The sequence below is a fragment of the Caloenas nicobarica genome, chromosome 8 (assembly GCF_036013445.1).
Source record: "Caloenas nicobarica isolate bCalNic1 chromosome 8, bCalNic1.hap1, whole genome shotgun sequence".
In the NCBI taxonomy this organism is placed as follows: domain Eukaryota; kingdom Metazoa; phylum Chordata; class Aves; order Columbiformes; family Columbidae; genus Caloenas; species Caloenas nicobarica.
In genome coordinates, this window is record NC_088252.1 from 12,350,657 (window position 1) to 12,494,835 (window position 144,179).

Consider the following 144,179-nt stretch of genomic DNA (forward strand, 5'->3'; position numbering starts at 1 on the left):
CTCTCCCAGCTGAGGGGTGCAAAGCAGACTGGTCCAGAGGAGCCACAGAGCTGAGCCAGAAAACAGTCCAGCAGGTGAAGGTATCTGCTGATAACGTTCTGCTACAAAATTCATTGTTCAAACTGAAGCTGTTTGTGAAATTTGCGGTATCTTCCTCTTTGATTTATGGGTCTGAGAATGCTAATTAGCTTTTAACATTTTCAGCCTTGTTTTGTGTGGTTCAAAACTACTTTTGAACAACAACAAAAATCAAGCAAGTTGAACAGCTGATAAAAATTTGAGGATTGAGCAGACAGATGATACCTCATGTATGGTTTCCCTCCTGGCATTGGGATATATTTTAGCCCTAACAGCCAAATTTACTTCTGTGGCAGTTGTACCAGTAGCAAAACACTGAGTTGAAATTTTTAAAACAACCGAAATCCAAAAATAGTGTGTTCCAAAGTTTACTAGAAGTTGGAGAAAGTCTTCCTGTTGCATTCAATGAATGTAATGGCAGGGTAGGAAGGCTTGGAGACTAATAGTTTATACCTTAAGTAGTTCCTTTTGTTCTCTTTACATTTTCCTTCCATGTCATCAGTGCAGAACAGGGACTTCCTCTTTGTCAGTGGGATTCTCTGGGAATTTTACTGTTATTTAAAATTTTATGTGGTGGTTGCTGTAGGTCTGCAGCTGACTTCTGTGCAAGTGCTGGCTGCAGGTGGGTGCTCTGGGCTCTGGTTTCCTTCTGCCCCACACACAGTATGTGTCAGCTCTTCTAATGGCATAGAAACCATCAGTGTTTAAAGGAAGAACAGCAGGTTGGTATTTCTGGATGAAGTGGAGGATAAATGATCCAGTGAGAAAGAAGTGGTCAGATTTTTGTTGTGACTGCAGAGCTATCTTTCAGTATCGCTTTAAGATTGTCAGTGTCGTTCCCAAATTGGCTTTGAGCTCTTCACTTTCTGCCAAACGTGGCTGAGGGAAATGTCTATTTTCTGTGGCTAATAAGAACATTTTGTTAATATTTCCTTGATATGAGCTACATGTTACATGTAAGAATGAAACAATCACTTTCATAAATTACTAAATGCTCTAAAAGCTGTGGCTTGTTTTCTCATCAGTGCCAACCACAGATGACTCCCATGACAGCCATGAGCTCCACATGACCAATGAGGCAGCCAAGATCCAGGAGCCAAATAGACTCTGGATTCAGAGCTTGTGCCAGCTCTTGGTTGTTTTTTTTTTTTGATGGAAAAACTCATCTTTTTAATTCAGTGCAATCATTGTTCAATGCTGTAACAAAAAATCAGTAAAAATGCTTTTAAGAGATGAAGATAACAAAAGAATCTATTAAGCTTCACCTTTAGAATTTGGAGGGCACTTCAGTCATGGATGGATGGGTGGGTATGCATATCCCATATCTCCAAGTTTGCTACTTCATGATTGAACCTGGTGACTTTGCCATCCTGTTTCTATTTTTTGTAACAATGCTACACAATCTAAATCAATGTGTGTGTTTTTAGCTTGTGCTTTAACCTTTCTTCACGTACTTTCTTCATCTCCACTTAAGTAACAAAAAGGAAATGATATATAGGTCAAAGAAATCTCATTTAAACTCATTAATACTTTCAGTGACTAATGGTGACTTACTGTGGATTGCCAAAGACAGACAAGAGGAAAAACCTGAAAGGATTTCTAAGCAAATTTCCATGTTGAAAGATCACTTTCTGAGGTGTGTTCCCTTGTACACTTATTCTATAAACCTCCCACTAGTGGTCGATTTTTGCCCTGTCATCATGGATGACCGTCTCATTTCAGAGATTCAAATTCGCATTTGCGCAATTAGTGTGCGTAGGTAGTTTCAGCTTAGCACCTCTGCTCTACCTTTTTCTTTTTTGCCCTCAAGGTGCATCGCATGACAGACAACGTGAAAGACTTTAAATCATTGCAATGGCACAGGTAGTGTAAAGTCCTGCTGGAAGAATATTTGTCACATTTTGACAAGTGCACATAACTAGCTGGATGATTCACTGCTTCATTTAATGCCAAATCTCTAACAACATTTGAGAGAGACGTAAAATAAATGCATCATGCTGATAGTGTTTGTTTGAAGGTAAGAATTCTTCTACTCAAAATGCCCTGGATTCTTCTAACACCTTGATTTCTTGCCAGCTCAGAAGAGTTTGGATAATAGAGTCACCAAATGCTTCCAGGTTTTTTTCTGTTTGTTTTTGGTATTTTCCTCCCCCTGCCCTGGCTCCCAGTGTGTTGGGGTTTGTCCTTTCATTAAGAAAAATGTATTTTTTTCACGGTCCAAGATTTTCTCCACGTGCCTTCATCTACCTGTTAGTCCTTCCAAAGGCAGCAGTTACAGTGTATGTGTTGGATCCTGAAACTCTGACCCTGATTCTCAGGTCCCTTGGTGTGTAAAAACATGAAGAGAAAAAAGACAGTTCTCTGATCTGAGGAAGGCTAAGTCTAGTTACTAAAGGTGAAGATTTTCTTGTAAAACAGTTTATTTTGGTTCAGCAGATTTCTGTCAATCCCAGATTGCCTGACCTAAAACGTCTTGTGTTTGAGCAGCTTTTCTGGCTCTGGTTCTTGCAGAACAAGCCCTTGTTGTTGACAGGAGACTCTGAAGCTTGTGAAGAGTCATGTGTGGTTGGGAACAGCACTTAAAAGTCTCAGCTGTGGCTGACTGGAGCTGTCCAGTGGGCAGACTGGAGTTGTCTGGGACAGCAATAAGGTGAGAAAGACTTTGAAAATGAGGACAAGCAAGATATGCTTGAAGCAACCAAGAGGAACCCTGTGGAAAGAGGAAAAATGACCCTGACAGATATTCCCTTAATGGAAGCTAGGGCAAGACTGCCCTGGTTAGGGCCCCCAAATGCCTCTTGCAGACATCAAGAGGTAAGGAATAAGGTTCAGAAAAGAAGTTTTAAGGGTATAGGCTAGGGGTGTCAAACTCATTTTCACCAGGGGCCACATCAGCCTCATGATTGCCTTCAAAGGGCTGAATGTAATTTTAGTACCGTATAAATGTAGCTACTCCTATATTTCCCTGGTGAAAATGCATTTGGCACTCCTGATATAGGAGGATAAGAAAGGCAGTATCTCAACTGTGTTATGTAAAAAAACCTGTAAGAGTTGGGACGGAAGGGCTCCAGGCTGTGGTTTCCCTGGAAAAAGAGCAGGACTCTTGGACAGAAGGAAGTGCAAGCTGGCTGGTTTGGGCAATCGTGGTTTAAATCTCCCCATAGGAAAGTCCCTATAATGCAACAGTGTAGTGCAACTGTGTAGTGATGAAAAGTTACGGCAGTTGCGGCACCGGCCTTGAGAACGTTTGTGCCCATGGCTACTCTGCCACTGTTTGTGACACAGCCACTCGATAGTGTTACTAACATCTATTAAAAACAAACTTGTTTGGTTTCTGTCTGGATATTTTTCAGATAATATTCCACTAGTACATGACAAAATGCCAGCTCTGTTAATCATGTACTAAGTAGTCCTGGGTGACTGAGAGCTATACATGTCCAAGTGGGATGTAGTAAAACCTTCAGTCAATGAGTTCTCGTGGTCAACTTAAAACTTTATCACTTCATGTCACTTAATTCTTCTTTATTTTCTTTTTCTTTTAGGTTTTGTTTTATTTGTTTTAGGCTAACTTGAGGAAGCAAATACAGTACATGAGAAAAAAGCAGCTTCATGTTTTCTAAATTATTCTCTTCTAATTTTTAGACAAAACTATTCACCGTGTTTCAATTGAATTAACGAATAGCTTCATCTCACCTAAAACTGCATTTCTAATGTAATTTTTAAGCACCAGATTTTTTTCCCCACCTCTATTCATGTGTACTATTTGTTAAAATCTGGAAAATGTCACATATATCTCTTTCATAATTGCCAAGGTATAGTATATTTTTCTTTTATTTCTGAGTTAAATACTTTTTAAGTGCAAGCCCTCATTTGTTAATACTGGAAGGCTGCTTGATATTCAGGATGTGGATTTTTGCCCCAGCCATTCTTCTTTCCCAGATCTTCTTTGGGATCTGTACATCTCTGGGAAACTATCAGCCACACCACAGCAGTGCAGAAGCACTGACCGACGTGTGTAGAGGTGGTGAAGTGAGGGCTACAGAAAACCAGAAACTTCAGGCTTAGTTTCATGGGGTTCTACGATGACTCTAGTACTAAAAGGTTGCTGATAGTTTGGGGGTTTTTTTGGTGAAGATTTCAGGATGTTAGACCATAGTATATCACAGTGCTTATTTTTGTAAGCAGGTTCCTTTTTTGTCTGCAAATGACACTTGGTGGTCTCAGTCCCTTGCAGGAGAAAGGTACTGTATCCTCTCAAGTAATTCCTTCCCTTCTTCCCCAGTTTTGTAGAAGTTATGCAGAAAATTGGCACTTCTCGACTTTGCTAATATCAGAAACGTGTTAGTCTAAATGTTACTTTTTGTGTTTATTGTGCCTAAAGGCACATATGAATTTAGATTGGAAGGGAAACAGAGCTCTAATAAAGCAAATTTAATGTAACCTAGAGCTCAGCTTGGTAGCCAGCTTTTAATTGTTTCTTCTTTTGACTATTTTTTAAATTCTTCTTTCCAACTACAGGCTTTTGCCCTCAACTTTGAGAGGTCCATTTCTGTGAAAAGGTGGTTGGCTACCACAAGGAGCTATAGACAAAGCAGAGTTAATTTTGAAAGAGAGAAATCTGCCCTCAGAATACCGGATATTCAGCTCCTGTGTGTACGTAGCAGCAAGCAACCAGCAGTGCAAGGATGGATGCTGGGATGTTTACTCACAGCAGATGCACTGGTCTCCTCATAACTTGCACTCTTGATAAATCAGATTTCTCCCAGCAGGCATATAATTTATCCATAATTGCATCAAACCAATGTCATTCCATAGTATTTCTAGATCTATTCCTTATGAAGTGCAATGTATCATTAGTTAAAATTGGTTTCTTCCTTCCGATAAGGATTAGTGTCAGTCACGCAAGTGTTCAGTAGCACAGCCTCTAAAGCTCTTGGAGATATTGAGCAAGTTACCTGCGGAACTTTTGTGTTTGGTACTTATGTGTTTCATCATCAGGGATTATGCAATGATTAAATCCCTGCATTTTGCCATGTTCCTTTGAACTAGTACCTTCTCCTGCACTTTGCTTTGTCAAAGGTGTCTCAAACTATTGGAAATTACAGAAGGGAATTTCCCATTTGGTTCTTTCTTCCTGGTTGATCAGTTGTCTTGCTATAATGTTTTATTTTCGGCAGAGTGGATAAGGGCAGTAATATGTAATAAAACAACATATCTTTGCAAGGATGAATATAAATGGAAATTTTGGTAAACTGCTGCCAGTCAATTATAAATTGTCAGTGTCTGAGGGAGAGCAGGGTTTGTGAGGTAATGTGAGGAAGGCAACAGAAGGCAGGGAAGTTGACAAGTTAGGAAACTAAAAGAAAAGAGAATTAGACATGACAAAACCAGAAAAAAATAATGTGGGTTTGACTGTGGCTTGGGAAGGAACACAAGTAAACAATCATGCTCAGGGAAGGGCCACATCCAGCTGAAGTTTGACTATCTCCAAGGGTATTCAAACTGGGCTTTCACATCCTCTCCTGGGCAACCTGTCCCAGTGCTCCACTCCTCTCACTATGAAGAGAGTTCTTCACTATGTCTGATGAGAATTTCCCTTTTCAGAACTTGTGGCTGCTGCCTCTTGTTCTTTGGCTGTGCCCCTCTGAGGTAAGTCTGGGCACAGCCCTCCCCACACAGCTGCGCAGGCCCCAGCACGGAGAAATAATGGCCTCCCTCAGCATGGCGGCTGCCCCGGGCCTTCCACGCGCAGCCTCCTAATTGCATCAGTATTAGGAAACTAAACGCAATGTATTGGCCCAGCAATGACCACCCACAACTGGCTGGTGACCACTCTGGAGCCTGTTGGCTCAGATTTCCACCCATGCTACAGTCCCCTGGCCAGTCCATATGGCCGTGTTAGGTCCTGCAGGCACTAAGGGAAACCAGGCTGAAAGTCTCACTGCGGCAGGGTGGACAACAGTCACCACCCCCCCATCCAAAGGGAGTAATCGCTTCCCTTGAGAACATAAGCACCTCCCTGGTTTTATTTTTTTTTTTGCCTTCTGTTTGCATGATGGACTTGTAAATATAAAGACTGATAAGATATGGCTGTGAGTCATATCAGGACTTAGCAGGCAACTTTCTTCAGCTGATTGCATTAAACCTGTTTAATATTTTTTTTTTAATTACTTTGTGCAAATAAACTGAAAGTACTTCGAACACAAAGTAGAAATAAAAGGACAGCGCTGCTGAAGTTGAGGCCCTCCTGATGGCTTTTGCTCTAAATCTTAAACAAATTTCCTAAGTCAAACAAGCCATGAGATAAAACAAGTATCGTGAGCAAGACCCCTGCTGCGACACGAGGCACACCACCCGCCACGGCCTGTCGTGGGAACCAGAGGTTCGATGAAAACTGCCTGAGGACAGAAGTATGAGGTGAGCACTAACTGGCTGATGTCGTTGCTGTAATATCCAAATTGCTTGTGCCTAATTAGGAGCAGGTAGGAGTGTCAAAGCTCAGGTAAGAAGATTCTGTCCAAAAAGGACTGAATGGAGAAGAAATAGAGCTGCAGAGTCAAAAGGGAGACTTAAGATGCAAGGCCACCTCCATCTACATAACAGTATCAGGAATCACATGTTAACCTGTAATTGCCTTTTTAGAAGGCTTTGTTAGTGATTTTTAAAATTGTTTGCCTCGTGCTTTTGATCCTCTTGATACTAGTCCATGGATAAGAAGATAAGGTTACCATCTTGACAGTCTTAAAAAGTTCTTTTTCCAAAGTAGCTGGAGACTTTCCTAGTACCAACACAAGAGTGAAATGCGAGGGTGGAAGTGGAAGAATGCAGGTTGATAACCCAATGCCTAATTTTCATATCTTATTAAAGGTAGTTGCTTGATAGACTGGATGGTGTGAACTCTTGCTTATATCCCAGGCTGTTATTGGACAGCCAGTTCGGAAAAAAAAAAAAAAAAGGTGCTGATGGGGGAGATAGAGAATTGGTTATTGTTAACCTGATGCTTCTTGATACCTGTCAATCTAGAAATAGTTATAAGTGATTCATGTTTAAACTACTCCTATCTTTATGGAAAGGAAAAAGCTATCAAGCCAAACTTTCATTATTTCAGGTGTTGTTATCCTAGTTAGCTATTTTGTAGCATTGCCTAATGCTGACAGATAGTCCTTAAAACAGTTCAGAGATAGCTGTATACTGAAAGCTACTAAAGCTACTAAAATCTTTATGTATTTTTCATTTCACTATGATCTGTAAAGCAGTTACAAAAAGCAGTGTTCATCAGGATATGGGATCTTTGTTGCATTGGCAGCCTATGAGAAGGCATGTAATGATGAACTGACCATGACTCTGTCCCTGAGCTCTACCTTAAGAGAAGCTACTTAAAGCTCAGGTTACTCGATGACCACCTGGAGCTGGTAGTAGCTCTTGTGTACACCAGCTGAGTGGGACTTGGCCTGCAGCCATCCATTCATTTCACACAGGTCACTAAACCTTCAGCAGCAGCAGCCCAAAGAGTGCACTTGCAAAGATGGGAGAGCCTCTCTCCAGGGATTCCTCCTGAGCCATGTGAGGCAGTTTTAAGATGGTGTGTGTTTTAGTTGAATATTTAGGAATGGCAATGCTTGGGTACAGTCTGGCATGGGAGAGTAACAAGATAGAGCGCTATCACTTAAAAAGCAGCATTGATGCATTCTGGGCAGTACAGATTCAGTAGAAAATACAGACCTTGTTTCAAGGTGCTTTTAAGCTAACCCTGGTTCAGATGAAATAGTTCAGATGTGTGGTGAACTGGCAGAAAGTGATGGCAGTAAATGTGTATGGTAAAAGAAACTCTAAAGAAAGCCATTTCCATGAATACTCAATATTGCCCACATAGCCCCACCAATACTGCAATCTGTTGCTCAGAAAGTGGTAATCTAGAGAGCCTGATGTTACTGTGTTGGCCAAACAGTAAATGTTAATGCTGTGCTTTGGTAGCATTGCAGATAGTTACCCAGCTCCTGTGAGCTTGCCAAACTGAAATGAATCTGGCTGGGTTAGGCGACTCTCTCTTGGCCCCCAAGTTTGGTTTATTAAACTAGAACACAGCAGATAAGCGGTTTCTATAGGTAATGTTGAGAAATGCCTACATTTGACTTTCCTCATTTCACAACCCACACTCCTACCCCTAAAAATACACATGCTTCACCCACAGAACCATTACCTCACAACCTTTTGTTTCCTTTTCTTTTTGGCTGAATATTCTAACCTACTTAAAAAAAAAAAAAAAAAAAAATCCCCAGCACGTTATCTCCGCTTAACGCACCAGGAAGGTGTGCTGAGGCCGAATTGGGCATAATGGAATTTGCCATGGGGAAACCCGCTGATGACAGTGGAACCCGCCCGCGCGTGAATTCCCGCGGCTCCCGCCACCCCTTTATAAGCAGGTGGAGGTGCGGCAGGGCTGGCAGGACAAGCAGGCAGGACAAGCACTCGCTGGAGCACAGCTGCTGTGAGGAGTGGAAATGTCTGTCTGCAGCAGCAAGAGCTTGGTGCTGGTTTCCCTGTTGGGGCTCCTGGTGCTGTTCCTATGTGGCCACTCCGAAGGTGAGTGAGCTGGGGCGTCCGGCCCCTCGGAGCTGCTTGGCAGCCACGGCGGGTGTGCACACTCACTGATGGCAGCAGGACGAGGGCGAGGTGGATGGGAATTGTTTCAGCAAAAAATGCTGCATAATTCTCCTGTCGATGGGGAGCTGGCTAGTTAGGGGGCTGAACAGTGAGTACCCCGGGCAGCCCAGCAGCATGGTCCAAATGTGGTTTATTTACTTTCTCGTTTTCCTTCATTCCAGCACAAAGCAACCAGGATTGCTGCCTGTCCTACACCAGAGTGCGTCTGCCTCGGTGGGCCCTCAAGGGTTATACTGAACAGCTCTCCAGCGAAGTCTGTGATATCAATGCAATCATGTAAGTTACTTTTCAGAAGATCCTCTGTTTTTTCTGATATGTATTAACCTTGGGATGTCTGTTTGAGCAGAAACAGTGATTTGAGTATTTTAAGCATGATTTTTTAATTACTTTTTCAAAACATCATATTGACTGAATAAATTGTGTACGATACCTGCAAACTAGTAGGGATTTCTAATGATTTAGTGATCTCTTTATAATTTTTTTTCTAGCTTCCACACCTACAGTGGGCTGAAAGCCTGCGTAAATCCTACAGAAGGCTGGGTGAAGAAGCATCTTCTTTTCCTGAGGTAGGAATCTAAAAATTTAAATACTACTAGGCTGATGAAAACGGAACATGTATGAAAGTGCATTTCTTATATCTCCTAAATGCCACTTCGGATGGCAATGCTGTGAACACATTTGTCTTTCTATCTCCTGTCAAACATAGCTACTTCTTTTTAGTCTTCTCGGGACAGTCATGTCACATGTCCCATTTTCTACCCAAGCTATTCTCTCAGGAGGTGCTAAATCTTGGAAAGAGAAACCTATAATTGATCTATGGCTGAGGTCATTATTTATGTGTGTTCTCTTGCTCTTTCAACAGCCACAAGCTCAAGAAGATGTCAGCGTGATATAGTTTCCAGCAGGGAACTAAACACAGATGTGACTGAAGAATTACTAGGTTCAACCTCTTGGTTGAGATCGTCGTGTTGTACACTGTTGTGTGCTTACTCACTGCTATCTCTGGCTTCTTTGGAACCATGGAACTTCTTGAGTTGATTCATATTGCATCGCTGTTTTGCTTGATTTAAGCATTTGGTTAAAGTTTCTATTTTTACTAATATGTGTATGTTACTAATATGACAAGATTGCTATTTAGTAAGGTCTACCTTAGGCTGTTGTACAGAGTATTAATTTTATTAAGTTTAATGCATGTTATTTTTGTTTTGTTCATCACGTGTAAAGTGGGTTATTTATTCTGTATATTTTGTTAATACTTTGGCACTCTCTTGTGCCAAAGTGTTTCCTTTTAATTGTTGTTAGCATTATAATACTTCTTGAACTATTGCTAAACAAAGTGCTTTTGGAAAAAATGGAAATTGGAGTTTTAAAAAAATAAATGTTAAAATTTGCACTCTCTGTGTGATATATTTATTTTTTTAATTGAAAAAGGTGACTTCCCCTTGAAATGAATTCCTTTGTCTATAAGTCTCCAGCTGAAACAATTACGTGAGTGTATTCACACCTGTTAAAGCCATTTTTCCCCTTGCTCACTTTGTTTCCCTATGGGTAGCTGTGACCTCCCTGGGATACAACTCCTTCTTCTTCCCCTGACAGCTGCTGTATATGAAGATTTTGTTTAACCTGAAGACCTCTTCTTAGCTTCATTTCATGCTAATCAGATGACAGAATTTCTTTATTTATCAGTTTATTTATTCAGGAGAAACCTTACACATATTGTTACAGGGCAGCTCTTAGCTCGTCCACTGAGAAGGATTATGGTTATGGTAATACAGCCTGCTCTCAGCTTGAAAGGCTATCTCTAGAGGAGAAATCTGCAGTGCTTTCCTTCCCTTTATGCATTTCCTATATTATCCTATGACTTCCAGTGTAATGAGGTTTACCTGATGCAGGATATCCTGATGGAGGTCTGCAGACGCTACTGCAGTACAAATGATGCCTGGTAAAAACAATGGGACTTCATGGAGTAAGTAGGACACGGGTGCAGGTCGAATGGTCAAGGCTGCTCAGCTTTTTAGGTGCTATTACACAGCCCACATGGATTTCAGGGATGTGACCAAATAGGCTGTGTAGGTGTAGTCCTCTTGTTGACAGCACCAGTCTTACAGCTAAATCCACACCTTGGCTTTTGGTACCTTTTAGTCATAGAGATAGAAACATTCATTTAATTTTAATTTAAACATAAAGCTAAAGCATTTTTGGTGTCCTTGAGAGAGGAGCTGAGAGGTCTTAGGTTTTTAAAATGGTGTTCATAAGTGTAAGGCTGTTTTTTTCTGGTGTTGAAGCTTGCTAGAACCTAAGCAATCTTCTTGTATAATAGCTCCGGGAACTGGCAATTCTTCATGGGTGAAGCTCTGAAGGAGCAAGATTAATTTGCTTTAACTTATAGCAGGTGGATCCCATGTCCCTGATATAAAGGATATCATGTAAAGCTATGAGCATCCCAGGGAGGGGTAATTACCCAGCATGTTCTCTAGGATTTCCCCAAACTTCTGGGCAAAGCTGCAGAGCTCTGCCTCACGCCTGCCAGCGCTGGTGCGGGCTCCCGGTTGGGCTCAAAGAGCTCGTGGGCTAAACCTGGCACCACCAAAATGGTACAGACACAACGAATACATTAGTGTTAAACACAGCAGAAGGTGAGGTTCCCCAAACCTGCCTTGGAAACAGGTAGGCATCAGTGGAGATGTTAGGAACCAGACCTATATATGAACTTCATGCAGAAAAGCCTGAAGTCCAAGCTAGTGACTTCAAAGCAGGGGAGCAAAATGAGAAAGTGAAGAATGATGTGTGAAACTCTGTGGGTGGCTCTATGGGAAACTCTGTGGGTCAGGCCTATTAAAAGGTTTGTATGGCATCTGTAACTTGTCCTTCCTTTTGTCAGCTATGGCTCCATTCACAAAGCTATGAATAGTGGAACTTTTTTTTAGTTCCTCTTATTCTGGTTGAATATTTCTTTCTAACCAACCTCACTGAGGGGAAAGAAATAAAGTTGAAAACTGGGTTTGATGTTCAGTAAGATAGATTGATCAGGCTGTTATGTTACTGGTAGGAAATTCCATTTAAAAATAGCATGTCTGTCCATGTATTCCTGAAGATACAGATAGGTATTATAAGCAACTGCTGTATCTCCAAAATCATCAGATCAGAGGCACATTTTTGTAAGTAACCTTAAGTGGCCAGTTAAAAGTCCTGACAGCTCTGAAAATCACAGCCATATCTAGGAAAAGCTGAATCCTGATTTCTTTGGTGGGGCCATCCTGCAATGCAGTAGGTAAGTTTCTTTCTCCCTTCTATCTGTGGCCCTCAGCTCCTAATTCAGGATGTGCAATTTTGTTGAATGATTTGAGATTAAATATAGATGGTCATTTGGGTACTTTTTCCCTTCCATTTATTTAATTAAAAAAATTTTTTTCCTTGCAAAATACCAATGAGGCTTTTTATTGCAGCTTGGACATCACTTGGATAACAGGTGTGAAAGCTTCCCCTTCAAACTCTCAGCACAACTTCATACTTCAGTTCCAAATTCTCTTGCTCTTGCTGTATTGAGACCAGTTTTCAGTGACTCTTGTGCCTGCCAGAGTATTATTACTGAATCCCATTTGTGCATATTTTTTCTGCTTCTTGTTATTGTTGTTGTTTGGTTTTTGCCTTTTTCTTTCTTTTTTTTCCCTAAATCAATCTCACACCTTTCCCAGTCAGGACATTGCAGCATTTCATTAGCTTGGGATCTCTGAGAGAAAACTTTCTCTTCATATATGGAATCATAATTAGATTAATTCATTTCTTAGTATTTTCTTTTCCCACTCCAGCACAAAGCAACAAAATAACAGCATTGTATGGGCAGTAAATTTGCAAAGAATCGCAAACCTTTTGCTGATTTAATTCTGCTGTTAAAATGTAAAACCTGCCACATCTCATCTGCTGGGCAAGTACTAACAAGTTATTTGTTGAATTGCTGTTCAGTTGATGGTAGCTCCTAACTGTCAGTTGAAGAATGTTTTTTGTTCCTCATCTCTTCTTTTTTCCACCTGCCACACAAAGGGGCTTGTAAAGCATGTGCAAATCCAAGAGACAGATGGATGAAGGCCCTTAGCCTGTGGTATGCTTGTTTTCAAGTATATCTAAAACCCAAGCATTACTGAGTGTGCTTAGCGACAATGACACTTCTAGATCTTTCATAGGAGTGTTGATAATTGGTCAGTTATTTTCAATTACCAATACCAACGAGCCCAATGTACCTGAACTTCATTCCTGATGAAGTGGAATGTATCGTTCAGCTGGAATTTTGTTGAGAAATGAACTGAGGAATTTGTGAACCAAGAAGGGCTTTAGGCTTATGACACTGTCACTAGATTTTCATGGCATACACCCAGCTGGATAAACACTAAAACAGTAAAGATGATCAATTGTAACAAGCTCTTGGTACGCTAAGTTCATCTGTGCTACGCCCTGGCAATCTTATTCCAAGTACCATGCTACAGGCACCATCCTTTGCCAAAAGATGAATCATAAAAGAAGTTTATATTCTTCAGACTAAAATGAGTGCATTGTGTATGCTAAGTCTAGTACAAGATTACAGTTGTATTATTGTACATAAACAGAAAAATATGATCTATGTTCTTGTGATCTCGTGGTTGCTCTGTTCTGGGACTTGTCAGCCTTAGCTGTCCAGTGTTGCAGTCCTAAGTCCGCTAAAGTTTTTTAAATTGCTGTGTTTGTTTTTTCTGCACTATCAATTGCAGACGGCTTCTAGTCGAAGCTCACCATGAGTTGTTGGTGATAGAACATTTAAATATGATATACAATAGATACTGTGTTGTGGCTGCTAGTCTGTATTAAGCATAGTGTATTGCTCATGTAGCTCCTACAATAAATAAAACCAGGCACTTATTTAATCTTTTAGCTTCTTTAAATTCATAGCATTATTCAAAGACGATGCAATCCAAAATACATATTTGATGTGAAAGCATTGGATGAAGTTTAGAATACTGTATGCATAAAAGCAAATATGCCACAGGAAAAGTAGAGACTCAAGTACTACTCTTAAAAGCTATTATTGAATTTACAACAGCATTTCCATAGTTTTGCTTCCATGACTTCAGTTACAATTTTATTTGTAAGCATCTGTATCTGTATTTCCATGTTCCTGACATTTTGCTATTCCCTGACTTTAAATTGAAACCTTTTTTTTTTTTTTTTTTTTTTTTGTTCAGCTCTCTTTCTATCAAGGAGACAACTGATGGTCTCGATTGAGATCCCCTGAAAAATCGTTATTATTGGTGAGGTGTCCAAGGAACATGTGAGATGTAATCGCTAAGGTTTTATATCACTAATTCCTACATGTATTCATTTACAAGCCTAGCCTCTTGGTTAAATCTGTTCGTATGGCCTTTGTAGCCAATCCATTGCAGTGTACTAGGTGTTCACCATACTCCATCTCCTGGAGTATCTTAACTAAAAATCTAAGCTTCACATTTGATTCTTTTTTCTTTACAGAGAAAGCCTTGGAAAACAAAAGGTGCAGAAGTACATCTCAAAAGCTTTTCACACCTAAGTTACTTGGTATGATGTTTTGATATCAACTCGTTTTTGAGTAGCAGCTGTAGTAGTAAAATTTAAAGGGAAGGTTATTGCCACGTTTCTTGCAGCGAACACTACTTTCAGTTATCAGAAAATAGGATCTTGAGCCACTTATTCAGTGAAAAAAAGGTTGCTGCTCTAGCTGAGGCTGAAGATGTGTATGTTCTTTCTATCTGTTTGGTTTATAGGTGGCGGGGTTTATTTCATCCTTCTCCTCTTTACTGCTGGAGATGGATGTAATGGTCCACAGGCTTCAAAGAAGATTCAGCTTTCTTGAGGGCAAACACTACCTGTTTCCTGTGCCACAGTGAATGAGAAGACACACACAGATAGTTGTAATAACATATCAGATGTGCTTTTGTGTTTGTTGGGGTTTTTCAGCCTGTGAAGAATACCTCACGTGGTGAGACATGCTCATGGTAAGAATGAGGGAGAGAGACAAACCAGCTTCTGGAAATGGGAACGGTGTGGCCCAGCACCTGGTGAAAAAGTCTGAATGGCAGGATCTGTTTAACAGATAGTTACAGGATAAAGCAACTTAGGAAACAAGAGACATTGAGTGAGTACAGTTGGGGCACCACGATTAGCGAAGGCATGTACCAAAGTGTATGAAACAGAGCACAAAGTATTTCTTATTTGAGTCAAACTTTAGGTATATTTGTGATCCAAATTTTAGCTGTCTTGTCATCTCGCCATATGTCTATTAGTCAAGGCAAAACATTTGTTTTGGCAAAGTTTTATGTGTAGGATGGTCCAGTACAACCAAATTATACTAGACACTTCCTTTATCTTTCAGATGTTAAAATTTAATCAAAACATAAATTGTTCTTGAAGGAACATGGCTTGCAAGGGGATAAAATCTGTGCCAAGAGTTCATTTAACAAATATTGACGTGACAGTAGATAGCATCATCAGGTACTGAGGGAAGAAAAACATTACAAATCTGTAAGAAGCAACAGACTCATCCCTGGGGGGAGTGGATAGCAGAGTGCTGTGCACTGACCGCTCAAGCCATCTAATTAGAGTTGTGTCAGCAGAGCTGGGTTCAAGTGGTCCAATCTGCAGTGAAGTTGTCAGTTACAGTGTCAAGATTAAACTGTTAGTTTAATATCCTTGCAGCATTATTGGTCAGGCACAAAACCAGTGAGAACACTATAAACTTACAAAGTAGGCAAATGGGAATTTGAGAATGGTAGATGTAATGTGGCTGACAAATCAGAGCTGTAAAGTGGTCAGTGTGGTAACTTCAGCTGTTCACTCAAATGTGGCAATCTCACATATGAATAAGCTTTGTTATGTAGCTGAACTTAAGGAATACAAATCAAAATGTTCATATAAAAGTTTGTCATACATATCTGAAAAATAATATTTTAGCTATATGCCTTACTAGAGTGATTCCTTTTTTCAAACATACATTTACTAGAGCTGTTTGAAAAACATGATTAAGTGTTCCAGTGGGCATCTGAAATGTTTCATATTGTTACAACTAGGAATAAATGGTCAAAATGTCCTTCAGAGACAATGCAAATCTCAAAGAGTTGCTCACTCTATAGCATCCTCCAAATTGGTACGAGAGTAGGCAAAAAGGTTTTATGAATTTGAAAGTGGGTAGTGCGGTGTTAATGCTAATTACAATGAATGAACAATATACATATGAATTGTTTTGCACATCCATATATCAAAATGATGGTAAAGAAACTTAGAAAACAAGAAACACAAAGACAATTCAATAAGACTATTGTGCTTAGTGAAGGCATATGGATATTTAGAAAAGATGGTGGTTTATGTGAAAGGCCTAATGAATCTTGACATTATAAAAATGAAATATAAAAGCCCAAATGAGTTATTTTGAGTTTTTTTATTAAAAACAATAGTGAGACAATCACACTTTCACTTTGTTTTAGAAAACACAACTTCATTAAAGTGGCTTTCACCACTTATCTTTTTCAATTCTACTGTAGCCTTACTAGAAATCCTGTTATTCATCAGGAGCTTTTTGCTTCCTCCTGACTCAAAGTGGTTTGACTCAATTGTGTGTTAAGTATATGTAGAAGTGCTCCTCTATTTTCCTCATTAGGTGCATCCGGATAACTTGGTGGCTTTCATCCTGCAGCTCAGACAATCTGACTGCAGAATACTTGTGTAATTACATGATACTGTCATCTTTGTGGTCTTGACTAGAAGATACAGAGCTCTCCTTAACAAAAAGGTCTTCAGGCCCCTACAGTCCGGACCATGGAAAGAAAGATTAAAGGCATTTCTGAGTTCTTCTCAGAGAGGGTAAGATAAATATATATATAGATAGATAGATTTTTTTTTTTTAATTGAGGTTTTTTTGTTGTGACGTCTACCCATCAGTTTGGCAAGGTTAAGAGGAAAGGCTCTCCCTTAAAAAGGGAGCAAGGAGAAACTATTTTCAGCTAGGTGAAAATTTGACAGACACATGTTAGAATGTATGGAATTTGTCTGAGCACATGGGATATGTAAGTAGTTTGTCAGAAATGGAAGATGGAAAAAAAGGGCAAGGGAGAATTACTGTTCCTTTCTGTTATTTATTATCTCGCTGTAGGTAAACAACACATGTATCTATTCATGTGAACAGAAACTTGTAGTGACACACTTCTAGGCAAATAGCAACTAGGGGTTTTTTAATTTATTTATTCAAGATAACTTTAAATTGATGAAAACAACCATGCAAAAATGAAAAACAATCTTTGGGAAGGAGAGCACTTTGTTCTATAACACACTGTCAGCTCTTTCACCCAGAATAGCTCTTACCAAGCAAACAGCAAATTCCCAGAAGATCATGTTCCTTATACAAGTAATACAGTTTTCACTTTTTTTTTTCTTTTTTTATGGCTGTGGTGTCATGATTAGCATTGGAAATAACAGAGCAGAAGTGAGAACGAGCTCTAACAATGCACAGAGAAGCGTAGTGTGTAGCAGTGTCTGTCTGGGCAAGAGGAAGCTGGTTATCTACGCTACAGTAAAACAACCTTGAAAAAACCTGCCTAAATCCCTTTAATTCACCAAGTAGAAATAAGGAAATATCCGAACACAGTCCCTCTGCATCTGACAGAATTGACGCTTATGAGAAAGGACAGCACGCGAGAAAGGACAAGCATGCAAAAACCCCCTTTAGTAAAAACTCACTGCACCCATTACTAACATAACAGAAATAGGAAGTGGCTTTCTACATCTTTCCCTTAACTCAGACTACTCTTGGGCTGGCCTTTCTCATTTAGTTCAGCATACCACAGACTGACCTACTTCAGAGCAAGTGGGTCATGATACAACTGAACCTTGCTCTTTTCTGCAAGCAAGAGTGTGTCTGAGTCAGAAACACTTTCTTCTTGTTATCATTCTTAGGATGGTACTTTGGCTTAAGAAAAGAGTGATTTTTCAGAACCTGTGTTGGCAGGAAGAACCCAGGCTTCTCAAGAGGAAGCTCTCCATTGTAACTGTATTAATTTTGCTTCATATTGTCTATCACGGTTATCGCCAGCACTCTTGATAAATGTATACTACAGCTTTTCAAAGGCTTTTGAATACTGACTGACAGTGACATTTATGGTACCTCAACTTTCTGCCACTCCTGCAAACTGCTGACATAAACAAAAATGCACAGGGAGCAACGGATGTAAAAGTTATTTTTCCAGGCTGTTATTGTCAATACTTTTGATCTCTGTACAGAAAAACTGATTCTATCATCCAGAGATAAAAATTGCTGCAGATCCTGGATGAACATCTCTGCATTTCATTGTTCTTTCCAGTGGAGATATTTTTGAACTCTATGGTGCGTATGCAGACTCTTTGAAGGTGGCCTTTCACGGCTTAGAGCCTGTGTGCGCTCTTTGGATGCTAAAAAATATCAGGGCAAAAATTTTGTCCCAGCAGCTTAAAAATTTTCCTTCTAGAAGTATTTGCTAGTTGCCCATTTCCCTGAACATGAAAAAGAGTTGTGTAACAGTGAAGGGTCAGTGGTACGGACTTCAGCTGAGTCTGCTGCATCATCAGTCTCTGCTTGACTAGTCCTCGGGTAATGAGCTGTGTTTAAGTCCTTCCCTTCACTCCCTCACTACAGTTTTTACTTTTGCTGCCTGAAGTCTCCTTAGGTAGCCCTACCTGTGCTACAGCTCTTGTTCTGTTTTGTCGGAAAGACAAACTGTTAGTTACTATATATTTATTTTGCAGACAGGCCTGTCCTGGGTGGCACTCTGGGAAAGTCTTCCTCTCAGCATAGAGTGGGCTCTTTGTTCCCCACTCAGGTGGCCAGCAGCGTTTTCTCGTTACTCTATGGGAACAGAGCAAACGAGGCCATGATAGCAGTGCCTCTTTGGGACAGGCTGGATAGCAGGCACGGAGCTAAAGGGATTGACTTCTGCCATGACTCCACTGCTCCCGAAACTTCTGCTGACAGAAGCAAGGAAAGGAGGCGAGAGCTGAGGGCCCGTTTGAGTTATCATCTTCCAATGTCATTATTGCCTCCTTGTCCCAGGCGATGACAACCCGTGAGGCTGCATGTTCAGATGGAGTTGTACAGCAGAAAGTGAGGAGGCAACGTGCTGAACGGCCGGGCACTGACGTCACGGAGCTTTGTAGCCTTTCCACTTCCCTCTGCCCTGTTTAGATTGGGCCTGTATTTTCCCTTTCCGTGTCTCATGAAAAGCAAATGAAAAAAAAAGCTTGTTGGCATATGGTATGCAAAACCTTGGAAAAAATGATTGCTAATAACTGATTCAATGATGCCAATACAATTCCGAAGTGCAGGACTGAAGAGATGCTTACTACATAAGTTATAGTTGAACTGCAGATACTCCTCATTTATGCTGCAGAGAAGTATCAAGCCTTTAAATTTGACTAAAAAAGTTAAATGTAGCACTTCTACTTGGTGTTAATACTGACGGCTGCATGAATGTGTTTTTATGAGGAACAAAGAACGTGTTAACAGAGAAAGCAGTGTCTGTACCATGTTCATTGTTCACATCACCTAAAGAACAGAAAAATATTTATATTCTGAAATGATAATCTGGGTGGGTACGTATTATGCTAAATACAAAAAGACTGTTAAGAAACTGGAGACGACCAAGACTAAGTGTTGTTCAAAATGTTAATTTTGAATAGGATTGGTCCAAATAAATAAATTCAGTTGGAAAGCTGCTTGGATTATTTGTTTTCAATAAAAATATTTCTTATCTGCTTCAAGACTTTCCACATGCAAATAAGACAAAAGATTTAAACAAACAAATGGGAACGAAAAACCCAGAGAGCACTTTGTCCCCCAGTCATGTCCCAGAGTAAATCTGGAGTTGGCCATTGTGTTTTACTTCCTTGCTTTCAAAAACCAAAGGACTGTCTTCAAAGTGAAGCTGTAGGGAGCCATAGGGGTGTTTTTGGAAAAGTCACGTATTGTTAAACACTGACTGAGACAGTCTTCTGTTGACCAGTTGTCAACAATGTGGGCTATGAGGAGATCTGATAAATGAAAATGTGTTTGCTGCTTCCCCCTATTGATGCTCCACAGCCATTCCTGCATAAAGCTTGACTAAAATTTTTAGTTCTATTAATGCATTATCTTTTAATGAGCATATGTTGGTTATCGCTTTTCAAATATATTTTTTCTTCCATCTTTGATGAGACAGTGTTTTCATACTCACATATCTATCCTGAGTTTTTCCTTAAAAAAAAAATAAGCTGGTTAGGTTTGGTTTTTTTTCATTCTTTTTAAAAATATTTGTCTGCTTTCCTTAGTGATTGACTATTTGCTTTTCAAATAGCTTCCATATATTTGCTATGCTGTTACTTGTGGCTCCTTAGCGCTCTGAATTTTATCCTTTTTTAGCGCACTCTAGCCTTTGAAGATCTGATACTTTCTTTTCTTGCAGCTCTGTATGCATTACACAGTGCGAGCGGCTCCAGCTGACGGGTGACACGGGCCCACCGACGGGCCCCAGCACCCCCGCCATGTCTGACAGCCCGTCACGCGCGGCCGCCCCGCCGGCGCCCTCAGCACCGCCCGCTCGCGCATGCGCGCAGGCGCTGTTTGGCCGTTGCCATGGGAACGGGCCCGAGCCCGGGGCTGGCGGCGCAGGATGGGGCTGAGGCGGCTGCTGCTGAGATACTACCCGCCGGGTGCGGAGCGGAGCGGGGCGCGGGGAGCCCGGGGCCGGCTCCCGGCGCTGTTAAGGGCTGTGCCGGCTCGGCGGGGCCGGGGCCGCGCGCGGCGGACAGCCGTTGGGCGCGTGGCGGGCGCCCCTGTCAGAGAGGCGCGGGGGGCTCCTGTCACGGGGGGTTCCCTCATCCCTGTCAGAGAGGCGCGGGGGGCTCCTGTCACGGGGGGTTCCCTCGTCCCTGTCAGAGAGGCGCGGGGGGCTCCCGTCACGGGGGGTTCCCTCGTCCCTGTCAGAGAGGCGCGGGGGGCTCCCGTCACGGGGGGTTCCCTCGTCCCTGCCAGAGAGGCGCGGGGGGCTCCTGTCACGGGGGGTTCCCTCATCCCTGTCAGAGAGGCGCGGGGGGCTCCCGTCACGGGGGGTTCCCTCGTCCCTGTCAGAGAGGCGCGGGGGGCTCCCGTCACGGGGGGTTCCCTCGTCCCTGTCAGAGAGGCGCGGGGGGCTCCTGTCACGGGGGGTTCCCTCGTCCCTGTCAGAGAGGCGCGGGGGGCTCCTGTCACGGGGGGTTCCCTCGTCCCTGTCAGAGAGGCGCGGGGGGCTCCCGTCACGGGGGGTTTTTTCTTCCTTGTCAGAGGGGCGCGGGGGGCTCCTGTCACAGAGAGTTTCCCCTGTGGTGGCTGGGGCGGGATGAACGGGTGGGTCACACACCTGCAGCTGGGTTGATTTCAGGTGCGGGTGTTTTGGCACTGTGGTTGGTGACTTCCAGCTGGGTATCGCTGATCCGAGCTATAATTAATGACTTATCATTGCAAAACCCAGGCAGTTTTGCTCGCATTGCAGTAAGGAGTTTAAAAAGTCAAAAGTGGCAGTAGTTGGCACCAAAAAATCATAGAATAATAGAATGGTTTGGGCTGCAAGGGACCTTTAAAGATTATCTCATCCAACCGCTCTGCCATGGGCAGGGACACTTTCCCTACCCCTCTCCTTTCTTCAAGGTATATGTGTTATCAAAAGGCCTGTTTAGCAAAAAGTTGCTGCATTTCTTATTTTTCTTTTATTAATTTTGTGAATTTTCTGAGCAGAGCCATGCTTTGAAAAGCTATTCTGCTAAGTGCTCTTCATAATTTATTATGAACTCAATCAGGAGACTTTCACAGGTGAAACAAGATGGAGATGGCTGGCTCAGAAAGTGTGTTGTAGCAACAGATCTTTCTTTCAAATTAAATATTTTTCTTGCAGACTTGGTAAAATGCAAACTGTCATAAAAATTCTTCTAAATTATCCTTTCCCACAGAAAGCCAAGGAACAGCAGAACTTTTGAACAACTGTTTCAAAACAGGAAACAATGCGGTTAAAGATTTTAGTACTTCAGCTCAGCAAAAGGTGCAGAGGTGCCAGAACATACCTAGAAATGGAAAGTGTGTTATGATTTTCTATACACTACTACACACAGGCCTTTGTGAACAATGAAATAAATATAACAGGTTTTGTAAATGTGTTTTCCAGTCTTCTTGGAACACCAAACTACCACAAGTATCTTCAGGACAGCTTCTTTGAAAACAGACCTGATGAAAGCATACAAAAAGTTGTTGGGGAAAAAAGAGCTTGTTCATTTCCAGAATAGCAAATGGCTCATAAATAATAATGTTTAATATCTTTTATCATATAATCACATTAGAGTTGCTCACGACCCTTCTAACTCTCAGCAAGAGCAGCCAACCTTCTCCTAGTTACTGGAAGTAGGTCTGCTGAAGTCAGTGGAGCAATAGAAGTGGAAGCATTGCACTCTGTAGTGCAGGTTATAAAATCCCTGACATCAAACTAAGATCTTTTTACAACTTCTGTTTTGTTTTTTAAAGGAATTATGCTGGAATATGTACAAGATGGTGAGCCAAAGACCAAATCTATAGATCTACTTAATCTTAGACCTGAGTAAGTATGATGCTATTTCAGATAACAACACTCTCTGCTGTTTTATAGCATGCTCATCTGCAACTCTAGTTGATTGTTTTAAACGTATTTGAGGTCAACTATGTCTTTGTTCACCAAAACACTCACATAGAAAAGAAAATAACATAGTCAAATCATTCTCCTATTGTTTTAAGTATGGAATCTTGCATTCCGGCTGATTTTTACCATCATGCTTTTCTGTTCAGAGGTGAGGCCTCTTCTTGCTTGTAGGGTTATGGTTATCGAGATGCCCATACAAAGCCAGCAGAAATGTACAGCGCTTAACATTGTGATGAATGACAGTTCTTAGTTTCCGTAATAGTATTTCTGGTCTTCAGAATGTTTTCAAAAAGTGGGTCTAACTCAGCCTTCAGTTTCATTGGTTTAAATGACCTCTATTTAAGTAGCTGAAAATAACAACTAGACATCAGTTCAAATCTCTCCTGTTAATTAATTAATCCTCGTAACAACCATAGGTAAGGTGGTATGATCTAGGCAAGTGATTCCCTCACATATGTTCATGTCGCAAAACTATGTATTTGCTTCTGTTGCAAGTAAGGGAAGTTTTCTGGTTTAGATTTAAGTTTGATAGGATATGTTTCGGTAAAATAAAAGGTAGAGGTCACTTCATGAGGAAGCAAGTGAGACTTGCTATGTGGAGGACAATCCTCAGTCACATCTGGCTCTGCTTTTCAGACAGCTGGAAGGCACCAGTCTGAACCTCTCATTTGTCTTCCTGGTGAGGAATAGAACAAATTAGTAGTAATGAGAATGTTGACTTGACAAGTTACTATGCTGAATTATCTTTAATACCGCTACACGTAATTTATGCACCAGTGCTTGGGAAGTTATTTGACTGGCTATTTTGTGCACCCAGTGACAGAATATAATGGTATGTCAGAATCAGAGAATCGTTTAGGTTGGAAGGGACATCTTGAGACCATCTAAAGAAGAGTCAGCTAGAGCAGGCTGACCAGGACCATGTGTAGTTGGGCTCTGAATACTTGCTAGATGGAGACTCCTAAACGTCCCTGTGAAACCTATTCTGGTGTTTCTCCACCCACATAGCAACGAAGTGTATTTTTGTGTTCAGATGGATTTTTTTTCTTTTGCCTTTTTTTTCATTTGTGCTCCTTGATGCTTTTTCTCTCAGTGGGCAGTACTGAGAAAAGTCTGGCTTCCTGAACTTCATTTCTCTTGTCATTTATTTGTACACATACAAAATATGGAACATTTCATGAATTTGCATGTCATATCTAGTATTTTTTTCACATAACTTTTTGGCTGGCATCAAACACCATGGAAAGATTATCAGGATTTATGCAGCTCTCAACTATTTCTTCTGCTTTCCTCCAGCTAATGTCTTCTTCTAGGCACTCAAAATAAAAAATGAAAAAAAAGGTGGGAGCCTTAATGTGGAGTTTATTAGGCAGAAGGGCATGAAGTAATATCAATATCAACATTGATATGGAGAAGTCCTTGCATGTAGGCTAAAGTTAGTAGACAATGTAGGCTGCATATGCAAGATGAAAAATCCAAATTTATAAATTATTTATTTTTATCTACCTGGAAATGTCAAGATCAATACTCTGGATAAAACCTAATGAGTCACTTTATGAAAGAAAGAAGTTGTCTGCTATTACTTAACAGGAGTATAAACACTGATAGGATACTAATTTTTTGGTATGTTAGTGGCTCCCACTTAGAGGACTGATGTGGAAAATCCCCTTTAAACTGCAATAATTTACATACTAAGAGAAATGCTTGGTTTTCTTGCTAGGACCAGTTTGAAATATATGTTGTTGTTTGACTGCAAGGTATTGTCAACCCTCAGTTTCTCATGGATGGCCAGGAATCAGACTGTGGACCTCATTTTGGAAGTTATTCTTGTAACTGAGGGTTATAAGAACAGGCATAGATTTGTGAAGCCACGAACAGAGAGAATTTTAATATTTTACATATATAATTTATCTTGTTGCTACTTCATGGGCAACTAATTCAGAATTGATGACATTCCACTTTAATTTGGATATTCGTTCCAAAACTACCAGTTTTGGATACACATCTCCCATGTCTGACCCTCTGTGGAAACCGTTTGAAAAGGTAAAGTTCTTGCCAAGCTAAAATTTGTAAAACTTACAGCTTAATGAACAACTTCAGTAAGAAAGAAAAGGAAGTATAGAAACCAAGAAAGATTTATCCATGTTTCTTTAAGCTGTTACAGAATAAGTGCATATCATTGAATTGCTTGCTTTGATTTCTCTGCAAATAAATAATATTCTTGCTTTTATAATAATAATTATTACCAGAGGATGAAATCTGGTGAACTTGGTGATTTTGTTTTTGTGGTTTTTTTGTGGTGTGGGTTTTTTTTTTTTGGTTATTGTTGTTATTTATTTATTTCTTTCTTTATTTATCCTCATAATTAGCACAGATGCCATAGCCTTGGTAGAAGAAATTCAAAGAGGAGAACCTCTCATCACAGCTTCCTGCAAGGAACATGTCATACATTTAGTACGAAGATTGCAAGAGAAGCTAGGGGAAAAAGATGATCACAAGTTCCAACTTTTTAAGGTCAGAGGCATCTTTAAAATAATTTGGGGGACTTGAGAGTGTTTCAGTTGTGATGTTGCAAGTCTATTTCTACCCTTGCATATTGTGCCTGAGAGCAAAATTTGGACTTTATGACCCATTTCTTGGCTTTTTTCAATCACTTCTGCACTGTTTAGAGCAGGTGTGTCAAACTCACTTTCACCGGCAGCCACATCAGCCTCGCGGTTGCCTCCAAAGGGCCGAATGTAATTTTAGGCGTCTACAAATGTAACTACTCCTACATTTATACAGTCCTAAAATTACAACAACTGAGTCTGACATGGTTATGTCTGCCAGGAATTCCCCCAAAGGGCTGGGAGGTGCAACTGTTCCTAGACACTGTTTACACGTGTACAGGGATGTGTTTTTGATGGAGAGAAATAATTTTCCTTTTTGTCAAGACTCTGTGAAACAGCTACACCCATAGTCATGTTTAAACAAAACCTGTAAATAGGCCCCAAGTAACTTAGGTTCTTGGAAAGGCCCAAATTATTTTCATACGCTTGTCTACTTGTTCTTCATTTTGTGAAAATTGTGATTATTTTAGGTATTCTGCTACATACGGTAGTACTGGTTGTCACTACTTTCTACCATTACTATTATGTTTGACAATTGGTAGTTTGATCTTCATCTGACAGCACCTTGTAAATTTCTTTTCAATGAGTAAGAATTTTAAGAAAAATTATTAAAGAGACATTTCAGGACTTCAAATCCAGGATTCAGTCTATCAGAACAAAATAGGTTTAATTGTTTTTGATTGTGGAAATAAAAAGAAAACTGCTTCCAGAAACGGCATGTTGAAACCTGGTATAATTAAATGTTGTGTCTTTATTGTGTCAGCAGATGGCAATGTGTAGCTGTTAAAAATTGCTGGTCAGTACGATGTAATTGATTGTTACCTCACATTTAGAGAGAAAAGGGAGACGTTTTGTGTTGATTTGCTTGGCTGAAACAAAATCTTACCTGTTGCTAGATATAACTTGGTTTCTTTTGACCAATGGTACAAATCTGGTTGAATGCTGCCAAGATCTGTGTATTTAACCTTGAAAACAGCTATGTAATTAGGCATCTTGAAAAGTTTCTCTTCTAAGGTATGCTCTCAACTGAGACAATGCTTTTCTCAAGCTTTTAAAATTGTTTGTTCATCACAGAGGCTGACAAATCACAAAATGCATGTCCAAATTTCAGTGTAAATAATGTATTTGTTCTTTGTTGGGTATAGTGCCATGTTTGAGCTTCTGTATTTGGAAATATTAGAAGAGCAGACAAATCCAATCAGTGCTGGCTTATTTCCTTCACTCAAGAGTTGCCAGAAGTGTGTAAAAAGAACTTATTTTATATTTCAGTTCCATTTAATGCTTGTAAATGGAACATGAGTATCAGGTGCTTCTGAGATACTAAAAAAACCCGCAAGAGGTGAGTGGGAGTGAGGATTTTTTTTTCCCCTAACAACGTTCCATGTGTTTGTACTGTTTGGAAATGAATATTTTTTCCTGTTGCACAGGAGCATAATCTTAAATGAGTATGTAAATCCATCTTTTTGTTATTTCCAGTAATTGTGATGACAGTGTTGTGTTAGGCACCCTGCAGAGAAACAAGCTTTTGTAACAGTTTCTCAGGTTTTAAACTATTACATAGCAAGGGTACGTTGTAGTGATTTGCAGATTTATCGTGGGGATTGCTGTAGCAGATTTTGCAGAACCAAGGTATATTTTTTAATATTGCCTTAGGGTTTGATTATTGTATCCTTTACACAGGCCATTCTTGCTGGTTTAGAGTTCTGTGGATTAAGCAGTTGCAGCACTGGGCTTTGGAAGGACAGAATTACTGCAGTGAGCTGAAACTGAACATAAACCTATCTCATTTTCCTCCCTTTTTTCGTAACTGTTAAATATGTTTGTTTTTCAGAGTTGCCTGCATGGAGCCCTAAAAATGTCATGGAACAAATTTCCATACATTTCCATAATTATTCATTCTCATATGCAGATATTTGTATACTGCGGCTGTTTTAGAAAAAAGGCAAAACATTTTTGCCCTTTCCACATCTCGATTGCCCATTTCCACTGCTGTAGCTGAAAGTACAACTTGTCTTACTTTCTCTAGAGAACAGAAATCACTGTTTTTCTAACATAAAATACTTTTCTGTTTCTCTCTCAGTCCTTCACTTAATCATTGTTATTCCTTTTCCATTTTGATCAATCCCTACTCTTCCGAGCAGATCTCTGAGCTCTCATTTTTCTTTTGGAGACAGGCAGCTGAGAAAGCTTAAATTAAAATTAAATGGCATTGTTCTTAAATCATTTCTTCTTCATTCTCACACTAAAGAGAAGACCTACTGGACCACTTCTGTATTCTTAACATCCCTTTACTTCACTGTCAGCAATTGCTGTGATTTTCCAGGTTGTGTTTTTATTATGCTCAAACAGAAGCCAACTTGTAATAGGTGAAAGTTGTTCAAATGCAAACCCTGTTATACAGTAGCCACCATATTCAAACAAAAACCACATTACATTTATTTTGGTCATTTTCAAACTGTCCTGGCACACTGACTTTCATTGGGAATATCTGAAACCATTTTTGCCTATGTTTAATAAACCTGAATATATATTATTATGGGTATGAGATAATTTACATGAAACATACATATTGTCTGATTGAAGTGCCTTAGAAACAACGTTAGAAAACCAGTTACTTCCACAACCTAGATAGATAGATAATACAGGTAGACATAAAATTTGAAATTCTGCCTTTGAATTATACCTTGATAAGTATCTCTGTTATGGTTCTGCATGCCTTTTCTGTCATGACCTCATTGGATGCAGATGTAGCTTATTTCTGTACTCCTTTTTTTAAAACAAAATCACATACTAGCTGAAAGCATCCTATAACCTAAAAGACTCAAAATACTCAATTCAGCTGTATTTCTCGAATCACTATATAAGGCCTAATGTTAGTTCGGATTTCTTTCATCAGTGATCTGATCAGGCATGGTCTCCTCACTCCTTTGTTTTTGCCCTTTTGGGTCTGGTCTAGGGTTACTTTGCTGGTCTCAGATGGAGAAAAAGCAAACATGGGGGAAAAGACAGTTCATTCAAGTAAAATATAAATTTGAAATCAATACTATATAGTATCTTCAGTGATAACCTGCTGAGACATGAGTCAGTTTTTAGTTAAGGATTAATGTATTACAGCTGTAACTGCTAATCTGACAGGAAGAGGATAAAATGTTAACCTATTTAATATTTCGAGCATTTTTTTAAATTGCATCAAATGTTTTCTTCTCACTCCCCCACTTCTCTTTCAGGTGCTTAGAGCACATATATTACCACTGACTAATGTAGCATTTAACAAATCTGGTTCCTGGTAAGTTGTTTTCAAGTCAAAATATATAATCACTAATCAAAGTTTTGTATTTTTTAATTAAATTGTAAGGGAATTTCAGTGCTCTTACATTGCTGCAAAAAGAATTCAGCTGTGCTGCTTGTAAGCAGTTTTAAGCATGATTGCGGATTAGATATCAGGCCTTTGTGGAAGAATCAATGGGAGATGCAAAAAAATAGTGGGTCAGATTCAATTTATGCAGGTTTTTTTGGCCAAGGTGACAGTTTGTCGGCAACAACCGTATTTCAGAAAGAAGCATCTTTATGGCAATAAAGTGAATATTACTAAAATCTAAATGAATCTGTGACATAAATTAATTTGGGACTTTCACTGTAGTAGAAATTCATGGTAATTGATTTCACTGTGGGCATATGCCTTATCATTTTTTCCTTCATGTCTTGAAAGCAGCAGCTTGCTTTTTAGTTGAAATACATTAAAGATTAGAAACAAGATTTTGTTTTTAATGAGTAATATTAAAAAAAGAAGGAACCTCTGTGGTTATTAATCTATATTTTTGAAAGAAATAAGAGATTGAGGGTCTGAGACTGTGCTAACTGAAATCTATGGAAATAGCTCACTTGACTATGCACCAGGACCAGTAAGATATTACTGTACTCAGAAATGAATTTATCTTTACTTCAGCTTTATCACTGGAAGCTATGACAGAACCTGCAAAGTATGGGATACTGAATCAGGAGAAGAGCTACGTACACTGGAGGGACACAGAAACGTAGTCTATGCAATAGCTTTTAATAATCCCTATGGGTAAATATATTTTATATTTATATTTTATCTCAAATTGAAATAGTTCAAATTCTGAATTTGTAAAGTTCAACTATAGCTGATCACCATAATATACATCACACTGTATATTATTTGTATAAGAGAAATATTCAAGCATATTTTCTGCTATAATTTTTAAAAATGAAATTTAAAAATCAGAAATATAAATTCCATTAGGAGTTCAGTGTCTTGAAAAATACATAAATATGTCAATTTAATATCTTGAAACACAGATTTATTTTGAGAATATCGATATGATCAGATTATGTTCTGAATGTTAATCATTCTTTGCTGCCTCCATGTAATTGTATATGATGTGAGATATAATTACTTACAACAGCTTGAGTCGCTTCAGTTAAGGAGAAAGAACATTTCTGTCATAACAAAAGTGGATTTCTCAATTTACTATTATACATCCATTATTATTTAGGACATGATATAGAAGTGTCAGAGCTATTGAGTAATTTTTATAAAATCCACAGGGTGCCGCTGTATGAATATCAAATATGAACCTGTGCGGGTTTTTTTTTTTCTGCAATAACTTTTTGTCCTAGGTTAGAATTGCCACCTGTTAGGTGGAGGGAATTACGTGTTAGCTATTGAAATTTCATTGTCACTTGCTTCCTGAGGAAACTGTAATGTGTAAGCAAACAATTTTACTTCTCTGTAAAATAAAATAAATTAATTCCTATTTTTATACTGAACCACATTACCTCTTTCACAGTCAGATGTCCTATTTGTCAGTCAAGCAATATACAGTTAATATCAGGAAATAAATCTTAGAGACTAGTTCTTACACAGTATGGAGTATCATAATTTCCTTCTAAACGAAAAGATTTTATCTAGCCTAGAACCTGCTATATTGATGTCTTATATTCTGTTATTATTCTTTACTTTAAAAAAGCAATTAGTGAAACTCTTTCATATACTTCAAACAAACCAATGTATAACAAAAATCTGTTCAAAGACCAAGAACTAGACCATAACATAAAAGTGGAAAAGCAATATACGAGAAAAAAGTCTGGTGAGAACCGTGAGCTACTTTTAAATTAAAAGCTCAGTTAAAAAAAAAAAATCTGCTAATCCTTAGGTTTTAATACAGTGTCCCTTGCTACATTTTCTGAGTACCTCACTTCAGTCTTTCTCTGTTTTTTGGTCACAACGCTTCGACTGACATGAGTGTGAGTGGCATTTGACCTCTGAAATTTGGGTAAACTACTTATAAAAAGAGTTTATAACTGTTGATAAACAAACAGATACTATCTGATGAAATGACATAACTTTTAAATACACCTGGAAGTACAGCAGGTAACCTCATCCCTAATGTAGGTTAGTCATCAGTTATGAACACTTCTGTGCTAATAGGTAGGCACAGTGGCTGTTATAGAAAGTAGTGATGTCTGCTAATTTTTTCCCTCAACGTAACTTCTGTTTGGGAAATCCAGCTCCAGGATCTTGCAATGCAGCAAAATGCATGCAAGCTCTGATGACTGGGTATTGTTTCTGTGAGTTCTACTGTCTTTGAAGCCAGAAGTTTTTTTCTAAGTAAAAATGACAGGATCTTTTCCATTTAGTGACAAGATTGCCACAGGATCTTTTGATAAAACATGCAAACTGTGGAGTACGGAAACAGGAGAATGTTATCATACTTTCAGAGGACACAGTGCAGAAGTAGTGAGTACTGGTGGATGTTTCTTATTCCTTTATGCTTCTACACACCATCATGGATGGCTATGGGTTCCATGGCTGACACGGGAAAGGGTAGCTCTTCTGCCGTATCTATTCACATATTCAGACATTATGAATATTTCTGCATTGCAAGAAAAAATAGCCTGACAGTTCTTTAGAAAGAGAATAAAACACTGTATACAGTTTGAAAGGATATTTTTATTTTTAGTTTGTTCCAATTTCCCTTGTTTGCTGAATGTTTTTGAAAAATACCACAACGGCCACAATTTTCAGTTTATTGCATGTGTTTATTCTTTGTTTATATATACAATTTTTTTTCTAGATATCTTACATTGCTTCTCATATTTGCAGAACTAAATACATAAGAACATCATTATTTGTATTGCTGTCTTTCCTGCTGAGATCTGTACTTTACATACAGGACCAACTGGAGCCATAGAAGAATGAATTTCTGAAATTTTTAGTGTGTTAACTGGGAATACGTGGGATGCCAAAATGTCAAATATAAATGAAATGAGAACAGTTTAATCTTAAAAATGGTTGGTTTCCTTTCCAATGCACTAGGAGCCCTCTTAGCAATAACAAATATCTTGATGCACAGCATTCTGATTTAAAATATCAGGGCAAATCCACTGAGAATTTAAAAGTCAATGCAGAATATATTTTTAAACAAAATAACTATTTAATCATTATTCAATAAAGCATTTTGGAAATTGTTTCTGGAAAAAATTGGAACTTAATTTGTTGATTGTGAGGCCTATAACTAGTGTGAGAAAATTGTGGAAGGTGGAAGGTGAGATTAGTTTCAGTGAGTTTTTTATTTTCTGGATACTTTGAAAGAGAACGTTTGCTTCTTGCTTTGAAAGAGAACGTTTGCTTCTTGCAACAGGCTGCTAAATGATCTTGTGTCCACAGATCATTTAGCTAAATATTTAAAGGCCTCTCAATTTCTTCTGACTTCTGTAGGCATTAGATTAGCCACAAAGTGTTATGACTTATGCTTGCAAGTAATTAGTAGAAGATAACAGCAAGCAGAAAATGATGTGTTTCTCTGAATAAGGTCTGTTTCTGAAAGGCCGCTATTGCATATGATTCATTGCTGGAAAGGACATGTCCATAGTTATTCAGTATGAAAAAAAAAAATAGACAGTGAAAATTCACCAGTGACATGAACTACTGTTTTCCTTTTTACATGGTACCTCCTATTCTTTATTAGCAGAAAAATAATATTGAATAATTACAGAGAATGGGAAGATGACTACATGATTTTTTAATGTGAAAAATGAATTAAGGAAGTTCAACTTTTGTTCTTGCAGGCATGCCCTTGGCGAATGGCCTAGATGATGACACCTTTTAAGAGTGTGAATGTAAAGCATGTTTGTTGTACACAAAACTGTCTGCACGGTCTTTGCCCCAAACTGATCCAGTTACAGAAGACACCTACCAAATGATCGTGTTAGGGAGTACTGCCAGTCAGATTGAACAGTAACTGGAGAATCTCAAAAAGAATTTTGAAATAAAGAAGTAGAAAACACTCAAAAGAAGTATAAAAGAATCAAGACAATTTATAACAGGGTGGGGGAGACATTAGTCTGGATCAGCAGTTGTTAAACTGCTCTGGGGCTTCCAGAGGCCACCCTGGGCATCACAATCTCTGCCTAGACCAGAGCACATAGCCTTCTTCTTGGAGACACCGGGAGGAGTCTGCCTCCGGCTAGTGGATCCTCAGGACAGGGTTCGAGGACAAGGCCTCCTTGTCCCCCCTATAAGATGTGCACGTGTGAATTTGGATGCTTCTCTCTGGCGCTGATCAGCAGGTTGTAGGAAGTGCCATGTGTTCAGCTACAGCCGGAGCACTCGAGTCTCCTGGGGGAGGTGTGAGCAAGTACTCCTAGGACAGGGGGGTACGCTTGTGACACTCTTATCTTGTGAGAGAGGATGAGTGTGCATGCAAGAGTGTGAAAATGTGTGTGTGATTAACACATCTTGGAGTTACAGGACGTTTAGAAATTTGTAGCTGTTTATTAAGATTGAAGAAGTTTATCTTTGTATTACAGATACTGATACTGAATATATAGTTCTCTGCCAGTTTTGTGCTGTTAAGAAATTAACAAACTTCTTCAGTCTTGATTTTAATTAAAACATTGTGAACTAAGTAATTTCTCCCTGTGACACAAAGGGAAGAACATAAATAGTGAATTTTAATCCAGACTCAGAAAATAATACAAGAGGTCTTCCAGTAGGTCTTTTTAATGCATTGCCATTACGAAGCAGCCAGTGAATCCATTTCATTTGAGTAGTCATCCAGAGCTATGTCATCAGGATTTGTTGCTCTTCCAGTGAACTGTTGGAAGAATGCTGCAATTTTTCTGTATTCGATAAAATATTAAGTCAGACATTTAAATTATTTAAAAATATTAATCTGACCCATTGAGAAAATTGATATACTCTCCCGTTTTTTCCATCCAACTTTTCTTGCTACAGGTGTGTGTATCATTTAATCTTCAGAGCACATTGGTGGCAACTGGAAGCATGGATACCACCGCCAAATTATGGGATATAGAGAAAGGAGAAGAAGTAGTCACCTTAAGTGTATGTTTGCCTTCCTTATGTATTTAAAGATGTTCCTTGCTTTCATAGTTTTCTGAGATAAATAACAATATAACCATTAAAACAGTTTCTGTTACCAGATGGGTCCCATGGTGATTGCATTTACAAAACAGATTAAGAAAACTTGAAGGGAATTATAAAGCTATGGTGTTTTATAAGAAGTCATATTTATCAAAAGATGGATTTTCTCATTTCCATGACATTACTGCTATAGATCAGAATGCCTTCCACCGCTCATTAAAACATACGGCTATACTGTAAATTACGGCCTCCTCTGCTTTAACATAAAGTAATTCTGAGAACATTAATGTCAGCTACTACATCTGTCTGGATCTTCTTCCTGTAAGCATCAGCAGAGGAACGACATGCAATTACCTGCACATCGTGATGTTTCTCTGCTCCTATGTGCCTTACTCAAATTCCACAGGTTCAGACTGGCCTGTGTTGTTTCAATGCATTTCTCTCACATAAATCCTAAATAACAGAGAATGAATAAGCTTCCCTTAGGTGCCTGTGGCCTATAGAGCAGGAAAGGTGTTTTCTCCTCCTTGCCTTTTTCTTCCTCAGAGCCCTGGGCAGAGCAAAGAACAGTGGAATTGTGAACCTTTAGCTTATAAATATGCTTACCTTCATTTTTCCAAGCCTCTCCACCAACACCGGTGACAAGCTGTACTGCAGTTTACTGTAAATGAATTATCTGTTTTCAGTATGTATTGGTGAAGAATGTGATTCTGTTTAAATCAAATATGGAAAATATGCACTGATGATATCACTGGACAATTGGTCACTGCTTAAGTGATGTGCCTGACTTTTTGCAGTTGTTGGGATATTGACTATTCCACAGTTCAGTAGATCTTTCTGTCAAAATTGTGATATACAGGACAAGACAGTAAATAATATATTGCAGGGTTATAAAAGAGCTATGCTGATGAAAAAAAGCTACATATTGAACTACATTAATGGAAAAGTAATAATTTGCTTTCTCATACTCCTTCTAAAAATTATTTCAGGGGCACTCAGCAGAAATTATTACTTTGTCTTTCAACACCACTGGAGATAAGATTATCACTGGCTCCTTTGACCATACAGTAGCAGTGTGGGATGTTGGCACTGGCAGGTACTAAAGTACTAATAAATATCATTTTACATTGCATGTTTTAATGACAAATGAAAGAGACAATATTGAGCTACAAATTACAGACCTTGTATTTTGGCTTCATTTAGAATATGAGTTCCTTCATCTTATCATTTTTTTACTCCTGTTCCCTTTGTTCTTCTGAAAAGGAATGCTTCTGCTGAAATGCTTTTGTACATATTTTTTGTTCTAAATTTCCATCTTATTAGCAATGAGGAGGCAGACAGAATGGACAGGTCCTGTGTTTGTTGCTGTTGAATTCTCCAAACAGGAAAATATTTTGTCGGCGTGGAACCTCATGGTTTAGAAGGTGTCTAGAATTTCTAGATGGAACAGACTATTCAAGTAGAAAGAAAATGTATTTTGTGTCATAGAAAATAATTCTGGTCATATTGCCTTTATAAAGCATAGAAGGTCTGTTTTCCTTTTCGCAGTTCTTTATGTCAGTATAAATTTATAAAGAAGAGAAAATTTGGCCTCTCTGATTGCAGAGAAAAAGATGTCTTGATTATTATGGAAACAAATAATAGTGTAGTAGCTAGATATGAACTTATTGTGTTATCCTGAAAAATCCACTTGTTTTTTCAACTGGAAACCCAGTATAAATAGAATAATAAAATGGTTGCCCTGATTATCGACAAAGTAATTTATGAAGACAACAACTCCATTATGTTTTCAGAGGTCATGTCTTTTTTCTTTTTGTGAAAGCAAGTGTAATATCTCTGAAATTTATATATAAAAGGAAAGTGTATGTATAGTGATATCTTGGGGTAATAAACAATGTGTATAGATTCAAAATGAAAGTAAACACGTGATTTAAAAAATAATGTACACATAGTACATCATTTAATGCGTGACTCTGTCAGGTTTGAGCTTGTTCAACACCAGCAGTTTAATATTTGGCAAGTAAATACTTAGGAGGCACTCATTCAGTGAATCAGACCTTTGGATTCAGCTTCATTCAGCATGATGTTCTTGCAAATATGTATATTTTTAAACACCTCCTTCTTCCCAGTTCTTGTCTGAGCCTGCAGCAAAGTAAAAGTCTAGAGATTTCCATGTTGCATTCTATTCTTTTTTCCTGAAAAATGAATGTGGACTTCACATCAGGGTCAATACCAAGAAGTGGAGTATGAAGGAGAAGATTCTCATTTAAACACTAGCAGCTCTGGTAATTAGCTAATGGGCAATACAATAGTGCCAGGGCCAGCAGTAAGCTTTTTAGATGGCAGCTGGGAATGGATACATTTAGTAATAGTGAAAAGTCGCAGTCAGAAAGACTGTGAGCAAATCATACTCTTCTGTATACAGATTCAGGTAGATTTGCAGAAATCTTGTAGGTGAGGTTGTGTGTGCTCGTCTTTTACCACATGAAATCCATGAGGAACACAGCTTTCCAAATTTGAATTTGAAGTTCCTTTCAATTTTGCTGACTACCTCTGATGGGTGCCTGTATTCCTCACTTTTATTCTGGGTAGGTATCCAGATTGTCCTGAGGGAAGCTGAAACAAGAAATCTCAAGAAGGTTCAAGATTTTCTTCATAAAATGTTAACTTAAAATTTAAAAAAAAGAGGGGAGGGAACATGCTTTTGTAATACAAGTGTGTATTCATCAATAATTTCTGAATGGCAGATACAGTCCGCTGTAGTTCAGCTGAAGGCATCTTCAGAGCTTCGTTTGACAAATCAACAGCCTGTAACTGGGGTCAGGGTGCTGGACACCACGATGCTGAGAGACAGTTTCTTCTTATTCGCAATTATGGTGCAAATATTAGAGTATTCATGTATTAAATTTCACTAGAAACCGAAGGCTAAAGCAGTATTATCATGACTGAAATGGATTTTTTTTTTAATACTTTAAATGGAAAATTTTAATGTCGTTTCATAAGTCCATTTTCTGGGTTCTTTCTGAGTATCTCAGACTGTGGTTTCCGTGAGATATTCCACATGTTATTTATTCTGCTTATTGATCAGATATTTACACTGAAGCTTAAAGCCTGAACTGTCTTTTTGAAATTTCGAAATTAAAGCTTTTAAATTTTAAATTAAGACTTTTTTCATTGTTAGGTATTTTGCGTATTAGGTATTACAATAACAGCAGTCTTGATGACCAAATAATATGTTCACATATTATTTCCACTGTTTTTTTCTGCTTGTTGATTTTTGGTTTGACTGTAAGAAAGTCTACACAATTACAACAGTAATTCTATAAAATGGCACGAATGACATGAATACAATAATGTTTTTCTTATCATAAACAAATAGAAAATTCAATTGCTCAGGAGATTTGCTTTGCTGTTCATTTAGCGTATATATTAGTTTAGCTACTTGTATATCTTATGCAATGAATAAAAACATTTCAGTTACTTAAACTCAGTTGTTCCTCTAGTCATTAATTTATCCATTAGTTAAGGCAGTTTTCTATTAATGATACAGTGATATTAGCATTGTGATAATAAACTAATTTACTAATCCTTTAACATATACAGAAATTAATCTTTTTTAGGGTTCATTACTTTATAGGCCATTAATTCATAGGAAGCAATAGTGACTAATTGTACCTTCTCTATTAGCTAAAGCTGAAGGATTTAATGGAACTAATATTGTCAGGTTTTGTGTAGCAAGGAGTTCAGGATTAATGAGGATTAGAAATCATATTTCAGTTTGGCCGTCATTTGCCTGTTATTTGGGAACATGCTAACATTAAGTACCTGATTAAGTTCTGTTTGATCTTCAGTGCATTTTATAAAAGGCTTAGATTATATGGAGTTCTAAAGATGTACTGTTTACAGTTTATTGAAGTAGGATAACAGGATGTATGTGCTTTGTATGTGGAAATCTGTCTCTGGCACTGGAAAGTCATGATATTTCACTGGAAATACATTCACTAAATTATTTTTGAAAGAGAAGGGTGGACTTTTCTATTTTATTCCTTACTGACTCATTGTCTCAATGATAAAAAATGGAATTGCTGTAGTATTAGAATCCTAAATGAGATGTACCACTCTGTTTAATTGCTTCAATAGATAAAATGGTGAAGACTTGACACCTTAACTATATAATTTTATTATAAACTTACTTATAGTTTATATTAATATATCAAAATACAGGCTAAAAATGTAATTTTTTTTTTTTTTGTAGGATGTTACATAATTTAGTGGGTCACCAAGGAGAGATTAGTAATGCACAGTTCAACTGGGACTGTTCTCTCATTGTCACTGGATCAATGGACAAAACATGCATGGTAATAACATTGAGTATGTACTGAATATGGCTACTTGATACATAAAAATATATCTTTTGTAAATGGACGAACACTATTTTAACCCAGTACATGTAATTCATTAAAGAATTTACAACTAAATGTGAAACCTATAAGCTTAGTCACTTCAATGAATTCCAGTTAAATAGCAATATATGTATTTTAAGGTTAATTTAATAAATACACTGAAATTAAAAAAATACATAGGACTCCATTAAACTGACTAAACAGTGACTCTTTATTGATTGATATCCAGCTTTCATGTTAATACCTTCAGTCAGACATCAGAAAGGACATATACGTGTTGATTTATGGATCAACTAGAAATCTATCAAGTAAATTAGTCAAAATAAGCAAAAAAAAATTACCCTCATTTATCTACGCAGCTGTGGAATGCTATGACTGGGACACATATAGCAACTTTAACAGGTCACAGTGATGAAATATTAGATGTCTGCTTTGATTATACTGGCCAGCGTGTTGCGACTTGCTCCGTTGATGGTAAGTGAAGTGACTGGGACTGCTGTAAGAATTGCAATAGTAGCATAAACCAACTTTTTCTCTTGGTTTTGCTTTGAATGTATCTTGATGGAAGTGGAGTATCATGACTCAAAACTATAGATCAAGCAATGTTTGTTGCATTATAGGAAGTTTGGCATTAAACTTAAGAAGCTTTCCCCAGTTAAAATTTTCTTATTTTTCACACTTGAATGAACTCAATATGTCTTTCCCCTTTAACTTCAGACTTGTAGAGAAATAATTCACTTGTGGCTGGAAATGCATTTTAAATGTTTAGGTAAGTAGCTTTTGAGTAAAATATGACTTGGGTGGCCCAAATCTAGGCTTAAATGCAAAAGGTAGTTGGAATTATAATATTGGATTCACTACTAGGCTTTCCAAAGGCACACCAAGAGAATGCACAATGAAGAGGTACTGAAAGAAGCAATTATGTTTTGTTATTGGTATGAAGCAGTTTTGTGTGCTTATTTTTTTTAGGAATCACAATAAATATTTTTGTATTCATCTGTATAGTGTTATATTATAGCACGGAATGACAGTACCATATTATTTTTATATAATTATGTGTTTTGATTTGCACTCTCAGAAACAGGATGCCAGACTGGATGGGGGGCACTATTTGCATCTGATTTGCTGTAGTTGCTAAATTAAGACAAGACAATGTAAAAAGTTTCATGAAATGTAATCAATAGCTTATGAAATACAATTAATATCTTTTAAAATAGAATTAATATCTGAAATATAATTAAAGCTTTCTGAATATATTGTACATACATTCTGAAATTACAGACTTCAGTGGTCCATGTTCTATGTGGACATTTGTTTTCACATATTAGAAGTTTTCCTGCAGAAACTATTAAGAAGTCAACTTTTTCCAATCAGATTACAGATCCTTTTTGACATATTTTATCCTTGGAGGAAACTGTGTTAAGATTGTCTTCTATATCTTTTGAAATTAAACCCGAGGATGAAGTCCTTTCTACCTTATTAACATGTTCTTATTAAAATGTATGCTTAAGCATCACAATCACAAATGGCTCCTAATCTACTACAACAGGATCAGCAAGAGTCTATGATGCAGAAACACAAAAGTGCATTGCAAAGCTGGAAGGGCATAGCAGTGAAATTTCAAAGGTAAGCTGTCTGTGGTTTGCACTTTTTCTTATTTGATTGTATGTGACATCCAGGCCACCAGTTATTCCATGACAGAGGAATACTGTTAAAGAATGTGGTGGTAAAATTGTAAATATTTAAGATTGAGAGGTCTGGTTAAGAAATTACCTTTACTAAAAGAACATTCCTTTCGACTAAAAGCTATCAGTCAATGATTGTTTCCAAGTCCCCACTTGTGAGCTATGGTAAGACTGGGTGTGCCACTCCTAAAGGCTCCACCAAGAGCTCTCTCTCCATATTGTCATGTTATTTACTGTTTGATTCCTTAGAACTGGGAAAGTAAGCAAGCTACTTAAGAAGTCTGTCCCTCCCAGGGATGGATACCTGGCTTAGTTAACATTGAAATGATTGTTTTTCCTTATCTCTTTCCTTTTTCTGAACCGGTATACAGGTTGGGTCTCCGCAATCACTTGGCAGAGAACAGGGAAGCAGAGAGGGAGATGCTCACTCAATGTTCTCTCACTCTGATCAGAGTTAATAGTCTGATCTGTCGTTGGTCGTACTCGTGTTATTACACTCTTGGAGTCTCCAGATATTCTGACAGAATAAGCACAAGTTTTTTGTCTCTTGATGACATCTTAAGGCTATTGCCTCTGAGGCTTTTACCATCACTCTTATTCCTTGATTCTACCAGATCTGCCTCTCTTTCTTTACTCTTTTTCATTTCTCTGCAAACCCACTTTATGGAATGGAACAGAAAAAAACATATTTCTGTGGCAGAATACCTGGAAAGTCTTATTTTTGAAAGTGCATAAGGGACTTGGAAGTATAAAGCTTGTTTCAAAAATCACTTGGTCATGAAGAGTGTGCTCACGCACTTTACTGAAAGTCTTATCTGGCTCAATTTTGAATGCCAAAGTTCAGTTCCAAATACATCTAGTTACTTGCAAAATAGTATGTATTTTTCAAACTTCGTTATTTAATGCTTGCAACTTTTAATTATTCTTTCAAATGGATAGTTTGCACTAGCTTCCAGGCTAATATGCTAAGTCTGTGCTGGTTTTGTTTGATGTATTTTGTAATTGAAATATGAATATTTTGAAACTAGGATGGTTCTAGTGAAGAAAACTCACATGCTTTCGTTGTATTGATTTGGCTATTCTGATCACTCTGCTGAGAGAATATTAAGTTCAAAAGGGCTGGTCTTTCCTCAATATACTCAGTGCAACATTTCATACTTAGTGTGGATGCACTGCGGAATGCAGTCTGAGCACATGCTGACCTGTGGGTGGGTGAGGGACAGCTTCCCTCAGGGTCCCTAGTACTGGCATGATCGCTTTGCTGGAAGTGAGAATCTGCTCATCTGGGAGCACGTGGGAAAGATTTCTGCAGATGTTCTGTGTAGCTGTGATCACTTGGGAAGTTTATGACTAGGAAATGCGATTTCTGGGGAACAGGCATTTTGGCCTCAGTAATCAAGCAATTTTGCATTATTTAAGAAACCTGGTATTATCTGCTTAGTGCTATAAAAATATATCTGATTATCTGGAAATGCATGCAATTTTGGCAATGAATGTTTAACAAATATGAAGACATACTAAAAAATGAGTTGCCTTCTGTGAAGTTTTGATATTATAGAGAGGTATGTTGTTTAATGTAGAACTCTGTAAGATATGTATTCATTTTACATTGAAATGATGACATTTAATAAAGTTGCTAGAGTTGTAGAGCAATTGTGATTTTGGGGGATAATGTTCTGAAATCTTGATCCTATAGTAAGGTCATTGTATATAGACCTTTGTACATACAAAAAGTTTTCGGACACATAAGTTTGTCAGGGTGACTCTAATGGAATATTATATTGAATTTTAGGTGGAAAACTGAATGCAAGAGTTGCTGGTTTCTATTTTCACTTTTTAATCACTAGATATGCTTCTTTTTCTAAGCATATTGACTTGCTAAGTAATATCACTCCTTTCTATATTTTTTTAAAGATATGTTTCAACCCTAAGGGCAATCGTATACTAACGGCCAGCTCTGATAAAACAGCTCGACTCTGGGATGCTGCTACTGGCCAATGCCTTCAGGTATTAGGGGGTCACACTGATGAGATATTCTCCTGTGCTTTCAATTACGCAGGCAATATAATCATTACAGGTAACAAATACATACCATTCTTTTTTTTTTTTTTTTTTTTTTTGAGACATTTTATATCTTATCATGGTAGAAAAAAATAGTCTGAAATGTGTCCTGGGGCCACATCCCAAATGCAGGTACCAGCAGTGACTTAAAATATGCTAAAAAAAAAAAGCTAGAAACTCACTTTGAAACTGAGGCCTAAGTAAATATGGTCGCGAACAAATTTGTATAACGGCATGGGCACACTGTACCATCTGTCCTATGGGCATGTGAGGGAGGTCTGGATGAGCAAAATGCAAAGCTTTTTAGATGGGAGCATGCCTTTTGTGTATTTGGCACTGCATTCTGTTCAGGTTTCATTGACTTCAGACGAAAAATCATGGGAGTGGGAAATATGAACAGAGTATCTGTTTCTTTGATCTTTTGAGTGAAGTACCAAAATACGGGATGCAGGATGACCTCAGCTAAAAATATTGCTGTAGGTCCTGCTGTCTCTTCCTAGGCGTGGACAGAAAAATATTTCTCTGGCTCCAAGTAGATAGTTGGTGTAGGTGTTAACAAAAATTGATAAGTTGTGCAAAACAGCTAAATGATTGCCTCACAATGTGTTTTTATTACTAGGGAGCAAGGATAACACCTGCAGAATATGGCACTGACTGAAGACAAGGAAAGATCCAGTTCAGTATATCCCTACTTCATGAGTTTCATAGTCAGTAAACTCAGTCTTGCAGATCTGTTTCCTTTCATGTTCTTTGTTCAGCTTCAGCTTTGGTGAAATAGAGAAGTTATGTAGGTTTAACTTTGCTGATGTTTAGTAGATATGGAATCATTATTATTTTTAAATTGAATGTTTTCTTATGTTTCAATTTGTGCATTTTGGCTCTTCACTGGATACTGCCGAGAAGAGTCTGGCTCTGTTATCTCAGTCACCTGAGAGAAACCATGAGTAGTGTGAATGAATCTGGTAGGATGGCCCCATTTATTTGCGTGCAATTTTTTCTTTGTTATCTTTTTAATAAAAACTAGCATTATGGTACTCTCAGGTGTGAAAGGTGTGCGTTTTATACCTGCTCGAAGTACTTTTTTGTTTGTTTGTTTTTTGTTGCATAATAACTTATTGAGTTAAAATGCCAGTTTCACTACTTGTAATACAATGTCCATCTTGATATTTCTGGGGAAAACTAGCAACCATTTGTGAACTGCATTGCTATTAGCTGTTGCATGCACATTGTAGTTAAACTTCCAGTCACCCCACGTTTATACTTGCCCACATCTTTCCATTCACTCCTTTCTGCTCAGCCCTCATTCTTCTATTTTAATCTGAGGTAAAAAAATGAGGTGAGTGGTGACTCCAACTCTGAATCCTGGCCCGAAGTATATGGCCAGTATGAAGAAACTACACACCAAAGATTTGGAGCTAAGGATTGTGACATAAACTGAAAAGTGGATGAGGAACTCCTGTGAGTTATTTACCACCATACAATGACCTCTAACCCAGGTTTACCTCTTGCCAGCAATTGCCAACAGATTTCACCTGTGCAAAGCTCTCGCCACCTCCTAGCAGGGCACCTGGACCTGCAGCTGCTCCTTGCAGGGGAGTAGTGAAGGAGCAGAGCTGACTGGTCTCTTCCAGCAGAAGAAGAATGAAGAAGCAAAGAGGGCAGGATTGAGTGAAGTATGTGTGGTGACTGGGAGACAAAAGGAAGAAAGGAACTGTACAGCAGAGAAGGAACTTGAAGGTATTTTGCTTATATTGTATATTTCTGGGTGGTTATGGACTTGAATTCTAAAGATTGTTAAATTTAATGGCAAATTACTAATGCTGATGTGTTCTGACTACCTCTGAGTGTTTGCCAGCATCCTTGTTTGTAATGAAGAATCAAAAATGCATGTCATCACTTTGCAAATATCCTGGTTGTTTCAAATAGTGTTGTGCAGTGGGAGAACTAGGCAGAGCGCTGCAGATAATTTAAAATGAAACCTTTACCAGTAGGCAAAGTGACTGATACTAATGCTATGGGGATAATTGTGGTGTTTCCTGTTGTCTTGTGCAAAGACTTCTGAAATCAGAAGAGTATCTCAGGAATCTGGAATTGAGAGGGGCAGGAAAGGCAGTGCAGTTCTGTGCTACTTTAGAATTGCCCTATATCCTTAGGTCAGTTTGTACTTACAGATGTGATGTGGAGGATTTCTGGTTGACAAAAGTGTAGGAAAATCAGTGTAATGAAATGTTTGTAAATACTGCTACATAGTTAAGAACTGAGATTTGACTTGCTGTGTAAGCATCACAAACTAAAAAAGTTCTTTGGACTGCCATTAGGAAGTAGATTTTTTTTTTTTTCTTCGCTTAATCTTTCAGGTTGGGTTATTTTCCGTTGCTTTTTTCTTTATGATTTTTCTCTTACACTACGCTAGTGATTCATTGAATCAAACATCTGTAGAAGCTTTTGGCTTTGAGTTCTTGTCCTGTTTTTATGTGAAATTATGAGCTGAGGTTTCATAGAATAAGGATTGGATGGGGAGGCCAGTTGGGCTCTGTTTCTGACTCTGCCTGGATTTCCTGGGTGAGCACCATTGCCTTTCAGGCTGTTACCCAGGTTTCCTGCTCAGATGTGCAACACTTTCACATCTGGTGTGATTCACAACACTGCTGGAAAGTATGCTGGCTTGGCCCTCCTAACAACTTCAGTAGTACTCTAGGTACCATCTGATGAATGTTTGATATTATGCTCTCTGCACCTTGGTTTACCCATATGTAGATTTAATAATTATAATCCTGAAACAAGTCTATGCTTTTGCTAGCAGTTTGATCCTTTAATTCTGCTTCAGTCCCTGCAACCAAAGTAGCACGTGTGTGCTTTCTGTTGTCTGGTGCCATTTTAATCCGAACAAAACAGTTGGCTTCTACATACCTTACACTCTCCAAGCTGCTGCTGCAACCTCTGGGTGGTTGGAGTGGGATGTGGCTTTTGATGTTATCCTGAAGTGCTGGCAAACTTGCTTCCCTGTGACCTTATTGAAAAGGATTGCATCAGGAGACTCCTGGAGTGGGCTGCAGGAAGGACTGTCACAGTGGAAACTGTAGCTGCTATATTGTTTCTGTCCTTTAGTCCTCTGGATCCTTCCAGTACATACTTCTGTGAATATACAAGCTTGTCTTTCTGGGAAAGAAGCCTTCAGCTTCTGTCATGTAACTTCCCCAGGATTGAACATACATTTTACAAGACAAGGATGAAGATTTCCACATAAGCATATGGATGTGTACTTGGACTCTTGACGTATGCTTTTTGTATCTCTTGAGATTATTATTTTCTGAACAGGTGAGGATAATAATACTCTTACTCATGTTTTAAAAGTGGCATTTTGTGAGAAATTTTTTTACTCCCTCTGATCACTTACATTTCCTGGGTAGTTCGTGAAAGGATATGAAATATATCCTTCTTGATTATATTTTCCAGTTTGCTGTGCTTTACTAATTTTCAGCTGAATCTGGGAGAAGGTTACATTATCCATCAGCCAGACCTGTCTTCACTGCAAATTGTTTTAATTAGCTTGATAGTCCAGCTGTCTAATTTAACTGTTCTGGTAAATGTTGTGGAGCTGCAAGTTGCTTTCTGAGGGCTTGTTGCTCACGATGACTGGCTTTAGAGTGGGTTTGAAAAATTGAAGTAGTAGCATTATGAGTTTGCTTAGACAAGGGTTGGGAATGGCTCTGGCTTGAATTAAAATTCTTAAATTGGCTAGCGTGGATGTGCTTTCCTTCTCAGCTGGAATTTGTTTTATTTATTAAGTGGCTCATGTGGCCTCTTTGTTTCAATGGAGTGGTGTCATTTTTCCCCTGACATTTTGAATGTCAGAGTGCAGAATTCATGGTGACATGCTCATCTGTCTTGCAGCTCTGCATGAAGCTGGACAAGACAAAGAGTAAAATCAGCCTCTCCATAAAAGTTACCTTCTGAATTTAATAGGGTAACTGTAAACAGATGACCATTTTTTTCATAGACCACAATAAAATCGTTAGTTTACTTACATTATGAAAATCTTCAGTGTTGCAACAAAATGGAGGAAGATTATAGTTTTTCAGCTTCTAATGATCCCAATATTAAAAACACCCTCAACAAAACCAAACTAAAAATGAAGGGTTTAAATACTTATTTTTCAATAGGTAATTCTCCTGTGTTTGAATTAATGTATTTGCAGGTCAAATTCTGCTCTTCACTAGGTGGGCGCTGGTGGCAGCACCAGGCTGGCAGGCACCTTTCCCCAAAACCTTCCTGCAGAGCAGGAGGCCAATGGCCGCTGCTCCCACATGCAGCCACTGATGGCTGGGGCATCTCCTGAGGCTCCTGGGGTTTGTCTTTTTAGCAAATAGTGGTACATCTCTTTCAAGTACTTATCCAGCTTCTATGTACAAATTTGCATCCTCTCATTTGATAAAGTGTCACTTTTTTTGTTTGCTTTGACTCTGGCTTGTATAAGTTCCATTTGTTGGGTCCCAGCCTTTGCACTGGGACAGGTGGTGAGCAGCCACCTTCTCCACACCCTCATGATATTAACAACCTGCACCATGCTCTTGTAGACAGAGAGGCTGAACTGCACATTATTTACTCAGATTTTTTTACCTGAAATTGTATGTAGTATGAAGTTCTCATTTACTTGTAATTAAAGTTCATTTTATTTTTTTAAGCCTTTTTTTTATGGTGGACAAGTTGTTCTGATTTACTCAGCTAAGTGCTGGTTTCCTTTCCTGTTTAGCAGTAGAAATACCTTTAAACCCAGGCAGTAGGGCAGTAAGAATCTGCACAAACTTCCACAAGCAGAAGAAACTCCTGAACTTGCGTCTCCCTATCCCCCTGCCCACTTTTACAGGTACTGAAAGCAGCTAGAGTGAGCACTGCTAGAGATTTGGTATGTTGGGAGTTATTCTGGGGGTAATTGTCAGCAATGAACATGTAATTTCTCCTTGGTTTACTGTGGTAAGAGTAATGTTACAATTAGCCTTGTATCACTTAAATGGATTGTGGAACCAGAGTGAAGCCATGGCTTTGGTGCTGAGGTAAGATCTGGAGCTTGCTCTGACGTGTCTTAGTTTGGGCCGAGTTGTCATTCAGAAGCAGAGCTCTGAGAAGCTACAGGGATGGCAGGCAAATCGCAGAATGGCTGGGATTGGAAGGGACATCTGGAGATCATCTAGTCCAACCCACAATAGTTCAATGGAATGTTCATGAACTTTTTAGGAAAGCAAAGAGGGCAGACATTATAACATAAATTTATTTCTGAATAAATCGCAACATTAAGAACTACTGTACAGAGAAACTGCATCACACTGTTACACCTCTGTCATGATATTTGTGCTTTGTAGGATAAGTAAACATTTATTCTGTCACAGCAAAAAAATGGTATACTGACAACTAATTGTATTTGGTTTAAAAATGAATATACTTTCCCATTTACTAACTCAAATAAAGCACTTTAAGTCTATATTTGGTACTTTTTAGTAACTTTCAGCCTCAGAAATGCTGAGTATTCAGAGCTGCCACTCATGCTGGTGGGAGTTATGAATGTTCAGCAGTTCCCAGGAACAGGCTCAGGGACTGCACAGCCATGCTCAGTGTGTGCAATAAATTGACCTTTATCTTGACAGTAAAGTGACCTTCACTCTTTTGTGTACACCGAAGAGTAGATGTAGAATTAGTCATCACGTTTGATGTTCCACATTAGATTTTGGTTCACTAACAATTTTTATTTCATAACAAATGAGTGATGCAATCATGCAAGTTTAGGAATGGTTTTAAAGATAAAATTGAGAATATGGCTCTTTTTCATAAATTATTTAAAACTACTTCAAAATTTTCAAAAATATTTAGTGCAAAAGGATAGCTTTTTTTTCTCCCTCTAAGAAATATTACAGAAGCATATACCGCTATGGAAAATAAAACATCTCTTAAATATTTTATTGGGAAAAGCGGGCAGGTTTTCTAGTATGCTATTTGCGTAGGGAGAGATGAAAGAGAAATATTTTTCAAAGAAACAAATCACAGAAGAGCTGCGATGTGATAAGTTATTTTTACCTTTAAATTCAAAATGAATCTCTTTGGCCAAGTCAAGAGAATGTATAATTAAGTGCATGATACTAACAGATCATCTCAACAAGACGATACCATAGTATATCTTATCAAACAGTTATATAAATGTTATAGCACAATGAACTATCACATATAGTCCAAACACTTATATCCAAAATGAACAAATATGTCTCTTGAAATTTTAATAATCACTTTGCTTTCTTGTAAGTTACAAAAATTAACATTAAGGTTTTAATGATGAGATGGTACTCTTTTTCAGGTATGCATTTCTTTACCTTATTAACAATTTATTTGATTAAACTAAAATTAAAATAGTATTTTCTTTTCTTCACTGATTTTAACTGATATGTAGTATGTTACATAGTGCTTTGAACAGAAGCACTTTAGGTAACAAATGTACCACCATTGCTCCCTCTAACCAGGCAGGGACACTGAGGCACAGAGGTGAAGTGACGTGCCCGAGGTGGCGCAGGTCTGTGCTGGGATGGGGCTTGGAAACCTGCAGCCCCGCCTGGCAGAGCTGCAGCTGTGCTGAACCACGCTGCCTCCGCGGGAGAAGGATGGAGTTTTTGGAGAGTAATAACTAAGAGTCTAGATTTTATTTCCTTGAGAAGACAGGAATGAGGAATGGCTATGGAAGAGAAATAATCACATGGAAAGAAACTAAAATGTGTTTTCAGCAGCTTTTTGTAGTGTTGTCTAACTGCAAAGTTCTTAAGTATTCGAAAGTTTTTACCCCTTAGCAAATTATGGGGACTAAAAATAATAATAAAAAAATAAAATTAAAAAAAAAATAGGGACATGGGTGTCTCTAGGCATCCTGTAGCACACTCTAGTTCTAATAGTTAAACTGTACAAATATTGGTGTTTTAAAACTAAATGTACTATCCCATTTTAGGTGATTGATTTAATCAAATGGATGAAAGTGGAACAGGTTAGTACTTAATTAAGCCTTTACTGTCTAGTCCATTAATTCAGAAGGCTAAAAATCCATCCCCTCCTAGTACAGTACGTCTTATAGCACAATATGTCAGGAGCCTCTCGTGATACAGACAGATACAATACACCTTGGCTTCACTTTGCTCTTTGTTCACTTGTGGAATAGACTTGTGCTGTTTCTGTAGAATTTGTATATCTTTGCTCATTTTATTCAGTGATGTTCAGAAATCAGAGTGTTACACAAACCACTGCTTACTTAAACTGGAATCAAACAAAAACGCTGAACAGGTGTACTTTCTTAACCCAATTCGAGAAGCCAGTCGAACAGGCTTGGTGCCATCTCTCTGCCCTCCTCGCTGAGCTTGCAGTACTCCACCACGGCATGGAAGATATCCCCCACCTTCCAGGACTTCCGTTGAACTAATTGCACAACATCTAAAAACTAAATTAAGACAACAACAACAAAACACAACAAATCCAAACAAACAAACCAAAAAACCAACAAAACACATTTAGGATTTGGTTAACTTTTCTGCTGAGGTTTTGTTACATGAATACACACAGACTGCTGTAAGACCAGCCTTTGTAAATGCACTGCTGTGTGAGGGAGGGAACACAATTCACCGCAGAGCAACATAAAGGTTCTATTTATAGAACTTCATTTCTGAAGTTCCATAGCTCCCCAAAGACTGGTTGGATCTCATGACATTTTCTAAATTAGCTGCTCTTGTCAATTATTTCTTATTTATTGCAATGAAAGTGAGATTGATAAAGGATCACAACTTTCCCTTGTTATTGACATCTTGCTGTCAAAGTAACAGAAGTGTGACTATCCCTTTTAAAGAAAAATTTAAAAAAAAAACCCTTTTCGTGACCTCTAGCTATATTTTAATTGATATTTAATTTTCTGTAATTCCACACATACATCCCACAGTATTTTAAATATTCACATAGTGCTGGTGAGAGGGAATTCTGGGTGAACTTCTGTCACATGAAGACATTTGCAACAGCTGTGATTGAATCACAAAGAGGATCTATTTTTTTTTTTTAAACTTCCAGGTAAACCAGAGGTTAAATATATGTTCTTAAGCAGCTGTAAAAAATCCGGAATTTTGTCCACTTTGTACATAATAATGGGCTTCACAGTGTCATACATCTGGTCTGATTTTTTTTTTTTTTCTGAAGCACATAAATGAAAATCAAATCTTTTCATTTCTTTGAATTTCACAATCAATATCTAATTAGCTTGCTCCTTCTATGTTTCCAGTTTTAAACCACACAAGAAAATATTGTGTCTGGTTAGTGTAGCTGTTTGCTATTTACATGCTGAAGCCTAAACTTTTCACATGTATTTTAATGATATTTAATAGGCACGCAATTTCCAAGAGCACTGTTGTAGGCAGGATGTGCTTCATTATTCTCTAGTGTATTTTTGCAATTGAATTAACTGTTTGCCAAAGCACATGGGTAAAGCTGACAGCTGTTTCTTTAATTAGATGCAATTTGGACTGTTGCTGCTGAATGCATTTTAAATGATGTTTATGATTCCCAAATGCATGTACTCAAGGAAATCAAACAATATCTCTGCTACTCAGAATGATCTTCCTATAGACCTTATTTTAAAAGACCAAAATACTGATTTGTAACACTTTTTTCATTAATTGATTTGAATACTGTGACACTTTTTGTAAGCCTGAAGGTTTGAGCTGTTCTTGTTGACCTTGGAAAAGGGGTTGGTTTGGTTATTCCTGAACTGTTGTAGGTGGCATTTGGTGGTGTCTGCAATGGAGCACTAACTAATCGCTCAGGAACAGGAACAGTCTGTGCTGCTTCTGGCTGTTTTGGACTTCAGTGTTGCTCTTGGTGCTCTGGCTTGGACTAATACCTCAGAAGGTTTCTCAGTTCTGGTAGTCTGTGTCTGTCTGTCTGGAAATAGACTTCTGCTTTCAAAGTGCTGCTTGGCAGTGGCTAAGCTACACCTGAGCAGGAGCAAGAGTACTGGCACATGTTACACTTTTTTATTGCTAAGCCAGGGGTGGTGATTAATAATTTCCATACAATGATGCAAATATTGCAGTCAGTCTAATTTTCCAAGTAACAGATGTATGATTGCAAATATGGCTCCACTGGAATCACTGGTTGGTCACTGCCTGGGCTAAAACTGTCTCTCAGGGTAGTAATAACACAAGGATGTGCCTCCACAGCGGGTCCATCCTGCCTGTCCTCTGAACTTTCAGCTCTGGTCAGAAGTCCTGTAGTCTTGGTATGCAAGACTCTGAACCCAAGCTAATACTTTTGATCTATCTTTATTTTGCGTCTTGTTTCTTCTGTACATTTAGGCAGTGGGCCCATTCCTTGGTGAACAGCAATATTTTTCTGCCAGCACAAAGTGACTGTAAAGCCAGTGCCTTTGGCCATGGTAGATCTTACATAAATGTAGGAGGAGCTGTCAGGCCCCTGTGGTACCCTGCTGTACCCCCAGCTGTAGCAACTGAACAGCCATGCGCAGGTTCAGACCTGCCCGAGGCTTCCCTAATCTGTGTTTCAGGCAAGGCAGAACCTGCATAAGGAGTAAGGAATTTCAAAGCTGCAGATCTTAAGCACAGCTTATGTCTTGTGTCTTAGTCAGCTCTTACTGTCGCCAAGTAGCAGAACTTTGTATGTGTGATGTCTAAACTTGAGTGACTTTTATTTTTATTTTTTTAAGCTAGATGTTTAAACTCCACGTAAGCCACCTGCAACTCTTCAAATGCAGCCACATAAGGACTCTTTCTGTTAATTCTGCCTTAAGCATTGATACTTAATGCATCATTGATATGAAAGAGTGAACAGATTCATAAAAGCATGTTATAGAGGGTTTGGAGATGGTCTCATGGTGATACTATTTTTTTTGTGCCACAGACATACTAATTTCTTATTTCACATACCTTAAACTCTGACACATTTAATCTTCTCCTTCCTGTAATATACAGTAGCATTGCCATCTTGCTGTAATGAAGATGTTTGTCCATCAGCTTTTAAGCTCTGTAATCTCAATAAATCATAACTGGTACTGTGATTAAAGTGAATTAATAATATGCCCAATTCTGTAAATACTACCTTTTCAATTCTGTTTTCCTGAGATTTCTTAAAATAGATGGTTGGAATTCCAAGTTCAGAAGCAGCTATCCACTGCAGGGTGGCTCGCAGTTCCACATCGGGGCACTGTGGTTCTAGATCAAAGTTTATCACCAGTAGATCCTTTTGACAATTGGCTGTTCCCACCGAAAGCGCAGAAGTACTTTCTGGAAAAATAATCCCGACAGTTACTGTGCAATTACTTGTGTTAACTTCAAATTCTGTGTTTTAATTGATATGGTTCAACTTACCCTCTGTATTTTCTGTCTGTTCTTTAAGGAAAACCTTTTCTTCTACTAATTCACTTAGAAACAAACAACAACAAAGCTTATTAGTGACATTTAGGAACAGTCTACAACATTGCTTCATGATGGATAAACTTCTCCCTCAATGTAAGACCTGGAAAACTGCAAGAAGAAAGTTACATAGGATGAAACAATAAAACGAGGAATATATTTCCATTGTTTAATCTGTAAATCAGGAAAAGCTATTGGAATTGCAGCATTATTCCTGTAATAGGATGAAGTGTTCGTACAGGCTGCACTGTATATTACAGTTCACCAGGATCTGTGTATCTTTTCTGTGGGGGACTGCAGTGGGTCTGTGGATTCCCTGATGGAGGGCATGGGAACAGAAAGTAGCCTTGAAGATATTAAGGCCTACCTGTGAGAAAGATGGGAGTAAAGGAGTATCTGGAGATATTAAGGTGTACCCGTGAGAGAGAAGGGAGTAGAAGAGTAACACTGATGATAGCAAAATTAGCCAATGAGATGTTACTGCTGTAACTTGTAACCAATAGTGAAGAGACACATGAATTGGTAAAACTGTATAAAAATGCACTTGTGGCAATAAATGGCATCTACTACTTGCATCCTGGAAGAACTTGGTCTGTGTCGTTTGCCTGTCTCAACCGCGACCCTTTACAGTTTATATAATGACAAGTAAATGACAGTATGGTAAGACACAGCAAGTCTCATAATCTGGGGGGTAATACTGAACTTCCAATGTCTGCGTTTTGCAGTACTATCCTCCCTGGCTGAATCTTTTCCAGTCTTGCTTTCTAGTTTAATCTTTCACTGTTAAATACAATCGTAACTGCCAATTACTTTAGCTAATGCTGGTTTTAAATATATTATCTGTTTGGATAAACAAATTCTATTTACACCTTGCAAAAATTTCCAAAGGTCTTAATTTCTTATGTACCATCTCTTTCTTGTTAAACTACAGGAAACAAACTCCTGGCATGTGGTCACTGCTTCAGCTTCCATTTCTGAACACAGTATCACACATGTGGCAGGAGACTGCAAACTTACTAGTGATGTAACAGCTATTGATTTTGTTTCCTTGCTCCTGGAGGGACAGCACTCAGACTACGCTTTTAGAGACTGTCCCATTCTATCCTCAAACAGCGAAATGCTGCAAGTGTAAGATTTTGTTTCTACCATGGGAGGGTGCTACTCTTGCCACCCTCATTCACAGAATTTCAGAATCTCCTCCAGGGCTTCACAGAATCCAGATTATAAGTACTCATGGAGTAGTTACTGCAAAGTGTGAGAGGAAAGAATAAAATGGCAACATGCAACAAATGGTTTGTCATGACATAGAATCATAGGTGCTTAATAACTTCCCGTAGTTTTTTTTCCCCAGTTTTCTGTTTGAACAGTGGGTATATTCTGTGCCTTGACTTTGCGTTGTAGAAGTACAAACTCCTCACGCCTATTGGTTAACACCTGAGAACAGACCCTGGAAGCTAACAAGGGGAGTCCAAAATGGATCCCTTTGGTCCTTAGGAACATGAGAGAGGGGTCATCTTTAGGAAGGTATGTAGGAGGCATCAGTGCCTGCTGTGAAAAAGGGAATGTTTTAACAAGGTTAGTCTCCAACTCAGCAGCTGAGAGAGAATGTGTGTAACTCCACAGAAATATGAATGGCCAGATTTCTTTCAAAAAAAGAGCCTCTTGGAAGCAGGACAGCTGTAGCATAGTCTGGTAATGAGCTGTGAAGATGTTCTGATGTCAGTGACTTCACAAAGTTCCCATGTGCCATGTGTGATGTGCAGTCCCTACACTTCTGCAGTGGCCATGCCCTGACTGCACCGTGACGTTCACCAGCTGGCATGTTATGCCAGGTTTCAGGGTACCAGGACCTTTAGGCAGGTACGTGCACATCTCTTGGTAATGTTACTGCATGCTCACTAGAAACATGCCAAGGAACAATAAGAAAGATATACTTCGGGCCAAATTACTATTATTCTTGGAAAGAATGCCATAATATTTTTTCCTTTGACTTTAATTGATCCTTATTTGCTTAACCTCACTGGCTATTACAGTAAAGTTTTGATAATATTTGAAGTTATTCAGAGAGGAAAGCTTGAACAATGGGAAACTGATGCTACAGAAAACTGTCTTTTAGGCAGAGCAGTTGGTGAATCCATATTCTCTTGAGAGATCCACCTGGATGGGCTTTCCATTAATCTCTCACTGCTTAGAGCTGTCCCCCTGCACAGACAACAGCACGTGCTTTTTTCTGAAACTAACGGCAGGCTCAGCAGCAGGTGCAAAGCAGGGCTTGGCACATTTTAGATGACATAAATGATTTGCAGTTATAATTAGACTAAACATCAAATCTCACTTCAGTGACTACTTACTTAATCACAGGAGAAGATGGCACGTTCTCCTGATAAATTTCCAGGTCCATAATGCCAAGACTGCTAGTTGTACTGCTGTTGCCATTGCTGACAAAGCAAAAGTTTAAATATTAGTGCCAAACTGCACTGAACATGTCTCCATATATCTTTTAAAAATTGATTTACGTACAAAGCAAAGTGAGGAGGCTGCCCCCTGTTAATGTTGAGTTTCACGAAATCAGTTGTACTCAGTAAGTGGTTACCAGAATGAGGTTTTTATTAAAATAGTTCTAGATGGAACACGTATCAAGTGGAGGGAAAGAAAAAAGTGGACTGTCTTCTCGTGAATGGCTTATGCAATGAACATTTGGCCTCAAACAATCAGTCTGCACGAGTCCTTGAAAAGGATTATTGGGTACAGAGATGTGCTGGAAAAAACCTGCAGAGATTCAGATACCTCTGAATGTTGTGAGTTATAGCAAGGCATTTGGTTGCCCATCACATAATACTACTTCCCTGCTGGGTGACTCCATGCCTGTAACCAGCAGCAGTTTCAGTGTATTATACTTTGTACCTCAAATACTATTGGGGATCTGGTGGAACCTGCAGGTACAGTGACAGCCTCGTATGTTTCTGACTAGTCTGAAAGACTGAGGTTTTAATTAAAGCCAGTGTTCTTTGGGACTAGTAATACGTACAAGTGTTCTCTTTGACTTCTTCACACAAACGAAGTATTACATCTGAGAATATTTGGAAAAAATAGTGCCAGTTCATTTTATAACATCATTATAAATTTGGCAGTGAATGTTTATGCAGATATTGTAATAGTCTGATGAACAAGGTGGTGAATTTGCTGGCTGCAAGTCAATTAGCCGAAGTAAGTTTTGTGTGGCAAGTCAACTTAATTTTTACTGGAAAAGCAACTAATAGTATTTTTCCTTGCATCAGAAGGTTTGACTAGTCAGTTCCTTTCCCCGTCAGGTTTTTCACAGCAGAGTTAGCACACCATGCATTCGGACTTGCTGTAGCATTTTCTGTTTCAGTGCAGAGCCAACAGGCACAACACATTAGCTCTCTCAGACTAAGGACTTTGTTAAAAGGTTGATGCTATAATAATTGGATGATTGTTCACCCACACTGACAGACGAGTTTTGTTCAGTATTTTTTCAACTAGCCAACAGTGCTCTCTGACAGAGCCTCTTTCTCTTCCCTGCTTCATTACCATATTGTCTTCCCTCCTTGTCATTTTAATACTGAAGAGAAAGGTGTAATTACTTGACAATATTTTAAAGCTAAGAGCATGTAAAGAAAAAACCTTGCTCAATTTGAATTTGTGAAAGGGCTTAAGTCAAACTAACATCACTTTATATAAACTCTAAGGATTAGATAACATCTTTAAACATGACTTGAAAGAGAACAGAAAGCAGGACATTGCAATGGGAGCTCTGGAATCTATGCCTACTCAGGGTGAATTCAGTCACCCTCTAGTGATCTGCTCCCGTGTGCCAGGGCTCTTTCTCTGCTCTCAGTGCACAGATATGTGGTGGGAATAGCAGTCCCACCAGTCTCAGCTAAGGAGATGCCAAAATAAACATTATGCAAATAGTAGCAAATAAATCAAAGGAAAGACTGTAGCAATTAGCTTGTCCAATGACCCTTTCATTGTAGGTCTGAGGCACCTGAGTAGTGCCAGGAAGTTTTTTCTTTGTCTGAATCTGGCTGCTTAATGATAATAAAAAGATCCAGCTAAGAATCATGATGTGGCTAATTTTTAAAAAATAAAGAGATGACCTCTGTCATTAGGCTTTCTTTACAGTATTCTGAATAAATCTTGAGCTGTTGACCTTCATTATTGATCCATGGTAGTCAAATCATTGGCTTGGTTGATTAGACCATATTGTATACCAAGAACAGATAATATGGGTACCTCAGGGATCTCTCGCTGAGTTGTAAGTAGCTACTTGTGTCATCAGGATTGTCCTCATCGTTAGCTAGCTGCGACCAGCTGCCAGTGCTTTCTTCACTGCTGCTGAGGTGGTTTGGAAATTCTTCAGCTGTTTTTGTCTCTCCAATGATTTCAGCATCTGGTCTGCTCTGAGGAGTGCTGGTGGTGGGGAGAAAAAGGAGGCACATCGATATTGTAATATAGGCAAAGAAACTGGTGCCACCAATCTTCAGGCAATGCTGCTCATTCGAGTTAACCAAGCTGCAAGATTATACAGATGTAAGAGATCGTAAGCTTATTATTTAATTGTAAGCTTATAATTTATACACGAAGTCCAGTTGCACGTTTGGTCTAAGATGGTCTTAAAAAGGAATCTCCTTATGGCTGCTATAAACAAACACAAAATGAAGTAAGGCTTATACTGAAATACACATAGAAAATGTTTAATTTGTACAAAAGCTTTTACATGTACAAAAAGAAGTGCTCAATGCATAGGCCTGTTGCTTCATGCACTTCAGTCAACCAATGGTTGAAATATGTGGTAGATGTTAGTGCAGAATGACAGTGGTTCTTGGAAATATATATTGGTACTAAATCCCTGTTGTACTAATGGATGAATAAGTTTCTTGCCAGGATTTTCTGCTCTGTTAGCATTGTAGATCCAAAAGAGGTCTAGAAGTGAAAATAAGAAAGTTTTGTGGGTTGTGAATCACTAATGACTCTTAGCCTCCTGTGTTTCTTAGGATCTTTGCTGCTTAGGTTGGGGAAGGATGAAGTATCCTTTTTTAGGTGGATGTGCAACAGGTAGTTAGAAAACAGACTGAATATGGATCCCAGACTGAGTCTAGAAAATACAGGGTTAATGGGAAAAGCTTTGTAGTACTGCATATTTTGAAATATGTCACACACACATATATATACACACATACTCCCACAAATGCACAAACAAAAAATAAAAGCTATATGGTAAATTTTTGGAGCCAAACTAGACTTTGTGAGACTTATTGTGGGACTTTTGATACGTAGCCAGAAAAGTGTATAATAATCCAAACCCCCTTGTTTTCACATGATAAGAAATAATTGATTGTATCACTGCAGTGCCAGAATAACAATTAAAGCAAAACTGTAGTTTTGTTATATTTACTGGATGGTCTGCATTTTCAACTTTGTGATTAAGACAATGCAATATGTACTGGCAACCCTCTGCCGGATCCCTATAGAGAAGTTCTCACCTTCAGACTTTTATCTATGGTTATGGCTGAAGCACCATATCTTCAGTTAGGTAAAGAGATCACCCCCAAAACTTTATTGCTCCCAAGTAATTAACCTGATTAAGAATATACTGAGACAATATCATAGTGGATATCTCCCTTTGCCACACTCTCACTCTCCAGACAACTGAGAAGCTGCTGTGTTGATGCTGGGTGCTACAGAGAGCGGCAGCCCTCTGTGCAGGGAGAACGGGACTTGTTTGCCTGAGGGCCGCTGCTCTGCCAGGTGCTCAACATCTGTCACATCACCACCCCTGTCAGCCCCGACCCTTGGGTGCAAAACTCACCATCTGGAGTAATATCAAGGCACTGAGTGGCCAGTTTGCAGGGCAGTGGTGTTTTTCAGATTTTTAATACGGGGCAGGTAGCACCTAACGCTTGGTCCAAAACACGAGAGATTTTTGTGGGCTTTGTTACTTGGCTTTTTGGGTTTTGTTTGATTCGTTATGCAATTACAGCTCAGACTGGCGATGCTTTGAACTGACAGTTCCCTACTTCTGAACAGTTGGTTGGAATGTTTTCTGTGTATCTGTGACAGTACTGGGTCTGTTGCGCTGCCTACGTACAAGAAACAACTCTTTTTCCTTCCTGAAGACCTTTCCTCCCTGCCTGCATGGTGCTGCTTTTTTTTTTTCTTCTCTCTCTTTTTTTTTTCTCCTAATTGACTATATGTATGTTTGATATTTTGCCTGGAGTCCTGTGTGCCTGTATCTACAGTAGCAATTAATTTCATGCAGGAGGAGTGGATCAAAGCAATTGGTGCTGATGCTTTTAAATCTACACTATATGTATTTTTAGGTTTTTACTAACTTCCCGTGGTCACTTCAGGAACTCTGCATCAAAAGCAGAGGAAAAGTTGTTACTAAAGGGCCCACAAACTGTGTGAAAATACCTTCATTTTCAAACAGTCAAGTTTCCAAATAGGCAGATTTCTAAATGTATCTTATTAAAAGCAGTTTGTGCTCAAAGGGAGAGGAAGGTTAGTGGGGGAGAGTCAGTATGAAAGAATAGTGACACTATGATAATTATCCACCTCATTGCTGCCATACACAGGAAAGTACATGCTTTCCCGCTTCAAGCAGAGCTTTGTCAAAGGCAAAACGGAGCACTGCCTGGAATAAAATGAGCTACAAAATGATTTCTAACACTAGCACCTGCACTCTTTCTAGCCCTCTGAGATAATGGGGTGCTGCAAAGCTCCAAGTGATTGGCAGTTTAGATACCATTAAAGTAATAGATATGATGAAGAAGTATAGCTAAAAATAGGCAATGCCTTGAGAGAGAGCCTTGCTCTTAACCTCATAGCATCCACAGCGATCCTCTACATTTGCGCTGCGCTCTCCTACTGGGCTTGTGCTTTGCCTTATGCAGAGCAAGTTGCAGATTTGTCAACAAAAGGAGTACAGCTGTAAGGAGAGGGTAGTAAGCTGTGGTATAAACTCAATGAAATTAAATTAAAATAAAATGAAATTTTATTATTTTCTCTGTCTAAATTCTGCCAGAGAAATATTGAACCGAAGGAGGCGAGAGGTACTTTTAATTATTATTTTATTTCCTTCACTAAAGAATTTTTATGACTTGTAGCTCCAGATTGGAACACAAAGCTGAACTTCAAACTCTCAGAAGTCTGGTCGTGTTTCCAGGTACACAAAGTGCTAGTTATATGGACAAGCATAGCCGAGAACTATAGGTCAAATTCTGCTGTCTTCTGTTTCACGCTAACACTGATTTATATTTATTTATTTAATTATTTCTAATTGAGATATCAGCCAGTGCTAAATCAAAGTTCAAACTTTGTCCATCTTTCCTATCTTGATTATGGAAGACTTAAATATCTATAGAGGGAAACCTTACTTGTCTGTGCAGTGTTAGATTTGAATCTCAGAATCAGTATTGTCATAGTCAATGTAAGTTTGCTCCAGAAATCAGCACTGTGATACACGACTGGGTGATTTTATGCTGTTAGAAACCTATAGTCAGAACTCAACCTGCTTATTTCTTTAGAAGTGCTTCTCTTGTTATCTTCTTTTGTCAAAATAGTTTTTACTGGGAAATTAAAACAAACTCCAAAGCAATGTGCTGATTTGCTGTTTTGTCACTTACCTATCTAGTAGGGAACTGGAGACCGTGTGCTTCACATCAAAAGCTTCTGGAGGCTTTTCTTTGCTTTGTTGCTCCATTCCAGAAGGGTCACACGAAGTGAAGGACTCTGAGTCTTTATCTGGCTCATCTCGCTGATCAGTTTCTATCTGAATTAAAGGCACTTCCCTGTGTTGACCTGCAGGGAGGCATACAGGGCTCTTCATATGCTCTTTTTTCTCATCCAGGTTTACTTCATCCCTTTTGGGATTTGACTGAATCTGAGTTGCACTTGGGGGATGTTTACTTTCCAGCATGTGTTCTCGGCTTGTGTAATCAAAGGAATCCTGCTGGACAACTATTAAATTCTTACCACTTTCAACAATATTTGCAGCCAGTCTGTTTGCATATTGTTCCACATGTGGTGGGGAATCACTGTGAAACTGGTCTGCCTCTGCCTCATCTGCTATGATTTTGTTCTTGCGCATTAGAGATTCAATAGAACTTGCCCATGTCTCGTGAATCAACATATCTGTTATCTGGTCAGCCTTGCGTCTTTGGTACAGACATGAGTCAGACTTGCAAAGACCTGAAGAAGCCCCGGTACTGACTGGCTGTACACTTAAGGAATCTTGGTGATGGTGGGCAAATCCATCTAATGAATTTGCCTTAACTGGGATGTTAACTGTGAGCCTAGAGCCTGATGATCTGCTATCAGGCATTGACGACTGCCTGAAGCAAAAAGGTGACCGTAGAGAGGGTGGTAGCAAACTGCTGCCCCAGTCCTTTGAATTCCGAGGGGAAGATGCATTATCTTTATTTTCCTTTTCTATTTCTCTTAGCATATACCTATAAAACTCTTCTGTTATGCTTTCTGTGCTGGACTGTTTGGATGGGCAACTTGGTCTTACATTAAGATGACCATTTTTCTTGGCTACCTGTTGTAAGGCAGAAGTTAAGATGTTGTTTGCATTTTTTCCTGCATAGTAATCCAATAATAAGTCAAAACCTCTTCCTTCGTTTTCCATCTGGTTCACCATAAATCTTGAAAATTCATCTGTAATGCTTTCACAACTAGACTGCTTTGAGACAGAACTTGTCTGGCTCACAGACTGACCAAAGGTGTTCATTAGGCTTAGGGTATTGAAAGAGGCTTTGGAATCCGAGTCCTCCTCTGGTATGCTCTCACAGCTTGAGGCCTTGGCTCGGCTCCATCTGTCACAGTGCAGCCTGTTCCTGGGGTGGTTTGGACCTTGCCAGATGCTGTCAGCCATGGAGAGTTCAGTGAGGTTCATGATCTTGGCAGCCACTTCATTTGCAAAGATATTGACTGAATCTGGTGTGTCCTCAAGGTTTATAGATTCATCTACTACCCGATTCATCAATTTTTCCTTTAGCTCAGGATGCTCATCTGTTTTTCTTTTGATCTCACTAAGTCTAGGTGCCCTGTGCTTCCGAACAACTGAACCATTAGCATGGGTTTCCTTTTTCCTTTTCATGGTTCTGCATGATAAACTCTGGGTCACCAGATATTCATTGCCTCTCTTCCATGCACAGAACCATGGCTGCTTTCCATTTGAATTTTCAAGACAAATGGCGGCTATTTCTGTTGCCATAGAGACAACTGTTTCTGCCAATTCTTCTGCAAAATCTGTTATACAATATTTGTCCCTTGAATGTTTCACCTGTAGCACAGGCTGAGAAGGAAGCAATACATTATTTCCTAATAAAGACAAGCTAACCTGAACATCATTATTTAGTACAGCCTCACACTTAAGCTTGGTCTGGTCTTCTGCATTCATGGTGGCACTGGAAGACAGCTGTTCTTGAATGCCATGCCTGCACTCATCATTTGCAAAGGTGTTTTCTCTGTCAGAAAATGATCTATAGTCTTTCTTCTTATGATGATTGTTACCTTGATTTGGAGACTTGCAACAGTCTCGTGCAGTTCTTTTCAGATATCTTTTCTTGGGAGATGTCTTTGCAACATGTGCATTAGGCCCTGTCGCTCTACTTGTGGGTTCTGAACTCAGTGTGGCACTTTCCTTGGTGTTTACATCTTTCATATTCCTTTTCCTAGTGTTTGTGGCATTTCCAGGATCTTTGCTAGCACTAGTGCTGTAAGATGTACCAAATGACTTAACAGCAGAGTGATCAAGGGGGCCACGTGAAGTTTCATGTGCTGGTGCCTGTGATGACCAGCCTTCTGCTCTTGTTACTTTCTCTGCTTTTGTGCCCTCGGAAAAGAGAGGAGAACACTCTTCAACTTGTCTAATGTCATTCATTTTCTTGCAAGTGAAATATATTATATTAAAAAGCAACTCATTTGCAGTGTCCATGAAAATGTCTTGTGTACTTGAGCCATTTTCTGAACAGGGGTGTAACTGTCTCTTCTTCCTAACCGCTTCAATAGAATGTCGTAGAATAATATTGGATAAGTTTTGCGCGAGCTCATCCCTGATTACTTCATCATTGTTTGGAATCCGTGGTCTTGCTGCAGTTTCAATAATTTTTCCATTTATGGATTCCATAAACTGCCCTACATTTTCATATGTGTTGGGTTTTGTCAAAATTGTTGATGTCTCTTTGAGAAGTGCCTCTGCAATGCTGTCATTTAGCTTCTCCATGCTGCTTCCTATGGCTATGCTACAATGAAGAGTAACGGCTGCAGAAGTCTGAGCAGCAGACAGAAGTCCGCTTGAAGTTGCAGGGTACTTCTCTTCCTTCGTTTCCCCCAGACCACAGACAGCTACCGCACTTGCTACTTGAGTCATGCCACACAGTGCAGATGGAAATGAATATTCTGTGCCAGCACGATCATCAACTATCTGTGAAGGTGCTGTGTGTAGTTCTTCGTTATCAACTGCTTCACTTTTAGAGTCTGTGGCTTCTTGGTCCCATCTGAATTTTTCTGCAGCCTGGGGACTGGAAATGGTTCCAATAACAGTGGCTGCACAAGCCAAAGCCACTTCCAGTGCACTCTGGCCATGTCCGTTTGAATGTTCTTCCTCAAAGTAATCTGAAACTTCAGCAGAGCTTTCCGATTCAGTCCAGTGGCACAGGTTGGGGAAGGCAGACCCTGGCCAGTCAGATATATTCTCAGAACTGTCCGGGCTTTGCACTATGACGATCTTGGGGAGTTCATTCCAAGATCGGGAACCAGATACATCTTCTGACTTACAGGAGCTTCCTACAGAGATGCTGACTGCAGCCTCCTCACTACAAGTGGGTTGAGACTGTGACAGTCTAATGAACGCATCTTGCAGAACAGATTCTGCTAAATTTGTGGCATACTGACCCGTAGTTGCCCGCTCATTTTGCGAGGGAGGATCAGTTTTCCCGATACCTGCACAATTTTCTCCATCTGTCTTACTGTTGTGTTTCACTGTTGGGTCATGCAGAGGCTCCAGCTCCTCTTTAGCCATTTTGGTTAAAGAAACATCTTCTAACACATGCACTGAGTGAGAATTTTCAACCTCACTAGTCAAATTAGTAGTACTAAAGGATGAAGTAGCTCTTCCAGCTAATGCCTTCTGCCACAGTATCTCCTGGTCTGACTTATCTTCAGGTTGCAAGATGTGCTCTTCAGCCACAACATTCACTGCTTCAGAGACTCCAGTAGCTGAATTATCTTTATTAATGCAGTTCCCTTCAAGAATGGATGGCAACCTGGCTTTTCTGTAGTGGAGATTTTCAAATCCCTTTCCTTTATTTTTTTTGACATCTGAAGATGCTTCTGAAACACTTAATTTTTCATGACCTATTAAAATAAAAATAAGAAATCAGTTTTTGAAGAGTACTCCGCAACTTTAGAAACAGCTGCACAACTGTGTAACACATTACTGCTCTGTAAAACTACTGCACAACTATATATCCTTGTCTTTGAATAACAATTTAAAAATATGAGTGGCTGTTCATTTTCTAAACTACAAATAAATATATGCATGAATTAACATCAAGTGCACTTTCTGTGAGCATTGCCATGGCTGTTTCACAGTACTAACAATAGCATAATTGTGATCAGTCCTGTCGCTTTTACCAGTTTTGTATTCATCAGCTTCGTTGTCATCCTCGAGGTGCTCAGATGCTGTGAGGAAATCTTCTTCTATTGAGGACACCGAGCAGTTTGTGTCATCCTCGGGCTTTAAGACATGAGCTTCGATCTGCAGCTGTCTCTCCTGAACAAGCTCAAGTCCAATCAGAAACTTGTTTATTTCAAAAATGATGCAGCTTGTGCTGTTTTTCCTGTCCCCCCTCGCACACTGAACCAGGCAGACATCTGCCAGCCAAGGACACTAGAGGAGAAAAGAATCTCAAACAGTTATTTAATTAAAAAAATGAAACCTATTTTAAGCTTTCGTTTCTATAAATATCTCAGGAATATTCTAGTGCAAAGGTGCAATACAATTTGTCATTCAGATGTTTGTAACACAGTGTGCAGTTACATATATGCCAAAATAAGACTTCTTGGACTGACAGCTTTTGTTATACAAGCATTTTAGTAGACAACCCAGCTGTATCACAGGGGCATCTTTATTTTGTTGAAATTGCCAAGTTGTTTGTTTTCAATCAACTTCTTCTTCTAATGACAGAGACGTACTTGCTTTTAGGCATGTTGGAGTGAGCCATGCGACATACTGTTATGGATGGCCTCACACCACCCAGTATTACCTGTCTCTTGAGGGAATTGTTTGTGGGCATGAATTTCTTTTCAGGATAGTGTCTGTGTGTCTTTTGCAACGCTTGTTTGAAGGCAACCCTGTAAATACTGCCTGGTGAGATTGTTAAGAGCAGGTCACTTTCACACGTTCATACAGAATGCTTTAAAATAGTGGTTTATTTTGTTTCTTTACTCTTCTTCTCATTCCTTGTGCGCCCAAAGCCCCGTTATTTCAGACCAGTATAATCTCCCACTGGAAATGGGGCTCCACTGCACACCGTGCTGAGCCTTTCTGTAAAACTCTGTCACCCAGAGAAGCTGTACAATTAAGTTGAAGGTTGGTCAGAAACTGAAAGGAATTCTTGTAATACTCATTTTATTGATATTAAAACTGTTGGATATTTATAGAACCACAGATCTAAGTAGATATCTCTGCATGGGACTACATTTGTGGTGTGGATGTACTCTGAAGTAAAGCCAAGCTTTTGCAGCTTGTGATTTTATGCTTTAATTCCAGGCCCCCAGGAAGGAGCCAGCTTGAGTGGAACCAGCTTTGGATTGAGGCAATAGATTTTAAGCTGTGCAAAAGATGCCCTGAACCCCCTCTGCATTTGCATCGTATCTAGCATAACGTAACCCTGTCCTAGAGCTTTTGTCTTTGAGTGTGAATGCAAAGAAAATATCTAGTAATAAAGGGAGTGGGATGAGTATTTTGTTGGCATAGCATGTTTTATTAGCCTGCTCTTCCCGTCCACCTAACAAATGTGTCTGAACAGAAAACCAGATAAATTGGTGTGTTAAAAGACAGACAGAAAAGACAGATTGTTTTTATTTTTTTGAACTAGGTGCTAAGTAATTGTTGCTGAATCAGACTTGACCATACACAGCATTGTGAAAAATATTATTAAAAACAGATGCAGCCTTAGATCAAACATTTTCCTGCTGTTTCTTCAGTCTGCAGTTTGCAGGGTTGTACTTGTGAAAAGGGCTGAGGGAGAGCTGAATAAAAATCCTTGTATGAAAACTATGTTTCTCCTTACAAATGAAATAATCTGGAAAGACAAAACAATGTAAGGACAAACATAGCATGTACTTATCTGGCCAATACATCGCACCTAGTCTCAATGCAAAGCTTTACCCATCTTAGAAGACAGAAATTTAGGTTAGTTCTCACGTGTCGCTTGCCTGCGCACTCTCTGAGAAGGCTGCCGGCCTCAATGGCATAGTCTTGTGGAGATGGGGATCACTTTGGGTACTCGAGTCATCTTGTCTGGGCCTCAAAACACCCTTGTGTGTATTGCAGATGTTTTTGCCCCCCAGGAAGTGGGCTTTGGAGCTCCACTGCTCCACAGGCTTGTGCTCTTATTTTTTTTAAGTCTTTCTAAATTCAGCCACTAGTCACAAGTTGCAAGAAAGCTCAATAACCAGGCAATTACTCTCTTTAAAGATCAGCTTATTGGTATAACATAAAATTCAATGATCTTTGCAATACAGCTGTTTCATGGCTTGCTTCAAGAAGACTTTTGTACACAACATAATTTCAGTGAAAAAAGTTTTCTGCCTTTTTTTTTTTCCTGCAGCAGATAAAACTAGAGATGCCTGTTCATGTTTTAAGTTTGATGAGACAGTTTTGTACTCCAGGATAAGTCTGCAGCTTTAATGAAACCGTCCCCAATTCATGCTTGGCCAAATGAGATCAGAATCAGGCTGAAAAATACTGGAGTATTTTTTGTTCTCTTTCTTTACACATATATGAACAGGAATAAAGAATGATAAAAATGGAGAGGGAGAAAATGCTTTTTGCTACAATAAGGACTTAAGCTTCTGGAACTTGTGCATTAAAATGCCTTTAAGCAAATGTTATTGTTTGTTTCCTTCCTCTATGTGGTGCCAGTAAGATGAATTCTTGGCCTCCAGATGACAGACAGGGACCATTTCATTGGCAATAATGGGAGTGAAGGAGTTAGCATGAGAACTTTGTCTTTAGCTCCTTTAAATGTTAAGTTTTAATTAATGCATTAATTACTTTTTAAGCTGACAGAAGCTAAATGAGGTATTAGCTCTGATATTGCTAATATAGCTCTATTTTCCATTGTCACATTCAGGCTTACAGTAGCCCCTAGGATCTCCAAGTCATACCATCAGTTCTTTTCCAAAGTGCACGCGTGGGACAAGACGGATTGGGATCAAAAGTGGGAAGTAGCAAGACTTCACTTGAGAGTCTGTAGGAGCTATGCCCCGATCGAGCTATATCCACAGAATAAGTGTTACATTTTTCCCTTCCCCCCGCTGTGCTGCCCTTCTGACTCCTGCTATTCTTGAAATCTGGGCTTATGAATCATTTCTACCACCAATGCTTATCTTCCCTGAAGGATCAGCTGCTAATGTGGCTTAAAGTATTATCAGCTGCAACCCAGACATCCACAGGGTCTAGAGGGAATAGCGGGATTGCTCTCCTGTCCTCCTTGCCCCTGCCCCCCTCGCTGCACAAGCTTAGCAGACTTTTGTTAGACCTGTTTGTTTTTTTTTTTTATGTTTGCAGACTCCCACTCATCTTTTAAACTGGTGCAAGGCCTTTGCTTTCAGCTTCCTTTTTTCCATTTTCCAAATTCCTTGATAAGTGTGATGTGATCTTAAATATGAGTTTGATTCCTACCTGGGGAACTTCATAATCAGCCTGAAGGTTTCCTGATGCTAATCCACTCAGGAGGACTATTTCATTTTCCTTTGGTGGCTGCACGTTCATCGAACTGATGAGTTTGGGGAGATTTGGAGAGACGCTGATCAACCTCTGCAGTATGAAAGACAAATTTTTGCTTTCAGGTAATGAAGTCTGAGTTGCACCATTATATTCATAAACATCAAAATGAAATACCACTTATACGCATCCCTTTAGAACACTAAAAACAGAACTGGCAGCACTAAAATGCACATCCTTTCTTTTGAGCCACCAGGCAAGACAATGGCAACAGTATAAACTTCTGCAAAACTGTCCAGTGGGACAGTCTGTCATCCCTTACGTTGTCGTGTGCTCAACTGCTTGATCGTGTTTGTGCACCTAAATGCTTGGCTTTCCTATTAGGAGTGAGTTCCTAAGAGACTGGGAACACTGTGTCTGTTATTGTCTGAAACAGAAAAGATTCAGTAAGTATGGTAATGAGAACAGCGCAAATCCTGCCGTCTTCCTCTAGGCACGTGACAAGTGAGAAACGAAAGGGAAATTGGCTGGAAATTGCTGATCAAATTGGTGTAATACTAAATCTGGAATAATGGAAGTATTTAATACACAGATGAAATATGCATTTCTTTGCTGTTCCACTGGGCACCTTCATGACTTTTCATTTGTAATGGTGCAAGCATTTTCTACCTGTTGTGTATTTGCTAGAGCCGAAAGTGGCAATAGTCATAATGTCAATGACGCTATGTAGCATAGGAGATCCGTATTGTGATACTGCTAGGAGTCCCCGGTGGTGTGCAGAAGGCACCTGTGCTCCTTTGTGTGCAAAGGGCAGACCAAAAGAACAATACTTACCCTAAGAGTGCTTACAATTCTCTTCTGCCAAGGATCTCGGTGTGCTTGCTTTATGAACAGGGAATCAAGGATGACTCCTTACAACAGGAGTAAATATCACCTCCATTTTATGCACAAACACAGCCCATCAAATGGCAAAGCCATCAAAGCAATGCAGATCTTGAGCGCCCAGCCATATGCTTTAGTTACTATGCAATTCAATGATACTTCATTGTTTCTTTTTCATTTTCAAAATAATAAGTTTGCAGTACTGTTACTTTTCCTCAGCATGAATTAGATATAATAAAACTTTCTAGCTTAGCAGATCTAATTCAACTTTGGGGAATAATTCACTTTTCAGTAGACTTAGCCTCTTCAGATGAGGCTAAGTATTTATATTTGACATAACTAAATTCAGTGCTTCAATTCAGTTTGACATTTCAGTATAGCACAAAAACGTTCTCATCCTTTTCTTTTTTCAAATTATAACCTTTCTGTTATCACACACATTTATCTACATATCTCTATTTTTCTACTGCTTAAATTAACACTTTTATCAGATTTCTTAGATAGGAAATCATGGCATTTTGTATATCTTTTACTTCAGTTCCTTTTTGTTCAGAATAAAAAAGGAAAAGTCTGGAAGGATGATGATTTTACACCAAAATTTAACCCATTCCAAGGCTCAAAGGGTAATGCAAAATCCTTACAGTATGTATTAGTAAGTAGTTATACAGTTCATATGAACAGTAGCTATGCTAACATCTTTAAAATTCTTCCGTGAAATGCTTTCACTACATCAGTGTATTGAATAAAAATCCACCCCACGCAATGCTTATTTACACAAATTGCGTATTATACACAAAAATTGTGATGAGTGAGAAGAATATACAGTACCTGTGCCAGCAGTGAATTTTTATTACCTATGCCGAAAATTAAAAGAAAAGTATCATCTCCTGGTTATGGCGAATAAATGTGTTGACTCTGCTCCAGAAACTACCTTCCTAAAATGTGGCCAAATGTTGCAGCCTCTCTGTTTCCAGCCCCCGGTGCCAGGCAGGGAGCACCAGCTGTGGGCATGTCGGGGTGCAGTGATTTGAGGTGCAGCGCTCTGGGGAGCCCACCGGGTTCTGCCGTGCGGGAGGAGCTTGGGGCTGGGAGAGGTGCCCGGGCGGTGAGTGCATCGCTGCCGCGGGGCTGAGAGGTAAACACCGTGCAGCTGCTTTTAAAGTTATTTGTGCTTGTGAGCGAGTGATCTAATCTCCTGGCACTGTAAAGGGTAGCTACATAAAGCTAGTTTCACTTGGCTTTTACAGATATCTAGCTCTAAGACTGAGGGAGAAACTTTTTGTATTTCCTTATGAGGAAAACTATAGCTTTTGTTCCTTAATAAACACTGTAAACAACAATAAAACCATTGCTTATTAGGAAACAACTAGTGCTTCTGTGGATTCAGCAACATTAAAGCTCTCAAGCTGTTCCACACAGTTAACCTGCTGATTCAACAGAAAAATAATTTTGCTGCAAGAACCCATATCTATTTTTGACATCTGAATTTTCACAGATCCAAGATGCAGAAAACGACACAGAAAAATGGTTCCTGCTAATGAACGGCTAGCAGGAGGCAGCAAGATCCCAGCATTGGTTGTCCTCCCATGAGCTCTAAGCGGTTTCAGCAAACTAACTGTAGTGGTTTACTGAGAAACTCCCTGAATATTGTCACGAGATTTTACCGTTGTTCACTTACTACATATTGCTGTTGTATTGTTGTGTTGATCGTAGGCACCTGGTCAGGGTGATGAAAATGAGCTGATAAAGGAAGATGTACACTCAAAACTGACACTAGGCCATACCTTTAAAATGTGACTTCCTCAGATATTAGGGGTTTTTTGAGTGGTATGCATTTTAAATAGCATATCGTGACGTGGTGTTTGTCTTGGTATTTGTAAAATAGCCAAGCTTTTCTTATTTTCTTAAAAACGCAGGGCTGGCTTTGTTTTGTCCATAGAATTTTGATCTGGGTTTATATTGGAGAGTCATGCTACACCTGACTAGACCCACTGTGCATGTTATTAAGACCTAAACTGTTACCTGTTTCACTTGCTCATCACTGCAATCATCTCTGTTTGCATCTAAGTTCACAAAACAAACCTGTAATAAGAGAAAAAAAAGAAACAGCAGTTTACAAAGTCATATTGGAATGGCAGCAACCCTTTTAAAGTCAATATATATTTCTTTTCTAGCCTTGTAGCTGAATACGTGAAGCCTTTTCCTACTACAAGAAAGGCTGGAAGGTTAGCAAAGAGAATAGCAGACTAGATATTAGGAAAGGAGGAAAAAAGGAGCAAAAGTAAGAGTCATGAGTTTATCTGCTTTGACAATTAGCTTGTGTGATAAACAGGCAAATGTTGCCAATAAACTGTAATACATAGAATGTTAAAAATGCATTTGATTGTGTAACAGAGAAACTCTTCATGTCTTGCTTTTCCAATGACTTCTTTTTAGGCTCTTGTTGCTAAATGTTTCATAAGTGCAAGTACTGATATATGTACAAATTTTGAGTTGCTTTTAGAGTTTTCTCCATATCACATAAATACTGTAGGTTTTTTCTAACTTTCTAGAGTTCCTGAGTAGAAGTTTTACACCTTATATAAAATTTTTTTTAACCTTGGTTCATGAGCCCATATGCAAGCAGAAGTTTTTAGCAGTGCTAACTGGGGCACTACGATAGGTGGCAGAACAGCTCACTATCTAGTAAGTCTACACGTGATTCATTGGGAAGTATTGCTTTCAATGACAGGGTCTTTTGCCCTTTCTTTGATCATTATGGGTTTCAGCAACTGTTTAATGGTAGTGATGTGAACAGAAACTTCAGAGCTAAAGACTATTTCATTTCTGAAGACTTATTTTTTAACATTGACTGGAAGGCCATTTCCTATTTTTCACAAGTAAGAAAATCCCTCCTCCAGCTTTATTTCTGAGTTAGAAGCAGGAGCTCCAAAGCTAGGCTGAATGTCCTACTTCTGAGCGCTCTGGATATCACTTTAGAAGTTTGTAAGAGGTTGGTGTTGTCTTGATTTAAATGAAAACATGGCACAGATTCAGGGCTGGGTGGAAGCCAACACCTGATTCCAAATAAATTGCAGATCTAGAATTTACCTTCTAAGAGATGACTTTTTTTTACATTTTCTGGAAAATAGTAAATGTTTCTTTCCCTAATTCTATGTAAATTTCCCCTAGAAAAACAAAATGTTCTAAATTATCCCCTTCACCAACATTCTTGTGTTAAGCATCCGAGTTCCTGTTGTGTGCCTGCTTTTACCCCAAGACAGCCCTGATTTCAGTTTATACATGCACATACCATATGTACAGATTATGGCCATCTGCAGCAAAAGCCAGCACAGCAGATGGAAAGATCCAGCCAGACCTCCCATTGTAAACCAAAAAAATCCTACTGAAAAAGGAAGCTTTCTGCCTTTTAAAATAGTTTAATGGCCTCTTTATATGAACTCGAAAACATATTTTTTCAATATTTTTACGATTTTAGGAAAAATATTTCTCTGCCTGACAATGCCAGCAATCAGGCTATGCTATGGTCATCTGCATTTCGTGGCTGGTTAACTTTTAAGAAATGGTTATAAAAACTGCTAAGCTATACAGTATTAAAAATACCCTCTAGCAAGACAATGCGGTAGTTACGTAATGCCCTAAACATGTTACAGTGAATTACACAGATAAAAATTTGTCTTACTTTCCACTGGGATTTTACATGTAGGCTTTTTACATATCAGCAATAGGTAGTTGTTACAAAGCATTAGATTAGATTTTGATTTCGCAGACGCACAGAGATGCCTTTGCTCGGGCCAGCATTATTCGGTAACCAGGGCAGGGGTGCTGGAAGGCCTGGGTCCAGTTTCTGGTCCTCTCGAGCATGTTCACGACCTCCCTGAGGGTAGGGCTGTTACTTAAGAGCTTTGTTTGCAAGCCCCCATGCCAGAGTGGTAAGGACTGTTGTCGTGGTTTCGTAAAAACAAGTTTCTCTTTTAGCTTGCATTGCTTGATGAACTTCTAGTAATTATATCAGAAACATCTCCATCAAAATAAGACTACAGAATAATTCATAAACTGTAGGAGGGAAATAGATTACGAAGAAAGAGCCAAGGTCAGGTCAGCATTTGTTAACCTCAATTTAATTCTGAATTTTTCCTTTGGATTGGATGCAGCTTATTGTATTTTAACTTGGTTTAACTAGAATCTAACTTCGTGCTAATCATAATATCTTTAAATGTCAGTTCTTTCCCATACACTTCTCCTTTACACCTCACATCCTTGTCTTCCCACAAACATCTTTTCACTTCCAAAATGTGCCTGCTCTCCATTCATATAGAGCTACTGTCTGGAAACCATGCAGAAACATCAAGATATTGCCTTTCTTTCTGGCCTAGGAAACATTCATTTTGGCAGGGAGAAAATAAGAAATAAATGGTGTTACATAACACAAAATGGAGGGAAAAAAAGCACGCCACCATCCAAATTCTGGCTTTACATAGTGAGATAGTCATCCACAACTTCCCTGTTAGATGCTAATATCTACTTTTAGTTCAGTAGTGTTTCCAGTGTAGAAATTCTATTTGGTCAAGTGAGAAAAATGCTTTTCTTTTGGTGAATGTGTACCTCTGCACTCAAATCTAGAGTATCAATGCTGGCAGAAAGCAGTATGCTGCTTATCCAGAAACAATTTAGTACACAATCACATTGTAAATGGCAACCCTTTAACTATGCAGATTCTTGTACATGAATAACACAAATTGGGGGTTGACCCCAGAGCCTCCTTTTCATAAAACTCTCCAAGCATTACCATCACGAACTTGCCAAGCTTTGATCTTGAAGGCAGCTTTGCTTTCTAGGATCACATAAAAAGAAAATAAAGAAACATGCTTTCTATCATTTTCCCTATTTTGCCTGATAATTTCTGTGACTGGTAAGAGGGTATATGGTATGAATTCTCTAGATCAACAATTTCAAGTCCTGAAATCTACTCTTGAGTTGGTGTAGAAACTATGCAGATGCCTCAGCGTCTACTGCCTGCAAATTAAGACTATTACTTCCTAAAATAACTACATGTTAAGAAATAATTTGTTTATAAAGCACTTAAGGACATAATGTGCTATACATACAATATTTTTACTCATTGACAGATGGCCTCAGGGAATTGCTAAAAGTGTAACACTGTTCTCTCACTTTGGAAGAGCAAAGCAATTTCATTTTTTTTCAGAGTACTGATGCTGGCAAACAGCTGAATGACCAGCAAAGAAATATATTATTCTCTATATTTTACTTATTGCTTTCATTACAGCTTGTCTTAACCAAGGTTGGTATTACTGGCATTTTAATATTCCCTAGATCAAAAAGCATGTTGATGGCAAGAAAGAAACACTGTCTCAGAGGTATAATACTAACAACAGTAATTCCAAAGAGCCCTGTGTGTTTTTCCTAAGTGTCTGGTCTAGGGTGAGGTCTATTTCAGATCTGTACTATTTTCTACAGATAAGAGATTGCCAAACTACTTTTTTCTGTTTGTTTTAGGAAGTGACTTTCTGTTGTTTGTATCGATGCCTGACAGTAAGGTAAGGCTTTTTCTTTGTCCTATGGAATACCTTATAGCTGTTGGTGAGATTAAAACAAGCCCTAGCTCGTGTGGTTTTTATTAAAGTAGTATTTTTTTTTAAATAAGAAGAAAATCTATTTGTTTTCCAATCCTCACCTATGCCAAAAAACTAACCCAGCAGAGATGTTTGAAGGCTGAGCTCATTCTGCCACAATACAGCTGCTTCTTGCCCAGTGCTGTAATGGCCAGAAGCTGCTAGCAGCTTTGGAGAGGAGAAACAGCTTGGAGAAGCCTGGTCCCTTTTGTCCCATGAAGCACCAGTTCTTCCAGCTGCTTCTTAGGGAAGAGATTGAACTGAAAATCCATTATATTCCTCCCTCTCACTGGGATAATAGCTGTCCCTTGCACCTGACTTATATAGTTAGTCTGGTAAGTGAAGTGAGAGCCATAGTCTTGTGGTCTGTGCTGTAAAGGACTGTGATCGACACTTGTTTAAAGTGCTGGAAGAGCGGTTTCCTCCCCCATTCTCCCAAAACTAAAACACACATACATTATATACCATCCTCCCAAATAAATTTCAATATCTAATTTAAAAGGAATTTAAAATGAAGAGACAATACTTGAAAATTAAAATGATATACAGATAGCTTGTGCAACCTTAATTCTACCTTGAACATTTATGCAACGCATTTCTGCCTGATTCAGTGAACAGGAAGACTGCAAAAAAGTGCAGAATTATGGAGAAACAGAGAAGTGTGTATCTGCCTTTTTCTAACATTTGAGGTTATGACTTTGTAATCTAAAGGACACTCTTAAATGTGGTTTATTTGTTTCTAATCTATGTCAGTTGGTGGATTATGACCACACAGTTAAAGATGGTATCAAAATGCCAAAACGGTGGCAGGACAACATTCAGGTGGCACAAACCAGTTCACCCCTGTCACTCTACTCCTGTATCCATACAGTTGATCCTCATCAGCTTTGACTTGGGTGTCACTAGCAGGGTGGTTTGGTGCCATATACCTCAGCATAGGCTAAACTTCTATGTATTTGGATTTCCAGGAGAATTGTGCAGAACTCACCATACATTGTGCTGTCCTGTTTGGTATGTCAGTACGTAAATGCTGTCTGGAAACTGAGCCTATAGGGTCTTTGCATCCCAGGTATGTGCTGCTCTGCTTTCTCCACCCTCTCTCCTGTCTTCTCTCATGACACCAAGTCTACTTAGACATGCAAAGTGCTAATTCAGACAGCTCAGGAGAGAGTTAAAGGAAATAACTGGTTTGGGATTGCACTGCAACCTGCTCACAAAACTCATGTTTAATTCCCTACAAACAGAAGTGAAAAAGATAATTAGCCCCAGGAGAGATCACAGGAGAAAATAATACTGAGCAGGCAGATCCTGGGTGCAAAGAAAAGCATAGTTTAAATGTCTAAGCCTGAGGAGGTGTGGGATACAACTGTGTAGCCTAGGAAGCTGAGTGACTGCTGAGCCCGGGACTGGCAGTAGTTTTGTATATAAAACCAGCCAAAGTGCTGACGAGAACGCAGTCCTCGAGGGCAAAGAACTGAAGCAGTGGCTGTATCTGCACAGCAGGAAAGGCAAATTCAAACTGTGCTGTTCCTTGCACTTCAAGCTTTCGCTGATGGCACTCAGTAGTTGTTTTGTTCATTTTACCTGTTAGCATCTGTTGCTGACAGGAGTCGAGTGGTGGGAGCGCAAAGGCAGCTGTATATCAGGGCAGTCGGCTGTGTCCTCTCTGTCCTGCTTGAGGTGATGCGAGTATGAAACTCTTACGATGTAACTTTTAAATTAGTATGTATCTGACTGCACTTATTTGCATCTTCTGCCCAATGTGAGTAATATGCATCTTACGTTAATGCAGTGATGTTCTGATTATTTAGAATCATCCTTTGAGTAATTAAAGGTTTGGCATTTATTTACACACTATTTCCCCCCTATATTTTGGGCAGGTGCTGTTTGTTCTCAGGATGTGTATTGTTTATGCGCCATTATGCTACTGAACACTTTATCGTATTTTTAAATGTCGAATTGTGAAGAGGGTTGTGAAATTTTAGAGCAACTATAATTGCTATGACAGTTGTTTTTAAGTGTTTAATGGAGTGTCTGACCTCATTCATTTCTGCTCTCAGCAATAACTCTGTGATGGGATGGCAGTTTTGGAATTCTAAGCCCTATTCTAATCCTAATTTCATCTGCGCAAAAGCAGCAAAACAATACAGTTGTTCTAAACTTTTATCAGAGCAAAGTCAGAGTCTCCTGGCTCTAGAAAGATAGTTTAGATCACCATAATTTCCCCACAGCACAATAACTATATATAGCTGCTCCAAGGCATCACTCATTGGGATGGGAAGTGGCTGTTTCATAGAATGTACAGCTGCATGTCCTGCTCCCTGAGGAGCTGAAGTCAGCAAAAGTCCAAGGAAAAATTATTGGTTTACTCCATGTGTCCGAGACAGAGCAAACTGTAACCCACAGGAAACAGCAAAGGAGTGGCAACATGACATATTTTGTCCAGAAATTTTCTGTGAACTTTGCCTCTTTGAAAATGACCAGCAACATTCACATATTTTTGGTATAAAATGCCTTTTCCAGCAGATTCTAGCATTGCAGCCATCTGTTTTTTTCTGTATGTATGACAAGATCTCTTTTTTTGACGGTTATCAAAATGCTGATCTGCACAGCTCCCCAAAAGAACCTTGCATTTATTTTCACTTGAATTATTTATGCTACTGTGAAGGCTAAATAAAAACTCTCAGACTTCTTGTGAGATATATATGTGTGTGTGTGTATACATACATGTACATATACATATACGTATATGTATATACATATATATATAGCCTGTCTATAAGGACTCCTAATTACTGACCTCTCTATTCTTTAAACTTGCAGCTTCTTGAGTCTTGTAATCCCAAAAGAGTTTTGAGTACCTTTTTTTTTTTTTAAGACAGACAAAACAGCTGTAAAATGATAATTTCTAAAAAAATATTCTAGAATGTCACATGGAATTACCCTTTAGCTAATAATTAAACTACCTCAGAATTTTGGAGATTCTAGTAATTTTTTTAGCGTCTAGGTTTGGTAGGATTTGAGTGAAAGGAGGCTGCTTGTGAAAATTTTTTGGGAAGCTTGTGGCTTTGGTAATTTCACCATAATTGTTTACTAAAAGAAAAATTTCCTGACACTTGAGGCAGTATGTCTGCTCATCTCTGTACAATTTCTACAATAATTCTGATTCATGTGCTGAAAAGCTGCTATCAGGTTTTCACTATGACTTAGGCTTTGAAGAGTTGAAGTCTCCCTATATTGCAGCTTCAGAAATTTAAGGTCTTGGGCAAATTCATTGCATTTGATGGAAATCTTGTTATCAACAGCTCGGTAACTACCCCAATGAATATGCACATGTTAGGTGTAAAACTTATTTCACAGAAATGACTCTGCATCCATCACAGCTGAAAGCAATATCCAGCCTAATATTTCTACCCGTTGCTTGTCTCTCATTACTATTAAAAATTTTATGTTTCTCTGTCACCATTTTAATCTACAGACTGGGATCAAAAGTAGTTCTCACTGCAGAATGAATGTTTATGCGAGATTACAAAGTTAATGGACATTTCTGTAAAACCATATGTGCCTGCATTACTCTTCTTAAATTACCTTTTTTTGCTAGGCCCTGTGCGTACTTTATTTTCTTTCTGTACCCATTTAAATGTCAAGTAGAATCTCAGAGGACTAGATAATACAACTGTGTCAGTTAACAAAGCTGAGAAATCTGATTTGAAGGCCAGTCTAAATAAAACAATGATAAATATAAACCAATAAACCATAATTGATACCATCATTTAGCTTTGTTCAGGTTAATCTGGCCTTTTTCCATTTCCTGTATTTGAAGATTGTTGGTATGGAAAAATTATGGTTCCATCAGACCATTGCAGGGGATGTTATTTTCAAGGAAGTTTTTTTTCTGAGCAAAATAATAAGTATGAACCTGAGACCAGTTTGTGGGTTGCACAGAAGCCAATCCTGCTCCTTCCCCCTTTCCTGTATCCTTTGATCTCCTACTCAGCAGAGCAGGTCAATACCTGCTACCCAAATATTAGCACAGCCTGGAACAACATGTCAGTGACATGGCTGCTCCAGAAAGACAAAGATAAAACTTTATAAAACAGTACTTCCATGCCCTCAGACACATGGTGTGAACTGGGGGGCTGTCATGTGCAGGGTCAGGAGTTGGACTCTATGATCCTTGTGGGTCTCTTCCAACTCAGGACATTCTATGATTCTATGATTTTAGTCACTTATAGGGAAAAGATTTCATAGAAATTGTTGAAACTTTCAGTTGTCAAAAAGCCATGAAGTTTCAACTGTTGTGGTTAACCATACACCAGACTCTGCTAAATAACTGCACCAAAGAATAAAAAATACTTAATGGTCTGGAAAGAGGAGCTATTTAAAAATGAAACTGAGGTGAAAGACTGACTCCCTGCAATGCTAAATTCCCATTGTCTTGGCAGTCTCTGCCCAGGCTAGCCTTTGTAAGCCGAGAAATACAACTGCCTGTAGTCTACAAAGCCAAACAGATGCATTCTTTAATCTTATAAACAACTGAAGTAGGCAATTATTACGATGTTGGATACATGGAGAACACTGGTGCATTACTAAACGAATGTTCAGATTTCTGGGACAGTTGAGTGTTTGCCTGCTGGTTTTTTTTAACACAGTCTCATTTGGTACAGTGTTTCTCTAAACTACTATAAAAATCTTTTTTTTTTTTTTTCCCAAAGACATTTGTATGTCACGTAGAAGCAAAAAGGGGGATTAAAAAGTATTTAAATCCAACTTGCTTATCCATGCTTGTCAAACAGTTCTATGGTGCTTTACAGGCATTTTCAGCACTTGAGGAAGTAATGCTGCTAAGCCTAATTTAAAAATGCAGAGGATTTTGTAAACAAAGATGCCAAGTGAAAATATTCCATAGTGGTCACTGTGAGAGAATTATCGGACTCAAATTCCACCTGCTCCAGGTCTTTGGAGTGTATGAATGAGATATTACCAAAGCATAAGTATACCTATCAGCTGGATAGACAGAGTCAATTGTATATTATACAGCTAGATATAAGCTGTTAGATCAGAAGCTGAAGCAGCAGTATCTGGAAAAGTGTGTTTTGTTTTGGATTTTTAACTGAATGAAATAGTTCCTTCTTACTTGCCTCTACTACTCGATAATGCTCACTTCATTATGATACCCAATATGGGTTTTTCCCCACTTTTGTAGTATAATGTTAGTGTGCATAATAGTTCAGACCATGTTTCTCTTTTTCATACTGTGTTTCACACAGAAGAGCAGATCTGCTGTATATTGCTGTCCCCTGGGCTTAGGTGCCTTTGTTCTGGACTACAGCAGGGGAAGAAGGAACGGGGAGGTGGTACTTCACAGGGTGGCAGACAAAATCAGCAGATTCGTGGTTGTTGTGCCTCTTTAAACGTCTCCTGATAAATCTGTACTCAAAGCCTTCTGTGGAAAGGATTTCAGGACTGGATCCAGTGGATCAGAAACTATTGTCTCTAGCTTAAAATCAGGTCCCTTTGCTCCACTGGTTAGTGAGATCCTTCTGTAGTAAAAGCACACCGTTCCATAAGTTCTCTCTGTTTGCGAAAATGAGGTGGGAACTAAATAAGCAAACACATGGGTCTGATGATGGTTTTTGACTGAGCTCAGTTGTAGGATAAATATTTGTCAATATACACATTAAGAATGAAAATCAGATCTGTAAAATCTACTGATAGGTATAATGCCCTAAATTTTTCCTTCTCCCCACCCAGCTCATCCTGGCCCCAGTGCTTATTTTGCTTTCTGAGTCATAAGATAAATTTTTTAAATCAAGACGATCATGTTTTCTACCCTCTGAAAAGGAATGCTTCATTCTTCCCTTAGCAGTATTTGCACTCAGTACACAAAAGATCCAGCTACAGCTGACCAACATTACAAGGAACAGAAATTACAGCTTTATAATGGGTAGGATTTGGTGACAGTGTTCTTAGCTCCATGCACTTTTGTTGTCAGTGTCTGACAGAGTCACTCTGTAGAAATCTCTAGATTAAGTACAAATAAAAAAATTCACTTGTTCTGTGACTGAAACAATTTGTACTTTAGAGACTTTTTCCACACGAAAAAAATTCTTAGCAACTAGCTAGTGGTTTCCACTGTAATTCAGAAGATTCTAAACACTGAATTCACAACACATGGCATAGCCTCTAAATTCAGCAATTTGTAGTCTCTAAATACAGCCTTAAATCTACTAACCTATGTTAGTTCAGTTACACACGGCCAATAAAGGCAAGAAAAAAACTACTAGGAAAACAGCAATAAGAAAGCAGAAAACCAGAAATGTCAGTGCCAGGCTTGTCAGAGTCAAGGTTTAGCCCAGGAGAGCAGTGATGCCTTCTGCTTTGTATGTCCCCTCTTTACAGTGTGCTTCAAATAAAAGGCTAAATGCCCAACTTCACCAGCTCCCTCTTTCACTGTGGGATTTGCTCCTGCTGTGGCTCACTGATCTCTCTTTTCATCACTTCTGACTGAAGTTCTGTGATGAAGATAACATGTGGTTGCCAATGGCTTCAGTCATTTCAGACTAAACCTTTAGGGACTGACCTCTGTTTCTGCTGAAGGAGACTTGCATATTGTCTGTCTGCTCACGTGTGCTTTACAAATTCCAGGGCAGCTCTGCCCCAGCTGTTAGACAGGTTATAAATAGGTAAAACTCTAAAGCAGTAAGATTACTTGAAAAAGAAGAAATATTACACGTTCTTGTGCTTATGGAGTGGTCCAGACAACAGCTGATTTTTTTGATTGGCCATGTGAGTGCTGGGATTAGAAAAGCCTATTTACCTACGTATTAATGTTTCAAGGTCGACTTTTCAGCAACTGGAGGTGTAATCTCTGACTAGTACTTTCTCTTCAGTAGAGTGTTTATGAAGGTGTGGCTTTGTCTGCTGTATAAAAAAAAATATTGAGTTCACACTCAGCTGGTCTACTTACAACCTCCCAGCTCTATCTATATTCATGAAATCTCTGGGAACTTTTATCTCGGGGACCTCTGCGCTGTTGTCAAATTAAATGGATATCATCCAGCAAGTTTGAAAGTGACTACAGATTGTCACATGGAGACCTTGACCACATGCACTCGTAAGCCATGTCTTGATAGGAAACGAAGATCTAATCTCTAGCACACAGAATGGTAGCTTTGTGTGGCACGTCAAGCACATCAGATACCAGATCCTGCAAACTGCAGAGGAGTCACAAGAAGAACACTGGTGGGGCAGAAGCACCAGCTCCTCCTTCGCCCACTGTCAGCACTGATGGCAACACAGTCTGTCTCCTTACCAAGGATACCCACCCTCCAGCCTTCTTTGTTCTTCTCACCTGCCTCCTACAGACCACCAGGGCTTAAAATTTGCCTTGAAAAAAGCTGAAGCCCAATGCTCAACTTCTGCTGGTGGAGTCTGTTGCTGTGGGAGGTTGGTTGACGTGGTTCTGTCAAGACACTGGACTCCTCTGTCTTTCTATTTAAGTCTCTCAGAGCCACTGAGGGAGGCTCTGTTGCCAAATGTGTCCCTGAAAGGAGTGGGTCTGATGGTCCATTTGATTTTGCATAAGTAAGGGTCTACTTTGGTGATGCCCTCTCTTTCTGCCTATTTTTAGAGGGCTGCTTTGTGTTAGCATCCATTAAAAAAATGTCTTCTACGATACCACCATCTTGGATCCCATAATTTTTTTGAAAATGAAATCATGAATCACCATGCCTACGATGCTTGCAGAATGTGTTGTTCAGTCACATTAAAAAGATTCTTCAAGTCAGTTAACTTGACATCTTAAATATATGCTCTCAAAATCCTAAATGCCACTGCGTAATTAGAAAGGAAGCCTTAACTGAACTTTAAAATTTTTCCCCACTTCTCCTTTATTTGCTCCCCACTCAACTTGAATTTGCTCTTTCATTGCTCTCAGTCGAGCCTGAAATTATTTCTGTTGGTAAACAGGCAGCCAGAAACCATAATTATACTTTTTTTTTTTTTTTTTCTTCTCCTGAGGCTGTAATCCTTGATATTCTCTTGATTCTTAAAAAAAACCCAAAACAAACCAAAACTAATTTAAATCTAATTCAACGAGTTTGTCAAACTATTTTTGTGCACACGAATCTACTGCAGCTTTGGGACAATGTTTTGCCTGATGACATGTAGTTTTTGACACATTTAAGTCTTGCTCCAGTTGAAGTTTGATCTACCGATTCCAGAATCTGGTATGAAATAGTCAAGATAAATAGCTTCACAGAGTTCTTTAAGCACCTTACAGGGAAAAAAAGAAAGGGGTGGTGGGTGTACTCACCCATTCTCATAGTCTCTGTATTCCCAGAGCCAGACCACACAGCTACTGAAATCATGAATGATTTTTGAAGTTAAATAGCAGCAGACAGAAGTAAAGAACTTTAGATATTTCTGTCCATGAGTTAATTGGACTGTTACCTTTATCATTACCATTTTTAAGATCTGCAGCTCCAAAAAATGAGTTGTTCATTCCCTGTACTTATTTGTATACGTGGTTGGAGAAAAAATATCTGAATAACACTTTTGTGGGGTTTAGAACAAACTCCTTAAATAAAGCAAGAATCTCCTTGCTTTAAATTTATTATTTCTGAAATTATGAAGCTTGAAATAAAAAAGATTTTGTGGTCTGAACTTTCTTCTTCTTCTAGACAAGCTTCTACCAGGACATCTGCATTTTTTAAAGCCTCCTTAAACTTCCGGGTCCAGAGTGGTCATAAGAATGGGACTGTGAGGCTCCCTGACACTCTTGCTGTGGCATCATCCCTAAATTGGGCTCATATTATAGAAAGGAGTCTAAAAGCTCCTGCAGAGATGATTAGAGTCAGCGCTTTTGTAGCTTCCAGTTTCTTCGCAGAAGAGCAAAGACATGAGAAATCTTGGCATCCAGTTGAGGACTGGATTGGATCTCTTTGGAGAAGGAGCTTGTAAACCTCAGCCCGGGACAGTTTCCCTGCTTACGCTTACCCTGCTAACTTTCTCTTAGTGAGGCTAGGGAAAAAAAAGCCATGTGCTAACACTATGATGCTATTATAAAATGGATGTTGTACGGACAGCTGTAGTGGATCTTTCAGTTCAAAGGGCGCATGAAGGTACAGTTTGACTATACAAGGTCCTGAGTTCTGGAGAAGAAAACACGTATGGCAAAACACTCAACTGTAATTAGGTGCAACTTTCAGTGGAAGTTAGATTTCATTCTCTGAATGCTAAGAGCACAAAGCTACCCTACTACTTTCTTCAGGTTCTCACGTACGCTGTCATTGGGCATGTGTGTTTATCTGTGTAATAAACAACTGCTCATTTGACTGAACAGAAGCTCCACTGCTGCAGGCAGCAGCAGACTGAACCGGAACAGAGGCAATTAGACAAGCCGCCTGGGGGCAGACAGTTTTTGCACTCACTCCAACCCCCTCACAAATTTCTCAGCTATTTAAAGATATAACTGTGCAGTCACACACACCCTAATGAAGAGGAAACGAGGATTGTCTGAAGTAGGAGTGTGCGCATGTGGCTTTCTTGTGCACACGGTTTCATAATGCCTAATGTGATCTTCATTCATCTTCCTTCTGGTTTTATGCTGTGCTGCTCTAAAATGCCTTCCTGCAGAGCAGTGAGGCTAGTGAAACCTAAGTTATAAAACATGTAGAGTGTAGAGAAAAAGACACTTTCCTACGGTTTCTGGGAAAGAGGGACATCCCAGCTGTTCACAAGCTGCTAGCTGAAATTTGTTGAGTATCAAGTAATATTCTATAGAGTGTTCTCCCACCCTTTTTTAAAAAAAAAAAAAAAAATTATTACTATTATTAGTCTCCTATTGCTCCACCTCTGAGTGGCTTTGGAAAGCAGGCGGGATTTTTTTTCCTGCCTTGCTATTGAATTGGTATGCTGTCATGGAATGGAAGAACATAATCAGCTAATTCCCAAGTGTTTCCCTTCCCTGAGCACAGCAATAAATACCTACTGAAGAAAGACGTATTATAAGGATTCACATCTATTTTTTGTAGAGATCTGAGATATTTCATAAGAAATAAGTAAGCTCAAAATTACCAGTTGTTGCTTTCATGTTGCAGTTATTTGATTTTTAGATTGCAACTTTCTTTCCCCACCTGATTAAATTTTGGTAACTTATTTTCCCTGCCATTAGCTCTTTTAATTTCTTTTTGGAGTCATTAGCAGTTATAACTAAAATGCATAGCTCAACTTTTTGTTAGAAGACTAGGAATGGTATAAGAGTTGTAGCTCCCTCCTATGCACATGGTAGAATTTGATCCTTTATATTTAAATGGTTAAAGAGTATCTTGAGTTATACGAGGTGTTTGGAATAGCCTGATAGCGATTCAGAGTAAAAAAGCTTCTTCTGGAAGACAGAACTAATTATCCATTAACATTTGGATGCAATGCTTGTCTCACATTAATTTCTATGCTTGCCAAAATGAGTCTGGCAGAGGGACCAGCTGCGAAATATAGAAATAAAAACATTAGTTTAGAAGTACTAGATATGCCACGTAGCTGCTTCCAAAAGGATGTACACAAATGGAAGTGTGAGACAGCAGCATGACACAGGAGGGAAAATTTACGAGTGATAACCACAGAGTATGAAGAAGCTCAGGCACACCTTCTGCACTGTAATCCAAATACTCAGAAGGCTTCATTCTAGGTATCCCTCAACTACACAGTGGTACCTTCCTTAACTCACCAAAGTGCAGACCAGCCTTGTCATGGTGCTCTACTGAGCAGTTTATCTGCCCAGAACTCCAACAGGATGCAGGGCAAGTTGGGGAAACGTCAACTTGAAGCCAAGTCTGGGCCTTCCTTCTGTTGTAGCATCCTTTGTGTGATTAGAAAGTGACGATTTCTGTCTCTAGCTGTGAGTGGAGAAAAGTCTTCTTCCCCTTCTTCCCCTGTATTTTCATTAGGATGACCACAAAAATCACACCACTCCTTTCAGATTCTCTTCCAGGAGCTGTACAACTGCTATCTAACATGCAGATTAAGTTTCCAACTGCTGTCCTTGCAAGCCCTAATGGAGCATTTCCAAAAGCAGACAACCCAGTATATACTGTCTTCTGTGAGTCACTCAGGTTTATCTAAATAAGGTCCTAGCATGACTTTCCTATGTCTCCCCAGCCCAGCCACAATTCTGTTTTAGGTAAACATTGTATGTTGTCAGAAGGATGTGTTATGCTGCTCTCCCTCCAGCATTTTTAGCAGTAATGTATCTGAAATGTAGTCCCAATTACTCTTCAGAAGGTGCATATCTCAAATGACTTGGTGGATTTATGGGTCTTGATATTTTAGAGACTGTCCCTATTTTAATGGCTAGATTGCGTTAATGAATCATCCCAAGTCATCTCTTCATAATCCATTGCTTCATAAACAGTTGTGAATATTTTCTTTCCATTAAGGCTTATTCCTTTGGGTTTGATGTAATTAATTGTCACTTATGACTTAAAGAAAATATGCCAATAAATATTTATGCCACATGTACCATCTGCTTTCTCTGCTGCCCTGTGTACTTAACGTTTAACAAATTTCTATAAGCCTCACACTGCAATTCGTGTTAGAGGGAGCCTCTGGCTATAACAGCAGCAAGCAGTTATAGATGTCCACTCTGGAGGCAGCACAAGAAGCCCATTTCTTGATAAAGCAGACCGTGGAGGCACTGAGAATATGTCAGTATGAAATGCTGAAGGGAATACAGCTGCAATACCACGCTTGATCCTCCCGGCATTTATTTATAGCTTTGTCAGAATAAGGCTACGCATCTGGTTCTCCTAAATACAGATAGGAAAACACTGCCGTACGAGAATATCACAGAGGGACAGGAAAGAAGGCGGCAGATTTAGACAGATTAAAGAGTGCCCAAATCTGAAGTTACAGGGAAAGAGAAGAAAATCTATTGTCAGTCTTCTCCAATCTGAAATTCATGAGGCTGCTTTTGGCTGCTGTATAAAATATATATGCAATACTGAAAATGTGGAAATACAACCCTTTAAGGACATATTTAATTTCTGCCTTAACATTAGCTCATATGTGAAGATATATGTTTCAGAGCCAAGTACGTACCAGAGCAAAAAGAGAAACATATTTTACAGATTATACAACTAATCCTTTCAGTGGTCTTTTAAACTAGTGCTCAGTCAGCCTGTGCTGGGCTCCATAAGGCAGTGAGTAATTGGTGAAGAGGAGGGTTTGATTGCTCTGTGCAAGTGAGAGAGGGGCTGTCTGGAATATACAGTTCTTTACCACAGCGGCATGAGCACCCACACATGCCTGAGAAAGGACTAAGACTCAATGCCACAATTTAGCCTGCAGCTGTTGATTCTTGCTCCTTGTCAGGTTATAATTAAGGTATCGTTAGGCTGAATAGGAAGATGGGACTTAAAACTAAAAATATCTCTAGTAATTATGGCTTAGATCTGGAGAGCAACACATGGATTTTGATTTCTGAAAGAGACAATGCTGTTCTTGAAAATGGTTGAGTAATTACTTTGTGAAAGGTAAAATAAACACTCCTGTAATCCGCTGTGTACATGCCACGCTGCTGAGGGTGTGCACGTGGCCTCATGAGAAAGGGCAACCATCTTAGTACGTAGGTCTGCCTGTTTTATGCAGACAAATTCGGCTTTCCTGTGTTTACTAGGAAATGTAAATTTTCATTCAAACACAATAAAAACAAAACTGCGTTTTCAACTGAGTTCGGTCACTATTCAGGAACATATGGTTTTGATTAAAAAAAAAAAACACAATCCAAACAAACACCAACAACAAAACACCCCAAAACCTCCTTTGGGATTCAAGAATGCACTTCCGTACTTGGCTGTATAAGGAGCCTTGTTGACTACTACCAGTCCTGGGAAGAAACATCCTCCTTTCTGAACTCCTGTAAGACTAGATGTGCACCCATCAGTAAGAGTATGCTTTCATTCTTTGGAGCCTCTGGAGAACATAGGATAGATAGGAGCCCTGATTAAGAGATAGAGAATGTCCCAGTGCTTAGATTTCAACACCCTGACCCAGTGTCTGCACTATTGTTAGCAAGTTACCTGAAAGTAACTCTAGTGTCAAAGAATGATGTAAAATATAAATCTCTATATTAGTACCTCAATGTCTAAAGATGTAGTGTCAAATCATTAAAAAGACAGGTGAAGAAATGAATGAAACCCACTTATAATCTATTTCAATTCAAACGAAAGCTGCTCTCTTTATTTTCCTCAAAATACACCTTGCCAAGGATTTTCCCTTTCTCCATATGTTATCATTCAGTTTGAAGTAATTTGTGGGAGCTGTTCCCTGGATGTTTTTATTCCATCACTTGAGGGAGCACTGGCATTTATCTGACAATACAGTGAGACAATTCGAGGAAGAATTGGCCAGGAAGATTAATTTCTTAATTTTGTAGTAACTTTTCTCTCTGAACTGACTTACTGCACATTTGTACAAAAGCCAGGGCAGTAAAAAAGATGAAGTAGGGACTGGAGGAGGAGGTGAGACCAGAGAAGCCCTCATTTGACCAGATCAAATTAGTGCATAACAGCATTCTTAAACTTCTCCTGAATCTGTTTAAAAGCTTGATGGCTAAACCTCAATGAAATAGAAAATGCTCAGGTACCTGCTTAGCATAGTGAATTTATGCAGGTGCAAGGTAAGCAGCCAGTTCTGAGAATCCAGCTGCTATGATGGCAAAATGAGATTCTTCGTTATCTCCCTAAACAGAGAGATCGTAGACAATGTGATCCTTAATTACCTCACCCATTTGCTTTCTTCAGAATCTGTTGTATTTCTTACCAAGCCAACAGCCTTGCTGCCCTTCACTAATATAAGCATTGCTTCCTTTCCTTGAGATGCTAATGTCTGTCTCCTAGGCTGGGTATGTTCTCCTGTACTCAACTAACCAGCTGACAACCCTGAGCTGCAGTTCTTCCCCCTCCTGTGCTGTGGTTGCATTAGGAATCGTCCGTGTGCCACAAGGCCACCCAGTTGCTGGTCACTGTCTCCACCATCCTCACTTCCCTACTCATGTTGTCCTCCAGTCTCCTTTGTGCTACTACCTGCTCTCACCAGACCACTTGGAGAAAAAGAAATGGCACAGGGTCAGACAAAAGCAGCCAACAATTAAATGAGAAGGTACTTTAACAAGACTGAATTTGACCAAAGTGTGGGCTGCTGTCCTTTCCCTCTACTCTGGGCATGTGTTCCTGCTGCTCCCTTGGGCTGGATCTAACCAATATATGACTGTGTATGTCTATGCATATAGCCTACGTAATATGTGTACCTGTATAGAGTATTCAGGTGTGACCATTCATGTTTTATAGAGTAGAAGTACTTGCAAGTGGGAAACTTTCAAAATGTTTCAAATCTTTAAACCCTTCATTGAAGCTGTTCTCTCACCCAGCTGCCTGCAAGGCCAGATTTTTTTTTTTCAGCTATAAGGAGAGAGATAATAATATAAAAATGAACTTTAGAGCCCTTGATACATCCCGATTCTTTGAAATCTTGTATCTTGTTGTGCTAAAGTAGGAAATGAGCACTGTTTTTTACTCCTTTGTTTTAACTGAAAAGCAGAGATTTCCAGCTTTCCATATCTATCACTGCCATTTAGTGGTGTAAAATTTGTTGTTACTTCTTCAGGATATGTGACAAAAAGTTTGCAGCATTTCTGCCAAAGTCTGGAAATTCCATTGTTCCTCACATGGAGGCACACTGCATGGGAAGGGAAGAGTGTATTTTCCTAGATCGGTGGTTCTCAAGTGCAGTTACTTGTTAGGCTGTGTGGAGCGGGAAGGTCTTCTTCCCAGCCTCCATGGTGGGACAAGATGGTCATGTGAAAAGGGAGAGGGAGAGATGTTGCATTTTGTGGGGAGATTATTGGAGTCTGGGTCCATTTTTAGAGAAAATCTTTTTTCAGTGCCAACATAATTTCTAATGGCTTTTCTGGCTATTGCTGGTCTAGAGTATGAAAGTCCAGAGAATTTCTCAAAAATTCACTGCTATGATTTATACATCTTGAGGGAAATGAATGCCAAATATCTTGCAAGATTATACTACCATCTTTGATTTTTTTTTCTCGTTTTGTTTTGTTTTGTATTCTTTCTAAATAACTCTCTCATTAAGGATTCCTAAAAGACACTTGAGATACATCTTTAGCAGTGTGGCAATACCACCTTAATCATGCTGATCCTTACTGCACAGACATTGAAAAGAAAAATGTCAAATCTTAGGAAATGCTAAGAAGAATCATAAATGAGTTTTCTGTGTGCAAGATGAGGACTTTGCACTTTAGGAGAGTCCCATGCTAGAAGAAACTATAAATCATCTAATTAAGGAAGAATTTACATTCCTTATACTAACGTAAGCCAACGGCAAATGTTACAGCACTAGTAATTAAATAATCTAGATCTTTGGAGGGAAAGTAGGGACAAAGTATCACTTTTTTCTTTTCAAATAAGGTTTGTTTAGCAGCATGTCCAAAGCAGGGAATATTTGATGTAGGTCCAGAGAAAGATAGTTGGCAATAATGGACTGGACAAATGTATATGTATTTATGTGAAACTACATTTATTTTATGAGGTCCCTCCGTGGGGTAATAAGAATGTCACATTACAGATATTTTAATTACATTTGTAAGTCACCATGTGCAGCTTATGAATGATGATGTCTCATGAATCCATGTATTTTATTCTGTTAGATGGATTTTGATTAAGTTCTCATTCAGTGGAAATAAACAAAACAAGACTTCCATAATTAAACTACCTTTAAAATGTAGACTATCTAATTATTATGTTAACGTGAAACTCTGTATTCTAATGTGCAGCAAACTGTTGCTAAACAGTATAATTTTTAGTTGCACTAAGTTTAATTTCATGTTTAGCAATTAGCCAAATACTCTCTGAAGAGGAAAAAACCACTTATAACTTTGATGTAGAAGTAGTTCTTCAAGGGAGTTTAACCCTTTTAAGCAGACAGCATGGCAAAATCAGATAGGATCATCTGAAATATTGAGGGTAGCATACTTCAACCCAGGGATATTTTAAGATGAGCTGGTAGGATGTTTTATGCTAATACAGAAATGAAAACAAACAGCGCTATTACCTAGGATTTACCTTCATCCTCCCACTGTACCTTCACTTCGAGCACACAGAGATCACTTTCAGCCGCCCCTTCCTGTCTAGCCTCTGTGGGACGTCTCCCTAGAAAGCCCTCATAACATAAGACAGTCAGCCCTGTCCCCTGGACTCAAGCCCAGCATATCTAATCTGATTTCCTAAATCTAAACACAGAGAATTGGACAAAAATAGTATGTACGGAAAGTGAAAAAGCAAAGTTAGGACAAGACAGTCTTTCAAACTCTGTTCACATCATACTCATTATACACATAACACTTCTCATAGACAACTCACCAACATACCGCTAAGTTGGCATGAAAATGGAGAAGAGACACCTCATCTTGCTATTTTTTCTGCCTATAATTTCTATTGTTCATTCTTGCAGATGACCAGAAACACTAGATTAAATAAGGACGCACTAGCATTTCTCCTATTAAGGTACCAGAATTTGAAATAACAATTTTCAGATGTCAGGAGAAGATTTTCAACTTAAGCAAAAATGAAATACTGTTCCTCTAACACAATTTATTATTTTTGTATCATAATGGCTACATTTTCATTAACCAGTTTGGAAATGAAAGGACTATTACATGTAGCAAAATGCCTGTTCCACTTAAAAAAAAGTCTCTCTTTGAAGAAGTAGTCTGCTATACCTGAGTTAAATGTTTAGTGTTTTAATAAAATTATTGTTAGTATACTTGGTGAGCATATGTAGGGCAGCCATGAGTCTATTTTTACTTGTACTGTGCTAATCTGTAATGGGACATAATGAAAATAACATTTATGAAAGCTATGTTAATATGGTTTTGTTGCATTTATAGTTACAGTAAGATTAGATGCCTTATAACTAAACATGAACTCTTCCAAATGAAAACTGAACACTATAGCTAAATGTATTACCAGCTATCTTTGGGAAAAGCAATGGTTAATGATATAGTGTATTTGAGTTTTCTTTATTCCTTCTGCAAACCTAATGCCAGTGTTCAGAGGCAGTTTCATTAAAACATCCCTGGCACCATTGACAATAGCAATTTATAAAATCTTCCACATAAAAGTGAAGATATAACGTATTTTCTGCTAAGGGCAGCCTGGTTTGCTTGCTAATTGAGAAGCTGTTTTATATCCTTCTTCCTCCCTCATTCCTGCAGCTTCTGCTCCTTTAGTGTTGGTCATTGGAAAGGACTCAGAATGAAATGCTTTGCAGGTTCCGAGTATGATACTGAACTAATGCTTAATCCTTGCCTGGTGGTTAGGTGTTCCCTGCTTTGGTCATGTATTGGGCACAGACAAATGAACCATCTACGTATCTAAGATGGGGAGAGCAATTCCCCACCCCCCCCCAAAAAAAGTGCTTGCTCTCTGATCCACGTTAAGTTTGATGATTGCCAAATTTTTCTAGTTTACTGCTTGTATTTACATTAGGTGTGCAACTTTTTAGACACCCAAATGAAAATTTTGTGCTGTACTACCACTCTGGATAAATTAACCAGGAATATGAACAAAACTTAGTTCTACTCATAACGGTTTATGAGTAACTATTTAACAGTAACTTGAAAGCATAATTTCCAGGGGTAGATCAAGAATTAAGCTTCCAGGCCACCAAATACCTTTTCTCTTGATCTGAACAGGTTTGTTCCAAAATAGTATTTAACTTCTCAGCTTCTAAATTAATGCTTTCTGTATATGATATTTTAATTTCACTCAATATATTGTTGTACATTCCACTTCCATCTCAATTAATACAAAATTCTTTCAATATAATTTATTTTCTTCTACAGTGATAACTGTAAATTGTAGAATCAACTATGTACTAAAATTTTGCTTTGAAAATTGCAAACCTTTTTGTGTATGTGGAGTTGGCACAGTGTTTAGAAAGCCATACAGGGAAAGCTGACTGTCCTATATGCATGCTATGCAAAGAGTAGGCAATGGGAGAAGGTTACTTGGCAGACCTTGTTTCAAGGAGTCTCCTAATATTCCTCCCATGTAAGAAAGGGGTCAGTCAGGGTCTTGTAGTTTAGGATGGCATTAGGAACTGTGGGGCAGTTCTGTATCCTGGAAGTCTCACAGAGGACCTTTGGCTACCCTCTGCCTACAAGCAGAACTACACCATCACACTATAGTAACACAAGCTGTTTTCTTAGGAAAGAGCTTTGTCTTGTTTGTCTTTTCTTTGACAAAGAGGGGATTAAAAGAAAATTATCACCTTGCATGACTTTGCCAGGGAAAATTGTAGGCATTCAGAACATGTGAGATTTGGGTCTGTAACTTGCTGAAACTTCTTATCTCAGAATCTCCTTTTGGGATTTAATGAAAAGTCATTTCAATACTTTTGCCTCTTCTCTCACATCTGCAGAAAGTAAGAGTAATGCTTATTTACCCTACAAGGTGACTGACCAGAGCTAGATAAAACCTGATCTGTGCTTTCAAGAGGAAAAGTGTGTGTCAAGCAGTTATACTGGGTATTTTAAAATCAAATCTGAGTATAATCTTGCTTTAACAAGCTATCTTTTCTTGGTAGCTCCATCCTATCAGAGACAGATATAATTTCCTATAAGATTCAAAGAAACACAAAGAATGAAGTCAAAGATCAACATATAAAAGAGCAAATCATAATTCATTTTCATATTAGGATCATAGAATCATTTTGGTTGGAAGAGACCCTTAAGATCATCAAGTCCAATCATAACCTAAATCTAGCACTAAACCATGTCCCTAAGAGCCTCATCTATACATCTTTTAAACACCTCCAGGGATGGTGACTCAACCACTTCCCTGGGGAGCCTGTTCCAGTGCTTTACAACCCTTTCTGTGAAGAACTTTTTCCTAATATCCAATCTGAACCTTCCCTGGCATAACTCTAGGCCATTTCGTCTCATCCTATCACTTGTTACTTCGGAGAAGAGACTAACACCCTCCATGCTACAACCTCCTTTCAGGTAGTTATAGAGAGTGAGAAGGTCTCCTCTCAACCTCCTTTTCTCCTGGTTAAACTGCCCCAGTTCCCTCAAGTGCTCCTCATCAGATTTGTGCTCCAGTCCCCTCGCCACCTTCATCCTCCTCCTCTGCACTCTCTCCAGCACCTCAATGTTTTTCTTGTAGTGAGGGGCTTAAAACTGAACACAGTATTCAAGGTGGAGCCTCACCAGCGCCGAGTACAGTGGGAGTAATCATTTCCACTGAGAAAATAAGCCTTTTTTTTTTTTTTTTTAGCATATGAAATACTGAATAGTAGTGGTCAATGTTTTCTGCACTAAAAGCAATCATTTCCCATATCAAACAACAAGGATACCACTCGTTACCTGCCTGATGACACCATTCTGGCTAAGAACATATTCAAGATACTGTTCAAGTGCCAGCATTTCATCTGCAATTGAACAGTGAACACTTACTAATACAGTGACCCTTTTGCTTGACAGAATATGTGCAGAATGTTCAAAGGATGGGAAGATACTATTTGTCTAATTTTGGGAATCTAGAATCTTAGTATCATTAAACATTACTCCTTAATATCTCCTTCCTTGTTTAACCCAGCATCATCCAAAATAGATACAGGAGTCTGTTTAGTGTCTCACCTTGTACCTTGTATTGTTGCTTACTAGCACACTCTGACTAGGTTGTGTGTTTTACTAACTCTGTCTTGTGGAAACTGATAGTCCAGTGGACAGCATGACAGTGAATTGATCCCATAATATTTGACCATATTCCTAACTTTTCACTGCTGCAATGACACTGTTGTATCACTCCTGCTGTTCTCAAGCATGCTGCACCACCGCCAGGCGAGACACAAAGCCTCCAGTCATCTCCACTGTGGGATGGAGATTCAGTTTCTTGACAGCAGGCATCTGGGTTCATCAGCTAGATCTGAAATGTCCATGTCGTTGAGGGAGCCCCAGCAGACTTCATGAGAACCCTCAGCTGGTGTTTAGGTTGTGTGCAGCAAAAGCAGTGCTGGAAACCTTTCGCCTGAGATAAAACTGCTCTTTTCTAAGGCCCTTGTTGTCTCACTGGGGCCAGGGAGTAGCAATCATATGGGATTTTGAGCAAGGATCTGCTCTCCTGAGTCCTTCATCAAATAAAAAACTATTCTATCATAGCAATGTACTTCCATGCAGTTTCATGTAGATACTGTGTAAAGCATCATAACAACTCCTATTTCTTCATGTACACTCTTAACTAAAAGATGTTCTTAATTGCATTGTAATCCACAATGGTGAGAATTCAACTTCATTTCAAATGTAAAATAATTCTATTTCAGTTTTTTAGCAGCTTCTCATCTAATATGGAAAGACTTTTCTCTTTAATTTTATCTCTCTGCCTTCAAGAACATTAAGCAGCCTTTAAAACATCTGCTCTTTCCAACCTGCCACTTAACAAGTTATGGTTTGGAATAATTTTCTCTTTGGTTTATTTTTCTCTCTTGTCAGTTGCAGATTATGGAAAGCCACAAAATCTGTAGGCCAAATGTGGGGAAACCTCTGCAGTAAACTTTATTAATGTGCTCCATATAGAAATCTGCATGCATTTTTGCTTTGTATGTTTTCTTTTAACAGAAAGGTGGAAATTACAGAAACTATAGATAGATTACTATAATTTCTGTGTCAGTCATAGACTTTTCTAATCTAACATGTACTGTGGTCACCCCACACCCTACCCAAATAACTCTCAATGGACTTTTCCCCAGAGGAGATCACAGTACTTACTGAGGCACAGTTGCTTTCTGACTTGTCTTCCAGAAAGCCGATTTGGCATGGTGTCCTCTGGTTCTGCAGCCAGTAGTCTGTTGATTCTAGCAGACTGTTACTGCAGAGAATCTGTTAAAATAGTTAAAAATGGTTAAAGTAATTTAAAATTTTATTCAGTCCTACTGTGATTTGGGGGCCTGATCTCTATTGTTGTAACTCAAAGGAAATCTTGCCTACAAAGCTGGGGGGGGGTGGGGCAAGACTGGGACTCTTCTTCCTTTTGGACCTGTCCAGTTAATGCATCTTAAAACATGTGATTTATATATCCCCTAAATTATTAGCCTATTTCCTTTCAGAACTGAAAATCCCTGGAGATACTTGAAGGAGATGCTTAAACCCAACAGTTTTATTGGAAAATATTGCTAGGAGTTTTGTTCTGTGTTAAAGTGACAAACACAGATGTTGGGAAAACTAATTATTTAATTTTACCAGAGTGCACAAATTTGCAGCTTTTATGATTTACTCTACCTCTCTCTGCAAAAGATCAGTATTATCAGTTCTGCTAACAGCCTCATTTCTGGGACTGCCCAGGCTACAAACTCTTTCTTCTTAAACACATTTTTCTGCTTTCTGAGAAGCTGAAGTACTTAAGACCTGCTGTAATGAGTACTGAGCTCAGTCAGTACCCTGAGGCCAAAACTTTGCATTTAATCTGTTTTCACTCAGTCCTACAGCTTATGCCACAAGCTTTTCTCAAGCAAAACCAAAATGGGGCTACAGATATCCATAGACTAGAAAGAGGCAAACCAGTTTTGCAAGTCTGATGCTTAGATTGAACTAAACTCCTTGCTTGCTGCCTCTGTACTGATATTCTACCATGAATAAGAGGGACTCTTAGTATTTTTTAAACAACTAGGTAACAGCAGGAAAAGAACAGCTGCAACAATGACGATACTTGATAGAACATTTTATATGGCTTATCGCCTTCCCCAGGCAGCAATGTTAAGAAGTATGTTTGCAAAATGGATATATATTTTATTTGTAGTTCTTGCAATTCTTGCATTATATGGAAATAGGCTGTACTCTAGCTCTTTAGCCTTTTATTTAAATATTGATATTTTAAAATATAAATTTGTTGCTCTACTTGGGAAAAAAAGTCTGTCTAAAGTACTTTACCTTACTGCATGTTTTGCATTGACACACCTTTGTCCTACTTCATAAGCCTTCCATAAGCCTAGATCCCTCCTTAGGAAGAGAAGTGAGAAGAACTGATGAGGCCTCTTCATTTCTCAGGGAAGATGAATGACTGTGGAAAGCTGATCTGGCCAGCTGACACAATTTTCTAATACCCAGGGGCAATCCAGAAGTAAGCTTATTACCACCCACACACTAACACTCACTCTAATTTTTATCTTTCTGGCAGAAAGCCAGTTAGATAGTTAATACTGTACTCCCTATATTATTCTATATTGATTTCTGAATAAAAGTCAGCAGAAGATGGATGAGAAGGTAATGGGAAACACCACAGTCCATAAATTTGGCCTGCTTCATTGCCTGTGTTTGTTGTCCTTCACAAAGGCTTTGCATCTTTGGGGTGGTTGTTTCTCAGTACTCCAGTCCTGCTATGGGATTTCTTCCAAAGAGCTTCTGAATAGAAATTTAAGGTTCACAAAATACTCAGAAAAAGCACTGTGCCCAAACACTTTGCTCTGAGAAAGATAAAGGTGCATGAATGCTTCACATCAACACCAGTCTCTTCTTGGAGGCTGCTGGCTAATCTTGTTTGCCAGTTGAGCAACTCTGCACTCAGTAAACTTTATAACCTACTGTCTCAGTGCAAAAAGATTCTTGCCATCATAACAAACTCGGAGAATAGATGGGGAAAATAATATATTTCATATCCCAAAGAAACAATTTCCTGTTAGTGTTATAAACTTTTATTTTTTAATATACTAAACCATTATAAACTGGTTGGTAAAATCTAAAATCAAGCATTTTTCTCCTCTTTTCCAAGAGTTATCATCCTCTAAGGCTTTTATGAAGACATAAAGAATTGAACGTATACATACATGCACACACACATGTATATCTACATATATAGATATTATTTCGGATTTCATCTGATGCTAGATCTTCTCTTCCTCAAGGGCTGAAGTCTAATTACCTGTTAAGACATAACATTGAATACATAGGAAACAGTTCTCTTTAGCTCAAATGACTCTTGCTTATAACAAGCAGTCTTGTTTCATTTCCTTAAAAATCACAGTGAATTTGTCTTTAGCCTTAATCACTTTAGATCTTTCTCAGAGAGTTTCTGAGAAACTAGAATAGGCAGAAATTATCATGCAGGAACAAGCTGCAGAAATCCTTGGTACTACTCTTTGTCTCATAAGGACTTGGGGTGCTCAGCCAACATTTCAGAACATCTAGATGATAGCAGATGTATATTGTAGATGATAAACCCATGAAATGAGCTCAGCAGTCTGAACTTCACCTAGTTTTCCTCCTGCGGGTTGTTAAATGACCCTTGGCAGCTCTTTCTTTCTTTCAGAGCATGTTTTTTATCGGGAAGCAAATACTGGTAAAGCACCAACAGAAGAAATATCCCTCCTGAAGAAATGTTTCACTCAGGTCATGGTTGCTGAGCTTGGGTGGCTCCAGAATGGTTTATAAGTTGCAAGGCTTTATAGTACACTTAATTTTTGTATGTGGCTTTTTGTAATAGACTTTGAAGTCAAGGGTAGAAATTATTACATTGAAGTTTTGGACAGCATGTGATTTTTAAGTAACCTCAAGGAGATGAGCAACATTAGTAGGATGATGTTTTCCCTGGGCCAGATTCTGCTCTTATGTGTGCAAAAGTAGTTCTACACACACACCTGCAGCCAGAAATGTGAAGAAGGGTGCAATTGGCATAACACTTTTACTACTGAAGGTTGGAGAAAATAATTTGCAGCAATTTTGATTTGAAGAAAACAGGTGACAAAATCAAAACCAGCTATACTTGAGTCCACACAGCAGAAGTTGGCAGGGGTCAGCCATCTAATGAATAGGGGTTGGCCTAAAGTCATCTGGAAATCCTCCGGAAATTACTCAGAAACTGTGGGAAAAGGACGCATGTAGATATATGTGGGAGTGGCCTCTGTGCATATGGTCTGGTTTTATACATATCTCAGTGGTGTTCAGGAGATGGAAGGTGATATTTGAATAAGTAGTGGCACTAATGAAGGGTAAACTTTGGATAAGTTTAAACTCCACCTTATGAAATGCAAGTTTCTGTATTAGGACCATTACAGACATGTTATTTCTCAGAACCTTTCCATTAGTACTTCTTTGGAGGAAAGATAATTTGGGCCACCCTCCAGTGCTGATCACAGTAGGGTTACACACACCTGCTAAATGAAACTGCATATATAGTAGATGTATGAACTTTTGGGCATATTTCTTTGGTAACAGACAGCAATATTATCAGGGTCAAAGACAAACATGCAGTAAGAGTGAATGTAATACTTCTTACAGCATCTTGCTATTGGAAGGCAATTCTCCCTGGTAACTATGTGCGTGTGTTTATGTAAGGGGGGAGTTTGCAAATATATTTAAACTTGTTGGGATAATCATGCTTTTACAGGTAAATACTGAAGACCTTATAGTAAAATAATGTATGATTGCAATTATTGAATGTGTATAAGCTTGAAGGAGCTAGCCTAAATTAACAGGGCTAATCAATTAATCAAATGCAATGTGAGAACTGGTATTCCTCAGAGATGTAACTCCACTAGTGCATTCTGATTGCCATTTTTGCACTTAAGCATGTTTTCAAAATATACTGTGTTAGTCTATACCAAAGGATAAGAAACCTGAACCTGTACTACTTCAGCTGTCAGTCAGCTTCTATATAGCCTGCATTTTTAAGGCAAATAGTATCACTTGCCAAAACTTCCTCCTCCTGTCTTGTAATTCTCTTCATTCTTATCTAATTGAGACAACTTCTGGGCCCATCCCACTGTCGTATATTGTTAGCAATTTTGCTGAATTCAGCGAGTTTACTTCTCATTTGCAATGGCACAATTGAGAGCAGAACTTGATTCACTGACCATACTTATGTGTAACAGCTGCACACACCATACTGCTATATATCTGGTTCAGAGCAGGATCATCACACTCAGAAAATAATTCAGGAAGAATTTGCATCATGCACTAAATGTGAAATCAGCAGTAATTCATGGTTCTAAAAAAAAAGTTTTCCACTTTCATCTAGAGACTCAGCTGTCAGCATTACTCAGTGTGTTGTGAATCAATGAACTAAATCAGCCTCTAGCAGAGTGTGGATTAGAAAAGTCACTCTTTCCCAGAGGAAAATATTGCATACGAGTTTAGTATAACAGCTTCCTGCTCCCCAATTTAGATCATCATACACTAAAATACAGTAAATATCTATAACCGAGACAACATTAAAAGGGCTCTGTTCCACAAATGAAACATCTGCGTCTTCATGGCTGATCATCTTAATTGCTTTGGTTAATTACTACTCATCAAAAAAGATATGAAACCGGGACATACAGAATAATATGAGATATCAAGGGGCACATCTTCTGTATTTGTTCAGATTGGTCTGCGTAGTAACAGGCCACATCTCATATGGTTCCTGACAGAAGCCATTCACGCTAAATACCATGACTCAAACCTGCAAGTCAACTGTGTAAACTGTTCTTTTGCAGCAGGAACCCACAGTGTTTCACTCCACCACACACATCTAACTTAAAAATCACTGTAACAGAAGCTAAAGAGAAGGTAATGGCCTATTTTTGGTAATTCTTTATCTTTTTCTGCATAAAAAAAGAATGGTAACACATTCTGTGACAATGTTGTAAAGAAGCCCAAAATATCCTGCTGTTTGTCAGAAGTGAATCACTTCTTTTAGTGTGCTGACAATCATAAAATCAACAATGAAATGTTCAAATGTAGGGGATCAGAGAGTTGAAGCAGCTCTAAATCATGTGCCAAAGGCTAGCCTATAAAAGAGAGTGCTGCTTCTGAAGGTGACCAAGCTGGGAGCATTTGTAAGCACAGTGGTGGTACTTCTGAGTGCTGTGCCATTGTCCTTCAGTCTTACATAAAACAGATAACTCTGAGATTAAATGAAAATTTAAGATGTTCTCCCACACAATGGATTTTCTTTTCTGCCTATATGAAGATTCCCATTACAATCAGCAGCATTTTTTGAAAATCAGGTATTCTTTTGCAAATAAATACTTTGATCAAATAAAATAGTGACACTTTTTCTTTCAGCTGTGTTGGAATGAGCTGGAGAAGCCCAGTCCCAGCATACACATCAGTCTATTCAGTTTTTATATCAATGATTTTACATTTAACAAAGTTCTGTAAACAGACAATACTCACCCCCCACACCCGCAATGTGGTTTTCAGGATGAGGAAAATAAATATTTATAAATATGTTTTATCTCTCTCTCTATGCTTACATTTATAAATATATATTGTTGTTATTTTGAAAAAGGAAAAAAAAGGAAAGCATTATTATTACTAGCGGAAGGAAAAGAAAAGAAGTAAGAATTATGAGAAAACTGAATGAACTGTGAAGTTTCATAACATTTGTGTGTTAGAACAAACGCTTTCTTATCAGCTTGAGAATTATGCCTGTAGGAGACGGTAGGGCTGTGAGGGTTATTGCAAAGTGAGAGATGAAATATGACTTGCCCTCCTCAATAGGTCTTTGGTAGTTGCCCCTTCCTTCAGACTGTACTGCCATAATCTGGCACTGGGGTGGAAGAATGAAAGGAAGCATGCATGATCTTCACCTGTGTATTCTCAGTTGTACTGAAATTACCTGCATGCATAAAATAATGCCAGTCATCTCTGATTCCTGCTAATGATATACATACACACACAGGCACCAGTTTTGGTTTTTTTTCATCCACATGCTCTAAATTAGATAGCTACATATAAACTCATTTTGAGGCAACAAAACCAGCGATGGTCAAATTTGTACTATCTCCTGTATTGCTGAAATCCTTCCAGTCAGATATTAGGGAAGGCAGGAAGCTGTTTCATGAAGGATGCTCCATTGTATTGACCTGAGAGAGGCGAAGCTCTGGACATTCAGGCTGAGTCCCAGAAACTTGCCAGCTATTGAAGAGCAGTCCTGAAGGTATTCACGTTAGGCATATAGCCAAATAATGAGGAAAAATAGGAATGTTCAGGAGGAGTTTATCTACTGGATATCTAGAATACATTTGGAGACCAGACAAGTATAGACCAGGCAGACAAAATTGCAACATACCATAACAGCACCCAGAATTTATTTTTCTGTTATTGGTCCTTTTCTTTTTTACGTATCAGTTAAATTCTGTATTCCCCAATGAAGATAAAAGCTAAAAAGGAAAGCCATAATCTGTGATATATCTGCCTTTGAATATAACATAAACTTAGAAGTTACCTTCTTACATGCTGTGACAGAGCTTCCCAAACTGCTTGCCGAACTGTCTGTGCTGCCGCCTTGGTGCTCTGAGACTTCGTGCATCAGTGGAGATTCAAAGTTGCTGAAGAACAAAACAGAAACAAACCCCCAAAAATCCTTTCCAGTGACTCAGCTACATAGATAACTCAAATGATACCAAAATACAGTTCAGTAAAGAGATGTAGCTTAGATTATAATAAGCTGTCTATACTGTCTTTGCTGATTTTACTAGTCTATTTATTAGCTTAATTTTCCCTTTTTGGAAGACTCTCTTGAGCTACATATTTTGGATATAAAGTAGCAGACCAACATCTTTGAAGACTAGAAAATAGCATATAGCTGTCTATAACCATATCTGCCTGTCTTGAATGACACTATAAGAAGTGGTACCATTTTGTTTTCATTAGCGAGCAGCTTAGAGAAGCAAATGAAATACTTGCTGCATTAATTCAGCTTGGTAGACAAAAGAAATGTTTGCTGCATTTTTACCTGCCTAGATAGAATAAAAGGGGTAGTGACTACAATGTCAAAAACCACAACAGGAGTGGTTGAATTTATTAATCTAGATGGAATAGCTTGATACATTGTAGGTTTAGAGCAAAAGTAAGTCATGCACATACTCTGTTTTGTGAGTCAGCTGTACACAACAGAACTATATTTACTTTTGGACTGTGCAGATGTGAAACGCAAAACCACAAAAACAAGCTCTCTCAGCCAAGTTATTTGCATGCACAGCTGGTACCACCCCTCACACTTTTCTTTTGGAATGGTTCAGGCCAGTCTTGTAAGATCTCCCTCCATATAATAATCGAACTGTCGCAAACTTAGTGAAGCTTCTCTCTCTGGACATGACGTGATTGAACTTAAAGACCATACAGTGCTAAAAGGCTGTTTCTCCAGAAATGTGCTAGGGAAAGAGTATCCTACATAACCAAGTTCTGCTTCCCAAATTGGGGCTCTAGAGTGCCTTTAATTTATTGCAAGTCATCTATGACAAGATGTGGAACATGTTGTGATAGACCACAAGTGACTGCAGCACCACGGCTTAACTAATGATTTTTCATCAGTTCCAGTGGGATAACAGACCATGTGCAATTTCCTGGTAGGCTCAATTAAGAACTAAAATGCATTTTTGTAAGTCACCTTCACTGGAGCTTAAGTCAGTCATAGCCCAAATCCACAGGCAAATATTGTCTAAGTTAAGTACCCTCTTTGATAAGTCCACATTTAGATGTGGCTTCTGCACAAGGTACAACTGAGTACTCTCAGCAGAAGCTGTGCACTGCCTCTTTTTATAAGATGCATAATTTCTGCAATCTAATAGTAAATTACAAATCAAGCCTGACCTTTGGCTTGAAGTACAAGGCCCATTGTTTTGTCCTGCTCTACACTGGGAGGAAGACTGAGTGTCTTTGCCACTGCTTTGTCCTACAGGGACTTGATATGCTGATAATGCCTGTTTGCTTTCAGTTACACTGTGTGCAGGGAACTGAACTTCTAGTGCATAAAGGGTTGCTGAGTCTAAAAGCAAGGAAGATAGTGTGGCCACTAACTGAAGGCCATTTCGAACCTTAATTAAACAGTACAAATAGAATAGTACAATAAGGCCGGAATAGTACAATAGCTGGAAAATATAGATAAGGAGTCACATTCTGGAGTACTAACAAATTTGTTCTATCGCTGGATGATAGTCCAGTAAGGGGTAGCATATTACACGTTCCATACAGAAGTAAAGCTGTCTTCCTAGTCATGTGGAAAGCAAAAAGATCTGCAAAATCTTCTTAATCCCTTAGAAATCTGTGTTCTTAGCAAAATAAATGCACTTTTCATTTGTAAATATAGAAAAGCTTGTTAAAAGTATGTGATAAGTGAAATAAATATAGAATGACATTAAATGTTTTGAATGAGAAAAGGCTCTACCTCAGACTGAATTTCAGATATGCAACAACAACTGCCCTTGGTGTTACTGAAGTCTGGTAAACCTAAATTCTCTTGTCAGCTATCCTAGTCCGCAGAGCTGCATTTCGTGTCCCACCGATTACTCAAGAGCACAGGTAAAATCAGTGACTATGTTTCACAGGACAAGGGACAACACATTTACGAATATCTGTAACACATTCAGAGCTCTTTTTTGTCTTAGGATTCATGTTTCCTATGCTGTAACTGTAGAGCAGAACCCTTGTTCTCATGCTGTGTTACAATTCAACTCTAGCACCGTGCTATTGATATCAACTCCAGGCTCCCACTGTTTGCAAACAGGTTCGTGCAGTCAGGGTTCACAGTCACTGAAAAGCCGAAGAATTTTAACAAATAAATGGAAATAGTTTCAGACTCCACAGCCTTTTCCTTGGTGAGTTTGTGGGTATGCAATTTCTAAAAGAAGTACAGAGAAATGCATAGCCTCACACCTTGGCCACCATTGACGGTCAGCTACAAGAACATCCCTAGGTATCACAGAAAGGTGATATGCAGCAGTATATGCTAACTGCTGGAAAAATGAGCACCTAGCTGAGGTTCTTTAGGTTAGGCATCCAATATCACAAACCTGAGTCTTCCATAACTCAAGGAAGTGCAGTGTACAAGGTCCTGTCTAGATACCTTCAGATTCACGGGTCTTTCAACATGGAACACAGGTCCAGCTTTTCAACATCTCTTTTTCAGTTATCTTATCTCTCAGATCAAAGCTTCCTCTTTGTTTATTCTCTGGGCACCCTTTCTAAGCTTTAATTTTCAAGATGTGATTTCTTAGGAGACCCTCCTCAGGCCATACAGCTCTGTCACCTTCGCTCTGTAGCAAAGTCAGCAAGATAAACCTACTTTTCATTAGCTCCCCAGGGAAAGAACTATTCTGTCTTTGAGAAGCTGACTGTTCTCATTAGTTCCTCAACAGCAGGAAGCTGAAAGAAGCTGCTGCAGAGATGTAGCATCTCATCGTCAAATGATAGCTCTGCATTCACGTACTCTACTCATTACTTCACATTAAGAGTTTACACAAAGCACTAGTCTTTCAAGGCATCTGGCAGAGATTGGTGCCTTTTCACTACAAGATAAAGCAAGCTGTTGAAAGTTTCAGGTCCTAATTCTCACCTTTTCTTGGCTCCCCTTAGATGTGCTCATTTGATTTAGAGCTATCACAAAGGGCCACAGGCGTAACAAGGAATCTCTGTTAAAGATGGCTCCTTTGGTGTGAGAGGTCTTAATTGACAATTCACCTTTTGCAACTGAAGCTGGGAACCTTGACCTATGACCCAGTGTTAAGAAGTATGCTATTTTCCTTTTAATATTTTCATTAACAGGAGTCTCCACAGTCACTTATTTGCCACCAGGGGCTGTCTTACTGATTTATGAATTATGACTGATACTTTTCCTACAAAGCTAAATGCTCTCATAAAGGACGCAAACAAATTTCTTGGAAATTAGAGGACTGTAGTAAATAGCTATGAGGTTTATGGCACTAACTGTAATAACAATACATCCTTTATCATTGACCAAAGTGCAAACCAATTGCTTCTATTTTCCTACATGGAATAATTCAAAAATACTGACCTTGATGACTCGACTTAATCAAAAAACCACAGCTGCTCCTAAAAATAATTATCTTTGCAGATGTGGCAGATGGTGCTACATCAACCAAGAAGAGGTAATTTAAAGAATTCCCCAGGTTATCACTAAAGAAAATTAATCTTGTGAAACAATATCAGAAACTTCAATTTCCTACCATCTTGAACAAGCATAAGCAGTTTCCAAAAACTTACTGTTCAAGAGTTTTTCCTAAAGAGCAATTTCAATAAATAACAAGTGACCATTATACATATATTTTGAACAAATCCTATTATAGCCTAGTGCTTTTAATCTTTTCATTATGATTCCTAATCTCAGCATTTTGAACATACAAAACATACTGATCCATGAAAAAAATAATCTTGGTGAAAGAAGTGAACTGAACAAACACAGTGAGGTTTCTTAGTGCAATTAACTCCAAGCTATAGTTGGCTACATATCTAATGTTTTGCTAATATTTGTAGTGAACACCATGACCAACAATAAAAGGAATTAATCTCATTTTGAAATAGAAATATGAGACAAGTGGGAGCATAACAAAATACTCTAGCATATTCTTACCTTCATACCAACAAATAAACCCAAAACCTAAACAGAAGCTGAGGAAGGCAGCTGCCTTAATCCAGACCCTAAGCAAGCAGCAGTTTTGAAAGGCTTGTAGCACTCAAACAGCATCCCTTAACTTCAAAGCCTTTTTGAAGTGGGCAGACTAGTTACACTCTTTCTACATGCTGCCTTTCAGATTTTACAGTTTTAAAATTTACCTTTACATGTAAACAGGTCAACAAACTCACTAGCAGTAAAACCTTTAGATATAACAGTGTCAAAGTTACTATTTTGATCCATAGAATTGTTTTTTATTCAGTCTGGACCATGTGTGTACTTCAATCAGAGCACACAGATGGTTAGTCAAACAGACGCTCTATAAATACCTCAAAAAAATGTCTTTCTGATTTTGTTATGGATTTGGAACTCGTGCAGAATGTAATTGCTGGCAATATCAGGGTCTGATCTTGTAAGGTATTCATAGACTTGTTTCAGTCTCCCTTGGCTGCTGTTGACTTCACTGGCAACTGACAATACTGAAAACCTCCTGTCCTTATCAGACCCGAGTGTCTATGCAGTCTATCTGGTACAGGATTGGGTTGCTAGTTTTACAGATCACTGCACTAAAAAGAGTAGAAGTTTAAGTGCTTTATACTCAGATTGCTCATTTCATAATATCTATTGGGTACTCTTGATTTACATTTCATTTTTATCGGTGATACAGCTGCAAAAAGGCCAGGTCTTTAGCTAAGTGCTAATGAAAAACAGGAACAGAGAAAAGGCAATCCATACTGTGGTACACCACACAATTAAAAAGCCTTTTCCTTCCATGTTCACAGAGCTCTGAATGCCCTTTATTCTGCTCCAAATTAAAAAAGCACAAACAAATCAGAAGCCTCTGCAAGCATTGGCAATGATCAGCCTTCTTTCAAATAATGTTGTAAAAATATTATTAAAAACCAGACAAGTTTTATTGAAGAATAAATATAAACCAAACTAACTACATTTTATATGATCTACTTAGAAATATTCCTTCCTTCCTGTATTTACAGATTGAATTATTAAAGGAAAAATAACAAAGTTTTATGTACAAGTCTGATAAAGTTCTCCACATTCAATAGTTATGGCCGGGTATACTCAGACGGAAGAGCTGACAATGAAATCAAGGAGCTGGCAGCCAGGAGCTGAATGACAGATGATTGCGGGGGTTTTTTGGTTGTTTGTTGTTGTTTGTGGGTTTTGTTTGTTGTTGTTGTTGTGTTTGGTTTTGTTTGGTTTGGGTTTTTTGTTTGTTTGGTTTGTTTGTTTTGGTTTTTTGACAGTTAACTATATTTCAGGAGTTTACAGACAGAGAGTCAACCTGATATGATCTGGGCTTTTGACAACAGCTGATAAGCATCCTGCCTTTTTCCCAGCAATCCCTGGATTTGACATGACTTTAGGACAATTCCAGGCAGACCTTTGTTATGCTGGTAGAATGGCTACTTACTAAGGAAACATTCTAGAAAGGACAGATTTAGACATTGGTCAGAAGAGATTACGCAAATAGGGTGCATAAGGCAAAGAAAGAAAACATCTAGAATGATATATAGGATGCAGTATTGGTAGCAATAATTTTTGAAGAGTTCTTTATTTGGAGGATTTTTTAAAGGTATAAAAAGAAGCCCTGGATCAACAGCTAGGAACCAGACAAGTTCTGATGAGCAAGAATGACTGAACCTGGGAAAGATTAAGGAACAGACCCTTAAATTCATGCAGGGCTAAAGGACTGCACCTTATGGAGATTGACAGAAAGACAGCCAAGATTCCTCCTCTGCCCTAAAAGCAAGTAGCCTATATTCAGCTCTGGAGAGCCAGCTAGGTGGGAAACTAAAGCACTGTTGAGGGTTTGACTGCAGGAAAGATAAGAAATCTTGTTAAAGGAAGGATTCTCCAAACTAAGTGGGCACTGATGATCAGGAAGATGATTTTAGAGAGATAGAGACGGAATTCACTATATCCAGACATAGGTATTACAGAAACAACAGAATAAGGCAGTTTCATCTCCTCTACAGCAAAGCCATAGTTTTGCTACTATTTAAGCCTCCTAAGTCAGTAAGAAGCACTATAAAGTCAGAAATACCCTTAAAAAGATGTCCCACAAAAAATTCCGTATTCACTTAGCGTATGTAGGTGTACCGTACAATAGCAGTTGTCCTTGTGCAGTAGAAAGGAGAACAAAGAGGAAACACTTGTTTTCCCTCTTAAACAAGAATGTTCATGACTGTGTATTTATTAAGCAACTTACATTATTACTGCACTTTTGATGGCAATGCCTATGCTTAATATAGATTGTGTTGTTAGTGCAGCATAGTGTAATATTCCAAGCGTGTGATGTTATCTGATCTTACTTCTTTTAAAGATAATGGAAAAAACATTGTAACACAGCTGGAATCTGGTGCAATTTGGTCCAAATTAAATACATAACAAATGTGCAAGCAGCTCCCGCAGATTTCAACTAGAAATAGAAATTCTCAGCGTTTTTCAGAATGAAGTCGAAGATGTTGCAAATTAGGCTCTCATGCCATAAACCACTGGGTAATTTTTAAAAGTCTATTTTAAATGTTTTTTGGATCTGACAAACAACTTGTGTTCTCTGACTGCTCCTCTCATCCTTTTGCTATGTACAAACTGCCAGGTGAGCATTTCAGGAGAACCAGTGGAACATGACATAGGAAGAAACAGATGATTTCATGTGGAGGATGTTAATCTTGGCTTAACCAGATTATTAAGTATTTTTTAGCACCTTGTTTGTATTATATAGCCAAACTTCACAGTCAAGCCTCCAGACCAGCTTTTGCCATTGACTCGTTTGTTTCTGATTCTGAGTGTTAGAGTGACAAGACTCAAATACTGACAAAACAGGCCTCAAAGTGCAGCACGTGCAATCATGTATTTCACTGACAACTTTTCTTAAAAGTTAGCTTTTAAACATCTCAAATCCACTCTATAAAAGCTTTTCATTAATTAAATTCAAGACAGATACTAAGTATTTCTGAAAGGAAGAGAAATGTGACAAAGATGCTCATAACTTCAAAGTGAGTGCGTATGTCTAGATTTTATTTGAATTGAAAATGCATGTAGTTAATCAAAACTTGCTAGCTGTTCCAGTGTTTTCCTTTTTAGATTGATTACAAATCAAACAGAAAGTGTAATTGAAATGTAGTAGGTACTCAGGAGTATGTGCATGATAGGAAGGTGAATATTGCTTTCATGTTTTGAATGGCATGTTTCTAATGTTCTGCAGACTTTCTGAAATTCTTTATCTCAGTTCTCCTCAGAAATAATAAATCTGGCTTTGGAAACCTGAGATTAACAAAGGGCTGACTTGTTACCAGATATTTGAGAGAGTAGCTTGAGAATTTCCTACTGTCATAGAATCACTTCCAGTGACTTTTAGAAAGGTAAATAGTAAAGCTATTAGTGAAAAGGGACTAGTAATATTGGAAACTTAAATTTTTAAATACAGAATCTGAATTATGGAACAGCTTGAAGTCCTGAGAAAAAAAAAAGTATGTGTAATACCAGCTGAGAGGCCATGATATCATGCTGTACAGCGTTCTTTATTACAAATCATGAGATGGTAGAATTGACTTCAGCATAGTGTAGTTAAAGATGCAGGTTTCCATATCACAGACATTAATGTTTCTGAATACTAAAGGAAGTTACAATAAAATATTTATTCCAAGTGCCTGAGGATTCCCCAGCCACCAGTAAGCCACAAAACTAATCAGAAAAGCACAACAACCTCTTTTTTCTTTTCATTTCCCCCTTCTCCTTCTGTTTTTTTGGGGGCAGCATTGTTCTAATTCATGAAGGAGGTAGCACATTAAGTGGAATGGTGAGACAACCTTCATCCTCAACATAACGGTGGCTTGCAGATAGTTTGGCAGCCCACCAAAGACATTTTGTTCTTCTTTTTGGCAGAACAGAAGATCTAAGCAGGTATTTTGAACCCACATACTCGAATTGCTCTTTTCCGCCCAGCCCTGAGAGAATTAAGACACTGGTGCTGTGAGCAAAGCCAGAACCTTTGGCAGATATTCTTCCATGGAGAGTCTACTCTTCTTCTTCCATTCTCAGAAATAACATTACCCAATCATTTCTACAGCTGTAAAAATGAAGACAATTCACAGTCTATTGCCATTCATTTCCTTGGACAGGCAGCTTCACCAACACATCTATATATTCAAAAAACAGTTGGTCAAAACTACTCAACACAGTTGTGATGTTGGTCCCTATTAAACTCCATTTGCCTATGGTAAATATTTTATTTTAACAGTATCTAAAGTACTTTCAAAAGGACACATCTAGTAAATGTATTAGTTCTTCAACTCCATTATGGCTTCAAGCCATTTTTATTTGAAAGAAAGCCAAATTGGTTTAGATTCCTGCTAAATATTTCAAAACATTGTTTAGGATTATAATAGTGTTCAGAAACCAATTTGTTTTTATCTTAACTAATTATACCAGAAAAGTAAAACAATAGTCTAAAAATAAGCATCTTCATTTAAAATATTCACAGAAATTTCCTATTCTCTTTAATCCAGTATTGTTTTTATGACCACCTGCAGTTATATTCATAAACTATTTAAAATGTCAGGGTACATTCTGAAGTTATTTTAATGCCAAAGAATACATTCTGTCACTGCTTCTTCACAACAAATCTTATTTTAACATAATTTACATGCCTGAAATATTCCTGAACAATTCTGATTTGTTACTAATACCCCAAAGGAACACAAATCTTATAAATTTTGATGTTAAGTTATTATGTCAATAAATAGCAATCTGTGACAACTTATAGAAAACAGGACCTCAAAACCCATTTGTTTAAAATTATGAGTTTTTTAAATGTCAGCGATGTGAACAAAATGAAGCTGCTTCTAATTATCTTGGCTTCTAATATGATAAAACATACTTTTGTATAATTCTATCAAGATACTACAAGCATTGTCTTTGGTTCAGCTTGCTTGAGTTTGTGAAACTTTTTTTCCATGGACTGTAACATGATTAACAGGATTGAGTGGTAGGTATAAACACAACATTCTCATTTTTTTCCTAGCTTATACCAGCGTCAGGGGAACATGAGATTTCAGTCCAAGAAATTATGATTGAGTTTTTTTGGCAAGATGAATCCTTCTTCTTTCTGCTCCCTAAGGTTGACTGCCTTTCTAACTATACATAAGGAACATATGACATTATCTCTGACAGTCTAGAGGTGCATCTGATCAATGAGTTATTAATTTAATTAATCTATTTTTTTTTCCTTGGTGGCATGATGTAGAAAAACTGCAGAGCTTCTTCCGCCACTGCCTTACAATGAACTTCAGAGTAACTATGAAACTGTTGTCATAACTAGGTTTGAAATTCTTGATTTGTTCTTGCTGGGATATACAAGGTCCAGCAGGACTATCTGTACCATTGACTGACCTCAGATTAAGCTCTCGGATAACCTTATCATTACTTGCAGTGTGATTACGTGAGTACTTGCTAAATTAGTATTCTTGCATTGACACCTAATGCAGAAAATATAGATCAGACCACGTGTAGACAGGGATTTTCAGTTATCTACTTGGAAATCAAGAGGAGATTTTGTTGCAGAGAATCTGAGACAGATTAAATTGCTCTTTGATGCCACTTGCTCTATTTCATGTTTGGTCCTTACACAAAAAAGTGTTTCTATTAGATGTTAGTTTGGATATAGACAAGTTCACTTGCACCACAATCTAGGAATAACCCTACAATAACTTCAGTAAACCTGACCATGTAGTTGTATCATAACAAAAAAGGTACATAAATTGACCATCTGTATCACAACCATTAGCTTGTCCAGGCTTCTTTTTTAAAAATAAGAATAATACAGCAGCATGAAATTTTTGTATTTTGTAATGCATCCAGAAGTGCCAAATGGCCATAAGTCACAGTACAAAGGAAGCTGAAGGTGGTCACTGTCTCTGGGGCAGGGATGTTACCCCACTTCAGCAGAGCCTAGCAGCAGCCATGTTCTTCCCGTTAACTTCATTAAAAGCAGAGGTTGCCCCTTGTTTCATGTCTTTGGGTGTGTTTTACTTTGATCAGCACTGCAAAGTCTAAGCTCTTTTGATTCAAAGGAACAACAACAACAAGATGTATACGCTTAATCCCAGGTTTTGCAAAATTACTCTAGTTTTATTAATGGGGGATCACTGTAACAAATTCAGCTGGAGAAAGACACTATAATAGAGAGGTCTAGTTCTGTATATCCAAAAGCAATCCATGCAAAAGTAAATCTGGTCCTACGACTTTTTTTTCTTTGATTACTGGATTTGGATTATTATTTGTATTATTTGTTTATGGCCTATCTCTAGTTTCTCAGTAGTTACTCAATTATTTTTCTAATACATGATATCTTAAAAGCCATGCCTTCTGAATCAGAAAATCACCTGTTGCACTCAGAAATTATGTGCTTACTTATGAATTAATTTTACTTCTATGAAATAAAAATCTGCTACTGATGATAGTACCCAGAGACACCTCTCTCTCATACTCAGATGTGTTGTTCCATAACGTACAGTATTGATTTCCATAATCTTAGAAATATGGCTATACTTCTAGTAGTATCAAAACTTTGTATTTGGCAACTATATTAAGGTCCAAAGTACATCATGAAACCGCTGATACAGTTTATATATGCTACTTACTTTTAAGAATGCAAATGACGTGGCCATTGGATTTCACTGGGTTTTTTGGCATATAAGATCTTTAATAGTCGTGCTATTACTTCTGTATTTTTACATATTTAAGAAGCAATTATTATTTTTCTAGTTGAGGGGAGGGCCCTATTCCAAAATTTGTGTGAGAATAATGAGTTTTTCATTTCAATATCACAGCATGCAAATATTTTCCTTTTAAAAATAAATGAGCTGTTCATTTTTATTGGATTTCTACAATGGTAATACAGATTTTTCACTGAGAAGGAAGACATTGCCTTGACGACATAGAAAATGAACAATCTATAGGCACGCTATTGAACTGTTACCCTGCTGATTTGATCTCTTCCGTTTTCAAATTGAAGTAGCATAGACAGTTATAAATTAATCTTGGGGGAAAAGGATTCAGACCTCATTTGAACATGGTTCTGAAAACTAGGAGACACCTTTTCTTTCTCCCTTTAATATTCTGAAGAGCCACTGCATGTAATGAACAGCTCCATTGCTGGCGGAGACGTGCTGTGCCTGGTATGTGAAATTCTGATAACTATGCTATCTCACAAGGACTAAATAAGGACCACTGAAGTTTTACATTGCTGAAAGAAAGTACTAGTCCAATCCTATGCAACATTCTAAGTAAAGTGAGCCTTCGCTGAAGTGAAACTACAGCACCCCAGTGATTTAAGATTACTGCACAGACAAGCACTGCAGCCCGCCTTGGCCTGAGCACTCGCTCTTTTCCTGCAGGTCTGTCCCTGAGCTGGATGGTTTCACCCAAGCTTTCGGGATTTACCCTGCCCATACACCCTGTGGGCCACGCCAGCAAGAACATTAACCTCCATGCAAGAAAAATGCCTACAACTCTAACTGGTTACATAGTTGCTACTAAGTAACTAAGTCTATACACTATCCTACCACATGGGTGTCTGGTGTATCTTCTGGAAAGCAAATCATTAAACTATTACCCAAATCAAGACATCCTAACCTCTGTGCATCTTCCTGTTTAAAAAGTTTGAACTGTAACCCAAAAACGTCTTAGTTCACTTAATTCTGGTTTTCAGCAATGTATATAGCCAATCAAAACTTCTCCAGAAAACAAAAAAACTCCTGTAATGCTCAGAAGCTGGTTATTGCAAGTGCATGGAGGCAGCTCAAAATAGAATGTACAGGGTTGGTCCCAGTCTTAAAAGTGACCACTTAGGGTTATACAGGACTCATTGACCACTTTTGAATTTCACTATCTGGGAAATGTGCACTGCAGCATCAGGTTCTGTGTTTTTAAAAAGTCCTTTTTCTTTCAGCTATAAATTAAACAAGATTTAGAAAGGAAACATCCTCTGATAAAAAAAACACTGACTACCTATTATGTGTCATGGGCATTGGCAGCAGCCTGATATTTGATAATAATCAGGCAAGCCTTGGAGTGAAGAAAATTAATGAGGGGAAACTAAAGAGATTAATGAAAACAATCCAAGCTTGAGAAGAGTAAAAAAGAAGGTTTAAAATTCACACTGGACACCACGTATATCCTAGCAATCATAGTATTAATCTGCATGTACTAAATTTGTACTTGCTACTAAAAAGAAATATCCAGTATAATTTTTCCCGTTTTCAGTGAAGCAGAAGGAAAGTGTACTGTACATGCAGTCTGAAGCACTATCTAATCCACTGATAAGAAAAGAAGTGGTTAAAAAATTGGGAAACAACCCCCCCAAGTTTCTGACATGGAGATCCTGATAGCCATGAAGTGTTTCGCAGTGCCCTGTGCCTCCCAGTGCCAGGCAGGCTTGCGCTCCTGCTCCTCCCCAGAGAGCACAGCCAGCACTGTGCTTTGAGAATTTAGGTTCCTTCTGATTTTATTAATAGCTGAATTTTTTCTCACCTCAGTGAAGGAAAACACCTCTGAGAATTGTTGCCTATGTTTGACAACATAGGTTAGCTAGGTTAATGAACTCTAAAATAATTCCCCATGAAAACAGGATGCAGCATGTCAATTCCAGAATTCCAGCCACTGACAATCAAACTGACATTGTAAGAAGGTAGTGAATATCCAAAATGATCACGTTAGATATTTTTTCTGGCCACTCCACTCAAAACATCTGTAAATTCTTCTGCCCATTTTTATTTAAATAAGATTAGTTATACAGATGTTTCTCTCTTACAGAGATGGAAAAATCTGGAGAACTGATCTGTAAGCTGTATGGTCAGTCTCATGAAATACCACCCCTCACCCCCTGAGTAGTTGTCTTTGCTTATTTCGTTCCACTCAGCACTGAAAATTGTCCAAAATAAATTCTTAGTACTGATTCCTGTTGGATTATGTGATGCTTTTCTGTTTGTCTGGGATTTCTTTACTCTTTTTTTTAATGATTTTTTAAAACGATTTCCACCAAATCTGTTTTCTCTGTTATACAAGATCTGGGCTGCTTTGCTGGACCGCAAGAGCAGCTGTCACCTGAAGCCTGTGGCATTAGTGTTACTGTGTAAGTGACCAGTGGCAATTAGTGTGTGCCACATGCCTGCTATCTGTGAGAAAGGTCTGATAGAGCTGCAGCTTTTGGATCTCTTCACAGCTTTGAATATCCTAGCATATTCATCAAACGTAAAAAATATTTGGTTTCCAACTGGACCCTATAGAACCAAAAGGGCTTTTCTTACCCACTCTCTGTGCTCTATGTGCCTAAGTTTTCTGCTATGCCAGGTATTACTGAGATGTAGCAAAGATATTTCATTTCGTGTTGGTGATATAAAACTTTTTGTACTACATGGAGAGTTTGTTAGAAAAAGACATTCTTTGGGCTTGTTGTTTCACTGTTTAAAATATAAAACTGGCTACTTCTCATTTCTCTTGGGTGAATATGCATTTTAATTCTTTTGAATTACTGTTCAGTCTGATGTTGCTTCTAAGCCCTAGGACTGCTTCTGTTTCTGAATTGAAGAACAGTATTTACAGTGTGTTGAAATCATGTGCCAGTCCAGAAGATGTGTCTGAAGACTCTCATATTCCAGCTAGGACTACTTTCAGATAAACAGGTTTGGCCAAAAATTGCATATGCATATAGGTTTAGTTTCATAAGCTTGAGCAGAGGAACTGCAGTGTTACCAGAAGGGGTGGTTGTATTTCCTTAGGCAGCTGTGCAACAGCATTCCAAATAGTCACCGTCTTACACAGGGAGTCAGAAGCACAGGAGTTCCTGGCACATATGTAAAAAATGCAAGTATTTTTCTTCCTGTCTCTCACCTGAAGAGGCAAAGTGAAAGCTGATATGTTAAAGGTCTTAATGTGGTGTTGTTACTCCACCATAAAAAACCCAGTAATTTGTTATAGACCACAGTTCCAGCTTCCTAACTGTGATGTGCACCAAAAACGTCTTAGCCGCTTGAAGAAAAAGTGACAGCTACCAGTACTGTGCAGTTCTCTGCAGCTGCTCATCTGATCCCCAGGGTAAGTGTTCACAGCAAGAAGCTACTGCCAGGAACGTTAATTTATCAGTGGATACCCAAAGGCCACTAGCCTGCTCTGCTGTGCTCCATAGTGGCTGCAGGCATCCAGACCCAGGGCTTATGGTTTTGCCTTCAGATATGGGAGCCAAAGCAAGGGAAGGTATTGAGCAGCAATTAAGGTGCACCCTGAGTTTATGTGGAACTCAGGTAGCGATTGTACTGTGTGATAGGAGAGTCAGCAAGGTGAGCAGAGCTGCGGCCTTGGTTTAGGAAGTTGAGTGTAGGTGAGTAAAATAAGGTGTGAATAGCTGCAGAAACAGGCTGGTGCCCAAAGTGATTCTGTAGTGAAGATGCAAAATACTGTTTGATTTATAAGAGTTTGAAAGTTTTCACAACTTTCTTTGGTAAGCTAACTCCTAAATGTTAACATTCATTGTTTGTATTTCTAGACAGCTGCTGTAACCAGTTCCCAATTAAAGTTGCCCAATTACTGTGTGGTTGGCATGATGAACTGAAGGTAAGGTGTATGAGGAAAAGTTATCTGTCCCATGGCTTCCCAGGTGTGCTTTTTCCCAGGGTTTCCTGGTGAAGACAGGAATGGCCTAAAATTACTTGCTGTCCTGGTCACCTTCTTTCCTGGAGTTCTCTGACCCTTATTCACAGACAGAATGTATGAAGCTTATATAGCTGTTCAGCAAAGAAAGGGTTACCTTGATTAACAGATAACAAGCAGCTGACAACATACCAGCTGCAGGAAATAAAAGACATGAAGAAGAGAACAGTGGTTCTTGGTGCGAGGAAGTCTGACTTGCTTAAGCTACAGGAAGAAAATCTCTCATTCTTCAGGAAGAAGAGAAAGGTATGTTGCTCACAAGAGCAAGATAAGCCTTGGCCTTGCTACAGAAATAGATAATGTTTTCTGGGTAATAGACCTAGCTGGGGAGATGACCAGATGGCAGAGCTCTGGAGTGGAGTAGGATTGGTTTCCTCCGTTTTATACACTGATGAAAAGCTTAGCAACAATTGTGTGGATTTGGAAGGTGGTTGTATGCCTATGAGAAGGGAAATGTGTAATAATGAAAGCAAGACCATAAGCGAGGAAAGTAGCAGCTCGTCTAATTCTTAATACCTTTTAAGACTGTCTCTTTGGAATATCTGTTTCATCCTAACCCAGGTTACTGGGGTCAATATTACATTCTACCCAATTTTTCTTGTAGAGTGTGAAATATAGGATGTCAGATCAGATAACTTAAAAGTCTATCTGGCCTTAAACTCTGAGTCTCACTTTCAGATTGTGGCCTCCCACAAAATATTGAAGTCTGTACAATCACCTTGGTATACAGTGCGTAGAAGTTGCTTATAAAATTACTATCCATGATTAACAACAACATAAAAAAAGGAAAAAGCTAAATCTTGTTCATTTCACTCTGAAATACCAAGGGAAAAATCGGAAAGGGCTATTTCTAGGTCAGGCAATTCAGATCAAAGTGCAGAAACATTATTAAGCACTATTCAGTCAACTCTCTTTGAGGGGCTGCTGTACAGCTTTTTGTTTCCTTCAAGTGAATAAAAGCAATTTCTCCTGCAAGTAATTATCACCCACTTAAGCCTCTCCCTTCCCCAACCAGTTCCTCTTGAGTGTGTAGATAGTTATATATCGTTTCACTACCTTCCTTTTAAAGCCTGTGTTTTCTTAGAACTTTATTTCTATCATTTTTATGACTTGTCTCTCATTGGGACACTGCACTGGCAACAACTAAAACAAAACAGATTGTAATAATTTGCAACATGCGCTTTTTATCCCTGGTAGTCTTTATCATACTTAAATGGTACAATTTCTATGATACTCTTGTCTGCCTGCTATCATCAAAATGCAATTTACTTGTGATTGTTGAAAATTATGCTTAACCACATCTTGCATCTCCGGTAGGCTGCTCCTATCTGTGCATCAATTTCCGTCTTGAAGGATGTTTTGTGCTAATCTGTTGTTCATAAGTGCTATAAATACATGTTTGATGGAGCTGGGATAATAAAAGTACAGTGCTTTTTCGGGTTTCCTTCGTTGTGAAGGAATCTGATTTACTAGGTAAGGTACATGCATCGAAGTGATTTAAGCACGATATCCCAAAGGTATTTTATTAAGCGCTAATTATAATAACTTACCGAGTTTCCTAGGACGCTACAGTATGAAAACAAGCTGTTATAGCGAAATTAGATGACAAAAATCTACATTTTTCTTCTTAAGAAAAGCCCTTTAATTTTTGCTTTTCGCGTAGGAGCAAAGCCTTGACCACCTTCCGGCAGGTAGCAGCGCATCCCCAGCCCCTCTGCAGCTGAACAGCAATTCGCGGTGCCCGTTTCGGCGGCTCCCTCTGCTCCCAACCCTCGGCCGCTCCCGCCGGCAGCGGCTCCGCGCGGCCGCCACCGCCTTCCCGCGGCCGCCCGGCCGCGCTCCCCCTCGGCGGCCGCGCTCCCCCTCGGCCACCGCAGAAGCGCAGCCCGGCGCCTGCGGCCGCCCCGCCGCGGTGTCCCCGCTCCTCCGTGACCGCCCTCGGTGCGGGGACCCCTTCCCCGCGGGCTCCCCGGCTCCCGTGCCGCGGTAAGCCCAGGCACGGGTCCTCGGCAGCGCGGCAGCGGGCGCCCAGCGCGGCTGCTCACCGGGAGGGGACCGGAGCCGTTACTCACCAGGCAGGCGGCGGGGACCCGCGGGCGCCTAGCGCGGCTCCTCACCGGGCGGGGACGGGCGGCGCCGGCAGCCGTTACTCGGCCCCACGCGCGCGGGCGGCGGCGCGCGGGGAGGGGCGGGGGCGCGGGCGCGGGCCCTACCTGGGAGCGGCGCGCGGGGGGCCGGCGGGCGCGGGGCGGCCGGACATGGCGCGCGCAGCGGCGGGACCCTCCGCTCCGGCGGTGTCGGGGCGGCAGGAGCGCGGCTGCGGCGCCTCCCGGCCCTGCCCTCTGCCTCACTCCGCCCCGGCCGCCTCCCCCGTCCCTCCCTCACGGCCGGGCTCCGCGGTGGCGGCGGGCCGGGGGGCTGCGCTCGCCGGGGCAGCGGTCAGCGGGTGTCCCCGCCCGGGGCGGTGCGGGCTGCGGCGGGTCCGAAAGCGGCACCTCGGGCGCGGGCTGGCCGGGCGAGCGGCGGTCACGCCGTCCCTGGGGCTCTTCACACCTGGGAAGCGCTGCCCGGCAGCGGGTGTCCAGCCGGAAGGGGTCGGGGTCGTTGCTGCTCCGCGGGAGCGATGCAGCGGCAGCCCCGAGCTCGGGATGCCCGGAGAAGTTGCTGGTGGTGTGGGAAATGGGGCGTGACAGCGAGGCGTTCCGACACTCCAGCAAGGAACAGGCGACCGTCGCTGAGTCCTCGTTATGAAAGTCATGATGTTCTTAGAGCCCCAGCCCCGTAAACCATGTGATTAAATGGAAATGTCTTTCTTTCCTTCTTTCTTTCTGTCTGAAATGAGAGACTCAAGAATTTAGAAAAGGAGCCTACTTAGTTAACTATCACTTAGGTCTCGTTTTTGACTCCTTTAGACTCTTTGATATTGTTACTTGCAATAGCAATGCCCCCCCCCCCTTTTTATTTTTAAGAAAATACTAAGTGTCTTGTGGCTTGGCTTTGTCCTGTTTGCGCACCCACATCTGAGAATCTGTGCAGTAAAATTACTAGAGTTGGTCTCTAGTCATGGAAAGGTGAGATTAAAAGCATCTGAGTCACAGATGATGCACGGTGCAAACATAAGTTATTTGTGAACTCTGAGCTAGGGTGTCTGCAGAGCCTCCGTGGTTCGGTAGGAGTCCTTTGGCTCAGGTGTGAGATTTGCAGGGCTGGAGACAACTGTCATCACCTTGTAGTTGCTGGCAAGGTCCCTCTTTGGCTAAAATTTGTTTTCAACACATTTATGATGTAGGTCGGAGCCCAAGGTCTGCTCCGTCCAGTTAGGTGATGAATATTTTACTTTTGTTAGTTATGTAGCACACTGTGCTCAACAGAGGACTTCAGCAGTAAAACCGTGGCAAGAACTTACAAGATATTCACAAATATTGCTGGAAGCTTGACTGCAGTATGGTGAGCCCTGCTCTTTAGTCATTGCTGTCTTCAGAGAAATGCTGAGTAAATTCAAAAGCAAAGAGGAAGGGCAGGTGGCAGGGGTAATTAAATCCATGCTTTGACAAACATCTTTTTCTTCTGCAATAAAGATTCAGTGTTTCTGTCCTTTAAATGCACCATTCCTGTGGTTTTTATACACCTTGCTATTCCCTTCAATTGGCACAACCTTATGGAATCAGGAAATTTAGTGAGTTTTGGAAGGGCCTGGGGCATGTGGAGGGAATTATTTTATATATTAAATCACGTTTTGTTCTCTGTTCCAATTTACAGTGCAGAAAGTTCTTAAACGTACTTTGCAGCCAGAGATGTGGTATCATTTAACTACCGAGCCAACTTTTTTACTGTTAAGAAAGAGTACCTGAAGGGTTTGCTCTTCATGACTTTTGCATAACCAAGAGGAGAAAGTTTCATGTTAATTTTTAAACACCTCTCAAGACTTTGCACTAAAGATATGGATTATCCCTGCTATTGTAGCAGTCATCTGTCAGCTTGTGAAGTGACAGATGAGAGACGGCAAGGCTGATATCTACATCGTGGTGGTTAAGAGTAAATGGGAATCAAAGCAACGGGAAGTGTTGGGTTTTAAATGGAAACTGGAGAAGCTGGGAAAACCAAGAGACGCAGCAGCCTCTTAGGGGAGCATTTGAGATATGCTGGCCAAAAGCCAGCCCATCTGACAGCATAGAGACCTAAGGAGTCTTGCCAGGCTCTGAGTGAGTGGAAAGTCCTGAAATCCAGAGCCAGATGAACCAGAGACTTTATCTGCTTAAATGGAAGCCCAGGTTGGTGTTGAAGCTGATTGTCTGCATGAAACATTACCCACTCTGTTTAATGCTTGAATGTCAGCCCCTCTGATGTGACTCCCTCAGCACTGTGCCATGCCTTTCTGATGCTCTTACAGTGCTCTTGCACCCCTTCATTCCTGGAAACAGGCTGTAATGCACTTTCCTCTTCCCCAGTTCTTACCATACATATTCCATGTTTTGGGGTCACTCAGGCTCCCAGGTCTGCTGTGTCCCTCAACCCTGTTGACTGTTTCTCATCAGTTCTCTCTAACAGACACCATTGCCCTACCCATGTAGCACTTAGTATTTTCTATCAGCTTTCACTTGATCAGTTGCTTTAATTTCACCTATGTTCTCTACGTTGTTTGTACATGACTTTGCATCAGATGTCCAATTTTGTATTTTAAGTATTCTATTTTCTCTTCCTTGTTGTGGCACCCTGATAAATGCGATGTTGTTGCCACCAAGCTTCTAATCTTTCACACATTCTTCTTCATTCAGTAGCTTGTCTGCTCCTCCTTCTCTGTTATTATCTTATCATTTTCCTGTCAATGTTTAAGCATTTCTTCTGCCCTAGATATTTACTGCCACCTCAGATTGAGTCCACATGTGACCCTTGCCTAGATGTCTCTTAGGTTGTATTTAAGCTAGTCATTAAAGCAGGTCAAAGCCTGTTTGCTGGCTCCACAGACAGAGTTGGGCATGGCTTGTGTCTAAACTCCACTAGTTTTGAAAGCAAGTGTGACCTCACCCAGACTGTGGTGTGTGGTTGATGTTTGTTTGTGGTTTGTTTGTTTTTCTGAATAGAAAACACTAACAATTAAAGAGTACAACTGATTCCAGAGCTGTGCTTGGCTCTGTTGACACACACACACACACATAGCACACACAGATACTACCAGTCATGTAACATGGCTGTATATATCAGCCATGAATACGCTGAAATTTCTCATCTACCTTCTCTAATGCCTTCCCTTGAACACATCCTGAGCATTGCAGCCTCTTCATTCTGTATATCCCTTCTTTTGTTTCATGGTTTTACGTGCAGTAGTTACTTAAACCTTGTCACCACCAAGGGTAAGGCAGTTAATGTTAACTTACTCCTGTGATGTTATATTTTACTTACCTTCTTCATAGCTTTTGGAGAAGAAGCTCAGACATTACTTGGTTACAGATGTTCTATTTGACTGTCTCACACAACCTCCCATCCTTAAATCTTCTGTTACCCTCCTTTTCCCTAGCAGCATGCAATTCTTTTCTCTCTGTACCTTTTCTGTTATCTCCCTTCTTTTATTTATTTTTTTATTTGTTGTTGTTGTTGTGGCTGGTGGATTGGTTTTTTCCTCCTTCTTGACTATTCTGCTTTAAGTCCTTTAATTTTATAGGTATGGTTTTCACATTCCTGTTTTAGCTTCTGTGGTATTGTTGAGATTCTTTGTTGTGAAGGAAAAGGACAGAGAGACCTTCAGCTAGGGACAGTTTAGAGAAAGGAAATGACCGTTTTTTGTCAGTGATATTTGCACACCAGAAGTTCATAGCAGGTTTTCCACTCTCTAATTTCAGATTATCTGCTCTTGTGAGTTGTCAGGAGGAAGAGCTCTGTGACACAAAAAGAGGGAAGGAGAGGTTTTTTCCCCCATTAGAGGTGGGAGTATTTGTTGCTCAGTGTCACCTTTACATTTGGTCTTTGTTCCTGATGTGATATGGCTCTGAACCATCATTTCCCCATCAGAGACAATGCCACTCATCTGTCCCTTACTCCAGCAGATAGCACTGAGATTACACACTCACTGGTTCTTGCTTTGATTTTTATTACATCCTTATAGTTGGATGCAACTGGATAGTCGGTTCTCATCTTGTAACTTGATTCCTTCTTTCTTTTTTGCATTACTCATTCTTTATTTTCTGGGTCCACCATCCTGCAAAAACTTCACAAACCTGTCATGTATAGACATGGTCTCTTCTATCACTTCTATTCACCATTTCAGAGCTTGTTTTTGAGCCAGCCATTATCTCCTGATTTTGTCACAACCCACCAGAAACTTCCTCATTTCGGGTAACGGGCTCTCCTCTTTGCTGAAAGCCAGTAATTTTGACTTCTGGGGGAAACAGCCAAGTACAACTTTGTGCAATTGTTCTTATTCCTTGACAATGTTGGCACATAGCCTAGAAAACTTATTCCTGGAACCCGACTTGACAGAAAAGAACTGACTACTGTCACACATTGACTTATTTCAGAGCTGTCACTGGGAGTATATTTTTCCCTCAGGTTTTAGATATCTGTTGGCAACGGGAAGAGACTACTGTGGCATTTCAGCTAGCTTGGTCTGTCTTTTATATGTCAGCCTAGGACACAGTTCCTCCTGTACTGGATAAAAGAAAGTTAATGGCCAAAGAATACAATATTCTTAGATTTCAAGGATAGAGTATTGCAGTTGTGTACCTTAAGATTTTGAGGGTTTAGACTTTTGTAAATATTCAAAGGGGTTATTTAAAAATAATTAATCAGCCCTTCTGATAGGAAGATAGGCAGAATCGAGCAAACTGCTGCAGAGTTTTTAGTTTGAGCTGACAGCAACTGAAACAATAGCACTAAACAGAGCTGATTGTCACATGAGAAAATATGTCAATCATTCCTGAAAAGGCAGAGGGAGCCCAGCTTACACTAAGGCTTTGATTTGGCTCCAGCCGTTCTTGGCGATATTCAAAACCCTTCTGGACATGGCTCTGGACAACCTGCTCTAGCTGACCCTGCTGAGCAGAGGGGTTGGACTATGTGATCTCAAGAGGTCCCTCCCAAACAAAGGCATTCAGAGCTTTTGTGTGATTCTGTGCTTTTGTGGCTTTGAAATTTTGCTCACTTGCAGTGAAAACCTGTCCTCAAAAAGTGTGCTTATGCATGACTTGGTTTGTCCCAGGAAATCTGCCCAGTCTATACTGATTCTATAATAGGATGATGTTTTCAGGAATAGATCAATGTTGTAGGGGACTGAGGAAAATGGTGTTTTGCTTTTTGCTTCCTTTTGCTTGTCCTATGAGCTGCTTTTTACAAAACTCTGCTACTTAGAAATATGGAGGTGGAAAGCTTGGCATGTGGTGCATGTTTACAAAAGTAAAATAAAAAAAGCTTTGAACATCTCAGCATCTTCTGAACAGAGACACAAGATTTCCAACATAAATATCATATAGTCAAATCCCCAATACAGGGACCATCTCTTTTGCATAATAAAAAAATTTAATCCAGTTAGGACAACCAGGTCCTAATCTTAATAGAGGTCTTTGGGCACTAGTGTGAATCAAGCAATATTTTTGATGCACCTTTATTTATCCTCCTTCTCTATGTTTGCTGTACAGTTGGTGTGTTCACACAGATTACTCTCTTGATGGATGTATAGCTATTCTTTTACAACTGAAGTAACTCCCTTTTCCAAATGAATGTGAAAGGGATACTACATGGGGTTTGTGTAGTTATTTTCATTTTTTTAAAAAGATAGAGATAATCTAACATGGTTTGTATTTGTCTACTATTTGTTTGTTTACTGAAATGGATATTGCAGTTTACTGTATTACTGTGCAGTGGATTGTCGTGCATAATTTATTACCTCATATGCTATCAGGTTATTGATGAGGTTGTATAATTCTCTTTATGTAGTTGTTCAATACACTGGTTGAGTTCTGACACCGTTGGCAGACACATATTTTTAACCCGAAATATCAGTTGTGTAGTTGCATTTTGCTCATAGACTCGCATTGGTTAAACTGTTCATACTGAAGATCAGGTATTTAGCTTTAATATGTTAATATGTTTTGGATTTTTTTTTTTCCAGTTTTGGTGTTCTAATTGATTGTTCTGTCAACCAATGTGCTTTCTCCTTTGAGATGGGTATTTGGGCTGTTACTAAAGTACTCTCAGTTAACAAACCAGTGTTAAAGAAGTGTCATAAAATGTTGCAAGAAATAAGTAGCATGTCTTATTTTAATTTGTATTAGAACAGATTCTTGCTCAAAAGGATCTCATGGGCAATGGCCACAAGTTCCAAGTCTGACAAAGACAGCTGTCGGCTGTAGTCAAAGAACAAGGATCACTGTCATTTGTCACTTAGCTTCAGACTGCGTGACATGCATAGCTCCCCATTTAAGAAATGCAGATTATTACCATAGAACACAGGTGATAGATGTATTTATTTTTCACTTATATACGTATTTTTAACTCCAAAGAGAATATTTTCTAACATAACCTCAGAAATTTTGAGTTAATATACAAGTTTAAATATTAAACCTACTCATTCAGTCTGTCTGACTCCCAAACCTACACTTTTCAGCCTACTTGCATTCCCAGAAAGATGGGGGAAGAGAAGAAGATAGGAGATTGCATTTAAATTCTGGAAGATAAATCAAGAATATTAAGTTGTTTCCAGTTTTTTGAAATTCGGAACGGTTTGTCGTCAGTCTCATTCCAGTAAACTAGAGAGCTCCTATAAGAGTGTTTCAGCTGATCTCAATTGTATTATTCTCCCAGGAAAGAAGCTGGTGTTTGCAATAAACTCAAGCTGAGCCATTTAGTTCCTTTTAGATCAAAACTAATGTACTCACTTTTATTCAGAGTTGGGCTAGAAGCTGACAATAATAACCAGCTGGTAGGCAATGAGCCATGATGCATAGCATTAACTGGGATCTTTTAGGCATCTAAAGGTGGTGATGCACATAGAGTAAAAAGTAGGACACGTGTTCACAAATACACTCTTTGAGTTCACCTATGCTGTCCCGGGTTTTGGATAAGGATGAAAAAATGCTTTTGGCTTCCCCCGTTCTCTGATTATCCAAACTTAATGTTGCATGAGCTGTAAGAATATATTGTACAACTACTGCACTCACTCTTCTCCCTTCTAGAGGTCATTCAAAGTTGCTGGCACTTGCTTAAAAGACTGTGACTATGTGGGTCAGCTTTGTTTTGAAAATATGTATAGAATTTTTAAATTGTTCTGAATAAGTATTGAAAATGGGATCTGGAATTCTGACTCTTCCTGAAAATCACTAGAATTTTTCATTACTAAAATATTTTTTGAAATTTCATCTTAATTCTAGCTGTGATGCTCCCACATAGTGTTTCCCTCAGGCTTCATATTTTTGACTGTTCTCTTAGGTGAAATTTTCAAGTGCTGGGAGCAGTTACTTTTTAAACAGGAGTTATATTTTGTATGTCCCTAGAAAAAGAGGGAAAGTCAGAAGGATATATTATACTAAAAAGGCCTCATAGAAACTATGGACAAGAACTATCCATTTTTTCTCATGTGGACAGGCAAGCAGAAAACAAGAATAATTGGAAGACGTCAGAAAAAGAGGCTGAAAAAGGGAATTCAAAGACCATTGCAAATAATAATGTACAAAGTGTGATTTAAAAGGGTTCTCTTTAGCTATAGTGTTCTGTGCTTTCTAAGATGGCTATTGAGGCATTAAAATCACATAGGTGGTGAGAGCAGACAATTAAAATGTGAAGGAAAATGGTTTACTTTTTTGGTAGATTTTTCATATAAGCATATACCAACTGCTGTGTGTTAATTTTCTGGGTGCATTATATATTCATGAGATGCAATGTAACAAATTGCTTGTGCATTCTATTTGAATAAATGGCAGGATATACTGACAATGAAATGCATGTGTATGAAAAGAGCACGGCAGCTACTACCAGTAAAAAAACTCCAAAAATAAATTCTTCTTGACTGTACACTGTCCTTCAGTCTCATTTTGGACATCTCTGGATGAACTCTCAAGAGAAAAACAAAAAGCTAGCAACCTTCATGCAAGACAGAAGGACTTAAATAAACGTGAAAACACTGACCTTTCTTGGTTTTGGTACTTTCTGGTAAATTACTATGTACAGTTGTTTAAATAGCTGCAGGAGGGGTGATTGTAAATAGATGCCTACAGTCATGTACAAAATCCCATGGAGTTAAAAGTTTGTTTCAAAATTACTATGAAATCAATTTGCATCACCATAGTAGCTAATGGTATTTCCAGAATCATAAATACCAGTTGTTAAACTGAAATGCATATTTCCACTGTAACAGGTACAGTTGAGCTACAGGCATGAAAGCCTCTCTGCACAGCCCCTTTAGTGTAGTTCAGACCAACCCTATTTTCTGAGGAAATTTAAATAACACAGTCCCCACACCAGTAATCCTCTGTGTTTTCTCAGAAAGCTCGTAAAATTGCCAGTTACATGATAACCTTTTGAGGATTGCATCAGAGCCTAAACTTGCAAGAGCTTAAACACTTTTAAATGAAAATTTGCTTGTAGGCCAACCTAGGAATAAGACAGATGTGTAACTTTAACAGTAAGGCACACTTCGGGAAGCTTTCAAGAGGGCAAAGGCAATTCCATTTGTAACTCTGAAGGAGCACAGAAAGAGTTTATCTAGATTTGGGGGGAAGGAGGGAGTGTTTAGAGCTTGATGAAGTCCTGAAATGATTTTGTTTTATGAGGAAAAATCAAAATTAGGATCTTATAACTGCATGTGAAGGCAGGCATTTAATTTCACAAATTTTGTGAATATTTTGTGAATATATGCTTTTTGACTTCTGTCAGTGAATTTACACTTCAGCATTTAAGTTACTTACATTTTGATATAGAAAACAGCAATAAAAATGAGGCAAGGCATGTGTACTTCTGCTATGTGTCTGACTTTTAATTGCTAAATGCAGAATTAGCTGGAGCCAGAGAGATGCTCCATTTAAAAATATAATTGAAAACTAATCTAGGGAATGGTGCATTTGAGAAATAAGTGAGTGATTCATGTGGATGCTCAGCACAACTTCCCTTCAATTGGATGAACTGCTTATGATTGGAAGAGGAAATGAGTGACATCAAAAAGTTCATCTTTTCATGAAAAATTTTGAAACACTTTTTCTGCGCCCCGCCACGTGTTGGCAAAGAGGAAGAGAGGGATACAAATCATTGTATTTATCTGCAGAAAGGTTTGGAGGGTGCTTTTAGAATGCTAGTTGTAATTGTTTGACTGAAGCCTTGATCATTTTGTACGTTGTGAATTTGTGGGAGACAAATGAATAAGATGCACAACAGGACAAAATCAGAAGATTTCTGGCATGGATAGGCATTCTCAGAAACAAGTAACTGCAGTTAATGTATAATGAGTCTAGTTTGGTGATGCTTTGTGGTTTGTGGTTTTGGTGGGGTTTTTTTGTTTTGTGGGTTTTTTTGTTGTCGTTTGTTTGTTATTTTTCCCTGAGATTTTATTTGTTTTGTTTTCACCTTAATTTTATTTTTTTGTGGTTATGCTAAGGCATTATCAAGGTCTGCTGTCCTGGCAGATAAGAGTACTTATGGATTCTCAGTCTTAAGAAATTTGGTTTATGCGAAGGACTGGAATCTTAAGGACAGTCAATCACCAGAATAAGTTATTGTAGGATCTGTGACTTTTCTATCACAGAATGTTCTTAGGAGTGGCTGGGAAGTCATCAGTAGGGAGTGGGGTTGATATTGCACTGATATTTTACAATATGGAATGGATGACTTCTTTAGTTTCTTTCCAGTACCATTTTCTATACGAGAAGGGAGAAAATTTGTAATGGATTTTGTTTGTTTGGGAACAAACAAACAAAACCCCACAACCACCATACCCAACTATATTAGCATAAGAGGAGGAGTCACACATTAATGACCTCTCCTATGAGATTATCCTCTTGCACTGTTACAAATGATGAGTTTGACTCTGACATTGAGTTAATATACAGTAAACTAACATGAAGGAAGAATCAGGCCCTTAGCCTTATATTAAAAATTGGTCCAGATAAGTAACATCATTAAATTTTCATTCTTGCAAAAGGATCTCTGCTACTAAACTATTAAATTATACAAATATAATGGTGATGTTATTTTAAAACATAAGATTATGATATTGTGAAGTGAAAATCATGACATGGGAGTAAATGTAACATTTTCTGCTGTAAACTATAGTTCACATTTTTGTGAGGTAGTAAAATGTCATCTGCAAGGTATAAGATTTGATACAGAAAACTACTCTGCAAAGCTCAGAGCGTTTACAGATAGTTTTGGCTTTGGGGTGTGTTTGTATGTATATTTTTGTAGCATTCAACTATTTATATAATGAAAATTGAAATGAGATTGAATTGAAAATTCATCACTTGGCCTCATAGACTCGTGATTGTAGGCTCCAAGAGACAACATATAAATAGAGACATTATTTGAATAAAATACCTAATTAGTTTGGCAGCATGGAATGGAGTCAAGACTGTACTTTCCCAGGTGAGTTTTGTTCCCTTTCTAGTATTTTTGGACTTCAGTGATTCTCAATATTTTCCATACATATCTTCGGCAGGGAAGACGGTTTTTGCCATCTCGGGCTGTCTGGGATGAATAGAGCATCCCCCAACAGACTGCTTATATGGCTATGAACCTTCTGAAGGATGTTAGACCCAGGTCTTTCATTTTTGCATTACCATTCTAATTAGCAGTCTATAACATATTTAAAGATCACACTTGTATGATGATCTTCGTCCACTAGGTACATAGTTGAGTGAACAACTTCCTCTGAGTCCTTTGTCAGAGCAGCGTAGAGAGTGCATAAATAGATCAGGGCAGGAGGCGAAGATGAAACTAGCCTAATGGAGAGTTGGTTCCCTCAGAGAATTGTCGGGGCTTTTGATCTCACTTCTAGATGTGCATGCATTGATTTTGCCTTGGACTCTTCCCAGACGGTTGATTTTTGCCTGGGTGGATTCGTCATTTGTCAAACATTTCTGGATGTTGGGCAGTCCAACAAGAACTGCTGTACTGAGCTTCCCCTGGGCTGCTGCCTGCTGGAAACCTCAGGTGTTCCTACAGTGCACATGTGGAGGAACCACACAGTGTGTGGAAACTTTTAGTTTATAAAAAATGTTTTACACTACACATTTGACCGCTACATTCAGAGTGTGTTTAATGTGTGACAACATTAGATGTACAGCGTATGCCCAGACTATGTGCATGGCACATGCGCGGTATGTCTGGTTCTCACTGGAAGGATTGCATTTCTGCTGCCTGCACTGAGAAATTCCCATTGCAAGCATGACAAGCCTCACCTAGCCCTCAGTTTCCACAGGTTATGGAGAGAGAATGTATTGACGCAGGCCCTTCGATTTCAGGAATGACAATTGCAGGATTTATGGCTAACATTAGCTTTTTTTTCAAGTGAAGTGGTAATGTTAAAAATCATAAAACAATTCAGGTTGGAAGCGACCTCAAAGATGATTTAGTTCCAAGTCCTTTGCCATAGGCAGGGACACCTTCCACTAGACCAGGTCGCTCAAAGTCCCTTCCACCCTGACCTTGAACACTTTCAGGGATGGGACACCCGTGGCTTCTCTGGGCAACCTGTTCCTGTACTTCACCACTCTTTGGCTGATAGGTAAAGTCTTTCTAATTGCTGATGGTATTGTTACCTTTTTTTCACTGACTCCTAGTAGCTGCTTATTGGTTGTCCATGCAAATTAATTATCACATCTTGGAAGCTTCTCTAGTACTGTCTTAATACATTGGATTAGATTTTGCTCACATTTGCACCAATGCATTTCTGAAGTGCTATAACCAGGTAAAAGCATCTTTGGCCCTAACCATGAAGAAACTGTTACAGAATTGGCAAAATGACTGTTACTTAGAGATTAGAAAATACACTTTGTATGAAGTTTTGTTTTGCAAGAACTAATGATTTTTGGTTGTTTTCCAGAATGAATTTATATCTTTAGTACAGAATGAATATTTCTTTGAAAATGAATGTAAAGTTTAATGTCAAAGACATCCGCTAGAAAATTAATTTCTGAGGTTTAACTCATATTTATAAGCTATTAATTTAGATGACTCTATAATTTACATGTATATTCAAGAATCCACTTCCCCCCCGCCTAACCCTGCCCCGCCCCCCCCAGTGTTTTAACAATACAGTAATGCTCATATTATCCCTTCTGATGCAAACGTAAAATTTGGTGAGTCTGAACTAGCAGATCCTGGTTAGTGTTCTTAGTTGTTTTGTTTTGTTTTGTTTTTCCCATAGAAGGGGACCTGTCACAGTTGTGGAGAGGCTAGTTTGTCACTAGTTTGCTCTAAGACACAAGGTAAGGTCAGTAACTGGAGAAAGCCATTGTAAATGTCGAGTTTTTTGGTTGCGCTTTGGTACAACTGAAGCTGGCTGGTTATGTGAGAAAGAAGCTATTCAAATTGATGAAATGGAGCTCTGAAAGGCAAAGTTCTTAGAAGTCCTCTCAAGAAATTTTAGCTATTGATGATCAAGATCTGTGTGATTTTTAATCCAACTTCATTGGATGGTGGGTTTTGTTGTTCTGAGTGTGGTGGGTTTTTTTCTGTTTTTCCCCAGAGGTCTCTGGGACCAGCAGCCTCTTGAGCAGCGTGTGATTAATACCCTAGGCTTAGACTGCACTCGCAGCCATGCACATCTTTAGAGAAGGCAGGGCTTCTCATTTGCCACCGTAGATACTGCTTGTGTAGACTTTTAGCACTTCTGCTGTCTTTGAAACTTAGATGGGTCTGTCAGTAAGTGACAGTCTCTAGAGACTCATCACCGGAGTAGCCATGTCATTAAACCTTAAACAGGCCACATGAATTCAGTGACAATAAAGACGTGTGTTAAGAATAAGCTTTCAATCTGAAAAAAAGGAGACTGGCTCTGTTTAAGGAGCTACAGATAATATGAAGATTATTATTAAGAAGTTTATTCTCGCGTGTTGATATTCTGATGGTGAAAGTACACAATAATATGGCTAGGGGTCTGACAAAAATGGAAAAGTATTATTATACTGATAAAGACTTCTTATAAGGATTAGATTTCATGGTGACTGTCACTAACCTTTCAATTTTCCAAAGCTGAGCCATATTTATTTTCAAGTCAATAAGCAATGGCTAGTTATTTGTTTTATTTTGGAATTGGAAGGATTAGAGTTTAAATTGCTTTTAAAAAGACATTAATAAGTAGGTATTTGTTTTCTGAATGAAAATATGGTATCTAGGGAAAAGTATTTTGCAGAATTAAAGTAAATCAAGATCACAAATGATAATAGAATGAATTTGTAAAAATATTTCATGCACATCTCCTTAAGTCAATTAAAATCAGGAAGACGTCTTGTTATTGTTTGAGAATTATTTTAAACTTAAAATGTTGCAATGTTGTTACTTACTGTAGTTTGTAACATGTTACTGAATAATTCATTTGAAATTGATGACAATTTAAAATTTAAAAACCACTGCAAAAGTCCAGATTATTCCAGTTCTAATGGCTCAGATGTTTTGTGTGAACCTATAGAGAACTACAGAATTCTACCACACTCACATATTGCATTGAGTGTTTATCATGTGTAGATTTGGCTTTTACCAACATGCCTGATGACTTTTCCTACATTTCCTGTATTACATTTTTCAATGGAGAAGATTTTTTCAAAAGCAGTCAGCATTATCCACACTCTCCATAGTGACTGTTATACTGGGTCAATGGGATTATTAGGATTTCAGCTGTCAGTCAGTAACTGATGATTCAGTAATCTTAAAAACTGTCTCATCTTTATCTTTCTCCATAAATTTTTCTTGGTTATTCTGTCACATTTGCTCTCCTGATCACCTAAAAGCAGGAAAAATACTGTGCCAGCTCTACTACTTTTTGCAGTGTGAAGCTAGACTTTAATTATTACCTTCAGAACTGGAATTGCCAGTTCGTTGGGAATCTGGAAAATGCTTTATTCTATGCAAGCCATTTCATAGGCACAGCAGATCAATTTTGGTTCCATGCAGAATTAAGGTTTTTCGCCTTCTTCAGAAATTGCACCTCTGCTCTCTTCTGATGGCATTGTCTGCACCACAAAACTGCTTTGTGTATGTGTACATGCTCTGTATCTGTACAAGAGTTCAGTGCACGCATGAGAAATGTCTTTACAATTTTTGAGTTTATTCTTTATGTGTTCTGCTATACTTGCATGCCAGATCCTTTTGTACCCTGTATTTGCTCTAGGAAAGAGTTTGGTTGGGTTTTTGTTTGTTTGTTTGTTGAGGAGACAGATGTTACCAGTGTAATTAATCCAGTCCACATCTTTCTCCCTGAGTGCTCTTAAGATGTTGTCAGAAAAGAGAACAGAGAGCAGACAGACTCCTTTTGCATTGATGTGTGCATGCACACATATATGCTAACACTGATTTTGGACTTCTTGTCCTTAGTGACCATGCCACCTACTGGGGATATATTGGCCAAAGTCAGAGCTCCTTGTATAGTTCCTGACATTAATTATCATGTACGATTTTTGAATTTTTAAATTGTGATGGTGCTGCCTGAAAATTTTGCACTAACATCTCCACTTCCAGCTCTCAGAGACATCTGTACGGTCTTCCCAAATGCATCCATTGCTGGGGGTGGCTGAGTAGAGACAGAGCACTAATACAGTGCCCGTTCCTTTCTTCTAATTTTTAGTGCCATTCCCAACTCTTTCTAGACAGCTGGCATATAAAATAGAATAGAGCTTCTATTTGATTTTTGCATATTTTTGGCTTGCCAAAACTTTTATACTTCAGAAATGCGTGGACTATTTCACTGCGCCTTTACAGGGACCCAAATTCCAATTCAGTGTTGATTCCTGGTTAGAGAGGGAAATGCAAGAAGCCTAGACAGGGTTGTAATAAATGCAGTGTGACTGGTGATCTGAATGCAGGCTGGAAGGTTGGGCCTGTACCGACCCCTGGTCTCCTAAACTGAAGGTCGTCTCCTCCTCTCACTGAAGTCAATGCCAGTTTCTTCAGTTTCTGTTCAAATTGGAGTGTACCACCTGTTTTCAGATTCCTAAAATTTATAGCCAATTTTAAACTTAAAATTTCCTGCCAAACACACCAGAGGTTTGACTCAAGCAGCTCTCTGGCATCTGCCATGTTAATAGCTCAGTGTATTTCTGGATGCAATTCAGACAACCTGAACACCCACCGAGTAACTCAGACCTCCAGCGCAGCAGCAGTGGAGCCCAGTGGGAGCCGGCTCAGACTGGGATTTGGGCTTCAAGGTTCTGATTTATTTATTTATTTATTTTATTTTTAAAGCATCTATTCACTTGCCTTCCAGTATCTTGCTGAATGTTATGTATAGATCTCATTAAGGGTAGTCCATTGTTACAACTAAAGTATGCTTAAATAATTTCCTGAATACAAGCCTTGCATTTCACCTTTATTACAAAAAAAAAAAAAAAAGCCAAAATGGAATAGCAGTAGAGCCATACAAAACCAGCTTTGTTGAACTGAGTTAGTAGCTCAGTAATTTAATTAAAGCTTCATAAAATTAGACCTACTGTGATGGGTTTTTTTCCATGGCTCTCAATTACAGGTTCTTAAACCTTAGGGAAAGGCTAAGCTAATGGTAATTGTATCATGTCTTTCTTGTCTTAATGATTTACTTTCTTATTTTATGCCACACTGAATAGATGTCTTTTTAGTTGAGCTTTATATGTGCATACTATAAAATATTTGGACTAGACCTCAGGAATATGCATTTACTCACTGCTCCATGGTACATGCTCACATTTCTTTATCATCAGTCTTCCAAGCCAAAATCCATGCAACCATTCCCCTACTCTTTATATAAAGCTGACCACAGGGCTTATTAGGATTTTTTTTCCATTGTTGAATCCACTTTAATATCCAGTCTCACTTTCTTCAACACCAATGGCAGAACTCTCTTCAATTTTCGTAGCACAATTTGAGTCTTATAAGTAAATACTGCCTACCTGGAAATATGAGACTACTTTATGAATCTCTTGGGACAGCCATACTATTTGTACTTCATAGGCTGTATTTAAACACATGTGGTGGGGAAATGGGTGTCATTTCAGTTCCTTCAAACATCATTAAAAATGCACTTTAATATGTGGTACCTAATCTGAAGATCACACCTTAGTATATATGTAAGTTTCTGGATAAAATATAAATATTTGAATGTATATTTACATGAATACTGTCTGGTCTTTTATAATTGTCATCAAACCCAATATTTATGCAATGACTTTACAATGCTTGTTGGAGTAAACATTTTTAGTTTGGTTGTAGTTTATTGATCTTGTTTTTCAGTGGAACATCAAAATGGTTTGTGTGTTGCTTAAACTCTTGTGTGTCAGATATCGGGTATCAAAAGTTTGGAAATCCTTGTGATGAGGGCTCTCACTACATATTTATGCACACAAGGGCTTGACATTTGTGCCTTTGATATGGTGCCAAAGAGTGAGATATTGGTCACAGCAGGTTTGGTTTTGATATTTATTTGGTTGATTTGTTTTTTCTTCATCAAAAGGACAACCACAGGGGAAAAAAGGCCCCCTTTATATTCTAGGTGTAAGTGGATGGCTTTAACCAGTGTTTCATTAGTAACAGTCCTATCATAATATAGTTTTTAAATCATGTGTCTCTTGGTGGAATATGAACCCTGATACTTAATTATGGTTTCTCTAGCAAGAACCCTATTTTTTATTCTTTCAATATGTTGTACAAATGCTTTTAAAGACTCAAGTGTCATAATTCTCAGTCCTGTCAGGTTGGATTGGCTTTCCCAGTGATGAGCATTTGGGAAGGATGTGTGCAAGCTTGGGCAGTGTGGTTATCCTGGTGTCAGGAAGGATATTCTGAAGGATTAGTATTAATATATCTCTATATGTGGAATGTATCAGGAATGAATGAAAACCTCTAAGTCACTTACTAAAGCAGTGGAACCAGCTGTTTCATGGTTTGTGTTTCTAATTCAGTTCATTCGTAAAAATTCTTTTTGCTGTTCTCATCTAAAAATTCATTTCTGTTTACTTTCAAATGTGGCCATGAGTTTAAATGGAGAATTCTTTTCCTTTTATGAAATAACTCTGAAAAACTGCTGTTCTGCCTTAATAAAGTTACTTAAAGCTTGTCAAGACACTCACATGAAAACTCTATAAGGTCTTTATCAATTGGATTTTATTCATTCTTGTAGGTGGCCTCACAAAATAATTGTTTTGGTATATTTCTTTAAAATCATAATATACAGAAAAATGGCAATAGAACTTTTGCATTAAAAATTCTTTCATTCAGTAACTTTCATTTCAGTTTTGAATAGTTTAAGTGATGTAATGCCACAAAAATACCCAAGTGCCTAGATTCTGCTTTCAGTGAACAAAAAACAAGTGTTGACAACCATGTTGTACATGGCAGCGGGATCAGGAGAGGGCTCAGCTGAGGGCTCAGCTATGTGTGTAATACTGGAATTTTGGCTTGTAAGTTTGGTGGTGTAGGTTTGGTTTGTGTGTTTGTGGTGTGTAGTGGTTGGTTGTTGGTGGTTTTTTGGGGGGGGCCCTGGAGGAGGGTGTGTTACTTTAATTTCTTTTTATTAAATGTATTTTATTTTTCATTTAAAAATTTCTGGTTGATTTAAATGAAAAGAGCAGGAAACAAACTTAAGACTGAACTAAGGTTTGTGGTGTTCAGACTTAGCTGATTTGTGATTGGAATACAAAGGCTACTGATGCCATGTGATTTAGAGGGAACTTCTCCCTTGCTTGTATGAACAAGTGCAGGTCACATGAACCTCTTAAACTTGTCTGAGCTCTGTTTTGTGTGAAATAAGGTGTTTGCATGGTTTCCACATCTCCTTTCAGTTCTCAGCATCTCCAAACCCTTCTTAACCTAAGGAGTAAGAAACCAGAAATAATAATAATGAGGAAAGAATAATGTTGACTTTAATATTTGGGATATCAGCTATGTAGTCCTTAAGTTTTAGAAAAAAAAATAGACTAGTTTTACAGTTTTAATGGTGCTTTGGGCATAGCTAAATTTTGTCTGTCACTGGAAGCAATTTCCAAATATTTTTGTTCTTATGGAGTCATGAAGCTGTTTTTCTTGTCAAAAACACTTGCTAAGAAGCAAATTCTAGAGAAAGAAATAAAAGTATTGTGTGGGTTTATAACATGCTCTAAGTACATGTAAATTACACCGTTTACCAAAAGCTCATTTATACTATGAAGCTAGTTACACTGAAGATTGAACTTAAGAATGTTGCATTTTTTCTAAGGTGATTTTTTTTTTCTTTTCCCCTTTATGTCTGTGCTGAGATCTTAAAGCCAACTCAATTTATTACATACTCATAATCTATTATATATAGGGAAAACTGTTTACCATCCCACAAAGTTAATTACATACGAGTTTATTGCTGTAGCAGCCAAGCTGTTACTTTTATTGCAAATTAAAATTCAAACAATTGTTTTCTTTCATTTTTCTGAAGGTTTATCTGTAAATACAGTTCAGTTAGATGCGATCTTTCAGAATGATAAAACATTTTGGACAAACTCTAAACACATAGAAATATCCATTGAAATTCTTAGAATGTGGTGCTTCCCAGGGGAAAAGAGAACAGATGAGAGAAATAGAGGGGGAGTATAAGCAGACCACAATATGGAGGAAACCAGATGGGAAATGTTATATACACACCAAGATTAAGGGTATGAAATGTACAGAAGAAGAACCATTTTTATATGTAGGCATGTACCAGTCTCCTCTGTAGCTCTCCATTAGTGGAACTTTGACCTCTAAAATCACAGTGGTGAGCAGAGGGGAACAGTTTGATATATAGCAATGTGTATAGCTATGCAGAGAATCAGAGGAAAATTCAGGCTGGAAGGAACTTCAGAAGGCCATATGGTCAAACCAAATCCCAAAGTATCCGAACTGCTGCTGTTTTATAAATTTGTGCTGTGGCTTAAATGTTGCTATGCTGTGAAATTCTACAAAATAGGTCTGGGAAAACCATGAAAGATAATCCCCTTGTCTGAAAGTTATGTCAAGTATACTTAAGCAACTGTCAGAAGCAGTTTGTCCAACATATTCTTAAAAATTCACACTGCTAGACATTTCCATAACTACTGCACGTCTATTCCTGAGCATGGGATAGCCAACACACTTCAGCATCACAGCAGTTTAAGGTGTCCTTATACCACAATTTAGAATTACAGAGTACTCACTGTATTAAAACAGCAGGACACTAGTAGGCGTAGCTTCAATTATCTATTGAGTTCAAGATACTATCTGACTTTTGTGTTCCCAAACAGGTAAATTCTGCTACATTTCTGCTGTGCTTTGAACTATCTATTGTCATAGTAGTCACAAGAGTATTTATCTCAGGATGTTTCAGCTGGAAAGATTTAAATTGAGCCTAATTGAGAGAGGGTGAAAAAAAATCATAATAAAAGGACTGATCTGAAAACAATTAAGTGTATACTTGGATAATTATGAACCTACATTAATTCAAGGACTTTTAGATGATGAATTGAGTGGAACTGCCTGGATTGTGCTATGAGTGCTGTTGCGCTTCTGAAAGTTAGGCAAATGTTAGCTGAAGTAGTTCATACAGCTGTGAAAACAGCTAATCCATGCAATTTACATTTGCTCAGAAGGACAGAAGGCAAAGGTTGGTGAACGATAGTAAAACTGGGAGAATATCTGCATGGAGGCTTGGATTTTGGGAAGAAGTGCAGAATTCAGCCCGTTAACTCCTGTGTAAATGAGCCCCTCCAGGCTTTCCAGAGCTGCAGAGTAGCTCAGCTAACACCAGCATTTTGCTAAAGGAAGGTTGTCCTATTATGCTGAAAAACACCACTTGTTTTCTACAGAGTGGCAGCATAATGATGTCAGAAATGCTGCAAAAGCATCTATGTGAAAGTCTCATCTTTAGCCCCTGTTGCTGCTAGGGGTTATCACGACTTGCTACTTTCGTGATGTTGTAGGCAAAAAAATGCACTACTAGGTTATCAGTTATCACTGTCACAGCCCAACTCTCTCTGCTGCTAGCATGGGATGTAATTATAAACACCAAAGAGAAATGAAAAATCAAATCAAACTGCCTACTGAATGACTCAGTTGCATTTTCTGGTTATTAGATGTGATGACACGATAAAATACTGTCATTCCTGGGCAGTCTTCAAGCAGTTTTATTTTATGGTCCTCTCTTTAGGCTCTATTTCCAATCTGCACAAGAAGGGGTATTTATTTGCCTAAATTTAGCCATTTTGCTTGGATTTCTGCATTTGCCAGCTTGTCTGCCTAGGAGAGATGGAAACACCTTCAGAAGATTTTTGAGTAGGTGTTGAACTCTGAATCACTGTCTGGGAGAGCCTACTGAAGCCTTTTTTTCATCATTTTGTTGAGCAAGTTGCCTCCTTTACATAACGGTTGAAAGTTAGGGAGAGTGACTTTCTCCCATGCCATACTGTGACCCCTCTGGCTCTAAGCTGATAAACTCCATGCCACACTTCTCCCTTCCTCCTTGTTGTTTTTGGGATGAGGGAATGTATGCAAGCAGCAAAGCCAGGACAGACCAGCCTTTGGCAAGAATAAAAAATATAAGATGATACAATTCAGGACTCCATTAGATGTCCTCTGGGACCTGTCTACTTTAAGCCTCCTTTAAATCTCTGGGACTTCACAAGTAGACATATTACTTGTTCTTTATGGCTTACTATCACTTGAGAGATAACAGCATGGAAATAAGTGTACAAAGAGATCTTTTGAAGGCTTTTTTTTTTTTAAATAATAAAAACTATGGCCCAAGGTCCTGCCTTAATAGAATTCAAAAGCAAATGTCTAGGACAGAACATGAGAACAGGACAAATGTATATGACCAGCATCCTCTAGTCCTTTCCCCAGCTCCAAGTATTTTTAATATAGAAATATCCTGAGGTAATATGGTATCTGTGTAGTCAGTAACTGCTGATGGGTATCTCTTCCATGAATTTGTTTTCTCTTTAATCCATATGGCAAGCAGATACACAGTTCTACTGATTTTGTACGGAAAAACAACCCTTTTTATTTGTTTTGAGCTTGGCTCTTGCTAACTTCATTCGAGGCCGCTTGGTTCTTGCACTGAAAGAGATGGTGAATGAGCCATCTCGTCGTACTCTCTCTATGCCAGTCATAATTCTGAAGCTCTGTCTCATATGTCTGATTTTTCCTTTTCCACATTCAGCCCTGGACGTTTATAACAGGCATTTCTCTACCTTTTAAACACCTTTGTTTCCTCTCTGTGAATTTTGTCTCGCCCTGCTTTTTTCAGAGGAGATCAGAACTGCCCACAATACTTGCCACTACCTCCTTCACCCCTTTACCCCATTCAACAGGTTTCAAGGTTCATTTACATGACATCTTTTCGAAAGTTTAGTATTTGTGCAAATTTGGAATAGCATAAAGTACGTGTACAAACATGCTATTCTTCCAAATTTCAGGTTGCTTTTCTAAAGCCTGGGAACCCTGAAGACTGGCAAGGGAAATATCACTAGGATAGTCTTGGGAGTCCGTGTGTGTGTACTTTAATAGCTTTATGCATGTTTTGTCTTAAGAAAATCCTCAAGAATAGTTGAAATAGAAAATGTCAAATTTCAGCCACGTACAGATTCTAGCAAATTTCTGTGTAGCTGAATGAAGGTTGTGGATTGAAACGCGCTACCACTTCGTTTGGTTCTCTGAAATGGAGCTGCATGTAAAGATGAGCTGCCAAATATAGGCCTCCTGCTTACTTTGTCTGACTTCTTGGCTGCTGGTTTTTTTTGTTCAGTGGGTGAGGAAGCTGGTGAGACAGTTCCAATGCTCTCCCTCTTTCATCATGTTCTTGCAATGCAGTTTGAATTTGCTACAACACGTGTGCTTTTTATAGGAATAATAATAATGTTCAAATGACCTCATGCAAATCAATGCTGAACCTGGGTAGTCTTCATACTTTTGCTGTATCTGAAATTTAGTGCAGTGAAATGACATACCAGGTTATTTTCCTGTAGTAAAAGCTCTCTGGACTGAATTCTACAGGGCTCCTATGTGAACTGTTGCAGAAGAGTAAATCCTATTATGGGATTTCTGAAGCCAGGCTGAAAAGCTGACAAAAAGATGGGTCAGTTCAACTAATCAGCTTTTTAAATGTATTAACATTACATTCAGGAGAGATGACCTAGAATGGTCAGTTGCCTGCAGTGTCCCTAGGACTGAAACGACCACAGCTACGGAGACAGCTCTGCAGGAGCGCGCGTTGCTTCAGGCAGGCGGGTGCCTGTTCACATCTTTTGATGATGGGCATGAGAGATGAGCACAGTGACTTCACAGTTCAGTAACACTCCCATATCTTGCTTTATGCTGTGATTAGACTGAACAGGCATCTCCCAATGGATTTTATTCAGTGATCTTCCTGCAGAGGGTCTATGTGAAAAATACCTAATGCTTGACAGATGTGTAGCTGCTGTCCTGATTGCAACATAACTGCAGCACAAGGCATGCAGCAGCTATTGTGTTCACATGACTGGCTTTAGCGTAAGATGGCTACAAGCATTTTAATTGCTCTGTCCATCAGAACTTCACTAGTGATGTAGCAGAGGTGCTGATTAGGCATGTTTTGGTGCTAACTAGCTGTGTTAAAGCCAACTTCATTGAAGTCAGAACCACCACTGTTTGAAATGCATGTGTTTGTGCAGAGCCAGGTTCCAAGTGATTGAATAACTACAGGTTTCTCTCCTAATTTTCCTCCACTGGCTTCTCAGGCTATGGCCTATGAATTTGAACAGTCATTCATTAGATCACAGTGGCCACACAACCTTCAGAAATGCAAGTACAAACTTGCAAAAGAACCATGGCCCTATGATATTGAAAATGAGAGTGCTAAGGGTTAATGAAAAAGGGCTGCTTCCTAGAAGCAGTAGGTGAGGTGCAACAGTACTACGCAAGTCCTTAGCAGCAGTTCACAGGTGGTCAGAGATGACCTGGTGCCTTCAGTGGTGATGTAGCTCAGAGAAAGCAAGAGATACTGTTGCTTGTGTAAATAGAGATTTCAGAAAGAAATTCTGAGTATACAGAGGATTTGTTGGATTATTATTTTTGTAACAGCAAGCAGGTACTGGATTTTTGTGTCTGGGGTCACTATCCTTTTATTTAAGCCAGTATCAAAGACTAAGTGAAAGATGAATGAGGTGAAAGATAGCAAATCCTGGTCAAGATCAAAGTATATGTGTGTGGACTTTCTGTTATCTTTTTTTTTTTTTTTTCCCAGGGAGAGGATGATGTATCAAATGTATATATATAGTCCTGGTAGTTATTTATATAATTGCATTGAGTCACTGTTTTTGATGCACTGAGTTTTCCTTCCAGATGCATGAAGTTGGAGAGGATTGAGGTATATTATGTGACAGTGAGTGAGGTGTAGTGAAGAGTGGCTCTGTAGGGTTCATTGGTCTTGGGAGAAATGAGGAGCTGTGCCAAAACCAATCTTACATGTTACTTGTGTTGGCACAGACCACTTTACAGCTAGTCTTGTGAGCAGAAGGAAAAATGGTTTTATACTATATGCTAAATGTAGTTACAGTTGAGGTTAACAATCTGCTGCTTCAATATTACGAATGTCGGTCATATTAGTCAAATAGATGTCTGGGGTACATGTGCATTTCCAATGTGTTAGTGACACCAAGGTCTAAAAAGGATTTCAGCACAGAAGTACCATTTCATTCTCCATTCCTCACCTGCCTGATGATCTATTGTCGCAATAACAGGAAGCCATCGCACATTTTTTAACATCATGGCTCTGCCATAAAAGATGTTTACATCCCAAAAGAGGAGTACCTAGCTCTCCTCTTGAACTAGATTTGTCTATATGTTGTTACTTTATATTGAAAAGTTGTATTGAGTATGGACACAAACCCATTTTTTTTTTTACTGAGAATGCAGCAGATGCAGATTCCTACATATGTGGAGTTTTGTGCACATTCACAGTGGCAGATGAAGACATGATTATTTAAATGGTCATCTTTTCCTTTAAGTCAGACAATGTACAGAAAAATATAGACCAAGAAAAGAAATCTGGTAAAACATTTGACTTCATAAGACAAATGCTATGTAGGAGGATGGTAAGGTTATGAACTTAACAATCAAAGACTGTAGAAACAAAAAAAAATAAAGTTACTTTGTGCTTTTAGTTTTCCACCTGCAGCTTTCTTGTTTCAGCCCATGCTTCCTTCCACCCTCTCTTCCTGGCTCTTGTCCCACCTGCCACTCAGCCTCTAGTCAGGGGAGCAGAAGCATTGAAACCCAGAAGTGAGAGAGCGTTTCTGCTTGTGCTTCTGTGCCTGTTGCCTCAGCAGCTGAGGCTGGAGCTGCTCAGTGCCAGGAGACCAAGAATTCATGAACTGCACAGGAACAGCTAAGTAGTATTTTTCATAGAAGTGGTGAAAAATGAGTTCCTGGTGACAAGGAATACTCATACATAGCAAGCTGCTTAAGAAAATGGTTGTGTAGTGAATTTTTGTTAATAGGGGCAAAAGAGAAGTTTCTACCAATGCTAATTTTTACAAATGACTGAAATAAATCTGATATAGTGTCTCAAAAAAGCTCCAGTAAAAATTGCCAGCATAGGACAGATAATGTGGAAATCTTAATCTCCGTTTCTCGAAATACGTCAAATATGACAAAGTTCTAAAATTGCCTGATACTTCCATTATAACTGTTATACACTGCAATGCTAGACACTATAATGTTACCTGTAGGCAGCATTGCTTGCTCTGATTATTTTCATTTACATCCCTCTGTTGAAATTTAGCTCATGAGCTTTCCCAAAGTTTTTCAGTTGCATGAATAGCTGCTCATTAGGAACTGTTCGCTTACTGCTATTTACTGAGTTGCTTATAATCAAGAATTTTGGCATGAGGAAATGAGTATAGTTATGTTCTATCTTTTGGGGAAGGTTTAAGGACACAGATTTCTCTGTACATATGACTCTATATCAAACTATTTGTTGAAATAAAACAAGATTTGTTTACTAACATTCTCATGACCAAAAAGATAAAAATAACCAATATGTGACTGTGTGTAGAGTCTTGTTTTGTTTGGTTTTAGTAGCAAGCTGTTGTTTTTGGCGAGTTAAACTACTTTATGAACCTTCTTTTGGGTAACTGTTGGAATCTGTCATGTTTGTGACATGAAGACCAGTGCAAAGTAACAAAACTCTTGAAGCAGAAGCAATCTCTCATATTTCTGAGATTTGATTATCCACACACTAACAAGTGAATTGAATTGCATTCATACTAGTTCTATTGGAAAGGATCTACAATAAAATTTCAGTATTAGCTACTTCAAGGATTAAAAACCACTACCTAAGTATTGTGTAAACAACTAGGATATTAAACAACCAAAAAAAGTGTCTTTTTCTTCTTCTATACTTACCTCTAGGGGTTTTTTTTTGTCTTTGAATTTTACTTTTTCTCCCAATCGTGAACTTTGCAGTGTGTTTTGTTTTTAACAAAAGCTAAGGCTCTCTATTAATGGCTTATGTCAGTAGCTATGCCTTTCAGAAACAAACCAAATAGCACAAAACTTGAAGCAGAATAGAGAATAAGCAACACTGTCTTGACATTGCACAGAAGTGTTTATTAAACAGCTCACCCAATATCATGCTTCCGGCTTTGCTCTACACTCCTGAATCACTGGTAGGATGTGAGACCTCGAGTTTTTAGCAGTTTAGCTGTATGTGTGTTTTCCTTTCATAGAAACAGAACAATCTTGCTTGTATTAAATGACTGATGTATGAATTCAGGACTGCAAGACCAGATGTGAGGGAAACAAAGATATTTTAGCAAAGAAAGGCCCCTTTTTCTTCTCTTCTCTCCAATTGAGGCTTGCCTCTATAAGTGCAGAATTTTATTCTATCAAGTGAAAATTCAAATTCAAAGTTTTATCTTTAGATAACTGTCCTACCCTCCTCAGAATATTCTTATACACAGTATTTATTTTGCTCTTTAGGTTGGTTTTACAGAGATCCAAATCCTGTCAGGCTGAGTTCCAACCTCCTCCAGCTTTATGGAACATTTCCACAGGAAGTGCTGGAATGGACAGATTTCATCTCTCAGTTGCTTGCCACCCCAGTAACCATTAGCTGGTCTCTGTGCTCGGTTGTAAATTATCTTGGTACTTTTCAATACTACTTCTGTGATCTTGCTCTGAATTCTTGACCTGGCTGAAGTTTTCATTGTCTTTTTGGGTGTGTAAACTTACAGAATCAGAACCAGCATCTGCTATAGCAAAAGTAAGTTCCTTGTAAATAGACAGACTGAAAACAGCTGCATATCTCTTCAAAACAAAATAGTAC

The 144,179-nt window shown here is 38.9% G+C and overlaps 3 protein-coding genes across 4 annotated transcripts; 2 read left to right on the plus strand and 1 right to left on the minus strand.

Annotated features, from left to right (window-relative positions):
* The first annotated feature begins 8,546 nt into the window (after positions 1 to 8,546).
* On the plus strand, positions 8,547 to 9,874 carry CCL20 (C-C motif chemokine ligand 20). Its single transcript, XM_065640459.1, has 4 exons — positions 8,547 to 8,661; positions 8,904 to 9,018; positions 9,231 to 9,308; positions 9,605 to 9,874. Exons 1-4 carry the CDS (start codon positions 8,580 to 8,582, stop codon positions 9,630 to 9,632), a joined length of 303 nt encoding a protein of 100 aa, XP_065496531.1. The 5' UTR covers positions 8,547 to 8,579; the 3' UTR covers positions 9,633 to 9,874.
* Positions 9,875 to 20,414: 10,540 nt separating this feature from the next.
* DAW1 (dynein assembly factor with WD repeats 1) lies at positions 20,415 to 42,261 on the plus strand. Of its 2 annotated transcripts, none has more exons than XM_065640365.1 (13): positions 20,415 to 20,454; positions 22,292 to 22,364; positions 24,812 to 24,956; positions 28,279 to 28,337; positions 28,998 to 29,120; positions 30,713 to 30,812; positions 33,312 to 33,419; positions 34,448 to 34,554; positions 37,714 to 37,816; positions 38,221 to 38,335; positions 39,411 to 39,487; positions 41,461 to 41,623; positions 42,227 to 42,261. In XM_065640365.1, the coding sequence occupies exons 1-13, from the start codon at positions 20,415 to 20,417 to the stop codon at positions 42,259 to 42,261; spliced, it is 1,248 nt and encodes a 415-aa protein (XP_065496437.1). The 2 variants fall into 2 exon arrangements, with proteins under 2 accessions (XP_065496437.1, XP_065496438.1); XM_065640366.1 differs by lacking the exon at positions 20,415 to 20,454 and adding an exon at positions 20,892 to 20,901.
* Positions 42,262 to 48,928: 6,667 nt separating this feature from the next.
* SPHKAP (SPHK1 interactor, AKAP domain containing) lies at positions 48,929 to 100,903 on the minus strand. Its single transcript, XM_065640304.1, has 10 exons — positions 100,820 to 100,903; positions 94,384 to 94,494; positions 69,931 to 69,990; positions 66,985 to 67,119; positions 63,708 to 63,963; positions 59,693 to 63,428; positions 56,301 to 56,579; positions 51,999 to 52,051; positions 51,730 to 51,914; positions 48,929 to 49,072 (listed from the first exon to the last, which is right to left on the minus strand). Exons 1-10 carry the CDS (start codon positions 100,901 to 100,903, stop codon positions 48,929 to 48,931), a joined length of 5,043 nt encoding a protein of 1,680 aa, XP_065496376.1.
* Positions 100,904 to 144,179: the final 43,276 nt, after the last annotated feature.

Coding starts and splice junctions, on each gene's coding strand:
- SPHKAP (XM_065640304.1), bottom strand. CDS start 100,903: ATGCACGAAGTCTCAGAGCACCAAGGCGGCAGCACAGACAGTTCGGCA. Junction 94,495..100,819: donor CTGTCACAGCATGTAAGAAG/GTAACTTCTAAG, acceptor CTATTTTAACAG/ATTCTCTGCAGTAACAGTCT. Junction 49,073..51,729: donor AGGAAAACAGAATTGAAAAG/GTAGTATTTACA, acceptor GTCTTAATTTAG/TTTTTAGATGTTGTGCAATT.
- CCL20 (XM_065640459.1), top strand. CDS start 8,580: ATGTCTGTCTGCAGCAGCAAGAGCTTGGTGCTGGTTTCCCTGTTGGGG. Junction 9,019..9,230: donor TGTGATATCAATGCAATCAT/GTAAGTTACTTT, acceptor TTTTTTTTCTAG/CTTCCACACCTACAGTGGGC. Junction 9,309..9,604: donor AAGCATCTTCTTTTCCTGAG/GTAGGAATCTAA, acceptor CTCTTTCAACAG/CCACAAGCTCAAGAAGATGT.
- DAW1 (XM_065640365.1), top strand. CDS start 20,415: ATGGGGCTGAGGCGGCTGCTGCTGAGATACTACCCGCCGG. Junction 24,957..28,278: donor ACAAGTTCCAACTTTTTAAG/GTCAGAGGCATC, acceptor CTTCTCTTTCAG/GTGCTTAGAGCACATATATT. Junction 34,555..37,713: donor TGGGATGTTGGCACTGGCAG/GTACTAAAGTAC, acceptor TTTTTTTTGTAG/GATGTTACATAATTTAGTGG.